At 32.6% G+C, this 142,940-nt stretch overlaps 15 protein-coding genes, 4 long non-coding RNA genes, 1 other non-coding gene and 1 pseudogene across 30 annotated transcripts; 9 read left to right on the forward strand and 12 right to left on the reverse strand.

Moving 5' to 3' along the window:
- Window positions 1-4,592: 4,592 nt before the first annotated feature.
- LOC146927384 (CBL-interacting protein kinase 2-like) lies at window positions 4,593-8,987 on the reverse strand. The gene is made up of 2 exons (XM_085700668.1): window positions 8,857-8,987; window positions 4,593-7,032 (listed from the first exon to the last, which is right to left on the reverse strand). Exon 2 carries the CDS (start codon window positions 6,661-6,663, stop codon window positions 5,266-5,268), a length of 1,398 nt encoding a protein of 465 aa, XP_085556794.1. The 5' UTR covers window positions 6,664-7,032; window positions 8,857-8,987; the 3' UTR covers window positions 4,593-5,265.
- Window positions 8,988-13,669: 4,682 nt separating this feature from the next.
- On the reverse strand, window positions 13,670-18,008 carry LOC146927385 (uncharacterized). Of its 2 annotated transcripts, XM_085700662.1 has the most exons (7): window positions 17,889-18,008; window positions 17,183-17,269; window positions 15,754-15,899; window positions 15,116-15,310; window positions 14,903-14,962; window positions 13,832-14,010; window positions 13,670-13,799 (listed from the first exon to the last, which is right to left on the reverse strand). In XM_085700662.1, the coding sequence occupies exons 2-6, from the start codon at window positions 17,262-17,264 to the stop codon at window positions 13,846-13,848; spliced, it is 648 nt and encodes a 215-aa protein (XP_085556788.1). In that variant the 5' UTR covers window positions 17,265-17,269; window positions 17,889-18,008; the 3' UTR covers window positions 13,670-13,799; window positions 13,832-13,845. The 2 variants fall into 2 exon arrangements, with proteins under 2 accessions (XP_085556788.1, XP_085556787.1); XM_085700661.1 differs by having other exon boundaries at window positions 13,670-14,010.
- Window positions 18,009-21,557: 3,549 nt separating this feature from the next.
- LOC146927386 (uncharacterized) lies at window positions 21,558-23,143 on the forward strand. 2 transcript variants are annotated; one of them, XR_015008195.1, is made up of 4 exons: window positions 21,558-21,818; window positions 22,529-22,653; window positions 22,782-22,955; window positions 23,105-23,143. XR_015008195.1 is itself a non-coding variant. In XM_085708148.1 (4 exons), exons 1-4 carry the CDS (start codon window positions 21,736-21,738, stop codon window positions 23,123-23,125), a joined length of 327 nt encoding a protein of 108 aa, XP_085564274.1. In that variant the 5' UTR covers window positions 21,559-21,735; the 3' UTR covers window positions 23,126-23,143. The 2 variants fall into 2 exon arrangements, 1 of the variants encoding a protein (XP_085564274.1); XM_085708148.1 differs by having other exon boundaries at window positions 21,559-21,818; window positions 22,858-22,955.
- A 302-nt stretch (window positions 23,144-23,445) lies between these two features.
- On the forward strand, window positions 23,446-28,021 carry LOC146927387 (malate synthase, glyoxysomal-like). Of its 9 annotated transcripts, none has more exons than XR_015005659.1 (8): window positions 23,446-23,513; window positions 23,687-23,738; window positions 23,983-24,313; window positions 24,793-24,846; window positions 24,934-24,997; window positions 25,143-25,263; window positions 25,543-25,639; window positions 26,043-28,021. XR_015005659.1 is itself a non-coding variant. In XM_085700667.1 (7 exons), exons 3-6 carry the CDS (start codon window positions 24,026-24,028, stop codon window positions 25,205-25,207), a joined length of 471 nt encoding a protein of 156 aa, XP_085556793.1. In that variant the 5' UTR covers window positions 23,446-23,513; window positions 23,687-23,738; window positions 23,983-24,025; the 3' UTR covers window positions 25,208-25,213; window positions 25,543-28,021. The 9 variants fall into 9 exon arrangements, 4 of the variants coding, with proteins under 4 accessions (XP_085556793.1, XP_085556791.1, XP_085556790.1 ...); XR_015005658.1 differs by having other exon boundaries at window positions 25,143-25,213; window positions 25,730-28,021; XR_015005656.1 differs by having other exon boundaries at window positions 25,143-25,639; window positions 25,730-28,021.
- Window positions 28,022-31,134: 3,113 nt separating this feature from the next.
- On the forward strand, window positions 31,135-31,978 carry LOC146927388 (uncharacterized). The gene is made up of 2 exons (XR_015008196.1): window positions 31,135-31,491; window positions 31,570-31,978. It is a non-coding gene; the product is annotated as an uncharacterized LOC146927388 (long non-coding RNA).
- A 2,775-nt stretch (window positions 31,979-34,753) lies between these two features.
- Window positions 34,754-40,665, forward strand: LOC146927389 (uncharacterized). Its single transcript, XR_015005660.1, has 4 exons — window positions 34,754-35,516; window positions 38,620-38,760; window positions 40,265-40,369; window positions 40,501-40,665. It is a non-coding gene; the product is annotated as an uncharacterized LOC146927389 (long non-coding RNA).
- A 1,432-nt stretch (window positions 40,666-42,097) lies between these two features.
- LOC146927390 (uncharacterized) lies at window positions 42,098-42,852 on the forward strand. Its single transcript, XM_085707067.1, has 2 exons — window positions 42,098-42,104; window positions 42,440-42,852. Exons 1-2 carry the CDS (start codon window positions 42,098-42,100, stop codon window positions 42,850-42,852), a joined length of 420 nt encoding a protein of 139 aa, XP_085563193.1.
- Window positions 42,853-46,200: 3,348 nt separating this feature from the next.
- LOC146927391 (WEB family protein At2g38370-like) lies at window positions 46,201-49,505 on the reverse strand. Its single transcript, XM_085700669.1, has 2 exons — window positions 49,218-49,505; window positions 46,201-47,961 (listed from the first exon to the last, which is right to left on the reverse strand). The coding sequence occupies exons 1-2, from the start codon at window positions 49,410-49,412 to the stop codon at window positions 46,483-46,485; spliced, it is 1,674 nt and encodes a 557-aa protein (XP_085556795.1). The 5' UTR covers window positions 49,413-49,505; the 3' UTR covers window positions 46,201-46,482.
- Window positions 49,506-64,853: 15,348 nt separating this feature from the next.
- Window positions 64,854-65,886, forward strand: LOC146927392 (uncharacterized; annotated as a pseudogene).
- Window positions 65,887-69,432: 3,546 nt separating this feature from the next.
- On the reverse strand, window positions 69,433-71,827 carry LOC146927393 (peroxidase P7-like). Its single transcript, XM_085700671.1, has 3 exons — window positions 71,539-71,827; window positions 70,788-70,982; window positions 69,433-70,210 (listed from the first exon to the last, which is right to left on the reverse strand). Exons 1-3 carry the CDS (start codon window positions 71,752-71,754, stop codon window positions 69,656-69,658), a joined length of 966 nt encoding a protein of 321 aa, XP_085556797.1. The 5' UTR covers window positions 71,755-71,827; the 3' UTR covers window positions 69,433-69,655.
- Window positions 71,828-84,180: 12,353 nt separating this feature from the next.
- On the forward strand, window positions 84,181-84,254 carry TRNAT-AGU (transfer RNA threonine (anticodon AGU)). Its single transcript has one exon. It is a non-coding gene; the product is annotated as a tRNA-Thr (tRNA).
- Window positions 84,255-84,730: 476 nt separating this feature from the next.
- On the reverse strand, window positions 84,731-87,024 carry LOC146927395 (peroxidase P7-like). The gene is made up of 3 exons (XM_085700672.1): window positions 86,730-87,024; window positions 86,181-86,375; window positions 84,731-85,505 (listed from the first exon to the last, which is right to left on the reverse strand). The coding sequence occupies exons 1-3, from the start codon at window positions 86,943-86,945 to the stop codon at window positions 84,951-84,953; spliced, it is 966 nt and encodes a 321-aa protein (XP_085556798.1). The 5' UTR covers window positions 86,946-87,024; the 3' UTR covers window positions 84,731-84,950.
- Window positions 87,025-91,836: 4,812 nt separating this feature from the next.
- Window positions 91,837-94,448, reverse strand: LOC146927396 (cationic peroxidase 1-like). The gene is made up of 4 exons (XM_085700673.1): window positions 94,103-94,448; window positions 93,503-93,694; window positions 93,213-93,378; window positions 91,837-92,527 (listed from the first exon to the last, which is right to left on the reverse strand). The coding sequence occupies exons 1-4, from the start codon at window positions 94,370-94,372 to the stop codon at window positions 92,136-92,138; spliced, it is 1,020 nt and encodes a 339-aa protein (XP_085556799.1). The 5' UTR covers window positions 94,373-94,448; the 3' UTR covers window positions 91,837-92,135.
- Window positions 94,449-105,576: 11,128 nt separating this feature from the next.
- LOC146927397 (cationic peroxidase 1-like) lies at window positions 105,577-110,952 on the reverse strand. The gene is made up of 4 exons (XM_085707068.1): window positions 110,939-110,952; window positions 110,753-110,883; window positions 109,817-109,896; window positions 105,577-106,137 (listed from the first exon to the last, which is right to left on the reverse strand). The coding sequence occupies exons 1-4, from the start codon at window positions 110,950-110,952 to the stop codon at window positions 105,826-105,828; spliced, it is 537 nt and encodes a 178-aa protein (XP_085563194.1). The 3' UTR covers window positions 105,577-105,825.
- On the reverse strand, window positions 107,653-109,814 carry LOC146927398 (uncharacterized). Its single transcript, XR_015005662.1, has 2 exons — window positions 109,306-109,814; window positions 107,653-109,184 (listed from the first exon to the last, which is right to left on the reverse strand). It is a non-coding gene; the product is annotated as an uncharacterized LOC146927398 (long non-coding RNA).
- A 64-nt stretch (window positions 110,953-111,016) lies between the features above and the next one.
- On the reverse strand, window positions 111,017-111,687 carry LOC146927399 (uncharacterized). The gene is made up of 2 exons (XR_015005661.1): window positions 111,299-111,687; window positions 111,017-111,130 (listed from the first exon to the last, which is right to left on the reverse strand). It is a non-coding gene; the product is annotated as an uncharacterized LOC146927399 (long non-coding RNA).
- Window positions 111,688-115,862: 4,175 nt separating this feature from the next.
- On the reverse strand, window positions 115,863-117,853 carry LOC146927400 (cationic peroxidase 1-like). Its single transcript, XM_085700674.1, has 4 exons — window positions 117,527-117,853; window positions 117,255-117,446; window positions 116,753-116,918; window positions 115,863-116,391 (listed from the first exon to the last, which is right to left on the reverse strand). Exons 1-4 carry the CDS (start codon window positions 117,794-117,796, stop codon window positions 116,006-116,008), a joined length of 1,014 nt encoding a protein of 337 aa, XP_085556800.1. The 5' UTR covers window positions 117,797-117,853; the 3' UTR covers window positions 115,863-116,005.
- Window positions 117,854-123,577: 5,724 nt separating this feature from the next.
- Window positions 123,578-124,630, forward strand: LOC146927401 (uncharacterized). The gene has a single exon (XM_085707069.1). The coding sequence runs from the start codon at window positions 123,578-123,580 to the stop codon at window positions 124,628-124,630; it is 1,053 nt and encodes a 350-aa protein (XP_085563195.1).
- An 859-nt stretch (window positions 124,631-125,489) lies between these two features.
- Window positions 125,490-128,090, reverse strand: LOC146927402 (uncharacterized). Its single transcript, XM_085708149.1, has 3 exons — window positions 127,555-128,090; window positions 126,477-127,208; window positions 125,490-126,341 (listed from the first exon to the last, which is right to left on the reverse strand). The coding sequence occupies exons 2-3, from the start codon at window positions 126,561-126,563 to the stop codon at window positions 125,601-125,603; spliced, it is 828 nt and encodes a 275-aa protein (XP_085564275.1). The 5' UTR covers window positions 126,564-127,208; window positions 127,555-128,090; the 3' UTR covers window positions 125,490-125,600.
- LOC146927403 (uncharacterized) lies at window positions 126,738-127,755 on the reverse strand. Its single transcript, XM_085707070.1, has 2 exons — window positions 127,555-127,755; window positions 126,738-127,208 (listed from the first exon to the last, which is right to left on the reverse strand). The coding sequence occupies exons 1-2, from the start codon at window positions 127,753-127,755 to the stop codon at window positions 126,738-126,740; spliced, it is 672 nt and encodes a 223-aa protein (XP_085563196.1).
- A 2,763-nt stretch (window positions 128,091-130,853) lies between the features above and the next one.
- LOC146927404 (non-specific lipid-transfer protein 1-like) lies at window positions 130,854-132,384 on the forward strand. The gene is made up of 2 exons (XM_085700675.1): window positions 130,854-131,206; window positions 132,159-132,384. Exons 1-2 carry the CDS (start codon window positions 130,869-130,871, stop codon window positions 132,166-132,168), a joined length of 348 nt encoding a protein of 115 aa, XP_085556801.1. The 5' UTR covers window positions 130,854-130,868; the 3' UTR covers window positions 132,169-132,384.
- Window positions 132,385-142,940: the final 10,556 nt, after the last annotated feature.

Genomic DNA, 142,940 nt, shown 5'->3' on the forward strand with positions numbered 1-142,940 from the left:
AGAAGAAAATTTGATGAAAGGCATCACATTAAGAAAAATAACGTGATTTTCTGCGTATCTGATTTGTTGCATATCTGATTTGTTGGGTTTTGGGATTAGTATTAGCAGATTAGAGGAGGAAAAATAGGGAAAAATTGATAGGCTTTTGGAGTGAACTTTGGTTCATTGTATGGGGTCTCAAAATAGGTCAGGGGTAATACAATAAAAGTTAGCTTAGGTTTTAGGTTAAAATTAGGGCTAAAATAATCACCCGGGTTAACTTTTATATATAAAAAGAAAATTTGATGAAAGACATATCATTAAGAAAAATAACATGATTTTCCGCGTATCAAATTTGTTGCATATCTGATTTGTTGGGTTTTGGGATTAGTATTAGCGGATTAGAGGAGGGAAAATAGGGAAAAATTGTTAGGCTTTTGGAGTGAACTTTGGTTCATTGTATGGGGTCTCAAAATAGGTCAGGGGTAATACAGTAAAAGTTAGCTTTGGTTTTAGGTTAAAATTAGGGCTAAAATAATCACCCGGGTTAACTATTATATATAAGAAGAAAATTTGATGAAAGGCATCACATTAAGAAAAATAACGTGATTTTCTGCGTATCTGATTTGTTGCATATCTAATTTGTTGGGTTTTGGGATTAGTATTAGCGGATTAGAGGAGGGAAAATAGGGAAAAATTGTTTGGCTTTTGGAGTTAACTTTGGTTCATTGTATGGGGTCTCAAAATAGGTCAGGGGTAATACAGTAAAAGTTAGCTTTGGTTTTAGGTTAAAATTAGGGCTAAAATAATCACCCGGGTTAACTTTTATATATAAGAAGATTGTATGGGGTCTCCAAATAGGTCAGGGGTAATACAGTAAAAGTTAGCTTAGGTTTTAGGTTAAAATTAGGGCTAAAATAATCACCCGAGTTAACTTTTATGTATAAGAAGATTGTAAGGGGTCTCAAAATAGGTCAGGGGTAATACTGTAAAAGTTAGCTTAGGTTTTAGGTTAAAATTAGGGCTAAAATAATCACCCGGGTTAAGTTTTATATATAAGAAGATTGTATTGGGTCTCAAAATAGGTCAGGGGTAATACAATAAAAGTTAGCTTAGGTTTTAGGTTAAAATTAGGGCTAAAATAATCACCCGGGTTAACTTTTATGTATAAGAAGAGGGCTAAAATAATCACCCGGGTTAACTTTTATATATAAGAAGATTGTATGGGGTCTCAAAATAGGTAAGGGGGTTTTAGGTTAAAATTAGGGCTAAAATAATCACCCGGGTTAACTTTTATATATAAGAAGATGTATGGGGTCTCAAAATAGGTCAGGGGTAATACAATAAAAGTTAGCTTAGGTTTTAGGTTAAAATTAGGGCCAAAATAATCACCCGGGTTAACTTTTATATATAAGAAGATTGTATGGGGTCTCAAAATAGGTCAGGGGTAATACAGTAAAAGTTAGCTTAGGTTTTAGGTTAAAATTAGGGCTAAAATAATCACCCGGGTTGACTTTTATATATAAGAAGATGTATGGGTCTCAAAATAGGTCAGGGGGTTTTAGGTTAAAATTAGGGTTAAAATAATCACCCAGGTTAACTTTTATATATAAGAAGATATTGGCAAGAACAATTACACACTTGTTAGCTTCTCGATACACATATGTGATCCTCAACTCCCAGTTTAACGGTATTACCTTTTTGATTTACTTCATAATCCATAACTCTCACATTGTTCCCATGTTGCAAATTTTGAATCACTGCCAAATAATTCATTTGTACTTCTACTCTTGTTATTCTTCTCATGCTCTCTATGCAAAGACCCTTGTATAAACCTCAGAATTTTGTCACATAAATAATATCACCAATTTCATGAATCCTTCTATCCATTCACCATTCTCATATCTAAATAATCCACCATATTCTACCGTTTTGGTTCCATGTTTCAAGTTTCATCAATGTTAACGACTATCCATGTGGCGGTAGGAATGTCAATGGGTACCCATGGGTACAAATATCATGATACTTGTTCCCGCCCCATACCCTCGTGGGTACCCACTAAGCGGGTATCCGTGGGTATTGAGGTATCCATGGGTATTCATGGGTACCCATGGATTTTTGAATTTATTTATTTTTTGGAATAAATAATAACTTTTTTTAATGACCAAAAAACTTCAACTTTTAAACATCCATACATAATCCATTCAAAATTTCATAAATCATACATAATCCATAGAAAATTCATGATTCTTACATAATCCATATGATATGTTTAATGATGTGAATGAAGTGAAAACGGTGAACTTAACAATATGAATTTAAAAAATTAAAAATAAAAATAAGTTATTAATGAGGAATCTTAGGTGGGCGGTAAAATTTTCTTCACTAAGGTAACAACTTTAAGTAATAAGATAAGATAAGATAAGTTATATAAGGATATTTTAGTAATTTACTTAGTTTATTATCGGGTATGGGTACAATCAAATCCGTGTTCGTATCCATATAATGATGGGTAGTCAAATACCCATTTATTATACCCATGGATACCCGTTTAGCTATCCGCCTCGTGCCCGTGACGGATTTTACCCACGGGTATCCATGGGCATGGGTATTTTTGCCACCTCGTCGGTGACTGTCGAGAAATATTAGCATATTCATTATCCATGTTTCACTATGCATCTTAGCCTTAGTATCATCTTCATAAGCATTAACATACTCAGTGGCGATTCCACCCCCTAGCTAGCCTGGGCTAGTGCCCAGGCTCAGCTCCAACTTTCCTTTGTAGCCAGCCCAGCCATTACTACAACTTTGAGCTTTTCCTGCGGATTTTTGGGCTAATTTCCTGCAGATTTTGCCAGCCCAGCCATTTCCTGCAGCAACAGCCAGCTAATTTCCTGCAGATTTTGCCCAGCCCAGCCATTTCCTGCAGATTTTGCCAGCCCAGCCCAGGCTCTGTAAAATTTTTGGCTTCGCCACTGAACATACTCAAACACTTTACATCATGGTTTAACCAGGGTGATAAACTCCAAGTTATGAACTCGTTGATTTCTCTAGTGCCATATAACAAGTAGCAAATTGTTGCCTATGTAGTCTCCCACTTAACACTCTTTCGATGCCCAATATGTTCCTCAAAGTTTAATTCAATCTCGTCTTTGTAAATAGCTAAGAAGAAAGCTCCCCTATACATGGACAAATCCAGGTATAAGCAAAATGGGGCAGCCGCAACCCTTAAATGTATCACTATGCACACCTATATAAATATACAGTGATCAACACCCCTCCATTGGCAATAAATGAATGGACCACTCACACCTTTTTTATGATATAAATAAATAAATATAGTAAGTCAATATATAATATAATAATTTTTGTTTTACTCCATCTAAAATAAAATATAAGCAAAAATGATATTTGAAAAGTTGATGTATATACTAAATTTTTAACCACGTATATTGACCTTTCAACTACCATTTTTTCTCATATTTCATTTCGGAAGGAGTATATATTTGAATTTCATATTCAAATTAAACAATAAAATTCTCCACCGCCAAAGTCTTTTTGTTTTATGTATTTGTATTGCACTATTTATAGGATGTATGTTTCTCAGTTATCATCAAACTAATTTTATACAATTATTTTTTTACAAATTTTTTTATACGATAATTATTAGAAATTACGTATCATCGATGTTGTTGATCATGTGTTATATTTCCGCCACCCTCACTGCCCCTATGCTTGATCTCTATCAAGTAATTCCAAATATTACATTGATGTCACTCTTGTATCATTTGAGATATCATTGATGTTCTAAAATATCTCAAAGCCACTCTAGGAAGATAACTCTTGTTTAAAAGAGGGGGAAGTCTAATTATGGAGGCTTACACTAATGTTGATTATACAGGTTCATCGAGTGATAAAAGATCTACTTTAAAATATTGTACTGTTTTGAGTGGGAACCTTGTTGTTTGGAGGAGTAATAAGCAAAGCGTGGTTGCTCGATCAAACGCTAGCTGAAGCAAAATTCAAAGCTATGTCATTAGGAATTTGTAAACTATTGTAGATAAAATGGTCCTATAAGATTTGAAGATACAATATGATGGCCCTATGAAGTTGTTTTCCGACAATAAACCGGCCATTAGTATTGCAGATAATCATGTTCAACATGACAAGACAAAACACATTGAGATTGACCGTCATTTTATCAAAGAGAAGATGAATACTGGATTGATAACTACAATCTACATTCCTTCTGGGCATAAACTAGTAGACGTGTTAACTAAGAGCTTACCAACTAAAAGACTTAGCCAACTTACTTGCAATTTGGGAATGATAGATATCCATTTACCACTTTCAGAAAGAGTGTTGTAAATAATAGTGTAAATAGTTACTTTTATTTTCATATGTGGCTTATTAAGTAAGCCCGTTAGATTTAGATTATTATCTATTTAAACTTAGCTATTGTATCATTTGAGATATCATTGAAATATATCAGTCTAATTTTCTAAAAAAAACTTGGAAAAAGACACATCAATTTAACTAATTTTTATTGACAAAAAAATTTAACTGAATTAAAACAAACTAAATGAAAGAAAACTTAGGAAAAGACACTTCAATTTAAGGACATAAACAATGTAAGCTATTAATATAACCTTGAAGCAAGGTCCAACAGTGCATTCCGAGTGGAACTAGGTGTGGATACCTTCAAGGGAAGTCTCAAGTTTGTGTTTTATGGATGGAAAACACATAATTGGAAGAAAAGACATAACTAAAGGTTTTTTGACAAAAATTAATCATCAACAAAGTCAATGGTTACTTCAGGTTTCTCTGACAACAATTATTCATCAACAAAGTCCGCGGATACTTCACATCAGTAACATTATTATTAGTATAAAAAAGGAATCTGATTTGACCAAAAAGATAAAAAAGGAATCTGAAGCACTTTAACAAAAAATGACATATTAATTAATAAAGTATGACTTTTGTCAAAAAAAAATAAAAATTAATAAAGTATGACTTAAAAGTTATTGCAATTTCATCATGCCATCATTTATGCTGCAAAATGCAAACACCGTTTCCAACAAAGTCAAATTACATAGAGTACAGAAGACCCAAAGGCCAAAGAGCCAAAAAAGCAATCAAGTACACAAGTTGAGCAAGTATACACACATGCTTAAACCACAATTATAATGTGACAATTGTAGATAAGACAGTGTACACTTGAGACCAAGAACATAATGCAAAAGCATAAATCATACAAAAACCAATTTAAGGATATAAATTCATTAACTAAGTAGTTGGTGGTAAAACAATTTCTGATATGCCAGAATCAGAAGCCTGTTCCTCTTTCTGCAATGCTCCATGTTGCAATTGCTGTGGTTGTTCTCCTTGCCAATTCCAAACAATGTCCTTAAGTGAAGGCCTAACATTCTCCTTCACAAGCTTTTGGTACTCCAATGTGTCACCGTTTGACTTTTTCAACTCGACTAAATGGAAAACGGGTGTGATCTCGAAAATCTCTGCATCGATACCCAGACGTCCTTTCCTTCCTTCCTTGGAACCTTCTATCTTGAACAAACCTCCATCTTTTTTCTTCACTTTTAGCCCGAGACGATTACAAATTTCTTCAAACTTGGAGATGATGATTGAAGCAGGCTTGTTAGACGTAAACCGCACTTCTGTCTTTCGTTCTTTATTATCCTCAAACAAACCCGACAAGTCAAAACCTGACGAAAAGGAGATGATATCGAAGGCATTTAAATTATTACAAGGTTTCGACAGATCAACATGATCTCCATTCTCACAAGCCCCAAATACTCCATCAGCGTCCAAAGGAGCTAGTTCTTTGTTGTCTGAGTCAGGAAAAATAGGTTTCTCTAACCCCTTCTTGAACCAAGAACTTTCCATAATTTTGGCAATTGATATCCTTGTCTTTGGATTTGGATCCAATATTTTTGACAACAATCTGCGTACATCCGATGCAAACCAGTTGGGATACTTGAAATCTGCCTTGCCGATTTTCCGATACATCTCTATCAAATTCGGATCTCTAAATGGAAGAAAACCAGCCAATAGAACATACAAGATAACGCCACAAGACCATATATCGGCTTTAGTTCCATCGTATCCCTTTCGGTTTATCACTTCCGGAGCGACATACGCAGGGGTGCCACATGTTGTATGGAGTAATCCATCTTGGTGTTTAGTCTCGGCAAGAGCACTTAACCCGAAATCTGAGACCTTCAAATTTTCGTTTTCATCCAACAGAAGATTTTCTGGTTTCAAATCACGATGACAAACACCTCTACTATGACAGTAATCAACAGCACTGATCAATTGCTGAAAGTATCGCCTAGCTTCGGCATGCTTCAGCTTTCCTTTTGATACCTTGTTGAATAGCTCACCACCTTTTACATACTCCATGACAACGTAAATTTTGGTTTTGCTTGCCATTACCTCATAAAGCTCAACAACATGAGGATGCCTGATTAGTCTCATCACTGAAATTTCACGCTTAATTTGATCGATCATCCCAACCTTCAAAACCTTCTCTTTGTCAATAACTTTGATGGCCACACTCATGTTGTTTTTGAGGTTCCTTGCATGATAGACCTTTGCAAAGGTTCCTTGTCCTAATAATTTCCCTAGTTCATATCGTTGCATAATCACACTTCCGCTTCGTTCCATTTCTCGTAACAACGTTGTGTATAATCGAGTGCTAGTATCAAGAAGCCGCTTCTCAAGAAATCTTACAATCGCGAAGAACTGTAGCAACCTCAATCACTTGAGCATGGTAAAGATATTGACATTGGACTAAACATCCAATCTCATCAAGGATGATTGAAGATAGCTCAGAAGGCAGTACAGCCTCGTTGGCACCGGCAAAAGAGTTTTTAACTAGAAAGCACATCTTTCAGCATTCCCTGAATTTTGGTGTGACACCAAAGAATACAGAATTTGTAAAACTTCCGTAGAATAATAACGGAAAAAACCAGCAACTCGTTTATCTTTTAAATTTCCGAGTATCAGAACTTATAATGACAAGCACCAGCACGCCTGAAAGAAAGACAAGCAAAATTTGATAAGTAACGCATAATCAAATCCTGTGAAATAAATTACATAAAATCTTATGGACACAATCAGCACTAATCAAATTGAAGTATATATTATATCTAATCATTATTTATTTAAAGATATTCATTACACATACACTGATAACAGTTCTCTCAAAAAGTATATTTGTTGAAAGAGATTTTTGAATAAATGATTTGTGACAGTTGAAAAGAAAACAAGCTTAAATAAGTAGATGAAATAAACATTAATCAATCTGATGATGGCTATCCAGAATAATACAAAACATTGATATGTAAGGACTTGTAAAAAGTGTAACAAGTGAGACTTGCAACATGTTTTTAAATGCATACATCAATAAAAGTTATTCTCACGGCACATCTTTTCCAGTTAAAACCTTGTATTTGGCATTGTTTAATGGCACTGGAGAAGGAAAAGAAAATTAAGGTCGAACAACACACAATATAACCATAAATAAATCGGCAACGTAATGTCTTTATGGTAGCCTATATGGATATTTTCTGGATTGTTTCACACCATATCATCAAGTCCTTGTCACCACAGACACAGATCCCCTACAGCTGCTCTATGGTTGTTTACTTTAATTCATGAGAATAAGCAAGGTTAGTAGTTGATTTGCCACACACAAAAATCAAAAGTCAATTTTCTTATATTTCTTCTCATGTTAGTAGTGTGCAAGACAGAAAAGTAGCAAGTTTCATATACCATAAATCAATATAGGTAGCTCAGTCACAACTATGATTGTTATTAGGCTTAATTCCACTTTTAATCTCCCAAGTATCAAGACTGTGCGATTTTGGCAAAACAACCGAAATTCAGAGACCCTTTTATTGCAGAAGTGGAAAAGATTAGAGATCAAAATAGCACAATTAAAAAAGTGAGCAACCAAAATTACACAATTGCTATATTCAAGTCTGAACATGAAATTAAGCCTTATTATTTCTTCTTCTCTCATGTAACAAAGGAAGAAACATGTGAGTTTCAAATCCAAAATGGAAAAATGACAATGAATCAAATTTGGGTTTGGCTTAACACAACCCTACAAAATCGACTTGTAAGGTGAGGGATTACTCCCACTGATAAACTATTTTTCAGGTCATATCCCATCAAATAAGAGATTCTTATCACATCTCAAGACGCCAAGGACTAACATGGCGAATGACTAGAGTGGCCAATTGCGGCTGATCTTGCGGATCTTGAATGGATTCTGATATCATCTTAAAATTTGGATGAGTATAACTCAATATTCTACAAAACCAACTTGTACGATGAATAATGTCTCTCGCTTATAATTTTCAGGTCATATCACATTCAATGCGAGAGTCTTAACCTATGAAGCACAGACGCGGACACAGACATCTCACACGACATGGACACCGATACGTCGACACCGTTAATAATTTGAGAAAATTACATAATTTAGTGTAATTATATGTGTCGGTGTCAGACACGTGACACGACACGTGTCCGACACCAGGACACACCTAATCAGAGGAGCGGAGTGTATGTGTCTCGTAGATCTTAACAACTATAAACAATGACCATAATATTTTTCAACAAAGCAATGACTCTACTTTTTTGAAACAAAACAATGACTATAATTTAATATAAATTGTAACAAATTGTCATAACACATATATCATCAAGCAGTATCATCAAGATTCAAACCTCAGATACAAACTTGAATCAATTCAAAAATAAAAAAGTTTTAAAACTTTCAAAACAAAGAGAAGAATAACGAAATCATAATGTAACATAGAAGAAAATTGACATGGGCTATAAATTTACCTTACAAAAGATTTGCCATGAGTTGTGATGATTTGTGTGTTGTTTTGAATATTTTTGTGTTCTCTGATTTTGGGGTGAAATGAAATGAAGATGAAGAAGAATGAGGTGGAGGCTATAATTCTCAAGTTGACAGAGAAGATGACAACGAAGTTACTGTTGGTTTAAAACCAAAGAATATTAGAGAATATTCTATATGATTCACGTAATATATTGTTCCCCAAATCATTACGTCATTATGATAATATATGATCAAAACTAATTTTTCCCTAATAAAAATAACCAAAAGTTCCCCTAAAAAAACCTAAAGTTTTACTTACTTTTTTTTTATGGTAGATAGAAGGATAAACATCATATGAAATCTCATACTCGAAAATCTTGAATTCAAACTTGGATAGCCATGAAAAATGTTTACTCTAATAATTTTAGTTTTGTTGGTTCATATGGATCTTAAAGTATTAAAAATTTAAAAACTTTAGGCTTAATTAATGATTTGGTCCCTTAAGTTATTTGTTGGTTACATTTTGGTCCCATAAGTTATTAACGTTACAATTTGGTCCCTTAAGTTATTTGTTGGTTACATTTTGGTCCCATAAGTTATTAACGTTACAATTTGGTCCCTTAACTTATTTTTTGGTTTCGTTTTGGTCCCTTAACTTATTTGTTGGTTTCGTTTTGGTCCCATAAGTTATTAGAGTTAAGGGAGTAGTTTGGGACCAAAACGAAACCAACAAATAAGTTAAGGGACCAAAACGAAACCAAAAAATAAGTTAAGGGACCAAATTGTAACGTAATAACTTATGGGACCAAAATGTAACCAACAAATAACTTAAGGGACCAAATTGTAACGTTAATAACTTATGGGACCAAAATGTAACCAACAAATAACTTAAGGGACCAAATCATTAATTAAGCCAAAACTTTATATATATATATATATATATATATATATATATATATATATATATATATATATATATATATATATATATATATATATATATATAAACAAAATGATAACGTTTATTGAAAACTCGTATCACGAAAGAAGAGTCACAAACCACGTCATAATTTCTCTCTTGTAACAAACATAAAAAACTACGTCACGATGTTCGTCCTAACAGTTTTGAGATTTTTACTGGATGAACTATGACCTGTGAAGCCCCGATACTTCAAAATGAATGACGTACCGTATCCCCTGCGTATCCTGCACCGATACTTGCCTGATACTTCCCGATACGTATCCGGAGAGTATCCAAATATTAAATTTTATTTTTTTAAAAAATTAATTATCCGATACTTTCCGATACGTCCTGATACACACGGATACTTGTGTTTTTTATGTTATTTTGATTTCTGTTTTTTTTTTTGGTAAAAAATAAGAATAAAAACATTATATTACTATAATATATATACATTTCCTTTATCTTTCTTTGGTGCCAGTACGACCCACACCACACCACACAAACAATTGCATCTTTCCCTTTCTAAGAAATTAGGGTTTCAACTTTTTCTTCCAAAGTGGTCGTCGTCCACTTTGGCCACCGTCAAAGTCTTGGTATCTGACGACTTTGGTATATATTGCGTATGTAATTGACTCATGACCACTCTCTTAATCATCAATATTATCTATATTTATGTTAATGTGCTACGAGCCTGGTTTCTTGTGTTTGTTAATATATTTGCATATTAAAAAAATGGTTATAATTATATTGTACATTTAATTATATAATTTTTTTAATTAACGTATCCCAGCCGTATCGTATCTTGATTTTTGAAATTTTTCCGTATCGGCGTATCGATGCAGTATCGTATCCGTATCGTATCTCATATCCGGGCTTCACAGACTATGACATATAAACGGATTTTAAACTTTTTGAATAATTAGGAATGATTAATTATTTTTATCTCATAAAAAATAGTATTCATTTTTAAGTGAGACCTTTATGGAAATTTGTTCATCTAGAATAAAAAAGTTATTAAATAAAATAATATAAAATAAAAAAAAAGTTATTATAAAAGTTACTGACAACTTTTCTTTTTGTTAGTATTTTACAATGTAATTGAAAAAGAAAAAAAAACGTCAAAAAAAATTGAAAATGTTAACAAATGTTGATGTGACACTTATTAGAAAATCAAATATATTGTTTTTTTATGGTAGCGCGGGGTTTGAACCTCGGACTTTACATATATTATACATTATCCTTACTAATTAAGCTATAAAAATCAAATACATTGTAAAACTATATTGAAATTTATGTAATCAACTTTTTAAACGTGTAAAAAGAAGTGTTCCAAACATAAAACCATAGTTTTAAAAACCGGCTCGGACCGGCCGGTTGAACCGGTCCGACTGTGAACCGGATGGATGTTCGGTTCGATCCACTTATTGGATCGGCCGTGCAATCGAATCGGTGAAACCCGGTGTGACTCGGCCAAAACCGGTGAACTGACGAGTTCAATGAACCGGACCGGTTTAATGTAAAACGTAAAAAACAGAAGAAAAAACGAGAAGAAAGGTCAGAAAATGAGTTCTTGCTATGGTTAGGCTGCACTGGATTAGCAGTTGCGGTTCATGGTGGATGGAGCAGTTAACCCATTTTTTCAAATTCATCATTTTGTTGTTTCAATCATATTAAAAGAAAGATGAAGATATGAGGAGTCTAGATCTAATATTTGTTTTCTCATTTGTATACTTTTATAGAAACTTTTCGTTTTATTCCCTCCAATTTTTTATTTTTATTTTTAGTCCTCCAAAAGTTTTTCATCGTCACTTTTTGTACCTCTTTTTAAATAAACTCATATGTAGAATTCATATTTTTTAATAAAATGAAGAAAAAAAAATTATCAATGCTTTAAGTTCTGAGAACAATGTTCAAGAGGTTGAAATTATTTTACCAAATTTATTTAACCAAATAATACTGAATGTTTTGGTTTATTGCAGAGTCAGAAATTTGTAGGCGGGGGTTCCAATAGAATGTTTTGGTTTGAGCTTTGTGATTTTCGTTTTACTATAGACCCATTGTTCATTACTGTGCTAATAGCCCATAAAATAAAATATCATTAAACCTTATCATGTGGGGTCAATTTTTTTGTGAAATCTTTAAAAACAGAAAGTCACTAATGGGTTGCAAGTGGACAATCTCAACCATTCAATATTTTTATTAATATATCAAGGGTTCAAATTCACATTTCCCTTGGTGGGAAAGGATTAACCTTTCCTATGGGAAATGCCACCTTTCATTGTCTCATTATGTAATGCTACAATCGGTTCCTTTACTCTTGTCTAATAATAATAATAATAATAATAATAATAATAATGATGATGATGATGATGATAATTAGATCTAATAATTCCCTCAAATAATAATAATAATAATAATAATAATAATAATAATAATAATAATAATAATAATAATAATAATAATTGAACATTTTATTTAATAATTGTTTGAAAATTCATTTTACAATATTAGTTCTTGTAAAAGTATAGATGCATTTTAATAGTGAATAATTAGACATTTTGTAACAAATACATCGTAAAATTTTATATGGATAAAACTGAGTCATCCGATTCATTTTAGTTTAACACAAAAACAGATTTGTTATATATACTGAGTCATATGATCAAGTCAACCGATTCAATCCGATTTAGTCATGCGGTTCAACCAATGATCCAGTGGTTGAACCAGTGACCCAGTGACCCAATACCCTTACCGAGTCGATCACCGGTCCGGTTTTTAAAACTATGCATAAAATAGCATTATTAGGCTCGTGTATGATGTCATCATAAAAACAATTACGCGTGGGTTTGGTCGGTCTGTTGGGACAATCAATGAATCTAGATAGAAATATAACAACGGTAGTACTTCATGAACAAACACCAATCAATCAAATCAAATGTTAATGATAGTATTATTAACGTTAATCAAAGACAAATCAAAGCATGAGTACGATCTTTCCACGAGACACCTATACTGACCCAATAATATTGTGACATGTTGTGGAACAGAAGGAAGTACAGCTTCTTCACCAGCCAAGTAGAGCCTTCCCCGCTTACGTTTCATTGACAAGTGTAAGTGCAATGATTTGGACACGTGTTAATTTTTTATTGGCTGTCTTTCTGGAGTTTGTCCACATGGAGGGGACCATGGTAGGTAGCTAACATATTTAGATTCTCATATTCATTCATTCACGCGTCTCGACTTTGTCTTTCTTGCATTTGAGAGCAATGAAGCATGAATACGGACATCGAACATGACACAGACACTGACACAAATAATAATTTTAAAAAATGACATAATTCAGTATAATCATAGATTTCGTGTTGATGTCAGACACTGACGCATGTCTGACCGAAACACAAACCATAAAATGTCTGAGCTTCATAGGTTCACGGTGATAACAAGAATTTGAAAAGAAAAAGTGTAACAAAATTTGTACATGAAATAAATTGCTTGAACCTACATGTACATAAAATAGGACACCAGACACGACATAGATACAGATAATAATTTGAGAAAATGACATAATTCAGTGTAATCATAAGTGTCGTGTTGGTCTTAGACACTGACGCTTATCTGACACTGGGACACGCCTCAACCGAGGAGTGTCTGTGCTTCACATGTTCATAATGATAACAAGAATTTGAAAAGAAAAAGTGTAACAAAATATGCACATGAAATAAATTGCTTGAACCTACATGTACATAAAATAGGTCACATTAATGATATTGCAAGAAGAATGAAAAAAATAAATGGAAATTAATAATTTCAAACTAGAAACCCTTTCCGAAACACTTTCCCTGCTCTCACAGTTGAAGAAATATGGAGTATCAAGTTGGCATTCCAGAATTATAATCTTTGACAATCAGAAAGTTAATTAATATTTTTCAGCAAAAGGGAACATTTAGGTTCAAGCACATGGATTTTTAATGTACATATATAGTAGAAATAAAAATTAAAGCCTTTTGCACTATGTAGTTTTCCATGATTAAGAGTCAGAAAACAATGGTGTTTCTTCCATGGTTGCAGCTTCCTGGCTAACAATAGTGGAAGAAGGGCAGGCATGTAGTGTAGTGCATATATCTGCTGTCTTCAGGTACTTCTCTGCATTGACTAGAATCAATGGTCCATACTCGAAAACCATCCTCTTGCACTGTAAATAAACAATTAGAAGATTATGCGAAATCAGATATAAACATGAATGAATGTATTATGAAAATTATGTACTCTTGCGCCTTCATGTCCGTAACTGCAAATATTTATTCGTTGTATTGGTCAATGTTTTAAAAGGCAGACAAGAGATCGAACATGTGAAACTTCTGAGTCATGGTTTAATTGGTTAAAATAGGCAACAAATAAACCGGTTCAACCAACCCTGGTTGAAAAGGTTCAGCCCCGATTCAATCCAGTTCAACAGAGCTGCAGTATAACCGGGGTTATACAAACCAGCGAATTTACTGGTTCGGTCAGATTTAAAACATTGGTATTGTTGTGCTTTTCTAGTAGAGAAGTAGTAGCTCACTTGGCACTGCGGGGACGTTCAAAAGAACTTATTTTCCAACTTATAGTATAAACGCTTGTGCATATATTAGGAAGAGTATAAAATTAACTTATGATATGTCCGAAAGTCGTTCCTATTTTACTTTCATAAGCTATTCATGATAGATTACGGAAACAAATTTTGGCACAGTTTATGAGTAATTTATCCTAGCGGGTGGGTGGGTGTAGCTCAACTAGTTAGAGCTAAGAGATTAAATGAGTTAACTAGTTAAAGTTCCAGGGTTCAAGTCCTAGCAAGAAGAAAACTAACATAACAATTAACATACTAACATTTGTCGTTATAAAAAAAATAAAAAATTACTGACAAGGTGTCTCGCCTTCCATGATAATCATTGTAATCAAGCTATTGTAGTTTAATGAATTGAATAAGAATATGGAACTTAATTTTATGTAACCAAAGGATTTCATGCAAAATGACATTTAAGAATAAAAGGGTAATTCAATAAAAAAAAGAGAAAACAAAAGGAAGTTCTCATTTTCTTTACCTCCTTCTTATACTTCTCCATATTATTGCATGCCTTTAGTAGTTTCTGAATTATCTCTAGCTGTCATTTTATAATAAAGTATTAGTAATGTATCTTACGATTCATAATAAGATTCGAATACCAATTCAGAAAGTAGTTATTTTGATTCACGGTACGAATCTCTAATGCTCCTCATATTAAGGAAGGATAATGTACGGCAGTAAAATCACTAACCTTAGTTTCAGGATCATTCAACTCAACCAATAACTCCGCAACGGTATCTTTGCAAAAGCCACAACTATTTCCATGAACCTGTGAAGAAATCTTTGCAGACTCGCAAAGGTGGAACTTTTCGCAGAGTTCTCCAGGCTTCATTAGAGCTATTTTTGAGAAGAAAATCGGAACATGATGATCCACCAATTCTAAGCACTGTACAATGTGCAATACAAAACAAACAGAGAAGAGTTAAAAATAAGGCCTGATAAGTTCTCATTCCTTGACAAATCTACACACTATAAATTCATTAAATTGATGTTGTCGATGTCGGATGGCATAAGGCAAAAAAGCAGCCATATAAACATGTCATTGCAACCTATGGCGCTGCCATTGTGGGCATTCCTTCACAAATTGCCTATGTCAGTTACCCAAAACCCACCTCGTCATTTCGCCATTTAACAACACTGGTTTAAATGAAGAGTAAAATCGGAAGAAAAAATGGCTACACCAAAACTTGGCATCCCTTTTATATATAGGTATAGATAAAAAGCGAGCTGAGAAGTGTAGATAAAATGTTAAACATAAAAGCAAAAAACTCAAGTCAAAATTTGCAACAACGCATGTAAACAAAATAGAATCAAGCGAAGGAGACAAACCTGCTCGCTGAAAGACGGAAGATGACGGCAAGTATTGTGAAGGTCATCAATGATCTTTGCCTGAGTCTTGTTATCCTTTAGATAATCAAGTATCTCAGTAGTATATTCCTCACAAATTGAACATGCATCTGGTTTTTTGTTTAATTCTGCATATGAAAGATATGTCAAAAGATGAATGATTTTACATTTGTATTTCAAAACTCTAACTATGTTTAGCACAATTTTTTTTTTTTTTTAAGTGTAAAAATGTACATATGATATTATAGGCGAAAGTACTTAAGAAACGGGCGTAGATTTGAAATTTCATTAATTCATACATCTACATTATAGGCTAAGGGAAGTTAACAAATTTTGCATTGGTCTTCGTTTCCCATCAAATGAACAGAACCATATCAAATATCAACCATAGAAGGAACAATTGAATACATGAACCTCTGGAAATCAATCTAAGCAACTCAATCAACTAGGCTTGATCGATAAATTCCTGATATATCATACAATCAGAAACAGAATCCAGGTTATATACAGGGCTGAAAAGCTACACTTTTTTTTTTGAAGGAAAACCGGCTATACTAAAAAAAGTCGACTACATAAGAACAGGTAACATATCGGTGAAAAGGGTCTGTTTCAATTCAAAAATATTTGGATTTTTTGGCCTTTCAGAATGCCTTTTCTCAATAGGTTTATCTTATTTTTCTCCATCACATTCTTTTGGCTACTTCACTTATTTGGTAGTACCTTACTAATGAAAATTGCATATCTCAATACTTAGAAACTTCTTTTCCGCATCAGATTTTAATCCGAGCGTAATTTGGACTAATTTAATCAAGGTTCTAAGGGTGGACATTAGCACAATGGTAAGGTTTTTGGTTTGTAACCTCGAGGTGCCAGGTTTAAATCTTGGAAACAGTCTCTTTGTTTGGCTTCCCAACCTCACATGAAGGGATCATCTCATGTGTAATTTACACATCAAAGAGTAAAGTACGATCTCTCACAATTCATAAAGAGAAACACATGTGAAATTTAGATAGAATGAGTTTGAATGGTGAGAGATCTCAACTTAATCTCTCATTTGCAAATTACACATGAGAGGGTCCACTAGCCCTAACTCAACTTCTTATGTTAAGTCGTTTCTCGCCCTATATATTATTGGCCTAAGCGCAATGGTAAGAAGATCAATCCTAGACACAATCTCTCTGATTGGCGCCCTGACCTCACCTAGCGGAATTCTCGTGCATTGAGCCGCCCTATATGCTAGTTTAGAATGCCAACAATTATTTTCTTGTTTATCATTGATGGCTAAAAGTAACCTATTAATCTTTGTACTTTACACCATCTTCTAAGATTACATAAATAAATAAACTTCAAACCATCTAGGCAAAAAAGAAAAGAAAAAAGAACATGAGTATTAGCCAACATTGTTAATTACCAGGGTTTGCAAACTCTCTTGCATCACAAGCCCAAGCAGCACCCAACAAAATCAGAAATAAAAGCCCTATTTTGCTTTCCATAATCTCTGTAACAAACAAGCATTCCAAAACATAGTGTTAACAACTTCCTATAGAGAAACGGCAAAAGCCAATAAAAGATTTAAGCGCTACAAATCTATGAAACACTAACACAGACAAAAACACTGGACTGGACACAACTTTAACATGTTGACACGCGTACAATTTTATAACATGACATAGTTGAAGGTAATCACATACGTCGTTGTCGGATACGCTTTCGATCATAAGTGTCTGTTAAAGAGATATATATATATATATATATATATATATATATATATATATATATATATATATTCCAAAATATCCATGCAATATTGATTTGTTTTTCAACAGGATAAAATAATAACTTAATCAATAAAATATTGTTTTTCTAACATATTTTAAGTGTCGATATTGATTTGCCCTACCTTCCTCCCTAAAATATTTGAAATCATAGATATAATATAGACCATGATGGAGAATACGTTGGTGCAAAACACTAATGAAGTTATGTGTCATGAACGTGTGGATAGAAACAAAGATTAATGAAATACCGATTCATATAACATAAGAAATTCATGAATGAGGTAAATTATATGATCAAGATAAAAAAAAGGATGAGGGAGGAATGTTGAGAGAGAATACCTTTCAGGGAGGAGGGTAGGGCAACGTGTTGAAAATCTGCGTTTGGTGCAACTATTGAGGGGTTGGAGAAGAAGAGAAAGGAAACCGTGGCAGTAAACGGAAAAAATTACTGTATTTTATTAGGTTTTACTTCTTAATAACTAAATTTACCGTAATTCACTCAATTTATTTTTCGAGGTTTGTTATATCCATAAAATGTGTATATTCAGTTAAAAACGATATGAAATGAACTTGAAAAATATCCTCAAGTTTCGTCCAACAATTTCTTAAAAAAAGGTCTTTTAAATTGTTGTCAATTAAGAAACAAAAATCTTATTATCAATTAAAAAATTAATCTCTTATATTATTTACTTAATTTTGTCGTGAAAATTAAGGTTCAAGTTTTGAGTAATAAGTGTCTTCAGGTGTCTTTTAGCAAATGAAGAGGTCTGTTAACAACTCATACCTCAAGACATATATAATTACCCACTTTGTGTTTTGAAATAAAGTTGAAGTCCTAAAACATCAAAAGAAAAGAAATGGAGGGAGTATTAAAATGAAGGGTCATGATTTGGAGTAAGTGTTTAGACTTACTCTTGGAGTCAATGAATCTCTTATTATATATATATATATATATATATATATATATATATAGCTGCTAATTTACATCCATCTAAAAACATTAATGTGTAAATCAGCAAACTACACCCACCTAAAATCATTAAAATGCAAGTTAGCAACCTACACCCACTTGATTATTTACACTCATTTTTGTAAGTTTTAAAAAGGGAGAGTAAGATTCTAACTTTGTTCCATAGTTTTAAAACTCAGATTGAACCGGCCGGTTGACCCGGGAACTGGCCCCCAGTCCGGTTTGGTCTAAACTTTAGATTGTTTGTGCAGTTAGCTCGGTGTGAACCGCTACTACTCGGTCAGAACCGGTGAAAACTGATGAACCGACGGTATATGAACCGGGCCGATTTCATAAGAAACTAATATTTTATTAAAAAAGTGGCATACGTGAGGATCAAACATGCGACATTACGCTTGACTCCCACAACCTAAACCACTACAATATGCGTTGCATTTGGTTAAAGGTTGCTTCTTGACATTAATATATGATAATCATATCGTTAAATAAAAACATAGTTTTAAAACTCAGACCAGACCGGTCGGTCGAACCAATCCGACCGTGAACTAGAGGTAAGCCGGTTCGGTCCATATATTAGATCGGTTATGTCATTGAGCCGCTATGAACCGGCACAATTCGGCCAGAACCAACATAAACCGATGACTCGGAGGTCTGCTCAAACCAGCCGGGTCAACACTTGACTTTTTTTTTTTGACAAGAAACAAGCACATGCTATATTTAAAAAAAATGAAAAAAATACTTCAATCAGTCGGGTCAACACTTGACCGTTTTTTTTTTTTTTGACAAGAAACAATCACATGCTATATTTAAAAAAAAATGAAAAAATACTTCAATTTTCCTATGTGAGGGAAAATGAAAAAGGCTTAATAGCACTTTTGGCCCCCTATGTTTGCAAAAATTGCGATTAAAGCCCCCTATCTTTGAAAACTACAAAACCGCCCCTTATGTTTCGTTTTCGTTGCAGTTTTGGCCCCCATGGTCATTTTTGACCTGGTCCACGCTGACATGGCACCCACATCACTTATGTGAGGGGCCAAAATCGCAACTTTGGCAAACATAGGGGGCCAAAAGTAATATTAAGCCTATTTTTTATTTTTTTTAATTCATTTTCTTTTTTTTCCATTTTTTTTTGTTTTGAAAAAATTAAAAAAAGAGGGAAAATTAATAAAAATTGAAAATAATGAAAAAAATACTGAAAAAATTTAAAAAATTGGAAAAATTAATAAGAATGAAAACAAAAATCTGAAAAAAAAAAAATTTCGCATGACATGTGTGTATATACATACCACATCATTAAATCATTTTAATAATAAAAAAAATATTAAAAACTGAAAATCTTTTAAAAATAACAAAAAATCAGATTATTTTTTTAGAAAATAAAAGATTGATTTTTTTTAAATTTTAAAAATAACCAAAAATAAGATTATTTTTTTCGAAATTTAAAAAATTAGAAAAAGTTCGGATTTTTTTTAGAAATTTAGAAGATATTTAAAAATAATGGAATTTAATTTTCAAAATAAAAAATTTAGATTTTCTCGCGAAATAAAAAACTGGAAAATATTTAAAATTTTAAAAATCTGGATATATATTTTTTTAAAATCCAATTACAATAGGAAAATTAAATTTTGAAAATCATATAATCTGAAGAAAAAAAAATCAATTTTAGTTCAAAAGAGATTGGAAGAGCAACTTGAGGTACTCACTATTTAAATTTTAATGTCTCTTAAATAAGACACTTTATAAAATTTTACTCGCATTAGTAATTCTTTTTACAAAAATATTCCTATGTAATTCAAGCTTCTCAGATTTTTTTCCTAAATTTTTAATTAAACTAAAATCAATTTTTTTCTTCAGATTATATGATTTTTAAAATTTAACTTTTCGATTGTAATTGGATTTAAAAAAAATATATATCCAAATTTTTAAAATTTTAAATATTTTCCAGTTTTTTTATTTCGCAAAAAAATCTAAACATTTTATTTATTTTGAAAATTAAATTCCAGTATTTTTAAATACCTTCTAAATTTCGAAAAAATCCGAACTTTTTTCTAATTTTTTAAATTTCGAAAAAAATCTAAATGTCTTTTCTGCTTTTTTCTTTTATTTTTCGAAAAAAATAATCTGATTTTTTGTTATTTTTAAAATTTAAAAAATCAATCTTTTATTTTTTTTAAAAAATAATCTGATTTTTTGTTATTTTTTAAAGATTTTCAGTTTTTAATGTTTTTTATTATTAAAATAATTTAATGATGTGGTATGTATATACACACATATTATGCGAATTTTTTTTTCCAGATTTTTGCTTTCGTTCTTATTAATTTTTCTAATTTTTTTAAAAAAATTTAGTTTTCTTCATTATTTTCAATTTTTATTAATTTTCCCTCTTTTTTTTAATTTTTTCAAAACAAAAAAAAAATAGAAAAAAAAGAAAATGAATTAAAAAAAATAAAAAATAAGCTTAATAGCACTTTTGGCCCCCTATGTTTGCAAAAGTTGCGATTTTGGCCCCTCACATAAGTGATGTGGGTGCCATGTCAGCGTGGACCAGGTCAAAAATGACCATGGGGGCCAAAACTGCAACGAAAACGAAACATAAGGGGCGGTTTTGTAGTTTTCAAAGATACGGGGCCTTAATCGCAATTTTTGCAAACATAGGGGGCCAAAAGTGCTATCAAGCCAATAAAAAAATACTTCAATTTTCCTATGTGAGGGAATTGAACTAACAACATTACCCGAATAAACTCAGACCAGACCGGTCGGTCGAACCAATCCGACCGTGAACTAGAGGTAAGCCGGTTCGGTCCATATATCAGATCGGGTATGTCATTGAGCCGCTATGAACCGGCACAATTCGGCCAGAACCAACATAAACCGATGACTCGGAGGTCTGCTCAAACCAGCCGGGTCAACACTTGACTTTTTTTTTTGACAAGAAACAAGCACATGCTATATCTACTAAACTAAATATGAAAATATATGTCCGTGCAGATTACCGTTTTGCCCTTATTGGGGGTATTTTGATAAATTAATTAATTTGACTCCCCTGCCTATATATGTGAAAAGAAAAAAAAACAAAAGAAAAGAAAAGGGAGAGGGAAACGGGAACGGGAGAAGAAAGGGGGAACGGGAGCGTCGTGAACGGAGAGGAGAAGAAGAAAAAAGAAAGAAAAACAGGACGATAGAAGGGAGGGAGAGGAGAAGAAGGAAAAAAAGCCGATGGAGAAAGAGAAGAAGAGGAAACAGTGGGTAACCAAGTGGAAGAAGGGAAATTGGAGAAGAAGGCAAAGTTCAATTTTAAGGTGAGTTTCCCTTTTCCTTTCCCTCATGCATGTAGAGATTTGATGAATTTAGAGTTAGGTTTTCATTTGGGGGAAAAGGAAATTTTAGGGTTTTATGAAATTGAGTAATAAGAATAGTGATTTCTTTAGTTTTTCATGAATCTAATGCCATGCATGTCTCAATTGAATGATTTTTGTGTGTTTTCTGTTTTATTTTTGTTTTTGCTTTTGTGGTTTGGTGATTCTGGGTTTTTTTTGTTGTTGATTCTGTTTTTGGTGTGATTATGTTTTTGTTTGTGATGTTTCTATACATGTAACTTGTGAAAAAATTGATTCTTTTGAGATGAAATCACACTTGGTATAAATTGCACATAAGGTGTTTGTGAAATTGACTAAAATTGGTGATGCATGAATTGTTTACTTGATGACTTAAAAATTGATGGCATATTTGTAGTCTCAGTGATATATGAATCTGTTCAGTGGATTATGTTTTTGTTCCAGTATGAAATTCTATTTTTACTTCAGGCCTTTAGGAGATTATATGAACAAGTTGATCTTGGTTGGTCTTTTGTTCGAGAATTTTGTAAGATTTCATATAATTTATTTTTACAGCATCTAAGTTACCAAATTATGTTACTTTATTATGTTCCTTTGATGTTTTGTACACCTATGATTCTAAGAATAAGAACAAATGTTAATGTGCTGAAAAATATGGTTGGCAAACATTACAGGTTTAGGCCGCGGATTCTTATCAATGTGAGCAAGATAGACATGTCAACTATTGTCCTTGGCTTCAAAATTTCCATGCCAATCATGATTGCTCCAACTGCTATGCAGAAAATGGCTCATCCGGAGGGTATCATTGCTTTTTCTTTAAATTCACTTGAATTACTGAAATGCAAAATGAAGTTGTTTTGTTTTGTACAATATTTTGTTAGAAGGAAAAAGTTCATGAAAAATCAAGCATGACATGAAATTTTGCAGAGTTTAAACCAGTTCAATGCTGAAAGTGAAGCAGAAGAAATCAAAACCATTGTTGATGTGAATGATTTGGTGTCAGGTTTTTTGTATGATAGGCTGCAAAGAGAGGTCATTAAATTGAGGAAGTCTTGTGAAACCAAAGAGAGCAGTTTGCAAGCTAAAGATGAAGAAATTAAGGTAATAGTAACTTTATTTGGAGATAGCTAAAGGAATTTTATTGATCAACTACGAAATCCTTAATGAGGATTACGACCATCTTGACAAGGTTGATATTTTCTCCTTGGGAGTTTCTATTTATCAACTAATCCGAAAATCACCTATGCCAGAATCAGGATGTCATTTTTTGAATCTTAAAGAAGGCAAGTTGCTACTCCTGCCTGGTCATTCATTGCAATTTCAAAACTTGCTCGAGGTACTATATTATCCGAACTGTTACTGACTTTTTTGTTGCTCACTAGCTTCCTTATTTTTTTGGCCATTTTCTTTGTTCTTCATTTTTAAAATCATTTCTTCATCTTATTTTTTATAGTTCTGTACTTTTTTTTATCATAGGGTTAACATATTTGCATGTTCTTGAGTTTGAGTGTTTTATCTTTGTATTTTCTGTTCTTTGTTGAGACTAATGAGTTGGGTTTCCTTTTGCACACGCCGATGGCAACTTCCATCCATAGGGATAATATGGGTTCAAGTGACGATGCCAAAGGAAATGCGGTCGAAGAGATTGATGACAGTTCGGTATGGATTAATGCAAGTTCCTTCAAATATGAAGTATATTAAGATCTTTGGTTCAGTTATAGTTTGATTCCTACAATCTGACAATTTTGTGTGCATTGAACTGTAATTTGTCGTGAAATATCCTTTGACATTCTCAATTATTAAGTAACCTGCTGCATCTTATATTTGCATAGGACAATGAATCCAATCTACCGGAACGGAAAAGGGCTGCTCTAAAGGGAAGAGGTAGAGGTGCTACATGGAAGTCAAAATGAAAACTGGATTTTTTATAAGTAGTTTCCGAACAACAAAACAAACCGATTAACATCTCATAAACTCAAACAACAGGAACAAAGCTAAATTGGTTGACTATAGTATAGTTCCGTTTCAAGCTTTTTGCCATGGAAAAAAAAAATCAGAAATTGGTCTAATAGTTATATTTGTTTAATGTTTCATTGTTAATACAAGAACCATGTGATTTGATTAACAGGGAAGCTAAGATATGGAACAGAGTATTCGAGAAGGCAGAGAAGATGGCAGGCATTGAAAGAGGAAGCATAAGAGCCACAGTTCTGATTGAAATCCTTCCTGCAGTGTTTCAAATGAATGAAATTCTGTATGAGCTCAGAGATCACTCTGTTGGTCTCAACTGTGGCCGTTGGGATTACATTTTCAGTTATGTTAAGACCTTCCGTGCTCATCCAGATCGGTTGCTACCGGTTCTTGTCCAAGTTGGCATGAGTCAACACTTCATGAATAACTACTCAGATCTTCTCATTAGGACATGTCATAGGCGCGGTGTACATGCAATGGGAGGAATGGTATGTAATTTAAGTTATTTAACGAGCTTGATTATGCAACGTATGTTTTTATGGAATTTAATTAGATGTATGTATAAAACTCTTTTTGTACTTCCGGTGCATATCAAAGAATTATAAGTTTACAATAATTTAGAAGGAAAAATATGATTGAGTAAGCAAATATGATTAAATAACTTTGTAAGCAAATATGATTGAGCCAGCATGTTCTGCAGCATGTCACTAGAACAGAACCATCAAATGAGTTTACAATAATTTTAAGATGAAGTTCTCAGTATGTCACTAGAATTGTAAACATGAGGTTACTCTTGTCTGTTAAATGTATGCTGTAAATGTAATAGTTGATAGAAAGTATATTGTTTTTTTGTTTTTAAATAAGTCTTACATTCCTTCCAAGTTTTAATACCCTCGACTGTGACTCTGTAGTAGTCCCGAGTTTAAATTCTGGTTGAGTAGTATTTGCCTTGAATTGAATTTGACAGGTTATAAAGGACATGTCCTTTCAAACAAATGTACCTGCTCTAGCAATGGAAGAGGTAAAAAGCTCTATTTTTTCTCAAATTTTTGTTTCTACTTCTTCCACTTATTAGTTACTTACAATGCATTATATTTTCCATGGGTAGATTGCTTCTGTGGCTGTTTCAGATGCTGCGATGCTGGCTCCTGAGGAGGTCTTTGATGGGAAGGGTGATGTTTTATCCTTATTGATACATCTTTTCTTCTCTTAATTCTTTTATTTTGGTTGACCTTTAATCGAATTTTGATATTCAATTTTTTTCTTTCAAAAAACGAGATATTAACTTAGACTTTGACTAACAAAATGTTGGAACAGGTTTGGTTTCATTCATTTCTACAAGTCAACAAACATGTCAAATATTCAGGTTCTCAGCATTGTAGTATAAGGTTTAATTAATCTCTTCCTTTGCTTTTGTTTGTCAGCAATATATAAGAAGGTTAAATTTATTTTTTGTTGTGAAACTTTATATTACCAGTTTTGTCATCAATTCTTTAGAGTTATATATGCATTTGATACTTCTGAACCTGAAAACAAACAGGTAGTAATGTCCATTGTAGATGTATTAATGAATTGAGGTTATAAAAGAACAATCTCAAGATTCTCAACCAATTTGGTGATTATATATAGGAAATATTACACCATTACTTGCCATTTAATTGTGAGTTATCAATTTTGTATGTAGTTTTGGTTATATCTTGGTGCTTGAAATTTGCAGTAGCTAAAAGATATGAACTGAAGAAAATGCAAATGAAATTCAGGTAAAATTTACTGTTGAAGAATGCAATCACCCAACTGACCCTGATGCTGATGAGGTTGGTTTTATATTTTTCCTCTTTGCTTCCCTTTAGCTTAGAAAGATGAAAGAGATCAATGTACCGTGTTAATTACCTTCCTGTTTGCAGATCACATTTTCCACACTATATTGTCAGTTTTCCATCCATTTACATGTCAGAAGTTTTGTTGTAATGGGTCTAGCAATCTTTAATTATAGCAGTCTTCCAAGGTTGTGAAGATGTACCATAGGCCTTTCGGTTAATGTTGCTACTATCCCTTATTATAAAAGCTAAAATTCATATTGTTCGCCGTGATAGCTTACGCATTGGTGATTTTCTCCATTGGCTCACTTTGGCGGTAGCTCACGGTGACAATTTATGCAGCGGCAATTACCTGCAGTTGCTCATAATAATGGTATACTTCTTGCATTTTTGTTTTTAGGTTGTTCATCTAGCCTTTGTCGCGCTTCAGTTTTTCTTTGGAGTAATCTGGTTTAGTTCCGCTCAGCTGTAGCACGATTTCATGCAGTTTTGCTTCTGTTGTGCGGTGTTTCTATCGTCTGCTGCATCAGTTTGTTTTTTTCGAGTCTATTGTGTTCTGCTGCCTTGGTTTAGTGTCATGGCTGATTTGGCTTAAGGCGGTGGTTTGCGGTTTTTCTTACTTTTTTCTTCTTCTAATTTTCGTTTCAAAACAATGGCATATATGCCATTTTTTTTTGGTTTAAATTCATCTGCTGTGTGATGTTGATTTTAATTTAGTTGTGTCAACAGTTAATAATCTGAATTTTGTTTTATTTTTTGGATCCTATCATCAGCCATGTTTTGATGATTTATGTTTCTAAGGTTTCAATTATAATGGATTTATGATGATGAATTTATGGAATTTCTTTTTCACTAAAGTGTCTTATATCTGATGCATTATGTTCTTTAATTTCATTCTATATTAGCCTTATTCTCTTCATATTATATATAAGAACTTCAGTTTTCAAAACTCAGATTATACAAGGTAAACTGAAACAGTAACAAAATGATTATGCTTATTAGATACAAATATGAAGAAATATGATAGGTATGGCATGTCCCGAGGAACATGTTAACAAAATGCTTTTTCTTAGCAATCTGAAGAAATAGAGAAAGAATATGGCTGTTGATATAATTTGGTTTGAAATTTGAAATTTTAATGATTTGTGAAGAAACATAATTGAAGTATTCATTCCACCATTGATGCCGCGATCTAACGCCACAATCTACCTTTAACTTGATGTGCTATTCTATCTGACAACAAGTTTCACATAATCTTCACAAAGAGATAAAGAATACGGCTTCTTATTTAGTTTATGGTTTGTGTTTTACTTTCACAGTTTGCACACTTAATAGTTTTTTATTCTGCTAGAAAACTGCAGGTCTATTTTCATTTTGCTGTGGCATGGTGTTATTTATCATGCTCTTAATGTTGATCAATGTTTATTCAAAAGAATGGCAGTGTAAACAATAGTATTGATATTGTTCTAATCAACATGTGCTTGCTCATTTAGTGGTTATGGTGGCATGTGCTTCACTTGAAGATTCCATGGCAGTATTGATTCCTAACAAGTAGCTTATGTACTTCATTGTTACTTAAGATTATTGTTTAAGATATTTTCACTAATTCAACTAGAACAGTTTGCATTAAAGACTCATGTCCCTTCATGTTTATGAATTATCCTTCGTTTTATTGAAATTTGTTGGACTTTCTAATCATTTGTCAGGTTTGTAAAAAAGGTATAAGGCTTTTTTATAAATTTTGTTTTCGAAAAGTGTCTGTAGAACTCTTTCTATAAAGCTATAAAGTTATTAATGTCTTTGTAGAACTCTTTCATTTTTCTACTCAATATTTATATTTTTTGTTTTATTCTATAAAGCTATAAGGTTGTTATTTTCTTTGTAGAACTCTTTCATTTTTCTAAAAGATAACTTTTAATGAAAAGGAAGCTAATTGTGTCAATGATTTGAGTCAATTGGTTGACACTAACGCACTGATATATAAATATATACGTTTTTTACTCCAGTTTCTTTGATATCCTAAGTTTGTTAAAAATAATAATTCACTATACTGTGTATAAGATGATTATTTAGGAGACTATTGAAGGAGGTGATTCAAACAATAAGGATTGATTCATGACAGACTCCTAGAAGTAAATTAGTGAGGAAAAGATCTGCCGAAAGTTTGCATCCGGTGACTGTTGTTGAACATGATGGAAGCGATGCATCCACTGCTAAGAGTCCTTAAATGCCATGTATCAAGATTGAAGATTCAAAGTGATTATGGAGCATGATTTGGCAATATCACTTATTATTTCCTGTCTTTAATGGAATCATTTCGGCTATCTAATGATTTGTTGTATTTTATCAGTTTCATATTATTTCATCTTATTTCCTTTATGGTCTGTCATATTTTATCAGAATTATGTAAGTGTTGATATATCAGTCATTGTTTTGGATCCAAATTTGTATTTGCAACTTTTTCTGGATTTAGTTACTCAAATGTCCTATTCAGTTCCAATTTATTAGTGAATTTATGTAGCATGCTTTGTTTCGATGTATATTTGGCAGTGTCCTTGACAAATGATAAACAAAATTCAACTCTAAATCTTTTACTGGTTTTAGATTAGAATGAATGAAGGATTTGCAATTATGCACCTATATGATTCAAATTTAAAGTTATTACATAAAAGAAATATATATGACTTATATTATGTTGATTTTTTTTTTTTTGGTGCAAATATTATGTTGGTATATTATGTTGATTTAAATATCTTGGTTCTTAACTTTTAATAATGACATCCACTTTTACTCTGTTTTATATAATAGTTGGGAAGAGAAAATATATTTGAGTTGTGATACTTCATGTTAATCCTATTAAGTTTGTCAAAAAAAAAAAATGTTAATCCTATCAAGTCAAATGTGATTAAGAGGGACTAAACTATCGACCTCCTTCTTAAACTCATTTAATGCCTCAACTCTTTAACAATTGGATTACACCGTTAGAGATAGAATCTTTATTTTTTTTTTTTTTGGTCAAGTAGCCCAGTGGCTAGAACTCACACAATTTAATTGTGGAGAAGTGGGTGTCCGGGGTTCGAACCCTGGCCCCTGCATATAATATGCGATATCCCTACCAACTGAGCTATGCTCACGGGGATAGATAGAATCTTTATTTAACATGTGTTGATTTGTAAATAGTAATTTACTCGACCTCCTTTTAATTCTGATTTTTTAAATTCCATTTCAACATATTTCGTTTTATTGTTTATCAAATTATTCTAGCTCATAAGACCTGTGCGGCACACGGGTCAACCTTTTATATAAGTTTGATCTCTTTCAATCCTATTATCCTGCTCATCAACCTCGCGAAGTGTTTGGTAAATTACTAATTGGAGAGTGTTTTTTTTTTTTTAAGGTTGGCCTATGAATTTCCATTTTTGCCCCTAACCAATTTTTTTTAATTATTTTCTGATTTTTATATTTTTAATAACTTTTAATTATTTTCCAATTTTTATATTTTTAACTATTTTTAAATTTTTTCTCCCAAATTCAGTTGCTTCTACATTGTCGTTGTGGGAGATTAATTTATCGTTTGACCCGACTTTTTTCAAACTTCTGTACATTTTTAAGGAGAAGTTAGGCCAAACACAATATCAATTAAGTACTTACTAAAAAAAGTACTTTTTTTGAACGCATAAAATTGAATGGAATGAGCTTTGACCAGAAGTTGTTGAATGTTACTTTAAAAAACTACTTCTCGACAATTTATTTCACAAGCAGCTCTTTTCAACTCACGCTGGGAACCTTTTCTTTATTTTTTAATATTATATTTCAATATTTTTTTTCTTCCATTTAACTTTATTTTTTTTTAACCGTTCCATTTAATTTTTTAAGGAGGTTCCATTTAATTTGATCTTTTTTCAATGAAATTTTATTATCTTTTTATCACTTATATATTTAATTTCAATATCGTTTAATCATCACAATCTCACAAATATTTTTATTCACGCTGTCATTTAAAGATCCCAAATATTTTTATCTCCTTTCTTAACTAAAAATTACCAAAACAGTTGTTCCATTGATGCACCCTTGAGTTAACTTATAAGTCCACATAATGAATTCCATCTCAATGTTATTTCGATATCACTTAATAGATATCTATTACACTTGAATCAAATGCCTTTAAATAGAGACATTCTTATACATATCTTCGTATAATTTTTTTTTTGCAGTTAAATAAACAAATAAAAAAAACTATTATTTTTTTAATGTATAAAATTAAATGGAATGAGCTTTGACGAAAAAATAGTTAAATTTTTCAAAAAAAGTGAGCAAACTAAAGAATATTTCATAAACATTAAAAATATTTATCACAACCTTCTTTTCCATTAATTTTTATTTTTTTATTAACATCAAAACATGCACACAAAAAAATGAAAGGAAGAAGACACATGTAGCAACACAAGTACACCCTCCGGTCACAAATATAAGCAAAAATCCATGTTTTAGATTCATTCAATAAATGATGTATGTGGTCTTTATTGTAGACAACCTACATCATTTATTGAATGAATCTAAAATATGGATTTTTGCTTATATTTGTGACCGGAGGGTGTATATGCTTAGAAAAAAAGAGCCACCAGTGTAAAGCTACAAATTGTAGCAATGACTGGTGCATAAATCTATACATGCAAGTTACACGTGCTTACATATACAAAGTTAAAAACACATGCAATTCTGACTGATTAGTGCAACAATTTAATGAAAATAATCCTTATTCCACACAATTATATAAAAAATAATATTACTATAATTATTGGTATACTTTTATCCAACAAATTCTGCAAAGCTATAATGCTAATTTCAGCTTCTATTGTTTAAAATTCACCATGAGTCTTTAATTGATATAATATATGCTTCTATATTACTTGATAATTTCTATTTGAAAGAAAACGTGAAAACAAAATATAGGTGTATGCATTGTCCACTAATGATTTATATGAAAACATATTAGTAGTATTGTATTTGATTAATAATTTTAGCTAATAATTTTTAACTGATTACATATATGCAATCAATTTATACATGCAAACTACATTGTCATTGTATGAAAACACCTGCAAAAACATAAATGCATGTTTACAAAAAAACAGCCATCTTGATCACAGGTGTGAAGCTAAGAATTGTGGCAATAACAAATGTATGAATCTATACATGCAAGTTACACGTACTCACACATCCAAGATTAAAAATGCATGCAACTCAACAATTGGTATACTTTTAAATATCGTACCTCACACTTCCTTTTTCATATAAATAAAAGATTTTAATCATATTTTCTAACCAAGTTTTCAAACATGGTTATGGAACAACTCAAGGAAAATTTTCAATCTACTCCGCTAGGATTTGTCCAAATTGTTCAACTCTCTTTTCAGATTTATTACATAATACTCATATAATCATTCAATTATTATTCACTAAAAAATTCATTATTATGACTCTTATCCTTGCAGCATTATGCAGAATTGGAACCTCATTTCATAGCTAAATTTTTTAATCTCTTAGGAGATAAATGGGGTGTGTGGAATGAAGATGGCGATCTCCATATATTACAATTCAACAAAAATTTACTCAATCCCCTAATAACCAAGGGTATGACAGAATTCAAAGAATTCTATAACATTCCAGATAACGTCGAGGTGATTCTATCTTCTTATTATGGAAATCACATTTTCAAGCTTCAGACTTACAACCTCATAGATATTTCAACTCCAATTCCATCTTTCCACAGTCGTAGTACAGATACATCTAAAACAATCCTCTTCGAATTTACCTTACCTCCAAATAGTCACAAAGAAGATGAATTGGTTTGTATTTCACATAACCTTTTTCTTATAATTTTGTCCTTTAACACTATCTTTAATTTAACTTAATTTTTTCCCCAGATATTACCAGCAAACCTCGCTAATTATATAAGGCAAAATTTAACTGATAACTTGATTGTATTATGCGGAGATGATGGACTGATATCACACTTCAACATTATGACAAAATTCACGAACAATCATGTTCATACTACAATTGGAATGGGCTGGAGATATTACTGCATGACCAACCGGATGAAAGCTAGAGACAAAATTCATTTTAAGTTCGATCTTACTAGCCCATTTGAAAAATGTCACATCTTTAAACTTAATTAGGGATTAATCTAGAATATTACTTTTGGGATTGAAGATGATGGGGCCAATTTGGAAATTTAACTTTGTAATCCATCAAACATAACTATTTTAGAATCTATGTTGTATAACTTCTGTTTTGGAATCTTTTTATGGTAGATCTATCTAAGATTTGATATGTTATGGTTCACTTTTAAGCGTTAACAAATGTGATTGCCAACAAAATTATCCGAAAAAAAGCAATACACCCCGTGCGAAGCACGGGTTTGTAACTAGTTTAAAAAAAAAATGAAAAAATACTTCAATCAGTCGGGTCAACACTTGACCGTTTTTTTTTTGACAAGAAACAATCACATGCTATATTTAAAAAAAATGAAAAAATACTTCAATTTTCCTATGTGAGGGAATACTTCAATTTTCCTATGTGAGGGAAAATAAAGGGAAAATAAAAAAATACTTCAATTTTCCTACTCACAATTGAACTAACAACATTACCCGAATATCTGATATGCCCTACCACCACGCCTTGCACACAATTGTGATACTGTTCCACTTCTCATTTTTTTATATTAAATTCAAGGGTTAAATATGTTTTTAGTTCCTACATTTTGCGCCCCTTAAGAATAATAATCCCTACATTTCATTAAATGTTTTTAAAATTTCAAATGTTTTTCTCCGTTACCATAATTAGTCCATGCTGTCAATTTTCATCCACTCACCAAACGGAATGCTGACTTGGCATTCTTTTTTTTTCCTTTTAAATGGATTGGGCCAAACAAAATGGTAAAATAACCTGACCCATGGATCCAACCCATTTTTTTATTTAGAAACAAAGTATATAGAAATTGTAAGCGGGTACATACGTATGTATGTACGTATGAATGAATATGATGATAACAATTTGTGAAACAAAAGAGAGTAACTTGTGTATAATAAACTATAAAGTGTGTAACACACATAATTCCAAATCCAAATAACAAAACAAACAGAGAGATAAAGAACAAAGAAAAAGGAGAAGATCCCAACAAGTGCAACGTGGGAAGTGATGATTTCCAATTCCACATTCCACCAATCAATGTAACTTAGCCAAACCCATCACTTTTCTATAAGTTTTCGTCTCTGCTTTCATCTTCCTTCTCAAGATTTTTGTAAAAATTTAGTTTGATTCCAAAATGGGTTATGCCAATTGGATTAGATTAACATTATGGATTGTCACTATAATTCACATTTTTTTTTTTTTATAAAACATTGAAATTTACATTTTCAACTTAAAATTTAACGTTTCAACTATATTTTTCAAAATTTTAGCTTAATGATATATTGCAAAATTATACTTAAAATTATATACAATCTCATTTTTAACAATAAAAAAATACACTTGCTTGTAAATATTGTTGTGATTAATAGATTCTGTAAAAAAAAAATAGTGTTTTTATTTTATTTTATGAAAATCAGTTTTGTGCTTAAAATTAATAGTTTTGTGCTTAAAATTAATTTTTGTATTTGATTTTTTTTTCTTGACAGTAATTTGTATTTGATTGATAATTGTATTTGTATAAAAAAATAGTGTTTTTATTTTATTTTATGAAAATCAGTTTTGTGCTTAAAATTAATAGTTTTGTGCTTAAAATTAATTTTTGTATTTGATTTTTTTTTCTTGACAGTAATTTGTATTTGATTGATAATTGTATTTGTATCATAGTCAATAGATTAAATTTGAAAAATGAACTTGTGAAATTATGTTTTTTTTTTTTTTACTTTAGTGTAATAAATTTTTTAGATAACATAATCATCCAATGTAATACAAGATTTTCATTATAAAGACCGAGTGACACAATCGAATCGAGTCAACCGATTTAATCTGATTCTTTCATTCGTTTCGACCAGTGACCCAATGGTTCGACCATTGACTCAGTGACCAGTACCTTACCGAGTCGATTACCGGTTCGAGTTTTAAAACTATGAATAAAAATGTGGGTTCCCATCACATTAAATAGCATAACGTTTAAAGAATACAAAATATCATTTAAACAAATTTGACATTTTTAATATTTATCTAAATATTGTATGGTTTCTTTAGATATAAAATATACATGTTATGGATCTATGATTTTGAATTTGAAGAATCAGTTTGCGAAATTATATAAGTTTGTTTAATGATTTTTGACATTTTATAGGTGCCATAGTCTCTCCCAAAAAAAAGTTTAATATGCATATCATATTTTTTATTTTTTTTTTATAGAAAATCTACACATTATATTAATATTAATAGATATGCAAAATAAAATATATTTTCTGTCAACAAAATACAGCTATACTCTTTAAGAAAAATATAGCTATACAAATATTAATATACATATTACATGTCAGATTTTTAGTTTTTAAGTGTTCGAGTCATCGATTCAATCCGATCTAATTTGGTTTAATACCTATAAAAATTTAATCTTAAGACCGAGTTATTCAGTTTAATCGAATTACCTATGTTGAGTCGATGATCGAGCACCGAGTTTTAAAACTATGCTTTGTTCCATTATTTAAAGATTGTATTTGATTGAATCCATAATTTTAAGAAAGATTGAATCCATTTATTGAGTCAAATTAATGGATTCACATTTGTTGAGTTAAAGATTTTTTTTTTTAAAGGCATATGTGTGTGTCTGAAAGTCAAAGATTGAGATTTTTAACATTGAAAAAAAGTTTAAATATGTCATTGGTCCCTGCGCTTTCACCGTATTTTGACATTGATCCCTGCTTTTTTTTTGTTTGACATTAGTCCCTACACTTTGTAAAAGTTTTGTTATTGGTCATTTCGTTAAGTCAAGTTAAAAAAAAACCAAAACTAACAGTGTGTCACGTGGACTAATCATTCCATGCCACGTGGCACACTAAAAGATAAAAAAAATATTCCGTTTATTAATCTATGGCTATAAATAAGGTTATGTCAAAGTTCTAACACACAAATCTTCATAAATTTATCAAGAGATAGAGGAAATACAAACATTGAGAAGAATTGAGAAGAGTTATGGCAGAGAACGTGATGAAGAAAGGTATCACCATGATGATCATGGTTATGCTTGTTGTGACTCAAGTATGTGAGGCAACTCAATCTTCTACAGATGTTAATAATGTCGACGAAGACTGTAATCAGTGTAGAACTCTCTGCGGCATAGCATGTGGAAAGCCAACTGAACCACTTCTCATATGCTATAACTATTGTTTGCACACGAATTGCCCAGATTGCCCTTGCTTGATATGCAATGAACCACGTGAACCCTTTGCTTGAGGAAAACGATTAAAGCTTTGGATGCATGTGAGGCTTTGCAAGAGAAAATAAACTCATCAATAAATTGTAATATTTTCTACTATGTATTATACCATATTAAAATAATACACTGCTTGCAAGGCTATTAAACTTTACAGCAAAGTCTAAACATCTAGACCTACTTTTAATATACTAATAATTAAAGGGTTTGTCTTATTTGGTTTCATTTTACTATAAATACTCAGATTTGTTGCAATGCACTTCATTCCATTTCCATTTCCTCTCTGTATTAATTGCTTTGCCCATTATCTCATTCACACCTAAATTCACAGCAACCATGTCCAAAGAGTAGAGTATCTTTCCATGCAGAATTATTTGAAGGGAAAAATTATTAGAAAGGCTATTCCAAGAGAAAAAAGGTTGATTATAGATAAACAACAAATATTAAGGAAAGGTAAGACAATGTTTCTTTATTTGCTATTCACTTATTTGAAGGTACTTATCAAATTTTAGATATACATCCTTTTGTGGTATTCATCATTAAATTTCTATCATCCTCTTCATTTTTACACTTGGAAGCCCTCATAAGCAAAGACAACAAAATCAGTAGTTCTTCCATATAATAAAAAAAGGTGCAAACTGATTTCCTTTAACTATTTGGATTAAAGTTTGTTGACTTTAACTATATTTTGCGAACATTGTTGATGCGGTTCTAACTAACATTTGAGGCAGAAATTGCGAATATAATGTTGGTTTGTTCAAACATAAGTTTGGAGGTCTTTAATTGCATTTCAAACACAATATTTATTTGAACACTGACATGAAATTTTACCTGTAATTCTGGATATAGGGTGCATTAAAATATCAGCCTTCATGTGAGTAATCTTGAAACTCCACACTGAAATGGTAGTGATGCTTCAAAGTTCAAACAAGGCTTTACCTTTACAATGTAATCCGAGCACTGTGAAATGGTGTTGATAGCCACTTGTTTAAATTTGTTTGATTTTCAAAATACACACCCTAAAATATATCTGCAAAAATAAATAAAAATATTTTCTTTTTTCTTTGGTTGATTATTCAAAATATTTTCTAATCAAAAGAATAAAAAAAAATTATCACTCTTTTTGAAAAGGAAAAAAATATTTGATTACTTTTTTTTTGACAAATTAGATACTATTTCTTATTGTTGAACTTTAATTTACTTCTAAATTTTTAATTTAAAACTTTGCTGTTCAAATATATGGCTGATCGTTTTTTTTATAAAAAAATTGCAAAAACAACTAAATTGATTTGTATATAATTAAAATTAATTAATGGTAGATTTAGAAGTTTACGATGAATATTAATTTAGCTTCATAGAAGTTCTATTATACTTTTTACACCGTACTTCATGATCCAGAAGAATGCATAAACTCTTATGAAGTCTATCTAAATTTTAAGGTTACTTTATATTTCTTCCATGTTATTAAAACCTCGGATGAAATGAAAGTTGAGTTTGTCTTAAACCGAAGAAATTCTAAAAATTGTTTTGCAAAGTAATACTTAATTTATTTGATTCATGGCAATGTCAAACTATCATGGCTAGAGCTCACACAATTTATGGTATGATGCTATAAAAGATGAGATGAATTCAATGACATCTAGTGGAGTCTGGGATCTTGTCGAGTTGCCTAATGGTTTAAAGATCATTGATTGTAAATGGGTCTATAAGACAAAGAAAGACTTATTAAGCAACATTGAGAGATATAAAGTTAGGCTCATTGCCAAATGATTCACTCAAAAGGAGGGAATAAATTACAAGGAGATATTCTCCCTTGTATCTAATAAGGATTCTCTTCGCATCATCTTAGCATTAGTTGCTTATTTTGACTTAGAACAACATGAAATGGATGTGAAAACTGCATTTCTAGATGGAGACATAGAAGAAGAGGTTTATATGAGACAACCATAAGGATTTTCTTCTAGTGGTGATGAACATTTGGTATGCAAGCTTAAGAAATCCATTTATGGACTCAAGCAAGCTTCCCGTAAATGGTATTTAAAATTTCATGATGTCATCTCTTCGTTTGGATTCGTAGAGAACATTATGGATCAATGTATATACCAGAAAGTCAGTGGGAGTAAAATTTGTTTCCTTATTTTAGTGTGTGGATGATATTTTACTTGCTATCAATGATAAAGGTTTGCTATATGAGGTGAAACAATTTCTCTCTAAGAGTTTTGATATGAAGGATTGGGTGACACTTCTTATGTCATTGTCATTATTCAAAGAGACAGAGTTCATAGAATTCTGAGCTCACAAAAGGTAATTATAAATAAGGTCTTAGAGAGGTTTCAAATGAAAGATTGTTCACCAAGGGTAGCACCTATGTTGAACGGTGATGGGTTCCATATGGAACAATGCCCGAAGAACGATTTTGAGAGGGAACAAATGCTTAATATTCCATATGCTTCGGTTGTTTGGAAGCCTAATGTATGCTTAGGTTGCACACAACCTGACATTGCATTTGTAATTGGGATATTAAGTAAATTTCATAGTAATTTAAGTATGAAATATTTGAAAGCTGCAAAGAGTACATGCTTATGTATATGCAAACTAAACATTTAGAGGTCAAAGGTTCTTCTGATTCAGACTTTACTGATTGTGTCTAATTCAAGAAAATCAACATGCGGTTACATTTTCATGTTAGCCGAAGGAGTTGTTTCTTGAAAAAACACAAAGCAAACCTTGACTGCCACTTCTACAATGGAAGCTAAGTTTGTATATGCTTTAAGGCTACATCACAAGGTGTATGGGTGAATAGTTTCATTTTTGGGTAGGAAATTGTGGATTCAATTTCTAGACAATTAAGGATGTATTATGACAATTCAGTTGCAGCTCTATGGCTAAGAATAATAAAGTAAAATTCGAATCAAGTATATCGACATTAAGTACTTAGCCATAAGATATCACGTTAAAGATCAAACAATTGCTATTGAGCATATTAGCACTGAATTGATGAATGTTGATCCGTTGACTAAAGGCATGCAACCGTCAATTTGAGGATCATGTAGAAAGGATGAGATTTGGTTCCTATGCCTGATTTTCGTTATAAGAACGATTTTAGTTTTATAAAACTATATGTATGGTATTATTTTCTCATATTTTAAACTATAAAGTGTACACATTTGATTTTGAGAAATACCGTTTAAGTTTGGATTCAGAATAAACATAAATTATAAGAGTTTATATGATTTGGCTAGAGACATAGTACACTGCGATACCTAGAAGATAATACTCGATTATATAGAGAACCTATCGCTATGATTCATGTGCTCTGTTTCTTATTATTGTTAGTGAAAGAATATGTCGACCAAGTGGGAGAATGTTGTATTCTTCCCATTATTATTTATTTATTTAAATAAGTGGTAGTTATCATTAGGGGCCCATTATATATGGTAATTACTCATTAAGCAGAAAGTGGTCTTTTATTCTTTCCCTCGATTATAGTAAATGCCCACTATCCCATTTGGAATGAGGAACAATTGTATCACGTACTATAACATCTTGATGGCAGAAGTTATATAAAGGCAGTGCAATTCATCATCTTTGGTTCCCTAAGCCTAACATCTCTATTCAGAAAGCTTACACCATCAAAGTGAGATTGTGGAAGGTTTAGAAGAGCCTCAACATCTTCAAACATGAGCAATGGCCGGAGGTATGCCTTGATCCTTTAATTTAAGTTTCCGCTGTTTAAGTATAATTTCTATTATGGTTTTAAAGAAATAACTAACGTATGTTTGTTACAAGTTTAAAAATTTTTATTCTCTGGTATAAAATGTTTTTGGGAACAGAAAATTTTTCCCAAAGAAAAGGGTGGAAATAAAGTTCTCATGAAGATGAGAATAATTTCATGTGTAACAACCTATTTTAATCCTATTTTTATGGTTCCTGTGAATATTAAAATGTTAACCAAACATCTTTTATCCAAATAGTTTGGAATAAAATTCACATCTTTATATTCCAAGGAATGTTATTGCTATAAATTTGAACCAAACATATTTTTTTTCTCCTCTCTCTTTCATAAGGCTTTTTTGTTTTATTTTAAAATTAGAAAGCCACATGCCACATTGTGGTTGGGCAATGTCATGTGACAGTCCCACCACAATGTCACAAAAGTAGTTTAAAAAAATAGAAAAGATATTAACTTTTAAACTTAAATTACATTTGTGTCCCTTAGTTTTAACTTTCAAAAAACAAAGAGTTGGGTATTTCTATCTAAATAAAAATGTGTTGGATGCTAAAATCTACCATTATAAAATGGAATGGTTTTTTTTTTTTTTTGTGATGGCCGGGGTTTGAACCCCGAACCTTGCATATATTATGGATTGTCCTTACTAACTGAGTTAAACTCATGAGGACAAATGAAGTGGTCTTTTGTAGCAAAACCTTATATTAAATATGTTTTGTATTTTTATTATTGGCAAAATTACACAATTAATCCCTTAACTTAATTTTAGGTAACACTTTCGTCCTTTATCTTTTTTTTTTGTAACGATTTAGTCCTTTATGTTATAAAATAACAACATAGTTATCATTTTTTATGAAAAAAATAATCAAAAACTCCAAGAAAAAAAATCATCAAACTCATAGACAAGCGTAAATCTTCATCATATAAGCTTAGAAAATCAAATTTCATTGAAAAAATCTCATAAAAAATGATAAAATATTGTCATTTTATAACATAAAGGACTAAATCGTTACAAAAAAAAGATAAAGGACGAAAGTGTTACTTAAAATTAAGTTAAGGGACTAATTGTGTAATTTTGCCTTTATTATTATAAAATTCTCTTCTTTTTTTTCAAATAAAAAAGGGGAGAGTAAGAATATACCTTTGTTCCATTATTTAAGGATTGTATTTGATTGAATCCATATTTTTAGGAAACATTGAATCCATTTATTGAGTCAAATCAAAGGATACACATTTTTTTGAGTCAGATTTTTTTCAAAATCATGTGTGTGTGAGAGTCAAAGATTGAGATTTTTAACATGGGAAAAAATAAAGAACGCTAATTATATGTTAATTAATTTTTTTTCAATTGTAATTAAATATTTTTAATAATAAATACCATTTATTAATTTATGGCTATAAATAAGGTTATGTCAAAATACTTTTTTAGTGTAAAAGTTCAAACACACAAATCTTCATAAATTTATCAGAGATAGAGGAAATACAAACATTGAGAAGACTTATGGCAGAGAACGTGATGAGGAAAGGTATCACCACGATGATGATGATGTTAATGGTTATGCTTGTTGTGACTCAAGTATGTGAGACAACTCAATCTTCTCTAGATGTTAATAACGACTTACCAAACTGTATTGAGTGTAAAACGACTTGCGACCTAGAATGTCGTAATCCTGACTCTGATTTTTGTTATGATTATTGTTTGTATAGGAAATGCCCAAATTGCATTGATCATTCCCTTGCTTGAGGAAAACGATTAAAGCTTTGGATGCATGTGAGGCTTTGCAAGAGAAAATAAACTCATTAATAAATAAATGGATTTTAACAAATAATGTCCATAGGCCCATTTTGTTTATAAATTTCTTTTCATATTATGTTGCTCCCACTCTTATATTCTTTTTTTTTTTTTTTTTGGTACACCCACTCTTATATTCTTATTCGTTAACAAAAGGAGAATTTATCCATTTGAGCGGCACCAATCAACATTATTATGTATTTCACTAACAAAAATGAATGATATTTATTGGTGTCATCTTGGATAACTAAATCCACATTTTATTAATGGGTAAATAAGAATTTCTCTTCTTATAACATGCTTTATTCATTTTCAATGTCTTCCTTTTTTTTTTTTTTTTACTAACAATGTGTTCCTCTTCTCTGTTCAATAAAAAAATGCATGTGGGAATGATATATATAAAAGAAATAATAAATAAGAAATGAATTTTTTATATAGCTAAAATTCATAGGTAACGACTTAATGTAATGATCTAATTGATTCACATGTGATGATACCTCTAGAAGCATCAATTTGCAACAATTTTTTTATGAAAGTAAACTGTGCATTAGTGATTTTAATTAAAATAAAATGAGTATTAGTGATACTGCTAGAAGGACCAATTTGTATTCTAATAAAAAAGATTTAAGTTTACAATCCAGCTAGTACTTTCAAGACAATCAATAGTATAGGCACTAATCCATGCCCCATTGTCACCTAAGTGCTACCCCTAATCCACAATCCCTTGTACAATACAAATTGTGTTATTACGGCATTGGATCCATCTGTTTTGAAGCAAATGCGACCAACTAATATGCATAAGCTTTGCACCTTAACTTTACATTAATGGTTGAAGAAGGAAGGCATTGCAAAGACATCAATTGTACATATTCCACCCAAAAAATTCTTCAAATCATGATTGCGTAAAAAAAATGCAATTTATTTACCATATGCAATAGCTAGAATATTGAAAAAATAATACATGTGTCAAATAGTTCAAATCACTACAATCCAATCTTATATATTCAACAAAGCCAAATAGAATATGGAAAAAAGAAAATACATGTGGCAAACTCCATGGAAAGACACAAATAATAGCATTTACGTAAATTGATAGGTAACTTTATATTTATTTTTTCTTTGATTTTATACATATTGCTATTTTAAAGATTTTTGGTCAGATTTAACGGATTTTCATGTAAAATTAGGACTACTATCTCCAGTCTCCACAATACCATAAAATTTAATTATTATCATTATTATATAAGGATAATTTATACAAAATCAAGCTCTCAATACAAAAACGAATAGTAAAGTTTCCACTAATATAGATTGGTATAGCCATGAACATGGGGTTAGAAAAACACCTATACATCTTTACTTAGTTTCATAACACAACAAAAGATTACAACACATGAAAATATAAGAATGTGATAGCTAGTTTCACCCTATGCTTAGAAAAAGGAAGGAGCGAAACCCTTTGTTCCAAGAAGTGAAATTCCACAAAAAAAAAAAAAAAAAACTTCTGCATACATGCAGGGTATGTTTTGATACTTTTGAAAGCTTGCATCAAATCATGGATATTTGTATACTTATGAAATGAAATGACAAAGGGTACTTCCTCTATTCTGTTTGTTACAGGAGTATGGTATGCTTGGTGTTGGAGAAACAATATTATTTTTTAGGATCAACATTGGCGTATTCAAGATGTGGTGCGAAAGATCTTTTAGTTACATGATGAATGCATTTTGTACTATCCCAATATTGGTTCGGACCCACACTCATCGCGCCTCTTAGCTCATTGGAGCCCCCCTCCGGAAGGTACACTCAAGATCAATATTGATGGTAGCTTTCTAGAAGGCTTTGGTTGTTTAGGTGCTGGTGGTGTTGTTCGCAACCACGATGGAGATTGGATAGCTGGTTTTTCTCACTATGAAGCTGAAGGTGATGCGTTGTTAACTGAGTTACGTGCTATCCAGATAGGTCTTGATTTATGTAGTAAAAAAGGTTATGTCAACATTATTTGTGAGAGTGATTGTTTGGAAGCAGTTGACCTGATTATTGCTGGTCGTGATCATAACTTACACACTTATGCTACTGACATCCTTCATATTAGAGATGCTTTACATGAAAATGGAAATACAACATTGATGCATGTTCTTAGGGAACAAAATATGTGTGCAGATTTTATGGCTAAGGAAGGATCACATACAAGGTGCCCTGCTCACTTGAACTTCCCTCCGCCTGGCATGGAATCTCTCATCCTGAGAGATAAGCTTGAAACTTAATTTCGACTCTTCCCTCTTTTTTTCTTTTTCTTTTGCCTCGTTACATTGTAACACTACCAAAAAAAATGGAGAATCAACTCATTATGAGACAATCAAATTGAAATTTGAACCATTATTTATTATTATAGACATCTAAGTTAGTTATGTTGTAAAATTATTTATGTTGTCACTGATTAATTTGTGAGTTAAGCAAATACATTTTAACTATAAACATGTTTGTATTTACATTTACAAATTAATTATATACGTGAGAATGTAAAATAAAATATGTAAATATACATTATATTTATATTTTGAGGAATATTATATTTATATTGACATATATTTCTTTAAGACAAATCGAAATTATTAGTTTTTTAGAGTGATTGATTGTAACATATTTATAGTAATTGTGAATTTCATTTAAATGCTGCTGTTAATTGTATGACTAAAATGGAAAATCAATAATAAAATCATTACTCCCTCCGTTTCAAAATGAGTGTCGTTTTAGGTGTTTACACACATATTAAGAAATGCAATGATTAAGAGAAAGAGAATGGTTATTTTACCAAATTATCCTTATTAACTATTGGTTAGTTTTAAAAGTAATACTTTGGAAGTAGTGTGCAGAGTATTAATTGGAGGGTACAATTGAAAAGAAAAAGTTATTATTGCATTGGAAACTGAAAGCGACACTCATTTTGAAACAAATTTTTTTGGCTAAAGCGACACTCATTTTGAAACGGAGGGAGTAAATGATAAATTGGTGTACTATGAAGAATCATGTAGAATACATCCTCCGGTCACTATTATAAGCAAAAACCCACATTCTAGGTTCATTCAATAAATGATGTATGTAGTCTATATTAAAGACTATAGGCAACTCTAGGTTCATTCAATAATTTTGCGTATTTACACAAAATTATTCTAAGGAATAGATAAGTAACTCTAGGCAACCCCGCTATGTTAGTAAACTGATAATAGTGTTGACGAAGGTTACTAGGCAACACCGAAGATATACCAAGCCAATAACAAACCTGATACCAAAGAGAGCTAAAAAAATTACACTCCAAAAATAGATGATTTGTTGTTTCCTGAAGTCCGCAACCAGAAACACAAACCGCGTTTTCTGGTTGGATTACACGCCTATGCACCAAATTGTCTTTAGTAGGCAAAACCGGTTCTGAAAGAGATGCCACGCAAACATAGACACCTTTGTGGGGATCTGTTTGTGCCACACATCGACAGCTGGACTAATCACCGGTACACCTGTGGTAGTAATGAAAGTGTATGCGCCCCTGACAGTGTAGCCCCTAGTAGTGTCCAGTAATCAGCTCCAAGTATCATCATGTTTCTACCTGCAAAACAATGTTGTGAAGTAACACTGAGCACTCCCTCACACTCTCCCCCTCCCATGCCAACAGACGACGGCGCCACACCCACGCCGCTCCACCTTCCCCCCAACCTAACCTCCACATCTCTTCCACCTTACACTCCTTATCCACAGCCAACTCAAAAAGACGGGGAAATCTGACTCGCAGAGGCATTTCCCCCACCCACGTGTCATACCAAAAAAGAGTATCTCTACCATCACCAATTACCCGACGAGTGTTATCATCCAAAGTGTAACGTTGACGCAACAATCTTTTCAGAGCAAGGGAAGCATAGTGTAGGGATGTGCTTTAGAGATGATAAGCAATGACAGATTTCAAGGAATACGATAACTCCGTGAGGCGGGAGAGAGTTGAGACCTCTCCATTCTCAGCGGAAAAGGCTTAAAGAATACACTATTCTGACTTGATAACATGAGTTTAGCTTCGATGTATATAGAACTTGATGCCATTCTAAATGTTTGTAAAGTCTCTCTTCAATATTTTCAAAACTTAAAGATAATTTTTTTAGGACACAAACAAATAATGGCATGAGTTAATTGTGTCTTTAAAAAAAATAAAAATTTGGTGCAAAACTCAATATAAATTTTCAATACAACACAAATACTACTTTTTTTTTTACCAAAACACAAATAGTACTTTTAAATTAATCACCTTTAAACACAAACACCTAAGGGTCTGTTTGGAAAGGCCAAAAAACTAGCTTATAGCTTATAGCGGATAGCTTATAAGCTCGTCTGACAAAATAAGCTCTGTTTGGTAACGATCTTTTCACATGAGCTTATAGCTTATTTCACGAGCTTATAAGCTATTTTTCAGATGCTATTCCAAGTAGCGTTTGATAACTTATAGCTTATTGTTTTTTCTTCCACTTTTGCCTTTGCTATTTTATCTAAAATCCCTTTTCACCCTTTATAATTTATTACAATCTGAAACATGTTACGTTTTCAATGCTGAAACAATTTTCAATCCCATTTTTTTGTCACATGATTTTTTTTTTTCATTTAGCAATATAAGTAGTTTTTTTTTTTCCTTACGACACTTTGCAATGATTGAATTTTATGTAATATATTCTTAAACAAAACACAGTACGAATATAATAAGTATCTAATTGGTTTTTATTTTTTAGGAAAAAATTTATCTAGTTGTCGTTGCTTATGTTATTAGATATATAACTTATTTTTTATTTTTTGTTGTTGTTCTTCCTCTTCACTTTTAATATTTTTGTATTTTAACATATGGATTCGATTTTTCTTTTTGTTTTTAAAATAAAAAGTAATTAAGTATTTTGACCAAAAAATAAAATATTAATTTATTAATCTATAAAAATATATATTTAATTGATTAATTTAAATTATAAAATGTCTTAAATATTAATATTAATTGATACACATTTTATTATGAACTAAGAATGTCAATTTATGTCATTTTAGATTTATCAGCTAGTTTAACCGCTAATTTTACCAAACACTTTAATTAGCTTATCAGCTATCAGTCATCATCCATCAACTATAAGCTATCAGCTATCCGCAATACTGTTTTTACCTATTTTTAGAGTGAGATGAAAAATCACACCGAAACACCCGTTACGACCGTGACCCAAAAGCCGATACAACTGTAAAACTCCGTTACAAATGGGACACACCATTACGGAAGCAAAAAACACAACACCGTACATAAGGAAAAATAGATAATGAGAGATTGTGATGAGCAATTAGTATCTCATATTCCTTTTATAGTCTATTTTCGTGTTGTAATGTTGTAATTACTATATTTATTTTAACCATCTTATAATATATAAAATAATAGTTCAATTTAAGTTATTATACATTATATGATAGAATAAAATAAATGATTTAATAATATTTGTGCATTGTTGTGATTAATTCACACCGTGACCACCGCAATCAGTAATGCAACATCCGTAACAGCCGAAATCGCGACAACCTTGACGCTACCGCGACCGTTATTTAAAACCTTGACAAGAATTAAGCTAATATAAATAGAATAAAACGACTTACATATGGAAATTATAACATCAGCTTACAAGAGTTATACAATTGTTATAAACAACACCCTCTACAAAATAGTACAGCAAGTGATGATAGACACACATTAATTTATTTATTATTTTAGAAACCCAAATAACAAACAAGAATCTAGCCTAGCAAATTCAATGACAATACCATTTAGATCCTCATTTTTGCAATCTTATCAGCACTAGTTGCAAGAGTAAAATGATCAAGTAATTACTGAATCATCACCTCAAGTTCAAAGTTGGCTTCTTCTTCTTTTGTTGTTTTGTCAAAAGAAGAGAGAATCTTCCAAAACCAAATTTCTTTCTCTTAGCAGAAAACTGCTTCTGATCATTCTCTTTCTCAACTTGCCTCTCAAATTCAAAAGATGGATCATAGTTTTGTTTACCAAGCATCTGACCTAACGACACTTTCCTTTTCATCGAGATTCTTTCGTTAAGCATCCCACCTTCAAACTTCTCTGGCATCATCAGTTTTCGGCTCAATATTTGACCTATCGATAGAGTCGGCTTTAGAACTGGTTTGGCTTCATCATCAACTTGATTCGTCCCATTTATGTCGAATAACCGAGAGCTTCTTCGATAGTGAGAAGGGTTTTTAAACTTTGTAGAGTTTGATGATCGCCTTTTGTTACCCTCGGATCGCCATTTTCTTAAAGCCTCTTCAACTACTAACTTCCCTCTATTTGCAGCCTCTACTCTTTCCAAAGCTTCTTCAAGAGCCTTCTTGCTTGTTTTAACTTCGAATGTAGCTTCTTCAACCCTTTTTAAAACATCCATTTTCGATACATTTGCTTCGTCAACTTGAAACATAGCATCGTGAACTCTCTTCTTAGATTGTTCATCTACCTCTCGAGCTTTGCATGTTAGAGCATTATACTCTTCAAAGGTAAGAGTAACTCCATCACCCTTTTCCACACAATCCCCGTCATAATAAGATAACGCTTTTATCTCGGCAAGTGCAGCTGCTTCGGCGGCCCTAGCAGCTTCCTTCATTTTTCGAGCAGCAACTAATCTAAATTCAGATGTTCTTATCATAGCTTTTGTCTGTTCAATCTCAGACATTGCTCTCATGACTTCTGATTTCGCAACTTCTCCCATTTTCTTGAAATGTTCTGCCTCAGAACTCAATCGTTGAAGCTCTTTCGTAATATCGGAAGGTTCATCTGAACCACATTCAATTTCAGCTTCTTTCACCACCTGCAGTTTAAGTCTTGTTTGGTTCAGCTCTTCCTCTAGTGAAGTTATTTTTGAAGAATTCTGAGTTAAACTCTCCCTGGTTTTCTCGAGCGATATTCTTTCCTTCTGAAGTTTCTTGTTGAGTGATTCCACGGAAACTCGAACATCAGCGATATCGTTTGTTGTTCGGTTTAGATTAAATTTCGCTTGCTTCAATTCCCTTAAAATTAAACCTGGATTCGCCGAATTGGAAGGAACACGACTTCCATGGTTTTCCTTTTCTTCATCTTCTTTTTTCTCGTTCTCCTTATCATCACACAAATTCTGCTTCTCCTTAATGTTCAAATTTGCCTCAGATTCTTCTTCTGCTTGTAGCTTTGATTTCAGATTTTCAACAAGCCTTTTGGTACTTTCCAACTCTTTTAAAACATCGAGAGTTTCCCTTTCTTTAACGATAAGCTCTTTCTCCAATTCCACTGCTTGTTCCTCCAATTTTCCAGCATCAAGCTCTTCTGTGTTTTGTTGCTAAATAAAAGATAGACAATTTGATTATTTCACACAAATGATATGCTAATATGAGCAAGTTCATTACAAAACAATTTATCCAAAAAGAAAATACCCCCAAAAACGTATGAAATCCAAAAAAAAACATAAGGTTTTGATTCCTATGAACATAGTTTTAAATTATGGTCTTCAACAATATAAACATCTTAGAGGTTTTCACAAAACCAAAACTGCGGTTTGACTGCAATTTCGAATCACGGTCATGAACATACGAATTGAAAAAATAGGGAGCCACAGTAATAATCATGGTAAAACTTCCTAGCAGCAAAAACAAAAACTGTAAAATCAATAATTTTGAAGATACACATTAAATTAATTTCCACATTCATCCCAAACTAACAACTTGCTTGGTGAGCTGAGGCACATCGAAGGATTTCTAACTAGGAGGTCCAAAGAGCATTCATAATTCATATCTTCTAACTAAGACACGAGCGGTTATTGAGTTCCACCTAATGACAAATGATTTGGAAGAACCCGATTTTGATTTCTAGGTTGAACAACTCTTGGCCAGACTTCCGGCCAAACTCCAAATTACCAGAATCTACTTCCCCTAGGAACTAGAGGGTAAGCACAAAAAAATCATATTTTCTTCCGAAACCACTAGTGTATGTTTGGTTCAGCTTTTACAAGAATTGGTTTTGAATTAATTGATTTTGTAAAATTGATTCTAGATAAAAGTGAGTTATGTTTGGATGCATTTATGTAAAAGTGGATTTAGCAATGAAATTAAGGATAAAATCAATTGTAGATGCCAAAACCTACAAATTGTAGCTTCAAGTAGAATAAATTCTACAAGTAAAATCAATTCTACCTTAAATCATCCAAACATCATAAAATCAATTCTACAACCTCTAGAATCACTTTTTGGCCCTCTAGAATTGAAATCAAACACATGCTTAACATTTGCCTATCCAAATATATTATTTTTCATATGAATGACTTATATTATAAATTTATATTAAAATTCAGACATCGCTTTAACATATCATCATGCACTAACTTAGTTATACAATCTTACAATTTTAGTGACTAAATTAAAATTTAACTCATTTACTTCTTTCACATTATACCTATATATCCAGATCCAAGTCTCCCTAATTAGAAAATACAAAAATAAAGTAATCTATAAATCCCAAACAACTACCAATAAAAAAAATATTAAAATAATAACAAAAATGCAAACTTTGGATTGAAGTGCATGACATAAAAATAAATACCTGAGGAATAATGAGGTTAATAGTGTTACTATTATTATGATTATGAACAGGTTTCCAATAACCAACACCACCGAACCGAGTAACAGCTTCTTTAACAGACTCAAACGGTGCAGAAGTATCAATCTCCGCTCTTAAACCGTTCACCTTCAAACCCGGTTCAACCGGGTTCACCACCATAGCTTCAGGAATTTCCATAGAGAAAAAGAAAGAAGACAAGAAAATAAAAATAAAAAGGTTGTTGTGTTGTGTTGTGAAGTGTTTAGGATTTGTAGAAGTGAAAGTGAAAGTGTAACGGTTAAATAAATGTGAACATAAATACAAAACAAAACAAACGGTCTTGTCTAGTCAACTTTGTGTTGATTGACGATGATGAAAGCGGAGTTGCTGCCTTGATTTTCGAAATTATGTGGGTCATGTTGGGCCCACTTTAGTGGGATAGTGTCAACGGTAACAAACAACAAAAGTGAAAATTCATATTTATGTGATGATGGTTTTGTGAATAAAGAAAAGTAAAAGGGTGGACCGTCTTCCAAAATAAATACTTTGCTATATGTTGCAAATTATATATGTGCGATCTACACATGATAAAAGGTGGATAGTGGTTCATATATTTAAAATAAATAAAAGATAAAATCAAAATCCAACCAATGGTTATTAAAAATAATCCAATTGAAACAATTTTTCCCTTTTGACTATCCTTGTACAACAGTAAATATGTCGGTTTTTATCAAAAATAAAATATCGAATCCATAACGCTTAGCTTGATTTTTGCTTCCAACGAAAAATTTTCTTAACAAGGTTTTATAAACGTGTTTTAGTGATGTGAATCAAATTAAACTAAAACAGAATAGATAAAGTTGTGTTAAGATTTAATTTCAATAACTATTTTTCTTATGTTTCCTCTTAATCGATTGTACACTTTTTATACCTCAGATATAACTCCATTTATCTCGAGTCGTATGTCTTCTCATAAGGTTAACAACTCGAGATTCATTGAACCAACTGACTTCAGATGCATCTGTGGCAAAATAGTTGATTGTTTCAATGACATAAGCTTGGATAGTTATACATGAATATAAACCTACCCACAACCTCTAGCACGATAGCACATATACATAGTTTAAACCATGTCCTGTAGATAGTCAGACTGACTAGGCTGAAAATAAATCAAAATATCAATTGAGGAGCATTACATCTTCGGCAAAGCATTAAGAACAAATACAAACTAAAGATTATATTGAATGCCTAAATCATATAAAACCCGCCAAATTAAGACTACTACATAGATTCCTAGCTATTTACAAACAACCCCAACACAAAAGAGAGTTTTTTTTTTGTTTTTGCATAAACCAGGTATCTTCTGTGCGCAACTGTGGAAACTAATCCCTTAAGCATTGTGAGTCCCAAATGGGCGGCAAACTCTCCTTAATAATATTAACTATGATGCATGCCTAAGGATGGATTCGAATCCAGGACCTTGGTTAAGCTAATAGAGAATTTAGTTATCCATGATATGCATAACTAAAATAAGATAGTTGATATATGTTGGAGAAGCATCAACAAGCTTGATTGCAAGCTTTCTAGTCCTCTAATGGTGACTCATTCTCTCTGCCCCCTGTCTCTCTATTTTGGTTCAATTTAACAATTGTTCTTTCTATAGAAATTACATACACCTCTATTTATAAAAGTTATAAAATTTTAAGTTCACTAGGCGAAGTAAGGTTGGTCTAGTGAAACAAGGTTTCTTCTTTGGAGGGAAAAACCAGTTGTCTTCAAATATTTTCTTAAACTTCCTTAGTTCGCTTAGTGCACCAATTCTCGCCTAGCGAACCATTTTTGGCTTTTCCTTCTGAAACTCTATGTTTTGGCTCACTTTCAAGTCGCTTAACCCGCCTAGCAAATAAGGCTTTTCACCAAATGTCTATAGGTTTCTGTGGCTTAGCTTCTAGCACGTATGTTTGCCTTCTTTTGCTCCGTATTGGTGTAGTCATGCTCAAAAGCTATAAAAAAAAGTATGGAAAATGGACATAATAGCTTTCTAACGAGTTATATAAACGATATTTATATAGAATTGGGGGATCTGATACTGAATTATTTGCAAAAAAAGTCGATAAGTGTTATAGAAAATAACATTAATTTGACACTTATCAACTCTTCCCAAATTAGAACTTTTTTGTGCTTAAAGAAAAGTTCTCAAAAATATATTTCTACTCTTACAGAATTTGATTGAATGTAAGAAATGATTCACAAGGCTTCTTTGTGAATCAATCAATTTTGAAAGAACAATGTATAATGCATGATTCAAAAGTGAATTTCACGGGCAAGTCTTATGTCTACCACTAGAGCTGTCAAAAAAGCCTCAAATTGAAATGCCTCATTTATTAGGCCCCCTTGAAAACCCCAGTTTCTTGACCCCCCCTCTTAAATAAATGGCTGTTACTTTTCCCACCCTATGAGGTTCTCGTGTGCCCAATTTTTTTTCTTCCAAAAATGTCCTTCGGATTTTAGAATCCGAAACGAGTTTGGATTCTAAAATCCGAAACCTTTCTATATATAAAACGAGGACAGTAACTTCCCCCATTTCTACAGTTTTATGTTTGAACATTTGATATCTGTTTTAAATTTAATGTTTGAAAATTGTGTTGTTTCTTATCGTTTCTATTAAAGTATTTATTTTATAGGACCACGTATACATGTTTATATCAAATTCTTACCATATGTGTGTCTCATCCAAAAACAAAGTTTTGTCTCTGTGCTGAGATAGTTCAGATTATATAATCCGAAAAGTTTAACGACATTTCAGATTATATAATCTGAAAAATGCCTTTTTTCACTCATAAATTTGTCATTTCAAGGGTGTTTGAGTAAAAAATGCACTTTTCGGATTATATAATCTAAAATGTCATAAAACATTTCGGATTATATAATTTGATTTGTCTCAGCACAGAGACAAAATTTTATTTTTTAGCTGAGACATGCATATGGTATGGATTTGATATAAACATGCATTCATGATCGTATAAAATAAATACTTTAATGGAAACGATAAGAAACAACACAATTATGTTTGAGAATTTGGTTTCTATTTTAAATTTAATATTTGAAAATTGTGTTGTTTCTTATGTTTTTATTAAAGTATTTATTTTATACGATTACGAATGCATGTTTATCAAATTCATACCATATGTATGTCTCAGCTAAAAAACAAAGCTTCTGTCATAAAACTGTAGAAATGAGGGAAGTTACTATCTTCATTTTATATATAGAAAGATTTTGAATTTTAGAATCAAAACTTGTTTCGGATTCTAAAATTCGAAGTGCATTTTCGGAAGCAAAAAAAAAAAAAAAACAGGGTGCACGAGAACCTCATAGGATAGGAAAAGTATTAGCTTAAATAAATTTATATTAAGCCCTAGCCCCATTTTTATTGTCTTATTGATGGGCCATATTGAGGGCCAACTTTTGGCCCAACTAGATATTTTTTAAGGAAAAAAATGGAGATTTTTATTTGCTAGAATAATACAATTAATAATTAATAAATTTTTAAAAATAAATAAAAAACAGTCAGTTATCTTGCCACCGGACCACCGTGACGCTGCTGGAGCTCCGTCGTGGTCAACGCCATTTAACTATTAATAAATGAATTTTGCTCTTCACCCAGCAAGATTTGCTCCCGCCAAGCATATTTTCCAAATTTACCCCTTACGTTAGTTAACTAACGTTGCGGTAGTTAACTAACACAAGTTGTACATACTACGTGACTTAAGTAACGTTGCGGCAGTTAACTGACGCTGCGTAACTTAAGTCATATAACTGAAACACAGCATCACGGAACCACCATTTTCAAGTTTTAGAAAACACGAACTTTTCACCCCCAAATTCGAATTTCATGATTCTTGCGCCATTCAAAGCCAATTTCGACCACAATATCAAGTAAGTGATGATTATTCTACTGCATTCCATTTTTTTGGTTGAAATTTTGGATTTTTTTGAAGAAATTTTACATTTTTAGGTTTTTTGAAATTTGTCTTGCATGTTTGTTTTTAGGATTGTTAGTGATGATTTAACTTAGGAATTGTACTTTAGATGTTGTTTAGAGTGAAATGTGGTAGTTTAGGGTTTAGAAATTGTTAGATTTCTTAGTTGTTTGAAAATTGCACTCTATGTGTTTGATAAAATGCCTCAATGATTTTTTATTTTATTTTTTGGATTGTTAATGATGAAATTAGTTAGAATATAGTTTGTTAATGTTGATTATGGTATGTTTTACTGCAATGTGGTAGTTTACGGACTAAAATTACACTGTCTAAATTTAAGTGTTTATGTTGAATTGTTAGAAATGACACGATGTCGGTTTGGAAAAAAATTTGATTTTTTGCTTGTTGAGTCTTGACAGATCTAGGCCTGGGAGGCCGGGAGAGGTCCCTACAGGTAGTTTGCGGAGGGAAAGGCAAGATGTAAACCCTCGTATTCCTAGAGGTGGGGGTAGGAGAGGTGGGCGCTCGAGGCTAGGGGTTGAGTCATCATCACAGGCGGGTGGGTCGCAGTTATTGGACCCGACACAGTTTCAGCATCATCAGCCTCATTATGAGGAGTATCGGGAGCCGCCACATCAGGATTATTTTTCGGAGGCTCAGCAGTATGAGTTCGATGCGTATCAGGCGCATCGGTTTCAGGGGTATGTGGATCAGGCTCCTCAGCCTGATATGGAGCAGCCTCAACCTGTTATGGAGGAGCCTCATCAGCATGAGGGTGGGGGTGAGGATGAGGATGAAGGGCGTATTCAGTTTGAGGCCGGACTAGATGGCTTTGGAGGGGGGCCTTATGTGCCAGACCTATTACCTCGCTTCGGATCTCATGTTGCATGCATGCTATGGGTTGATGAGAATGTAAGTATATTAAATATTTATTTTAATGTTTATTTGACTTATTTGAATGTAAACTTTATGTTAGAATATATTTTAATGTTTAGTTTACTTATTATTTTTGTAATCATGTTTTTTGTTTTTTGTTTGTTTTTGTATTTCAGTTTCGAAGGACGCATTGGGTCAAAGGGACATCCCACGGGAAGAAGCTGAGGCTTAAATACATGACATTGCCTGAGCTGGATAATGAAGATGACTGGTTCTGGAGCCGTTTGCATCATTCCGGTCTTACCCACCTCCTGAATAGTGGGTACGACAACATCTCTCACGGGTTTGTTACAACCTTGTCAGAGAGATGACATGAGGAGACCAGCAGCTTCCATTTTAATGTTGGGGAGATGACCATCACGCTGAATGATGTGGCGTGTCTTCTAGGCATCCCTATCACTGGGAGGCTCATTCAGGAGGGTGACATTAGTCGTGAGGATGGGATACAGATGCTGGTGGACCACCTACTATTTACAGAGGAGGCTGCTGCTAAGGAGATCGGAACACAAGGTAGTGTCAGTATCAGTTTCACTAAACTGAAGATGCGCTACGAGCAGCTCTTGGGTAGCTGCAATGAGCTGATGCATCCTGACGCAGCTAAGGAGCACGCGGAGCAGGAGGTAGTTAGGAGCGCTTCTGTTAAGGCGTTTAGTTTGCTCTTCTTGGCTACACCCTCTTTGCCGGCAAGAACAGCAAAACCATTGATCTGATGTGGATGCATGCGCTTGTGGATTTGGATGACTTGGCTGGCTGGGCATGGGGTGCGATGGGACTTGCTTATTTGTATGAGCAGCTTTCTCTTACCAACAGCTCGACTGTGAAGGCCGTTGGTGGTTTCATGACCTTGCTTGTGGTAATAATTGTTTTTCTTATTGTTTACTTATTGGATTGCAAATGTATAGTTGGATTGCAAATGTATAGTTGTATAGTTGTGTTTACTTATTCTATTGCTAGCTCTACAGGGGCTGTGACTAACCATTAGGATAGTGAGATGGGATCTCAGATCTAGGAGTTCCTTGGTTGAAGTCTATACGGGTAGGTCCTAGGTCATATAGTGTAAACGAGGAGTTTGCTGAGAGCTACTGAATAAGGATTACACTAGTGGATTTCCTTCCTGGCTTGGTAGCCCGTAGATGTAGGTGAGTTGTGCCGAACCGGGTTAACAAACTCATTGTGTTCTTTACTTTCCTGTCATTTATTTTCTTGTTTTTATTTCTGTTTATCACGTGATGTTGGAACATTAAACGGAAGATTGCAAACGTTAAAACAACTGACAGAACATATTAAAACAAGTGCGCTAGAATTTTAGTCCGTCACTTGCCAGAGCGGGTTCTTAGGCAGTACAAGTATGTCCAGACCATTCCCAGGTCTCCTAGGAGGATGAGGCTTCCTGCGCCAGAGGATGTGGCGGCGGGCTTCTTGGAGTTTGCTTTGCATGTCATTAGCCTGCGGGACAGGGGTCGTCAGGTTCTGGATGATCAGCCGTGGATGCATGGTAAGGGGTACATGGCATGGTTCTGTCAAAATTCCCATCCTATTTTGAACCCCCTGCCACCATTCCTACAGCTGCTGCCCCTCTGCGTCCTATCCCTCCCTACGAGGAGGTTCTTGTTGAGCAGTAGTGGGCCAGACAACCACCAGACCCATACTAGGTCATCAGCAACATCAGGGCCAGAATGGACATTGCAATGGCGCATCCTGCTGTGTTAGGTGATCCATAGCTTCATAGCATGATGCAGGGCATCCAGGGCGAGTATAGCGGGATGGAGGAGATGTCGGCTCCGCGGAGGAGGAGTAGGAGTCCACGGGAATAGGGTTTTGGCATTATATGACTTGTGTATATTTGTAGTTTTATTATGACATTTTGTCGGATATGATTGTACTCCTATTACATTTGTGCTTTTGGCGTTTTTTATGACATTTAGCGTCCTATTATTTCTTTATTCCTTTATTTTGATTACGTGTGAAAGCAATTGATTGAATGAATGCTTGTATAAATGATGAAAAAATGGATGCAATTGACTGAATGAATGTAAGAATGAATGCAGGAATGATTATTTTGATTATGCAGGAATGTATGAATGAATGCAGGAATGAACACAGAGGTTCTACCTGTTCTGGTTTTTCTGCACAGACTGGGCGTGAGTTAACTCACGCAGGTGTTAATACCTGCGTGAGTTAACCCACGTAGCATATATGTACATGTGTCAGTTAACTCACGCAGACTTAGTTTAACCACCCAGCACTTTCTCAGTTGAGTTAGTTAATTACCCCTACGTTACTTAACAAGCACTGATTTTTACACTTGCGTTAGTTAACTAACGCAGGGGTAAAAATGGAAAATATGCTGGGCGGGAGCAAATCTTGCTGTGTGAAGAGCAGAATTCTTAATAAATCTTAGTTATTAATGTTATTGGGCTAAAAAAATATTGTTGGGCCTTGAAATAAAATGACTTTTCGAACATTATATCTTGTACCCCTACATTTAATCATTTACCCCTACAAATCATTGAAAAGACCAATTTTATTCTTTTGTCATTTGTCTTCACCCTGCACAAAATTTGGCCCCAAACTTTTTTTGAAATTGAATACGTAAATCATCATCAGAAACTTATCCTATGCTGCCAGCAATGGCTACAATACCATTCATAATTGTTGGATTAATTTTAAGTAAAAAACATATCGGCAATCAACTGAGAAGTTATGCCTGGAATATGCAGCGGTGCAATTTGCTTTGCGACAACGACTGAACGATGAAAGAGTTGCAGCGGCGATGGTGGCAAGCTTGTTGTGCCAGCCTGCTTTTGCAGTAGATTAAACCCGATAAAACACAATTCTTGTTGTGCCGGAAACAAGGTGGTGGACCAATCCATTCTCCTTGGATCTCCGGTTATGTTAATTAAGTGAAGGCAATAACAGTGAAAGCAATAACAGTGAAGGCAATAATGATAAGAAATTTGATAAAATAGATTTTCACGTGAGGCTTGTATTTTAAATTTCTTTGCAAAATATTATTGTTAGGTTGTATAAAAACAAGGGGTACATGAAGAGGAATGATTGTGTTGTTGGTGAAGAAGAATCTGAAACCATCCCTCTTGTTTTCCAGAAGATTTTGTGTGGGGTGAAATCAAAACTCGAGAGTTTAAGCATAAATTAAACAAATTTGAATTGAGAAGGGACTAATACTGAGTGCAGAAATTTTTTTAAGGACTAAAAAAACTATTAAAATTAAGTGAGGACTAAACTTAAAAGGTCTCAATTTTACAGGGAATAAAAACATATTTAACCCTAAAAATAGTATATAAAAATATTGGGGTGTTACACTAGTTGTTACATGAAGTGTAATTTACTCTTTAAAAAATTGAAAGACATCATCACTCAAATCAATAGTGATTTTTGTTAGGGTTTGGTTCAGTTTTTTTGTCCTAAACCAATAAATAAAGGGAATTTTCGGGTTAGTTTGAAGAAGTTTGTCGATTTTATCTGATCGACTAACACAGTTACAACACTAATCTCTTAACTCTTATTGAGCATGATTCAATTTTAATTATGTTATTGACTTAGATCGTAGGAAATGAATTTTGTGTTTTGCATAAAGTTCACATTCATGGTCTCCTTCCATGTTAGTGGTAAACAGTGCTGTCAATTTATGGGGTTTTGAGAATTTACGCCCAAACTCATATTTAAAGGGGCTTAAAATACTAAAAGATAATGAGTCCCCTTTTTTAGGGTTAATTATGTTTCTAGTCCCTATAAAATAGCGACCTTGTAAGTTTAGTCCCTACTTAATTTTAATAGCATTTTTAGTCCCTATAAAAAAAATTTTACTTATAATTTTAGTCCCTGCTAAAACAAAGTTTGATTAATTATCCTTAAACTCTTAAATTTTTGAACGATTTTTTTGAGACAAGATTAGAACACTATGAAAGGTTCGTTTACTAAAATTTAGAATTTTCTGACATGAAATGAATTAAATATGAATTTTTTAAAACGACAAAAGTTAAAGATAAAAAGTAATAAAATCTGGATGTAGAAATCAAATTTTGCGATAATTTTTTGCGAACGAACTTTTAGTAATGTTCTAAACATGTCTGCAAAAAATTGTTCAAAAATTTAAGAGTTTAAGCATAAATTAAACAAATTTGAATTGAGTAGGGACTAATACTCAGTGCAGAAAAACAAAATTAGGGACTAAAAATGCTATTAAAATTAAGTAGGGACTAAACTTACAAGGTCGCTATTTTATAGGGACTAGAAACATAATTAACCCCCTTTTTTATAAGCCTCAAAATTGCAAGCTCCACATATATAATCCCCTTTTCAGCCCATGTTTTTCTTCTATGCACCTTTTATTTAAGAAAATGCCTTGAGATTTTCGAAATATATAATCCAAAAATCACAAGGGCATTTTTAGAAAAAATAAACAAGGCATGTAAGAAAGACATAGGGTCAAAAAAGTAGGGTTAGATACGTTTTTGGCCCCTATAAAATTGGGATCTTTTAAGTTTAGTTCTTACTTAATTTTAATAGTTTTTTAAGTCCGTAAAAAAAATTTCTACACTCAGTATTAGTCCCTTCTCAATTAAAATTTGTTTTATTTATGCTTAAACTCTTGAGTTTTTGAACAATTTTTTGGAGACGTGTTAAGAACATTACTAAAAGTTTCTCTGCAAAAAATTGTCGCAAAATTTGATTTCCACGTCCAGATTTTGTTAATTTTATCTTTAACTTTTGCCGTTTTAAAAAATTCATGTTTAATTCGTTTCACGTCAAAAAATTCTAAATTTTAGTTAATGAACCTTTTATAGTATTCTAAACTTGTCTCAAAAAAATCGTACAAAAATTGAAGAGTTTAAGGATAATTAAACAAACTTTGTTGTAACAGAGACTAAAATTAGAAGTAATTTTTTTTGGAGGGACTAAAAAACCTATTAAAATTAAGTAAGGACTAAACTTAGAAGTTCCTAATTTTATAGGGACCAAAAACATATTTAACCCTTTTATTAATCTAAACCAATCATCGAATCCGAAAAAATTCATGTTTTATCAAGTTAGATTGGTTTGACTTTAGTCTTAAAAATTGCGTACGTGAACTAAAATTGTGTTGGATTTGGTCTCAACCCACACCGTCAACCCAATCAATGACTGCCTATGAAACCCGAATACGTTGTATGGGTGTGGGTACGCATATACACAAAAGTTTTAAAATTTAAAATATGATACGACTATGATACATTAACGAAATTTTTATACCGTATGCATGTAAAACACTTGAAGAAAATAAGCATTGGAGTACTCTTCATTATTATATTATTATAAAATTCAAATTTTTTAAAAACTAATATTTTATTTTAATTCATATGTTGGGATATCAACATAAGCTTCATTAAAAGAACTCAACACAAATTTTGTCTAATGTTGATTAATTGAATCTCCTCTTTCTCGTTACCTTGATCCACAAGAAGGATAATTTTAAGTGGTTCATCGAGAAACAATTTTACTTATGCATATCTAAAATTGAATCATATACATCTCCATTGAATTTTTGCAACATTGTCTCACTTTTTTACCCTTCATATTTTCTATGATACGTATATATGTGAAATATCGCATAAGTATCACTTTCATCCAATAAGTATTCGATAATTTTTTTTTAAAATTAAAATAATTAATTCTGATACTTCATGGGTACGCATCCGCGAGTATCCGTGGACAGGCACAGACGCAGGTGCATGCCTTTGGGGTTAGCTGACCCCACTCTTTGTCAATTTTTTTAACCAATAATACCATATTTTTATATGTTTGACCCCAATTTAATTTTTAGGTTGTCCACACATGATTCAATTTATACACTTAAGACAAACAATGTAAACTATTATATAATATTTGTTTAAAATAGTAGTACTACTTTATACATTGAAAAAGTGAATAAGCACTGGCTACTAGAGGATTTGGGTTTTAACTTTTAACTAACCTTTGGATTTTATTTAAAACAAAAAAAAATGCTAAAAAACAAATTATATCATGGAATTTTCTTTGGCTCGATTTTTCGGAATTTTCTTCTTTGGAGTTTATGGGAATCGTCAATCAACTTGAAAATTATATCATGGATGTTCGTTCATTTGAACAATTTTCTAATTTAGATGGGATTAAAAATCGTTAAAGAATGTTGGTGGAAACTAGAAAACATATTGTTTATCCAATGGTGTACTTACTTTTGAAGTTTACTTTTATATGTGTCTACTGCAACAAATTATACATTGAGAGTGATGTATTTGATAGTGTTGAAAATGAACAAATCTTCAAACACTTTCAAATTATGAATCCACTAAGAGAGCAATTACAATCCTATACTTTTTGTAATCTTCAATGTTTTGTTTAATGATAATGACTTCATCATTTTAATGGTTATGGTTTTATATATTTTTGTATAAATATTTATAATAAACGAGTTTGACCTCACTTTCTGAAATTTCTGGATCCGTCCCTGTCCGTGGAGTATCGGTATCTGGACCGGCTTCATAGATGATGGCTCATAAAACCAATGACAAGATGGAAGACCTCCTGTGCGCCTTACCACACAGGAGTACGCCTCATTCATTCTAACCTATTACGTTAATCTGTAACGACATCCCGCCTCTCATATCGGGTTTTACAAAGTCAGTTACAAGGTACAATCACATTTTACCAATTTTCGCAAATATTTTCTTCCTCATTTCGCTCATTGACTTTGAGCATCATGGTGACAGTAAGCCATTGTTGAATCTAAACTAATTTCACCACAACTTATTCCTACGCATTTGTAGTGACAATTTCCAATACATAACGCTTAACATGTGTCTTGGACCACATACCAACATTTTCTTTTCTTAAATCCTTAGTCATTATACAAATTTTAGCTAGCTTAAAGCATCCACCCATCCACCCATATCAACATACTAATGAAACCTAGACATATATATCATCGTATAGTTGGCAACTCCTAAGTGCATGCTTGTTACCTTTTATAGCACTGACAAATGCACACTAAAATATGTACTGCATAATAAATATAAACCGCAGGTAAGTAGGTCACCTTCCCTTGCCAATTCATTTAATTTAGTCCCACATTCATTATCATACATGGGGTCTAATACAAAGTCATTCTGATATAAAAGAAAGAGTCATGTGGCTATGTCAATTTCTTCAGTCTCCATAAATAGGAATCTGCATGTGAGGGCAGCTCATAATAATAATTACAATAGTATCTCGTAATGGGACACGTGTATTCCACCTTATTAATTAAATAATTTTTAGTACATCATAAAAATGCCCCATGGATGGAGCTACAGCTTACAACCATTAATTTCCCTAAAAAAAAAAAAAAAAAAAGCTTACAACCATTAATTTAGCACCTTGTTTAATTTGGATGTACCACACCCGATCTAGCAACTTATGTATCAAGATATGATAGTACAAAAATAATTGATGTGAAATATAAGAGTTTTTGATGAAATAATAATATATGTATTTTTATCAAGTAGTTTATTGATTGGAATTTCACATTTTAAGATGAATAAATGATCAATCTCGATTTAAATCCCACCGTTATATATAAAATACAATGTTCTTATTAATTGAATTATGCTCACGAGAGTTTTATAAAATGATCTATGTTAAGAAATATAGTTTTTTAATTGATATTATTAAGCAACAAGAAGGGATAGAGGACGGATAATGCTCAAATACAAATGAGTCTTAGGTTTGGAAGAATTTGCTAAATCCAAATTACTTGCTAATAAGCAAACAAATGAGTCTGCTTTGCTAAAACACGGACCCCTATTTACATAATAAAATAAGAAAATAAATTGTAACTATTAATATTCAAGGATTCTGCATAAACGAAGAGTTAGGGCTCGGATTGCCCAAATTGGGTAATCCTCTCGCGAGAAATAATAATTTGGTTAATTATCTATTCATATCAATTGTTGGGGAGTTCGTAGAAGAGTCGTGACCAATAATGTTAAAAAAAGTTTAAGACGATAACAAAAGAACACATTTCATCTAAAATTTTAAGACATTGAGAATATAAATCAATCATCTTTTATATGAAGAAGAAGAAGCAGAAGATTCGGCTTGAACTCCTCCAACATTGACCCGTTATTTCTTTACGCTTGTTGGATTCCTCCAACAATTGGTGTGCGAGTTTGATTCAGCTTGATAGAGGAGTGGGAATGAAATGAACCTGATGTTTTCATCAAAACTAGGTTGTGAGAGACTCTGACTTGAAAAAAAAAATTTGTTGGATATTTTTTATTTTTTTGGTGACAGAAGATTGTTGGATTTAAGTTGAAATAGTAGTTGCACATTGACTATTAATTTAGTTCAATGAATTTGACACCAATGATCTTCACATAAATAAGTTATTAACTACATCTTTTTTCACAGAAGATACATTATTAAATACGAGAGAGTGAAGTTTTCTGTAAAAAATAATATGAGAGAAGTTGGTAAATTTGCTTAGAAAAATGAGTTAATGTTTAACTTTTTTTTTTTTTAGAAGAAAATGAGTTAATGTTATATTTCATTTAAGAGTGAGTAGTATCAACTAGTACTCACCAAAACTCCCTCAAAAACTAATTCCCGAAATTAAGCAATGTTTTTTGGTCAAAGAAAGAAAATGTAAAGGCCTCAAATAAAAATTCTTAACCCCATACCCCATCAACATATTTTCATATATTTTATACATTGTCGACACCGAGTGAATATTATAATGATGCAATGCGTTGACACTCTTTTTTTTTTTTTTTTTGAAAAAGAAAAAGTAGAGTTTGTGTTCAATATTTGGATGAGTATTTTTTGTATTTTTGTGTTTAACTACCATAATGCTCAAAAACATTATCAGTGGGATTCAAATCCGTTGCAATTATTTGTACAAAAAGCATTCCCTTGCAATTAGAAAGAAAAAAGCAAGTTAAGCCACTACACCATGGATAAATCTCACAATTTTTCTTTCATGTATATTTTATTTCTAAATGATTATATTTTTATTTTTATGCATTTTAAAGTTCATCTTAAAATTAGTTTTGACTGATGATAGTAACATTACTCCTTGCTTAGCAAAAAAAAAAAAAATTAGTTTTTTGCCTCAACATATATGTTGGATTGTGACCATATTTTTTACAAAGTTGGAGAGGGTAAAGTTGGAAGAAAAAAAATTAAAGTTGTATTGGAAATGTAAAGTGACATTCATTTTAAAACAATTTTTTTTGGCTAAAGTGACACTCATTTTGAAACCGATCGAGGGAGTATTATATTTCATTTGCATACATATACATATATATATATATATATATATATATATATATATATATATATATATTTTTTTTTGACAGAGTCTTTGATTGCAATTGTTGTTGATAGTTTAATAATTGATTCCTAAAAAAGAAAGTTGAGACTTTCTCATATATTTAGTTTTTTTTTTGTTTTTTTTCTGTCTTAGTGCCATAAGATGTTTTTGTTTGTTGTCCTATCGTGATTATTTTGATTTTCTATCTTGCATTAGATTGACATATTAACTTTGATCCCGTGCATATTAAGTAACGATTTTTAAGTCTTCAACGTTGCCGATTTGGAGGTATGAGTAATTGAAATATTTTAATTTTGTTATATAGACTTTTCTCATTTGGTACATTTGTTTGCAGATTCACTATATTTTATTTTAGTAAAAGTAAATTTTAATTTGTTCCATATCGATGTATTTCATAATTTGAATAAATAAATATAGTTATTATTATAGTATAAAAAATAAACGCTAAGATTTTCGATGTCTTAACAATAATATTACAAAGTAATAAAAAAATAATAATATTACAACTGTAATTTTGGCAATATTAGCCAAGTTGACAAAAGTTTTTCTTCCCAATATCAATTAGACACACAATAAGACCACAATCACAATTTTTTATTTTGGAAATAAAGGGGCCTAAGCCTGAGAAAAAAGAAAACTAAACATAGATAATTCTAGGGGTCGTTATTCCCATAACATCAGCTAACATTAGAGAATTTAGCATAGCTGAACATTGCTCATACACACGCATGCAACCCAGACACATGTTCACAACCCATGTTTACAATAGCGTATAAAACTTTGAGTATAAGATGTGTGGGTCTAAAATAAATGTTCTAGAAATCAAAAGCTAGCATCGATATCATTCATAATTACTCAAATGAAATATAGCCATGCCTTCAAATTAAACACATTATGTTCACCAAATGAAATAAAAATTTAGCACATTATTTTAACCACACAATCCTTGTACCCCAACATTTTGCAAGATTAGAGTAAAATAAGCGGAAAGAAATGGTCAAAAAACAGTTAGCACAAAAAATTTGAACCTTCATAGTTTTTAACTCAAATAATGAACTTCAGTTAATAATGAATTGTTTCGGAAAATCCAAGATTGAATTATAGATCAAACAAGGAGATTTTACTTATGAGTGAATTTCATATTACCCATTTTGACAAAAGTTTTTCTTGGTCATTCGTGTCAGATTATTTATGATTGGATACTGACACGCCAATCCCGTTAATAGTTTAAGAAAATTATATAATTTAATGTGATTATATGTGTCGGTGTCGTATCAATGACAGACATGATACATGTCCGTCACCGAGACACAGCTAATATGAGGAGTGTTCGTGCTTCATAAGTTAAAAGGCAAATGAACAAATAGTTTCAATTAAACCAATTGTTGTCAATATATAGCCAAATTGCATGTGTCATCCTACATCTAAAATATACTTATAAAAATCTATACAAGCTATGATAACTCCGTTTGTATTTGACACTCTAAAACCAAAAACCCTCCCCAACAATTTCTCTTCTCCTTTGCAGTGTTTTCAATAAAACAAAGATATGTTCAATTCAACATGTGAGAAGAGTGTTCTTCAAATCAAACAAGATGACAAGTTTTTCAGCAGACTACTTTCAAAGGAAATTCCAATTGTCACCCATCTTTCAGAGTTTCTGTTGCAGTTCCATTTGTTTGGGAATCTCAACCTGGAACTCCCAAACACACATTCTCTAAAGACATTATTCCTCCCCTTACACCTCCACCTTCTTATCATTTCAACAATGCCAACAAAAAGAACGAAAAAAAGCACTCAAAATCTTCCAAGTATCTTTTGGCATTGCTTCAAAAACTAAACTTCAGGAAGAACAATCAGTCCTCATCTTCGTCCTCATCGTCTTCTTTGTCATCGTCATACCCTTCGTTTTCATTGTCATCAATAGATTCTTCCAAAATTACCTCGGAGACGACCAGGGTTAGCAGAAGAAAAATCTTAAGCTTTGGATCTTCTTTTGATTTCAGGGGTGAAAATGAAGATGGAAATGATTCACCAACTTCTACTTTGTGCTTTGGAATTCATCGTTCGATCAGCTCGAACAGTGGCTTCCAAAGTAACTACAAGAGGCGTGTAAGGTAATAAAGAATAAGTCATTATGTAGAATCCACACTTCAGATTGAAGGTATTTTCAGTGTTCAACGTTTATCAATGTTCAACATCATACAATACCGACACGTGTGGTTACATTCAAATGTTTACTTTTCTACTTTTCCTCAAAGTATTACCAACATTGACATTTCAGTGTCGGTGTTTTGTTTAATATATGTGTATGTATGTATGTCAATGTTTAATATTTAGCTTGTCACTCATTTGTATTTCCATAATTCAGTTTTTCTCAGTTAAACTTTATAGGCTTAAGTTCTAATTTTTGTCCATAATTCAAGTTTTTTAGTAGTGTCAATTTTCTATGTGGTAGAATTGGTCTTGAGTTTGTTTGTCTAAAACTACAAGCTTGTTTCTCTTAAACATTTTATGAAATTTTAAGAGATCATACATAGTTCCTTGATCTATTTCTGTTTAGGATGTCATGTGCTAAAAGCGTTTTATGCATAATGCATCACCTTTTTGAATCATTATTTTATGTACAAAATATGGTTATGCACAATAAGGGAGATTCAAATATATTTTAATGGCAGTTTTTTTTTCTCTAGAAAATTTGTAGAGATTAGATCGAGAAAAAATAAATTTTGGTCTTTACGGTTTGTGTCTTAGGATCCGTTTGGATAAGACTTATTTTGAACTTATGCAAAACAGTTTATGTAAATAAATGAATTTCTTTTGTATTATCTATAAGCATTTCAATGTAGTTTATGAAAAACTTATAAATTAACATAAAAACTTGTTTATTTACATGAACTATTTTTCATAATCTTAAAAATAAATCAATCCAAACAAGCCATAAACTTTTTTTTGTTTGATTAAAAACAATTTTTAAGTTGTTTCATTTTAGATACTTTCGAAAATATACTTGATTTTTTATGAGATAAAAAATAATAATTACATTTTAACTAAATTTTTTAACAAATGAGAGTTACTTATAAAAGTAAGGTTAAAATATGATTTTAGTCCTTACAAATATGCCTCGTTTTGGTTTTAGTCCCTGTAAAAAAAATTGTAGTTTTTGGACCCTGTAAAATTTTTTGTTTTTTAAAATAGTCTCTGACCCCATTTTTGTGATGATTTGCATACGTGGCATATGATGACTGAACCCATTATGTAGTTTTTGGTCCCTGCAAAATATTTTGTTTTTTAAAAAGGTCCCTGCAAAATTTCTTTTTTTTTTTGAAAATAGTCCCTCCAAGGACTATTTTAAAAAAAAAAAATTTTGCAGGGACCAAAAACTATAATTTTTTTTTACAGGAACTAAAACCAAAATGAAACATATTTACAGGGACTAAAACCTAAAACCATATTATAGCCTAAAAGTAATGGTTATAGTTTTAATAAAGCAGTGACTTATTAGTTCTGGCTTAACTCATCCTCCATAGGTATAAATTAAATAGGCTAGGTACTAAAATACTAATACGTCATAGCAAACAATAACTAGGTTTTTTTGTCTGTTTAATTAAAGTTGTGCGTATACTATGTACCAATGTTTAACATGATGCCTAAGTTGTTTGCCAAAACATTTTACCTGTTTGAGCTAATTTGTCGGCAGAGGAGTTGATGGTTGATAGTTGCTAGTACTTCAACTTGTCCCAAGTAATTACATGTGCATATGGACCACCATGGTATAGTATATCACAAACACATAAATCAAGTAATCAATGTGCACAATATTTTATGGAAGATACAGAATAGCTGAATCAAATGGTCCTATAATATATTTATTGCATCGAAGAAGATTGTTGAGAAATAATCAACCTCAATTTTAGATTTTCTTGTAATTATTCTCACCAAATTAATTAAATACAACCACTTCTCTCGACTTTCAAGCTCGTTGGATCCCCTGAAGTGCAACACTGTAGGGGATCCAAGTGCCCTATTGTATGTCATTGTTACTCATATTAGATGATTTTTGAATATGAGTATGCATGCAATTTCAAAAGTCATTGAAGTTAAGATTCAGAACGGTTTTATAAGGCATAATGTTTGAATATGTAAATCAACTCTTAAATTCATCAGTTAATATGTGATATGGTTGTGTTATAAATGAAACTTATTTGCACAAATCACCATGGTCATCAAATAGTGTTAAGTAGAATGTTTGTACCAAAAGGGCACGTTGAGTAGAATATTTACACAAATCACCATGATCAACCTGAATTTTAGATTTTTATTTAAATTATTCACACCAAATTAAATAGTTAAAGGATAGTTCTTTTCTAAGTTTACTCTAACCACTAAACATCTCATACAACCACTTCTCTCGACTTTCAAGTTCATTGGATCCCCTCCAAGGGGATCCAAGTGCCCCATTCTATGTGATTGTTGTTCATATTACATGATTTTTTAATGTGTATGAATCATTGTTGTCAAAATCCCGACTTAAATCCTAAAATTCAGGATTTTGCGACTTTATTCAAATTCAATGACTCAAATCCATAACATAATCCAAAAAGAATGCAAAATCCTAGTAAAATCACATCAAAATCGTGAAATTCATACAAAATTACAGGATTTTAAAAGGTTTTGTCCAAATTTTTTAGTCATTTATGTGTAAGTATTTTGTTGAATTCAAACCGAGACATTTATGATTATATACAATTTATAACATATATTAAGCATTATTTTTGTTTTAGTAAAGTTGATATACAAATTAAAATAAAGTTAAAAATACTGGCAACGTTACTACAAAAATAGAGCAAGAAATCCATATCACTATTATCACAAAATTGAGATTCAAGTGATATATATATATATATATATATATATATATATATATATATATATATATATATATATATATATATATATGATCAAATCATGCTGAAGTAAGGAGACCAATACGTGGCTTTAGAAGAACTTCACATGGAAGTGATATTGAGTTTGACTCTTCGGAGGATGAAAGGATGAATAAGAGTGGTGGAAATAGGAATGGCCAAAATTCAAAAGGAGAGGGTTAGAAAGACCTATGGATAATAGCTCAAAGGATTTGAAAACCTTGATGAGGAAGAGCATTTTCCCTCGCATTATCACAGGGAATTTCGGATTTGGGTACTCTAACTTTGAGTTATGAGCGAAAGTGTGGAAAATATGGAGAGAAAAAGGAGAAATATAGATTGCATAGGCTCAACCAAAGAAGCTAGAGGAGAAGGAATTTTGATTGTTTGTAGTCACAGTTGTATGCATTCACGCAGTCACTACATTGATGATCGTTAAATATAGATTGATTGGATGGTCTAGATTTAGTGTTTAGGATTTTAATCTAATAGTGACTGATGTGTTGATTGTGTGAATGCCCGGGGTTGCTAGCTACAAAAAATCCAATTATCAAGAGAAGGCAAATGTATAGGATGATGTGATGGCAACAATTGCAAGTTTCATGAATGGTTGGAATTTTGAATTTAGAGACATTGTTGAGTTAAATCCACCCATGGTTTCAAATTGTGATCGCAACACTGGTGTTGCGACCTCTGCAATGGCATCACACCGCGGTTGCAGTGTGATCTTCAATCACATGTACATAATTTGACCCGTTAAGCCTCTCACAACTGTCAAACACCTCTCAACGAACACATGTGGAGGAAACTGAGACGTTTTTATTGTGAGTAAAAGTAAAATTATTTCATGCAGCAATGAGTGTCGCAGTGTCCATACTGACCGCAATTTACAACCATGGATCCACCACATTTAAGAGATTGAAGATCATTAAGATGAGTATGTCAGTTTCAACATTGTGTCTAGCAGTTGCAACCTTTCTCTTGGTACACTATGAAATGAGGAATATATTTAGTTATATAAAATAAAAGATAACATCAACAAATCATTTTATTAAATTAATACAAATCAATCCCTTAATCATAACAATATTAAACAGAAATGAATAGAATCTCAAACAAATACAAAAGATTACATTGTTTTCTCTATCATAAACTTTATCAAACTTGTACACAACTATATTCAAGTTCTCTTCTTATTAACGTATATATGCATAACTAATACATATAATGCTTTACAATATCTTGATGATCTTAATTGGCTCTCCTGCAATTTGAACGAATTTCACCTTGACTCCCAGTAAGTGGCTTAATATTTCCCATCTTAATCATAGATTTCGCAAAGTCGTTGTAGAAAGAACTTGTATCGCGCCTATATTTTCTAACCAACGATCCAGTATAATCACCATTTAATAATTCCTGATCCGAATGAAGAAGCCCTTTCTTTTTAATCAGTTCCTGGTAATATGACACATCAAATTTTGCCGGTGTAACACAGTCTAGAGCTGCAAGGTTGGAGTCTCCTCCTTCTCTGGGACAAATGTCTTGAAGCTGTTTTGCGAAGTTTGCATCGATGTTCTTGTCATTGTAGATTCGGTCTCTAAATAAAAGACAGCGCGAAAATCCAATAGTGTGTGCTCCAGATAGGGCAACGAGGTCTTTTTCGTTTAGGCCTTGGTTGTCGAAATTTTTGATGAGTTGAGAAAGACTGAATGATGGTCCGGGGATGTTGCCTGAATCTGCAGCGGCACGACTTGCTGTCTTTGAGTCTCTTCTTCCGAGTTGCACTTTCCATGATGGTCCTCCTAACTGCATCCATATATAATTGTAAGTAAATTTCAATTTAAATTTTGTAGGATATTGAAAAAGTTTTTGTAGGATTTGAATGAAGACCAGCAAACATGCATGGCGTGACACATGAGTCATACATATATGAGTCTCTAACCAATTGGTCAATATAAGAAAAATATATGATAGGAGATGTAAATCAATAAAAAAATCTGAATTATCTCGTCATATTATTCTTTATATGTCTAAAATATATTAGTTTACTCAATGAAAAGAAAGAAATTAGTTTACAAAAAAAATATTTGTAGCATGTAACTTGTGTAGCTTCACTTTGATATATTCAAATAGTAATTAATATAAGTAAAATCGACTCAGTAAAATAAATTTATTAGCAAATTATACAACTTTGGCCATTTTAATTTTGATATATTCAAAGTTGGTGGTATACTTGTTAACCTAAACCAACTCTTACCAATATCCTTTTGTAAACTTTATTTTATTCATTTAATGACTAATTCTGTTTTAAAACTAACGACTAGTTCAAAATAAAATAAAAAAATATTAAAATGTAGAATATACTTATAATATTATTACTAACCGCAACGACAGAGTCCCTTGCAGCTACAGCCAATATGTCTGCACAAGAAACAACTGGTTTTCCACATGCTTTATCGACAGCTTCCTTAATCTCATCAACCACTTCAAATCCTCTTGCTGAATTTCTGTTTGGATTTGCATTCTTTTCACTGTCCATGGAAGGTGTAGAGTCTAGAAGAATTGAACCATCACAACCCTGAATCACACCATAAAAAATAAATAAATAAGCTATCACTTAATAATTAATATTAACACATCATATATAAGCTATAAATTTTTTTATTTGAAGCACAAAAGTTTGTTGTTTAACAACACATTTATATTTTTATTTTTTTAGTTATCGTAACAATTTTTTATCAACCAATTTTCAAATTATCAATCACATTAGTAGTTAAATTAATCGTTAAATAAATTTATTAACTATTTATTGATTGGTTGATTTGGAAATGTAACTAAACTATAATATAATTGTTACTATCATGATAGATCACTACTAAAAGAAGTGAAAATTAGAAAGGAAAATGTATAGAGCAAAAACTTGAAATATTCTCTAAATTTTGTTGGAGTAAATAGAGTGAAAATCTATAAATAATTTTCGCTTGGGTAAAAAATAAATAAAATTGGGATATCTACAAATTTGCTTATAAGGGTTTTTTTTTCTCATTTTAGTTTTTCTAGTAGTAATACAAAACTGATAAATTTTTGGTTTGAAGCAAAAACTTGTATATATAGGGAGAGAGAGATAATCTTACGTTAACAAAGCAGTCATGAAAATGCAAGCGTAGTAAAGAGCCACCCATACGGTTCTCTTTTTGAACTGCATCTTCAACAACACTTCTAATAGTGCTCAAAGCATTAGGGCATGTGTAGTCATAGTAATTTGTTGTGAGTGCTGAAAATGTTGTTGTTGCAAGTGCTGCTAACAATATTGCCTGGAAGAACATTGACAAATACCTATGTGAGGACATCTTTGTTAAGCAATTAATGATTATTGATAAGTGATTAGTGAGGAAATTATTGGGTTATGAAGATTTATTTGTGCTGTTAATGTTTGGACATTGATATGTGTATTTATAGTGACACAAGAAACGTGAGCATGCATAAAAAATACTTGGTGCGTGGTGGACTAGGCCTAAAAATTGACCATGTCGTTGAAAGAAACTTTGATCAAGGCATTTTTTGGGACATAAATTAATATAGTAAACTTTCATCAAGGCATTGGTGAACTTCTTATACAATGAATTAACCAAAGTTCGTCTATGCAAGTAATTGGAAAAAGTATTTTGTCCATGATTGATTTAGTCCGTGGGATTTGTTGATTTAAATGTCAACCTTATTGATTAAGATAAAATTCATATTGAGTGAAATACATTCTTTTTTAGAGGTATTAAGTGTAATACATGGAAGAGTAATGCTATATCTCTAGAAAAATAACATCAAGAATTCTTCAAGAATAAAGAATAGCCAATCACAATGCACTATTTGCCACAATTCAAGGAGGTGTGGCTGAAAAATAGGAAGTGGACAAATAAATCATCCAATTAAAATTTGCCAACTGTGTCTTGAAAAATTCTTGAAGTTATTTTTCTTGAGAAGTAGCATTTTCCTACATGGAATGTGTCTCTTTCGATTAGTTCAACCTTCCCGTCATCACTTTAATTTAATTCGGTGAAATCAATTTCGAATCCTAGCATACTCATTCTTAGTTTATTTTTTTTTTGAGGGGTCATTCTTAGTTTATTAATTGTTAAAAATTAGTACCATATCATGTATTGTCAATAAAGAGTAGTATATTATAACCAACTAGACTTTTGTCGACTATAATAGAGACCAGTGAATAATCTTTAACCTGTAAGATCATGAGTCGATCAATAAACGCAAATATAATCTTTAACCCGTAAGATCATGGGTTGATCAATAAACGCAAATTAGATTATTAGAGATACAATATTACAATCAAATTTGTCTTACTATGTCCTTCAATGACACTTGAATCTTATCAAATTTTACATTTTAGTTTTGAAAAACTAATCAATTAAAGACTGTTATTTTATTTTATCACAATATTGTTGGAACAAAATGTGTTTAACAATGAACCTTAAAGAGTTTTGATGATAACAAGGTATTAAAAATTGTAAATTGGACTAGCTAATATTTGTTTAAGTGTACAGGACCATAGTTAAAATTTTACATCATACAAAGGTTCTGAATGAGCAAATAAAGAGCAAAAGAAATCAACGAAATTGAAGCTTAGATGCTCCTGAAGGCAAAGTGCTCCTGAAGACTAAAGCGCTCCTGAAGGAGAAGTGCTCCTGAAGACTAAAGCGCTCATGAAGTCAAAGTGCTCCTGAAGACTAGAGGTCCTGAAGCGCCACGTCATCAGAAGCTACATCATCAGAAGCTGCCTCATCAGAAGCTATTTCACCAGAAGCTGAAGATCAACTGGATTTACGAAATTCAAGGATTCAAGATTTGTTTCATGGATCGAAATTCATCTAAAGACAGCAAAAGACTAGTGGAATTTTGCAACGGTCATTTCAAAAGTGTTTGAAGGCATTTGCTTTCAAAATGAACGAAAGCGTTGACATTGTACTTTGTACGAACTGTACAACCACCTTCTCCACTACTCTGCAGTTGTCCATGCTACAAGACAAGAAAACAGCTCCAGAATACGGCCACACCTGCAAAGATGTTCCTTCACAATGGGAATGGATTTCAAATTGGTTCTTCATAGGACAACAACCAAATCAGGCAAAAGATCATTGGTGAAAGATCAAGCTTCAACAACGACTCTTTTGATGTGCTGGCAATTTCACAACGTCTCTTTCACACCTCTATATAAAGGAGTGAAGACTTAGAGTTTGGCATACGACTCTACTACAATTTACAAGCGCCAAAACTCTGCTGAAATTGTTCTGCTTTCAAAGTCACTTAGAATTTCTGTTTTCAAGTTCTTATCTTAGAAATTCTTAAGTCTTAGAGTCTGTATCTGATTATATTGTGAGCACCTCTGATTGTATATCAAGTGTTCATCCTCAAACATTATTCTTTGTAATCTTGTTTGTTTAGAAGTCTCTTGCAGTTGTGCTTGAGCATAGAAGTCTCTTGATTGTGTTCTTGAGCATAGGAAGACTCTTGCGAAGTGTGCTTGAGCAAAGGAAGTCTCTTGCTGTGTGCTTGAGCATTTGTAATCAGATATTACATTCTAGTGAAATCTCCTTGGAAGTGCAAGGGGGACTGGACTACTTCCGGATTGTGGAAGGAACGAGTATAATTGCTTTGTGTCTTTCTTCTTTCCTTTCTCTTTGTTTTATTACGCTGCATACACTCCTGACCACTCCCTTCAGAAGCAGTTCTTCAAGCTTCTGAAATTAAGTGCTCTGAGTTTTAGAGAAAACGAAGAAACGTATAACACAATTCAACCCCCCTTCTTGTGTTTTTCTCACCTTCAGCCAGAACCATGATCCTTGAAAACAATTTAGCAAAACATTTTTGGGCAGAAGCAGTGAATACAGCATGTTATGTTCAGAATAGGATCTATATCAGACCTACTTTGGAGAAAACAGCATATGAACTCTTTAAAGGAAGAAAACCTAATATCTCTTACTTTCATCAATTTGGATGTACATGTTACATTCAGAATAACAAGCTCTACCTAAAGAAATTTGATGCCAAGGCCCAAAGAGGAATCTTCTTAGGTTACTCTGAAAAGTCAAAGGCATACAGAGTGTATAATTCAGAGACAATCTGTGTTGAAGAATCTATGCACGTTAAATTTGATGACAAAGAGCTTGGAGATAAAGCTCCAAAGCAAGGTGAAAGTTTTGCAGAGATACAGGTTCCTGAAGGTACTCCAGAACCTGATCAGACAGCTGAGTCTGAAGACAGTCCAGAAGCTGAACCCACATCAGAAGCTCAAGATGAAGTTGCTTCTGATGAAGCACAAGATGGCTCACATCAAGCAGATGCTCCCAGAAACACTTTCAAGCACAAATCTTCACATCCTGAGGAGCTAATCATTGGAAACAAAGATAGTCCAAGAAGAACAAGATCATACTTCAGACAAGAAGATTCAATGATTGGACTGATCTCAATGATTGAACCTACAACAGTTGATGAAGCACTTTCAGATGATGGATGGATCTTAGCTATGCAAGAAGAGTTGAATCAATTCCAAAGAAATGATGTGTGGGATCTGGTACCCAAACCTCAGCACAAGAACATTATTGGAACAAAATGGGTATTCAGAAACAAGTTGAATGAGAGAGGAGAAGTAACAAGAAACAAAGCAAGACTTGTTGCACAAGGGTATAGTCAACAAGAAGGCATTGATTATACTGAAACATTTGCTCCAGTTGCAAGATTGGAAGCAATCAGGTTACTTCTTTCCTATGCAGTTAATCATGGCATAATATTATATCAAATGGATGTCAAGAGTGCATTTCTTAATGGTGTCATAGAAGAAGAAGTGTATGTCAAGCAACCTCCTGGTTTTGAGGATATTAAATATCCTGATCATCTTTTCAAACTGAAGAAATCACTATATGGCTTGAAACAAGCTCCCAGAGCTTGGTATGATAGACTAAGTAATTTCTTAATCAAAAATGATTTTAAAAAAGGACATGTTGACACAACACTCTTCAGAAGGACCCTTGGGAAAGATATTCTTGTTGTGCAAATATATGTTGATGATATAATATTTGGTTCTACTAATGCATCTCTTTGCAAGGAATTTTCCAAGTTAATGTAGGATGAATTTGAAATGAGCATGATGGGAGAGCTGAAGTTCTTCCTGGGCATTCAAATTAATCAATGTAAAGATGGAGTCTATGTTCATCAATCAAAATACACAAAGGAGCTTCTGAAGAAGTTCAAGCTTGAAGATTGTAAAGTGATGAACACTCCAATGCATCCTACGTGCACCTTAAGCAAAGAAGATGAAGGAGCTAAAGTAGATCAGAAGCTGTACAGAGGTATGATTGGTTCTTTGTTATACCTCACGGCATCTAGGCCAGATATTTTATTCAGTGTATGCTTGTGTGCAAGATTCCAGTTAGATCCTAGAGAATCTCATATGACTGCTGTCAAGAGAATCTTTAGGTATTTGAAGGAAACAACTAATCTTGGACTCCTTTATAGGAAATCCTTAGATTATAAGCTAATCAGATTCTGTGATGCTGATTATGCTGGTGATAGGATTGAAAGAAAGTCAATCAGTGACAATTGTCAATTTCAGGGTGATAATCTTATATCCTGGGCTAGCAAAAGACAAACAACTATTGCTATGTCTACAGCAGAAGCATAATACATTTCAGCTGCAAGTTGTTGTACACAACTACTTTGGAAGAAACATCAGTTGGAAGACTATCAGATAATTGCTAACAGTATTCCCATTTATTGTGACAATACTGCTGCTATTTGTTTGTCTAAAAATCCAATTTTGCATTCAAGAGCTAAGCATATTGAAATCAAACACCATTTTATGAGAGACTATGTTCAAAAAAGAATTTTAGATATACAATTCATTGATACTGAGAATCAATGGGCTGATATATTTACTAAGCCTTTAACTGTTGAAAGATATGATTTTATAAAGAAAAATTTGAACATGCACTTTGTGTCTGATTAAAAGCTTGCTTGCTCCTGAATAGGATTTTAGGTTCTGAAGTCAGTTCAGAAGCTGTGGTTCATCAGAAGATTTTTATTGAGAGTCTGAGGAAAATACGCTTTTGATGATGACGTCAGCATCTGAAGTTCAGAAGCTGGATTTTATGCTCCTGAATAGTTGAGTTAGTGGAAACGCTGGAAGTTACTTTTTGTAGTAACACTATCCCACTAACTTGACAGTTACTCTGAGAACTTCTGACATGGCTTATATGTATTAGTGTGTAACTTAAAAGGGCAATGATGATTTAATAGCTTTGAAAGTACTTTCACGTGCCCCCAATGTCATTAATGTTATGTTTGTTTGTCTCTTTTGAATTGCAATCATTTTACTTTTAACACTTTGTCAATTCACACAAAACTCACTTCACAACAAACACTTCATCTTTCAAACCTCTTGCGAAGTAAGCGCATTTCTCAAAAACCCTAGAACCCTAAATCTTCTTCATCATCATCAATGGCATCCTCAAGCTCGAAACAAAGTGTTCCAGAATCAAATTCAAGCATGCAACTACAGGGTACATCAGGATCTGGTTCAGTAATCAAGCAAAGAACTATGTCCATTCCTCTCAAATCACTGATCGTTCAGAAGGAATCACCAGTTGATTTTGCTTCGCTCAAGAAGTTCGAGGTGGACATGGAAGCTTGGGTAAAAGCTCAGAAGTTATCTGAGTACTTCAAAATGCTGAATGGGCCAACGTACGCGAATCTTGTAAAAGACTTATGGGTAAGAGCTGAAGTCTACGATGGAAAGGATACAAAGGCAGAAGAAAGACAAGCAGTGTTTGGTAAGGCTAATCAGAAGGGAAAGACAGGGAAGGGAAATGATCTTAAACCTGTAAGTGGTTTAGAGATCAGGTCAGCTGTGATGTGTATTCCAGTAACCATCACATAAGAGGTTATCGCCAAAGCTTGCAGGGTTGTTCCTGAAGGCAGATTTCAGAAGGATGTCAAAAAGGAAGATATCCTTCTGAAAAGCTACACCAACTTACTACTGGAAGGAAACTCAGCTGCTAAGACTTCAGAAATGGAGATTCATCACAGGATGCTGGTGAAGTTCTGCACAGACTGCTACCTTCAGAGAAGAGGAGGGTCTGACCAACCCAACCATGAACAAAAGCTGGCAATCTACTTCATGGCTACCTTTGAGAAGATCAATCTCCCTAAATATATCATGCTTCATTTATGCTGGGCAATAATTGAAGGCATCAACAAAGGTAGAAAGCAAGTACCATGTGGGAGACTTTTGTCTGATATCTTCCACCAAGGTAAATTGCTGGAGATTCTGAGAAGAACAAAGGATGCCTCTGATAAGTGCTTTGAGGTCTCTACTGCTGATAAGACTATCAGTAGCAGGAGCTTATACTTTATGAATTTTATCAAGAAAATCCCTCAAAATGAGAAGGTTGTGGAGATGTCAACAGCTGAATCTGAATTGATTAGAGATTTTCCTTCAATCATTAAGGAAAATGATCTTGGAGTCTTAGCTGGACTTATAGCTGCTTATGACAAAGAATCAGGTGCTAGCTCTCAGGATGAAGTTGCTCCTGTTAAAGCCAAAGGAAAAAGGGCCAGAACTTAAGCTGAATTTGATGCTACTGATGTTAAGCCCAAGAAGAAGATAGTTGCTGCTGCTTCTATTCCCAAGAAAAGAAGAAGTAAGGGAGAGCAAATTATCACCAAGGAACATCTGGAACATGTTCTTGACAAGATAGAAGAAGAAAAGAATGAGCCTAAGAAGAAGAAGAAAAAGGCTGCTGCACCTATTTTCACTCCAATGGTTGTAGTGACTACTGATATGGAGAAAGATGCTAAAGAACAAGCTGATCAGATGTTAGCTGATCAGAAGAAAAAGGAAGCTCAATACAAACTGGATAGGGATGCAAAGCTCAAGGAAGCTGGACAAGATAAGAATGAGGATTTCTTCTTGGAGAAGATGGCAGAAGTTAAAAGCATTGGTGACAAAACTGCAGAAATGGCCAAGAAGAAAGCTGATGCTTCAGAATCTGCAGTTTCAGAGTCAACCTCAGAAGCTGCTGATAACCCAGTCAAAATTCCTCAGGTATCTCATGTCTTCACCATATCTTGTTATTCATCCTCTATCCCTACTGAAGACACCTCAGTTTTAGACCTCTTAGAGAGTCACTGTAAAGGTGAACTATCTGGTGTAACCTTACAAAGCCTCTGAAATGGCTTCTGAAGCATTTACTTCTGAAAAAGTTATTTCAGAAAGCCCCCAACACCATGCACCTGACCCACAAAAGACCTCTTCACCACAACAACAACCACCCAACCAAGCAACTGAACCACAAATGGCCCCTTCATCAAGCTCAACTCAAACCCTTCCTATTGTTTCTGAACCTACTGTTCCTGAACATATCACACCTGGTCCTGAACCAGTTGCTCCTGAACAACCTGTTACTGAGCCAACCAAATCATCTACCATTCCTTTACTTGTTCAAATTGTCAAGGTAACCCACTATGATGGTGTGTCTGATATGGATTTTGACTCTGAGGATGATCAAGATGATCATGCCTCTGATATGATTATAGACACTGATCCTGTCCAACCACCAACCAGCAACCCTTTACCTACAAATGGCCAATCAACATCAAACTTAGCCATTGTCCCCACAGCCTCACCAAAACCCTCTAGACAACCTTCACCACCCACAATATTCCTAGACCCTCATGTATTGAAAGATGTGTGTGAGGACATTGCTTCTGAATTGATCAAGCTGATAGAAGGAAGAAATGACTTGGGTCATAAGGTAAGTTATCAGAAGCAGTGGAGGAGACAGAAGGAACGAGTGGTTAATGTCATCTCAGCTCTGCATGATTCCTGCATTGAAGCTCAAGAGCAAGCTAAGCAGAAGCTGGAAGACTGGCTGAATGGTGTGGAAGAAAGTCTTGATGACATAGAGGTCCTTGGAACCTGGGTGAATAATCCACTGAGCATTAGAGGAAGAGATCCCACATATTTTCTTTCCAACTTTATTCATCCCAAGGTTCTGGATCTGACATTCCTTTCCAAGGTAAACCTGAGCAATGCTGCACCTGATCTGGCTCTAGTTCAGAAGAACAAGATGTTAGAGGAAAGAAACAAGGAACTGGAAAGAGAGCTAACAGAGCAGAAATTAAAGCTGCTAAAGTTCGAAGCTGAAATGGAAAAAGCAAGAATCAGAGAAGAAAAGTACAAGTCAGAGACGGACCGGAAACTTGCAGAAACACAAGAGATGCTGAAGAAGATCTTAGAGAACCAAAACAAGTCAAACCCTTAGTTGCACACCTATAGCTTGATTTTGTTCTTTATGCTTCTGATATACATTGTGTTATCTTTTGCTTCTGACTCAGTTTTTGCTTCTGTTATAGTTTTTGCGTCTGATTATCTTTTGCTTCTGACTCTGTGTATATTGTTATTTAGCTTTTGCTCTGATAATCATTTTGGTTTTTTTTATGCTCTGATTAATTTATTTTTACCTTGAGAAAATGGTTTATATGCTTACATGTAGCTCTGAACCTTTATTTTATGTTTTTCTCATCTCTTCTTTTTGTTTAATTCTTTTTGTTAATGACAAAAGGGGGAGTATATGTGATAGTATTTAAAGGCTCTGAGGCTCATTAATAATTTTTGAAAATTTTGAAAAACTTCTATCATTTTTACCTGAAAGGTTTAAGCTATGAACGAAAGAATGAGTATCAAATTTCAAATAATTAATTGAACCATTTTCCTTATCTAAAATCTACTTTTTTCCATTTTTTTTTTAAAAAAAGCTCTGATTCTATTGTGCGCTAAAATGAATTTAATTAACCTGGATAGAACTTAGGGGGAGCTTACAAACCTCACCTTAAAGACTATCAGACTCAGGGGGAGTTAGAGCTTACAAACCTCAGACTATGAGCTTACAAACCTCAGAACCCCAAAGTCAACTTGTTAATTAGATTAACAACAATTGATCAATTTTAAATACTATTGTTTGTCATCATCAAAAAGGGGGAGATTGTTGGAACAAAATGTGTTTAACAATGAACCTTAAAGAGTTTGATGATAACAAGGTATTAAAAATTGTAAATTGGACTATCTAATATTTGTTCAAGTGTACATGACCATAGTTAAAATTTTACATCATACAAAGGTTCTGAATGAGCAAATAAAGAGCAAAAAAAATCAACGAAATTGAAGCTTAGATGCTCCTGAAGGCAAAGTGCTCCTGAAGACTAAAGCGCTCCTGAAGGAGAAGTGCTCCTGAAGACTAGTGCTCCTGAAGACTAGAGGTCCTGAAGCGCCACGTCATCAGAAGCTACATCATCAGAAGCTGCCTCATCAGAAGCTATTTCACCAGAAGCTGAAGATCAAGTGGATTTACGACATTCAAGGATTCAAGAGTTGTTTCATGGATCAAAATTCATCTAAAGACAGCAGAAGACTAGTGGAATTTTGCAACGGTCATTTCAAAAGTGTTTGAAGGCATTTGCTTGCAAAATGAACGATAGCGTTGACATTGTACTTTGTACAAACTGTACAACCACCTTCTCCACTACTCTGCAGTTGTCCACGCTACAAGACAAGAAAACAGCTCCAGAATACGGCTACGCCTGCAAAGATGTCCCTTCACAATGGGAATGGATTTCAAATTGGTTCTTCATAGGACAACAATCAAATCAGGCAAAAGATCATTGGTGAAAGATCAAGCTTCCACAACGACTCTTCTGATGTGCTGGCAATTTCACAACGTCTCTTTCACACCTCTATATAAAGGAGTGAAGACTTAGAGTTTAGCATACGACTCTACTACAATTCACAAGCGCCAAAACTCTGCTGAAATTGTTCTGCTTTCAAAGTCACTTAGAATTTCTGTTTTCAAGTTCTTATCTTAGAAATTCTTAAGTCTTAGAGTCTGTATCTGATTGTATTGTGAGCACCTCTGATTGTATATCAAGTGTTCATCCTCAAACATTATTCTTTGTAATCTTGTTTGTTTAGAAGTCTCTTGCAGTTGTGCTTGAGCATAGAAGTCTCTTGATTGTGTTCTTGAGCATAGGCAGACTCTTGCGAAGTGTGGTTGAGCAAAGGAAGTCTCTTGATGTGTGCTTGAGCGTTTGTAATCAGATATTACATTCTAGTGAAATCTCCTTGGAAGTGCAAGGGGGACTGGACTACTTTCGGATTGTGGAAGGAACCAGTATAATTGCTTTGTGTCTTTCTTCTTTCCTTTCTCTCTGTTTTATTCCGTTGCATACACTTCTGACCACTCCCTTCAGAAGCAGTTCTTCAAGCTTCTGAAATTAAGTGCTCTGAGTTTTACAGAAAACGAAGAAACGTATAATACAATTCAACCCCCCTTCTTGTGTTTTTCTCACCTTCAAATATATTATTGGGGCATCATCTTCTCATATTTTTAAAATTATAAAGAAAAAAGATAAAAAAGAATACAATAGTAGTATTATATTGTCGCACGGGTCAATTTTATTTATTACTTTTATAGTAAAACATCAAAATTTGACTTGTAATAATTGTTTTAAATTTCTACTTAACATGAAAAATTACATTTACAGCTCTAAAAAGAATAATTACACTTTGATATTCACTAAAAGTAATAATATATTTTTCCAACCAAATACATATCATATCTTTGATATTCACTTTCTTATTCATTGATTCAAATTGAGAGATTACATCAATCAACACCGCTAAAAATGTAAAGGATGAATCTGCGAACAAACTCACAACATCCAAGTTAATAGCATATAACAGCACCATGCCTACAAAAATATATGATAAAATTAAAATGACCGGAATATCCTCCGGATTTGCAACGTTAACCTTTGGCTTTTTTCTCCGATTTTCCATAGTAATTGGAACCTCCTAACGAACGATGACTCCCATGTAACTGAAAAAACCTTGGATTTTTTCTCTAATTTTCCTCAATAATTGAAACCTTCCTTCTTTTTCTCATGGAATGGCTTTTTGGAAGATTCAACAGCAGGCTCTTCCTTCCTGGATTTGTTTAGGATGTCAGTATACAGTTCCTCCTCGTACCTGATGTAGGTATTGGCGATCACTAAGAACACATTTAGAGTCCTTGGGCGATCAAGCTGGACAACTTTTTTTTCATGTCTGTTCCAGGGCACAAAACGTTTGCAATGAGGTACTTTTTCATGGATTCGTCAACACCTCGAACATGGAAAGCTTCTTTATCGAACCTCTAGATGTATTCTCGGAGAGGCTCATTCTTCCCTTGCATGATAGCTTCGAGGGATGCCATTGTTTTGGGTTGGGTCCTCGAAGCTATGGAGTGAGCAGTGAACTCATGGCACAGATCGACCAAAGAGTTGATAGAGTTTCTCCTGAGATTCTTGTACTAGGTCATGGCTCCTCACCGGAGGGTGGTGACGAAGAGCTTTCATTTTATCGTGCCTCGCACCTCTATGTAGGTGAGGACGACTTCAATATTTTCAATGTGCTCGTCCGAATTGGTCGTCCTATCGCAAGAGTCCATTTGTGGTGGCTTCTCCAATCCACAAGGGATACGAGCTTCTCTGATGCGCCAAGTGAAAGGATCGTATATTGTACGGTCGTCATCAGAGTATGATTAGGACCACGAGCGTCTGTTGTGCCTGGGTGGAGACCTTTGCGAGGATATCGTTGGGGAGATCTTCGGCTAGGTGATCGTCGACTGCGCGTGTGAGATCTCACGCAGGCAGAATATTTGGGCGATCTTGATCTGGACGGGCGTGGACTTCATCCCTTTTCGTTACGTGGTGGGGAGAGAGGCCGTCTAGGATGCGAAAACTGCTTCCTCGAAAGATCTTTCTCTATGTCTGAAAGGCGATGATTCTGCTCCTCGATTATTAACGTTTCGTTGAACCGTCTGGAGCAGATTATTGAGCATAGCCTCAGTTGAGGTGGCATTGTCCGCCACTTCGTCAGCTTGCAGAGGGCCAAGAAGGGGCCGGTCCTATAGAGGTACTGCTAGTTGGGCAATCTGCTGGGAGTTTTTTCCCATGTCAGCAAGAGATGGTGTGGAGGTCTGTGTGTCGCGGTAGACACGGTTGACTTTGCTCCTAACATGGGAACTGACATCGATGGTTGTCATGGTGTTTAGAGTTTTGAAAGCTTTGGTTTTTTGTTGGTAAGAAATGAGGATATCTTGTATTTTCCTATAGACGGTGCCACTGATCGTACCTGATCAGAAGGTGACTACCAGTGTAGTTTTGTATGCTGGTTGTGTGGTGGTTGGAAGCCTCAATTGTTTACTGGAACGGCAGGAGGTGTGTACCTACAGACAAGATGACGCTCAAGTCAGTATGATATCAGAATGTGGGTTAAGGAAGAGAGTAGATTCTAACCTTGGGGTCTGTTGAGAGTCCCCTTTATATAGAGGTGGGTGTTTGCAGAGCTGTTGTATGGCACACGTAAGGCTCAGCGATTACGGATTCGTGGGAATCGTAACCGCCGACGAGAGATTCGCAGGAGCCATGATGATGACCGTTGATGTTCAGTTTGAACAAGTTTCTGTTGTTCCGAGCACCCCCCTCGTGGGGAGGGGGTTATTGCAAGTAATTTACCAAACTTCGGATTTGGATTTATTTCGTATTAGGCCTACGTAAATGGGCCTAAACTGTTTGCTCCATCCAAAACATATATGATATATATTATGTATTAGACAAAACTGCCCTTACAATAAAATCATATTTAATTTCTTAAAAAAAATAATAATTAATAAGTGGCTCTCGTAGCTCAGTTGGTTAGAGCACCCGTTTAGTAAGCGGGAGGTCTTGAGTTCAACTCTCAACGAGAGCATTTTATGTCTATTTATATAGGAAAAAAAAAAAATTTAAGTTCATATATTTATAATTATAATTTATAATAATAATTTTATTTCTATTTTTAAACATTCTAATTTTTTTTATGATTTTAATATCTTTATTTTTATTTTTATCTATATTCTATTATATTTCAATTTTTAAATTTAATATTATTTTGATAGGGGGGATATGAATTTTATGAATTATAACTATATAGACATAATAAGAGAAGTTTGAGGGTAAACTTATCATATCCTATTGTACCGTCAAACACTAAATTAAGACGGGATATGATATAATTATCTTATCACGTCTCTTATTCTGGTAACGGAGCTAAGGTATATGAGTTTGTCTCTCTTAATATTGTGTCTAAAAGTTGAAAACTTACTCTTGGTAAACCAAAATTCTTGGTCATGGTCCACACAAGTGTTTCTCTATGTTTAGTTATATAAAAGTAAAGAAGGCAGCAAATCACTATTAAATTATACGAATATATTCATTAATCATAAAAATATAAAACAAAAATGAATAGATTCCCAAACAAGACAAACATTTACATTGTTTCTCACTGATACACTATATAATCACTGATACACTATATAATCACACTTGTGCACAAAGATATTCAAAGTGCTATTGTTATTAACGTATTATACCTAATACTTGTAATGCTTTACAGTATCTTGATAAATTAATTGGCTCTCCTGCAATTGCAACGAACTTCACCTTGTCTCCCAGTAAGTGGCTTAATATTTCCCATCTTCATCATAGATTTTGCAAAATCATTATAGAAAGTTCTTGTATCATGCCTATATTTTCTAACCAATGCTCCAGTATAACCACCATTCAACAATTCTTGATCAGAATGAAGAAGCCCTTTCTTTTTAATCAATTGCGCGTAATAAGCCACATCAAATTTTGCCGGTGTAACACTGTCGAGAGCTGCAAGGTTCGAGTCTCCGCCTTCTCTGGGACAAACATTTTGAAGTTGTTTTGCGAAGTTTGCATTGATGTTGTTGTCATTGTAGATTCGGTCTCTAAATAAAAGACAGCGCGAGAATCCAATAGTGTGTGCTCCAGATAGGGCAACGAGGTCTTTTTCGTTTAGTCCCTGGTTTTCAAAATTTTTGATGAGTTGAGAAAGACTGAATGATGGTCCGGGGATATTGCCCGAATCTGCATCGGCACGACTTGCTGTCTTTGAGTCTCTTCTTCCCAGTTTCACATTCCATGACGGTCCTCCTAACTGCATCCATATATAATTGTAAATTTCAATTTAGTTTTGTGTTACGCAAATAACATTTTAATTTGTTCTCTGTTGAATATTGAAGATGTTTTTGTAGGATTTGAAAAATCTCTAAAACAATATATACACATATGGAAGGAATGAAGCCCATTAAACATGCATGGAGTGACATGAGTCATACAAGAAAAAAATATTATTCTTTATACGAAAATATTATTTCTTTATACGAAAATATTCTTTATTCTTGATATTATTCTTTATCAAGAAAAAAAATTAGTTTACCAAAAATAATGTTTGCAGCATGTAACTTGTGTGGCTTCACTTTGATATATTCAAATAGTAAAGACTAATATAAGCAAGATCGACTCAGTCCAGTAAAATAAAATTATTAGCAAGTTACACAACTTTGGGCATTTTAATTTTGATATATTCAAGGTTGGTGGTATACTTTTTAAATTAAACCGAGTAAAGATAAGTTATAAAACTTCATATATAAAATATTAACTATTACCAACTTATTTTATTAACTTTATTTTATTCACTTGGATTTGATTAAAAAAATTAACCAACCATGCTGACTAGTTCTGTTTTAAAATTACCGATTAGTTCAAAATAAATAAAAAAAAAATTAAAATGTAGAATATACTTATAAATTATAATATTATTATTACTAACCGCAACGACGGAGTCTCTTGCAGCTACAGCCAATATGTCTGCACAAGAAACAACTGGTTTTCCACATGCTTTATCAACAGCTTCCTTAATCTCATCAATCACTTCAAATCCTCTAGCTGAATTTAAATTTGGATTTGCATTTTTTTCACTGTCCATCGAAGGTGTAGAGTCTAGAAGAATTGAACCATCACAACCCTGAATCACACCATAAATTAATCATTAAAATAAATTAGTCTAATTAGTTTAATTTCACGACTAATTTTCATATTATCAGTCTAATCAGTTTATAAATTAATCATTAAAATAAATTTATCACTATTATGATAGATCATTACTAAAACAAAAATTAGAGAGCAAAATTTAGAGAACATTATAAATTTTGTGATAAAAGAAATAGAGAGTTATTTTATTATTTATGTAAATAATTTTTGTCACGACTAATTTAAATATTTCTTGTAGTATGATTTAGTGACAAATAGAAAATTTTAATATAAATTTTTTTGAGGTCATAATATTATGTATACACATGGAGAGAAATGATAATCTTACATTAACAAAGCAATCATGAAAGTGCAAGCGTAGTAAAGAAGCACCCATACGGTTCTCTCTTTGAACTGCAGCTTCAACAACACTTCTAATAGTGCTCAAAGCATTAGGGCATGTGTAGTCATAGTAATTTGTTGTGAGTGCTGAATATGTTGTTGTTGCAAGAGCTGCTAACACTATTGCATGGAAGAACATTGAGAAATACCTATGTGAGGACATTTTTACCAAGAATTTAATGATTTATTGATAAGTGACTAGTGAGGAAAATATTGGGTTATGAGGATTTATTTGTGTTGTTAATGTATGAACATTGATATGTGTATTTATAGTGACATAAGAAACGTAAGCATGCATAAAAAAATACCTAGTGAGTGGTGGACTAGGCCTAAAATTGACCATGTCGTGGAAAGAAACTTTCATCAAGGTTATTAAAAAACTTTCATCTAGGCATTAGTTAACTCCAAATATAATTAATCAGATAAAGTTTATTTCTGTAAGCAACTGGAAAAAGGAATTCTATGATTGATTTAGTCCGTGGGATTTGTTAATTTAAATGTCAACCTTAATGATTAAGAAAAATTCATATTAAGTGAAATACATGGAAGGTGTCTCTTCCGATTAGTTTAACTTGTCCAATATCACTTTAATTTAATTGATTGATTCATATGAAAATTGGCGAAATCAATTTTAGTTTACTCATTCTTAGTTTTTTGTTTTGTTTTGAGGGGTCATTCTTAGTTTTTTTTAGCTTATTTGTTTTGAGGGGTCATTCTTAGTTTATTAACTATTATTTTAGGTTTTATGTTTAGAGGGATCATTCTTAGTGTATTAACTATTATCATGTATTCTGAATAAAGAGGTATATTGCAACCAAAGTGGTTGAGTTTAGAAAAAGGATTAGACTTCTATTGCGCGGCGAATTAAAGTTCGATCAAATCTATCTGACATGTCTCTAATATGACTACTTGTGGAAGTCACATATGAAAGTTGTCGTTTTTGTTGTTGTTGTTGTTTGTATTTTGAGTATTAACTATTATCATGTATTCTGAATAAAGAGGTATATTGCAACCAAAGTGGTTGAGTCTAGAAAAAGGATTAGACTTCTATTGCGTGGCGAATTAAAGTTCGATCAAATCTATCTGACATGTCTCTAATATGACTACTTGTGGAAGTCACATATGAAAGTTGTTGTTTTTGTTGTTGTTGTTGTTGTTGTTGTTTGTATTTTGAAACAACCAATGTTAATATTATGTTGGAAGTGGGATTTGAGCCCTCAACCTCTTTATCGCTAAGCTCTTTAACGTTTTTAGCCGATCCATAGGCCATACCACCACTAATCCATCCTTTTTTTTTTATTGAAGGTAAACACAATTTCATTAACTATAAAACAGAGGACATTACAACTGAGTCTTACAGTAAATAAACAATTCTTTAAAGATATACTAACACTAAAAACATTAATTTAACAATAGAAAACATTAAGTATTATCCAAATGCAATGTCAACATCATTGATTATTACAAAATTTTGAAAAATATATAGGGATCGATAGAAACATTGAAAATGGGTCGAAATATAAAAATTTAGCTTCTGAAAAAGGTTTTGTTCTATTATAATTGCTACTTTGAATGATACAACCACATCATTTAAGTGTCAATATTTGAGAGCTGACTTTCACTACTCTTCTTTAAGAATTTGTGTCCCAATAATTATATACCAAACTTTGTTTGAGTCCTCATGTTACATAAAATAGAACTTAAACTATTATTATTAAGTCCTTAATATTTCACCCCCTTTTGATATTATCCTTCATCTAATTCTAAGCAATAACCTCTTCAATTATTTTGCCAAAATATGGTTTCAACTTATGAAATATGATACTATTTTTTTTTCCAAGCACTTATTTTCTTCATCCTTTGCACAAATTTTTAACCATCACTAACAACCTTCGAAATTGTGTAAAATGTACTTCTCATATTCAATAGAATTCATTTTAATAAAAGAAAATATACAACATAATTTTATTACATAGAAAAAAATGACACATATAGGAAAATGTAATAAAATCGAAAGGAAATAGTGAAATATAACAACAGTGATAGCAGCAACATCTAAAATATAAGGAAACTATACACATTTTATTTACAAATGGTCAGTAAAAATCAGGTAAGTTATAAGAAGAAAAACAACACATCTAACAATTGAAGACGTAACATCGTGATAATTATATAAAAAATAATTAGATTGTTAATATTGTCAAATGTTTGGAGATATTAAATGAAAATTATGAGTACTAATGTAAGTTTTTATTAAATATTTTTCTCATATATATAAAAAATTATGTTAAATAGTTGAATCACACCACTTGAGGATTTTATTTGCTTATATATGCGAAAACAAATTTTTATGCACATCCTTCAAAAAAAATAACTTATGTACATATATGAGAAATGTGATATGATAAAGTTTTGAACACTTATTATGACTATTTTCGTAATCAAAATTAATGTAGTGTTTCTATTAAATAAATTTTTTTATTTTATGTGCAAAACATCGTTCAATCTTTACAACACATGCTCGTTGCATAATTAATGTATTTATATTTGCATCAATAAATTTTTATATACATAGATGAGAAAGTTGATATGATAAAATTTTGGAAACTCATAACGATTTTCAAAATATCAACATTAATGTAGTATGTCTATTAAATAAATTTTTATTTGAACTGCACTCGTTGAGTACTTATATGCTTATATACGCAGAAGAAAGTTTTTATGTACTGATATATGATAGTCAATATGATAAAATTTTGAAAACTCGTGACTATTTTCAAAATATCAACATTAATACAGTGTATCTATTAAACAAATTTTTATTTTATATGCAAAACACCATTCGATTTTTGCACCGCTTCTGTTGCAGATTTTAAATGCTTATATCTGCAGAAACAAATTTTATATAAATATATTGAGAAAGTCGACATTTATGTTTAAAACTTAAACATAAATATAGTCTTTCTATTAAATAAATTTTTATTTTATATGTAAAACAACTTTCAATATATGCACAGCACAGTCCCCTTGAGCTTAGCTCAGTTGGTAAGGACAATGCATAATATATGCAAGGTCTGGTCTTCAATTCCCAGGCACCACCCAAAAAATATTTGCAACGCACACATTAATGTTATATATGCCGTTATGAGAAAATAGATATGCTTAAAATATCTGTTAATATAGTGTTTCTATTGATATTTTTTATGCAAATTAGTGAAATTAAGAAATTAAAGTAGATGAGAATAAACTATTTTCCTATATTTATGCCATAATACATTGTTTTTTTTCCCTATATTTAAGGGAATTGGATAATAAGGAGATTTTTTTGGTAGAATGACAAAAGAAAAAGAAGAAAAGAAAACAAAAAAAAAATCCTAAAACAGGGCTCAGCCTGGGGCATCAAGTCAACACCGACTTCAACTTCGATGGGGGAGCATGCCAAAAAGTCACACCTAGTCTTGAAGAGTACCTAAGCTTGGCCAGAAAATCTGCGCATTGGTTGCCCTCTGGAAGCACATGTTGGAAAGAAATGTTAGAAATATGCTCCTTTAATTAACCCAAAAAACTTCACCAACAAAGAAGCTTATACATGCATATGAGAGTGATCTGGATTTTGAAGAATATAGATGACTTCTAAAGAATTTGTTTCTCAAATAACTCGTTGACCAGAGTTGTTGATTGCCAACATCAAACCAGGGTAAACCCTAGATAATAAGGAGATAAAAGAGTAAACAAATTGATTATAATTTTTTTTAAAATTACCATTAATAAGCACATAAAATTAAGGTGATCATAAGTTTAAGAAAAGACAATTATGGGAATTTGCTGAAGTACGACTTTTATATATTGTTAATTACCATTAAGCACATAAAATTAAGGTGATCATAAGTTTAAGAAAAGACAATTATGGGAATTTGCTGAAGTACGACTTTTATATATTGTTAATAGATACGACTTTTATATATTGTTAATTACCATTAAGCACATAAAATTAAGGTGATCATAAGTTTAAGAAAAGACAATTATGGGAATTCGCGGAAGTACGATTTTTATATATTGTTAATAGATAAAAAAAAATTGAGGTCGGAAAATATGCATGTAGATATGAAAATTTACGAAGTGAAATATAAATGACTTGTTTTTTTCAGAGTGATGATATCGGCGGCATCAATCCTCATTACCATAATAATTGATTTAGATATTATGGAGCTCAATCAAATTGATACTTTCTGACATAAAGGAAAAATATTCCTATTTTAGAGTTGGTGTAGCCGTTGAATACATAGGTGTTGGGACATCTTCTATGAGGGAGACGGTTCCTGAAACACAGCAGGTGTAGCAACCTAGTAAATGCTCAGTTTTACAAAAGGATGTTAATTTGATTCGGCACATTCTGATTCCGAAGACGGAGTTTTAATGAATAAATTTACACGCTACCTAACTAAGAAGTAGAAAAAAGAACTCTATCGAGTTGCCTACAAAACCAAGTCTAAGGGTGCAATTACTCATCCGACTCAATGAAGGTCTTTTATTGGAATATTAGAGGCTTCGGTACGGATGGCACAATTGTGTACATACTATAACTCACATTTTATCGTGCTCGTGCTGATAAGCTGGCAAGTCATGGATTGGTCATGTTATTACAAATGTTTTCTGGTGGGATTCTTTACCTATTTTTCTTAGGCATGATTTTTACAGGGACACACATGGTCTTTCGAATTTTAGATTCCATTACTTGCAACTTTTGTTATTTTTTAGGGTGTTGGCCGTCCCCTTCTTATACAATTTTCTTTTTTTTTTTTTAATTTAATTTTTCATTGTAGGTAGTAAAGGATAAGAGCAGCTATGGGGTGCAAACCTAGTTAGCATGTCTACTGCTTGATGCCTTCCATGCTCTTTTGAATCATCGTAAAAAGAAAAGCTCTTTCAATCAAAATATAGATGATAAAAATGGATAAAATTAGGGTATAACATTGACTAATAGTCTATGTTCATTAAACGAAAACACATCTAGAAGCATCACAAATTATATTAAACTGAAATGGCAAGGTATATTACCAATTGAATTCAATATATATATAATAAAAAATTGACATAGTTTCAAATACCAAAAGAAAAACATAAATTTACAATACAAATATAAAGGGACATTCATCAAATAATAAAAATATCCAAAAAAAAAAATGTAAACATATAGGATGACGAACACTTAACACTTAAAAATGAAAACTTGATAAAAAAAAACCACTTGATACTTAACAGAGACTTCAAAACAAAAAATCTTCATCGACAACCAAATAAATCCTCGACATAATCGTGATTTCGCGGTAATATAAGAGAACCAAATTCAAACTCAATTCACTCTGCTGCAATATTTTCTTATCTGACCCTGGTCTCCAGTTAGAGGGCTAAGATTTCCCATCTTAAACATCGCGTTAGCAAAATCGAAGCTGAAGAGTAACGGGTTATTGGCGTAAGCCAGAACTTTGTAATCGGTAGAACCATTATTATAGAGTTGTTGATCAGAATGCAAAAGACCTTTTTTGTTCAATAAGTTTCTGTAATAAGCATTGTCAAAGAGCTGTGGTGTTGTGGTGTCTAAAGAAGCTAAGTTGTTATCACCACCACTCTTTGGACATGGTAAAAACGCTTGTAATGAATTTGCGTAATTAGGATCTATGTTGCTTTCGTTGTAAATCCTGTTTCGGAAGAGGCCGCATTGTGCTTTTCCTATTGTGTGAGCACCTATATAACAACAAATTCTACTTGTTAAAAAAATATATATAAGAAGTAGATGTTTGAACAATAAATTTGAGTGTAAAAATAATTTATGGAGGCGAAAACAACGAATCCTAACATTAAGCTTGAATTAGTCTTAGATGCAAAATTGATTCTAATCTAAAATTCCACAAATATATCAAAATCAAATTTAAATCTTCAGAATCAACTTAATATTGCATGGCTATTGAACTTATCAAGAGTATTGTGCTGATCATTTTGAGTATATTCTTAGAAAGTAGACCACTTGAATTTCAAGATACCTAATACCTATACATCTTGCATGGTATTGATTTTTCATTTGCATATAGTTTATTTTTTTTTTATAGCATCAAACAAGTTTTATTAGAACGCAATGGAGAGTACAAGTGGTGCTAAATTCACCAATAAGATAAAGTATATGATTGTTATTTTTTGCATTATTAATAAGAAAATAGTGATGTTGACTTGTGTCGTAAGACACATGTTAAGAAATCCACAGATGGTCTTTATGTCTTGAAAAAAATTTAATTTTTTTTAATGCACAATTATAAATACAAAGGTTAAGTTTTTTACTACATTAGCATTAAATAGTGCCATAAGGGTATATGTTAATATTTCCATTGCAAAAATATATGATTGCTAAATTTGCTTGCATGCAATGGATGTTTACCTGATAAAGCAACCATTTCATCAGCTGAAAACCCCTTTTTCTTGAAAGCAGCAATAAGGCCATCAAGGTCAAGAAATGGAGAAGGTAAATCAGAATTAGCAGCATTGAAATCTGCAGTTGTTGAGTCTCGTCTTCCCACAGGAACTAGCCAAGTAGGTCCACCAAGCTAAGAATATATTATCATCCATAAATACTTTTAGTCATATATAGTTATCTTTATTAGTAATAATTTCTCATTTCTCATATATTTGAGAAAGAAAAGAGAAAACTATTTCAAGAAGAATACTTACAGCAACAACAGAATCTCTGGCTGCAAGTGCTAATATATCTGCACAGGAAACAACATTGGGACAGCGTAACTCTAATAGAGCTTTTACACTGTCAATGATTTCGTAACCCCTCAGAGAATTGGCATTGGGTCTGGCATTTTGTTCTCCCTTGAAAGTTGCTGTGTCCTTTAACAGTATTGATGCATCACACCCCTTCAAAAATCAAAGCAATTATAATTATAACAGTTATGATAAAAATCGGTTGAAAATAATTAATTATATTATAAATTATGAAATTATAGGTCATTTAAACAGTTGTAATTATAGTTCTTTATATATTATTTATATCCTTAATTAAAAATAAGTTAAATTTATTTATAATAGGAACAATTATACTATAATACAAAAAATATATAAGTTAAACCTTTATCTGACTATGATACATTCCAAAAAAATTATAACTAGATACGATAAAAAAATGAATCAAAGCAATCATGAAATTCAAATTTTATATATAGTTTTCCTATATGGAATTTGAATTTTATACGTTACAAAGACTTTTTTTTTTTTTTTCTTAAGAAATTAAAATGGAATATATTACAAATACGATACAAAACTTACTTGAACAAAGCAGTCATGAAAATGAAGACGGAGCAAGGATGCACCCAAACGAGGATCTTTCAATACAGCAGTTGTTATTGCTGCCCTAACGATTTGAACAGCAAGAGGACACCTTGTAAGATAAAAAGAGGTACTCAACTCACTAGAAGGATTAGGTATCAAATTAGACACATAAGTAGTTGCTGAAGGAATTACATTTGAAGCTGAGACTATGCCAATAAGACATATCGACACACAAAATGTCACCATAGAACGAGGAAAAACACCCATGTTAGTATTAATTTTGAGGAACTCTCAATGTTATAGTTTTGGATAATTAAGAGATGTTTTTGATTTGTGCTTGGTTGATGAAATGTGTCAACTATTTATACATGAAGGAATTAATTTTTTTGCTTTTTTTTTGTTTAAGGTTTGGACACACGTCTTATTTGATTACAACATGAACATTGTGGAGGACCATTCCTGTATGATTTTTCATAATAAATTTTGATTATATACAATGTTGTTAGCTGGATTATGCTAAGCTAGTTGACTAAATGATATTTTGCAGATATTATGGCGCATGCCACTGTACTAAAATAAAATATGTAATTTGTTAGGGGAAGATAAGTATTATTTATACCCTGTACATTAGGTAATATGCAGTCTTCAATATTAGTGATATTGAAAAGTTATTTAGATATATCAAAAATGGAATCTTTTGTGTTGAAATTTTCAAAAAGAATTACTAGTACATCCTCTACCTATGATCTTTGGTTTTACTTTTCTTTTTAGCTTTTATTTTTGTATCAAAATTTTGGTCTTTTTGAAAACCAAAATACAAATAATGTTCTTTTTTTGGTGTTTTTTTTTATGACAATGGATGTTGTTTTTTGTTTTGTCTATATATGCTTACAACAACCAAAAACATCCATTAAATGAATTATATTTTTATTAAATGAATTAAGGGTAAAATGGTCTAAACTTATTTAAATTTCTTATTTCTTATTATATAGTCTGAAATTTTAAAGGATCAAATAAATATTCTCATAAAAAAAATACCAAAGATGAAGGATGAATTCGAGTGGTCACTTGTTTTGGTTTGGTATAATATTTTCAGATGGTTAGGATGAGATTTAGTGTTACCTCGAGAAATGTGGTTAGTGTGTTTGATGGTTTTCAGACACGGGGTGGTGGTAGGGATTGGTTGTGTGATTCATATGGTTGGCCTGATGGTATTGACTTAGGACTTGGGAGTGTGTCATCCTTAAGGCCTCAATTTCAATTCTCGTTGGTAACAATTTAGGTGGGCTAATATTTAATTTCTTCACAAAATTGAAAAAATTGATTTGTGAAATCCGCAAGCGCACGGTTCTATCGAAGTATTAAAATATCATTCCATAGAGAGTTATTGTAATTATTGATTTTCTTTTCAATTGTGATTAGCTGAAAAGTTTAGGTTTAGAAGTTTAGCAAATTTGGTGTTTATAAAATAATAAAAAGCGTCTCGGGATTATTGGTTCATCATAATGACAAATCACTTACACTCCAAACCTATATTTTCCTCTTAAATTAAATCCGTTTCTAAAGACAAGTTTCTCTAATGTATTTCATGGTTCCTTTCAGAATCCATGAGTGTGTTTCAATAACAATTACGCCTATTCTCATGGTTGATTGTTATTGAAACCTTTTAAGAGCGAAACTTATTGCCTCAATACTTCACAAAACTATTCCCTTGGGGTGTTCCCATCAAGTTTTGTATCGTCTTGTCTAATTTCATTTGTTCCAATATCAAACTTCATCTTTCGATCCTTCGTTTGATATTTGAGATGATGAAATAACAACTATTAAACTTCACCTTTCGGTCCTTCGTTTAATACTTGTTACTGAGTTTGAAAACGATGAAATTAGATTAGAAAATAGATTTAAATAAGATTAGGGTTCTAGGCTTGGTTTGATAGGGATTAGGTCATTAGACTCATCCAACAATCCCAAGACAAAGAAATCTACTCACACATGTTCATCGTAGACAAAGAGATTAAAGAGAAAGTATCTAGGCTTGGTTTGATAGGGATTAGGTCATTAGACTCATCCGACAATCCCAAGACAAAGAAATCTACTCACACATGTTCATCGTAGGCAAAGAGATTAAAGAGATAGAGTAGAAAGACATGAAAGTAAAAGGCTTAAAATAAAAATGCAAAATTGTAAAGAACAAGAAAATAAAGAACTTTGATTCAATAGAAATAATTGTCACAAAGAATTCCCAAGATTCAAAGATGATTTACAAGTCTGATGGCTCCTCAATTTATAGCAAGAGGAACAACATAAATTTGTACTAAATCGGAACATAAATTTGCACTAAATCAGCACATAAATATGCACCAAATCAGAACTTAAAATTGCACTAAATCAGCTCATAAATCTGCACTAAATCAGCACATAAATCTGCACCAAATCAGAACATAAATTTGCATTAAATCAGCAGATAAATCTGCACTAAATCAGCACATAAATATGCACCAAATTAGCACATAAATATGGCAGAATTTCCCTCTTTTTAGCTTTCTTCTCAAACAAGCTTTAATCATGCATCTTAATCCATTATTTTGCTCAAAGACTTGATCATCCATCATTTGTGATCCTGAAAATAAAACGAACAAATTTGCAGTAAAATAGTTCTAAAAAGAAACTTAAACAAACATAATTCTATTAAAATAAACACTTAAAAACCATCTAAATTACGACTTATCAAACTCCCCCATACTTGAATCTTTGCTTGTCCTCAAGCAAAAAAAGGCATAAACATTAGCAGCAATAACAACATAACAACATAAATTAAACCGTTTGTTACCTCCAAGTCTTTGTATTCAACGTACACTAATCACAATCTCAAGTGTTTCTCATGAACCTATTCAACCCAACAACAAGTTTCAAGTGAGTGTGTGTGTGGTCCAGCTTTTTCTTGCGCCTGTGTAAGAGATATTATGAGGAAACATATTCTAACTTTAACACTAAAACAACCGAGAAAAGTTCTTTCTTCATTTCATATAAGAGAGGAGGGAATCATTTTGATCATTTGACAATTATAAGAAAGAAGGAATTACAGAAGCTATATGTGTTTTTAGGTTAACCAAATCTTCCCTGGGAGGCCAGTGAGGGCAGCTCCTACCTACCCAAGTCAATGATGTCCCCTTATATATATTTTTGCTTCCGACTCTCTTGATAATCAACCAGTTTTAGGCACTTGATCATTTAATGTCTTGATGACCAACCATTACCGGTTTTTTTACGGTCACCTTGATTCGATCCTTTTTATTCCCCCACACTAACTTATACTACTTTTTTTCTTAAATTTTTTTAGGGTTAATTTACCATTGAAGTTAGAACGTGCTCCTCAAAACACCTACCTACACACTTACTCAAAGAGTGCAACTTTGTGGTTTTCTCAAAGAGAATTTCACATTAAAATTGATGTGAGTATAGCAAGAACAATCAAAACACAAGATTTTATTTTCATGTACATAATCATCCTTAAACAACATTTTTGAAGGAAACTTATTATTTTTTTATTTTTTTATATATCACATAAACTAACAAAAACAAGCTGCTTACACATGCCTTTCGCATTAAACAAAAACAAAAATTAAAATGCAAGGGAGTTCAAAACAGTACGACAATTACAAGACACTAAAAAGAAAAACTAGGGTAAATTATTCAACCCCCCCCCCCCCCCCCCCATACTTAAGACAAGCATTGTCCTCAATGAAATAAAAAGTAAACAAAATAGAAGAGGGGTAGGAAAGCTCACATCTTTCTTAGGCATTTTCTTGCAAACAAACATAACCAAACTTCCTCACTCTAAAACCATGTTTCTTTTTATCATCCTCGACATTTTTTTTTTCTAAACCTGCAAAAACAAAGCAAATAAACACAAGTAAACCCGTGGGTTGCCTCCCACGCAGTGCTCTTTTAATGTCATTAGCTTGATGATCAAAAGGTTTCTCTACCCTATACCCAACCTTTCACAAAGGGGCAATGACATCAAACTGACACTCGCTCCCAGTCACACATGGCTTTTTCTATAGTCTCGGATCCTATGACACATGGTATGGAAAAACTCCCCGGATTCTTAAGTTTAGGTGGCAATTTGTTTTGGATAATTGCACTGCATTTTTCCGTAAGGTTCACTGTCTCATCCTCCTCAATTTTTCTTTTTCTAGAAAGAATTTCTTTTTAAACTTTTGCATAGGAGGGAATTTGTGACAGTGCTTCCGCAGACGGAATGTTAATGTAGAGTTTCTTTAACATCTCAATGAATTTCCTAAACTGCTCATCTAACATAAATTTAGCAAGCCTTTGTGTGAATGGAATTTTTGGCTTATATGGTGGTGGAACATATGGCTTTTCACTCTCTACTACGGCTTTCTCACTTTGTGGCTTTTCACTCTCTATCTCACCCTTAGTTGCCTATCATTCCTAAGTGTAATAGCATTTATTTGGCCTTTTGGATTGGTTTCAGGCTGATCTGGAAAGATTCCAGAAGTTTGTGAGGAAATGGCCACTTGTTGGGCTACTTAAGAAATTTGAGTCTCAAGCATTTTGTTGTGAGTACAAATAGAATCCACTTTTGATGAAAGCTTAGCGAGAGAGTCATTCAAAAATCCAGCTTGGTTTTTAAATTCTTGGTTTTGCTTGGTTTGACCCATTACAAAATTTTCTAGCAAAAGTTTTAAGTTGAATTTTTGAGGGCCTCTTTGGTTGTTTGCATAACCGGTGGTGATGTTTGTTGTCCAAAAGGGTTTTGAGGGGTTTTATAATAAATTTTTTAATTGTTCCTCATTCCTTGATTATATTGAGCATAGTTTACTTGCTCAGGACTTCCAACAACACTACCTAGTTGGCATTCAACATCAGTATGACCAAATATTTCACAAACTCCACAAGGTGGTAAAACAGGGGCAGGTGTGACAACACTAACAGTTAACTTATCAAATTTTTGAAAAAGTGCGTCCACCTTAGCATTCAAGTGATCAAGGGCAGAAACTTCATACATATACATGCCTCTTTTTTTAGAGGGTGAAGGAACAACAGCGGTGATGGCTCTTTCACTTGTCCATTGATAGTGGTTTTGAGTCATGTCCTCGATCAAAGCAGTTAAAGGTAGAAAAATAAAGAAAAAGAAAAAGAAAAATTTCAGTCTAACTGGTACTAAAAAGTTAATCAATATGTGAAATCCGAAGCGCACGGTTTTATCGAATTAGTAAAATATCGTTCCACAGGGAGTTATTGTAATTATTGATTTTATTTTCAATTGTGATTAGCTGAAAAGTTTAGGTTTAGAAGTTTAGCAAATTTGGTGTTTATAAAATAATAAAAAGCGCCTCGGGATTATTGGTTCATCATAATGACAAATCACTTACAATCCAAACCTATATTTTCCTCTTAAATTAAATATGTTTCTAAAGACAAGTTTCTCTAATGTATTTCATGGTTCCTTTCAGAATTCATGAGTGTGTTTCAATAACAATCACCCTTATTCTCATTGTTGATTGTTATTGAAACCCTTCAAGAGCGAAACTTATTGCCTCAATACTTCACAAAATTATTCCCTTGGGGTGTTCCCATCAAGTTTTGTGTCATCCTGTCTAATTTCATTTGTTCCAATCTCAAACTTCCTCTTTCGATCCTTCGTTTGATATTTGAGATGATGAAATAACAACTATTAAACTTCACCTTTCGGCCCTTCGTTTAATACTTGTTACTTAGTTTGAAAACGATGAAATTAGATTAGAAAATAGATTTAAATAAGATTAGGGTTCTAGGCTTGGTTTGATAGGGATTAGGTCATTAGACTCATCCAACAATTCCAATACAAATAAATCTACTCACACATGGTCATCGTAGACAAAGAGATTAAAGAGATGGAGTAGAAAGACATGAAAGTAAAAAGCTGAAAGTAAAAGTGCAGAATTGTAAAGTACAAGAAAATAAAGAACAAGAAAATAAAGATCTTTGATTCAATAGAAGTAACTGTCCCAAATAATTCCCAAGATTCAAAGATGATTTAGAAGTGTGATGGCTCCTCAATGGATCCTTCGTTTGATATTTGAGATGATGAAATAACAACTATTAAACTTCACCTTTCGGCCCTTCGTTTAATACTTGTTACTTAGTTTGAAAACGATGAAATTAGATTAGAAAATAGATTTAAATAAGATTAGGGTTCTAGGCTTGGTTTGATAGGGATTAGGTCATTAGACTCATCCAACAATTCCAATACAAATAAATCTACTCACACATGGTCATCGTAGACAAAGAGATTAAAGAGATGGAGTAGAAAGACATGAAAGTAAAAAGCTGAAAGTAAAAGTGCAGAATTGTAAAGTACAAGAAAATAAAGAACAAGAAAATAAAGATCTTTGATTCAATAGAAGTAACTGGCCCAAATAATTCCCAAGATTCAAAGATGATTTAGAAGTGTGATGGCTCCTCAATTTATAGCAAGAGGAACAACATAAATTTGCACTAAATCGGAACATAAATTTGCACTAAATCGGCACATAAATACGCACCAAATCAGAACATAAAATTGCACTAAATCTACCCATAAATCTACACTAAATCAGCACATAAATCTGCACCAAATCAGAACATAAATCAACACTAAATCAGCACATAAATATGCACCAAATCAGCACATAAATATGGCAGAATTTCCCTCTTTTTAGCTTTCTTCTCAAAACAAGCTTTAATTATGCATCTTAATCCAATCTTTTGCTCAAAGACTTGATCATCCATCATTTGTGATCCTAAAAATAAAACGAACAAATTTGCAGTAAAATAGTTCTAAAAAGAAACTTAAACAAACAGAATTCTATTAAAATAAACACTTAAAACCCATCTAAATTGCGACTTATCAGGAATTCGATGTGAAAACCTATATAGCTGATTCTGCATAATACATGTTGTGTTCTCTCAATCTTCAGCAAACTAACAAAAATTAATTAATTTCTAACAAAATAAAGACAGTGCATATGATGATACCTAAACATAATTTTCTGGCAAAATCAAACTCTTGAGAATATCTTCAGGCGATATCAGCGATGTAACTTCCAACTCAGTTATCGGGAACAAGCGTTCCTGATAATGTCTGGAGAACATGGTCTTAACGCATTCATCGTCCGTCAGCATTATCTTTTACCCCTACAAATATCTGTGTCATACCTCAATTTTTGACCTAAGATCCCACTTTTACACGTCTTGTGGCCCGGTAAAGTAACTAATACCACTCTCGATCTCCTCTAGGGCAAAATAAAAGTAAATTAGTCCTTCTATCCCGAATTGCTAGTCTTACTCTTTTACCTTATTATCTTATTTCACTAGTCTCAGGGGCATCTCTTTACATCCGGCCATTCCGTTACCTTTTTAATGAACTCCTAATGTCGAGATAAGGCAATAAATGTTGCTTGCTTTTTTGGGGATCTTCTGCCAGGATACAAGACGGCTGGCAATGACTTCATCGATTCCTTCCTCAGTCGCTGCAGTCACGGATTCATCTGACCCTTTCATTCATCATCTCGCACCTTCCCTACCGGACCTGTTCCCGTACTATCGGGCCTTCAACCTCGATTTCTGATCTATTTCTTTCTTCTTAGCTTAACTATGGATTTCATTGGCAGTTCGGTCCGATCTGTCGGATTCATATGTATTTTGGGCTATTTGCCTTGGTTTAGGGGCCTGATTCAGAGCAAATCACTAATGTCGAAACTCTCAAGGCAAAGCCTCGTGGTTGGGACTTCCTTCAATTTACCGAGTTGAATAAGGATAAATTGATTTTTCAGCCAGCTGACGTAGGGGGATAGAGCTTTCCAGTTACCTATATAAAGCAGATAGGTCCAAAAATAAAATGTCCAAGGTCCAAAATTTTCCAAATCAACTGTCAACTTTCACATTCCTCTTTCAAAATTCACCATTAAACATCATTCAAATCACCATCAAAATTCATTAAACCAGTTTTCCATTTTCATCAACCTCTTCACCTATAAATATAGCTCGCATTCCTCACTTATACTCACACCAAAAGTTCTCTTGAGTTGTCAAAGAACTTTTCTCTCTTCTCCCTCATTTAGCTTGTGTTGACGAGCTATTTTTTTCTTCTCCCTCTTTTTCTGTCCCTTCAGAAAAGTCCCTTCGGAATTTTGTCCCTTCGGTAATTTTGTCCCTTCGGTTGTCCCTTTCTTTTATTTTCTTGCATTTTATTTCTTTTTAGCATTTTTGCATTTTATTTTATTTCTATTTAGCATTTTAATTTTTGTCATTTATTTATTCGCAATTAGAATGTATTTAGGGACAATGTAACTATAAATGAAAAAATCATGCATGTGTCCTTTTATTTATTCTGCTTTTATATTTAAAAAAAATGCAAAAAAAATTAGGTTTGATTAAAGGATGTCGTGGTGATCCAACGTCACTACGAAATTCTCGCGCTTTTATTTCATTGTCACGTTAGTTTTATTTTTTAGTTTCTAATTAATATTTAAAAACAACGAAAACATTCAAATAACCAAAATTCACAAAAAAAATCTTTTAATAATAAACCTTGATTTACAATCAAGTGATTCCCTTTTTATTTTACTTTCTTAATCAAATTTCAATCAATTTAATCATACACTGAGTAATTTTTCTTTTAATATAAAAAACACAAACAAATTCTTATTTTGCCACTTGGCTTTTTTTTTTTATTTTAAAACTTTTTTCAAAAATTAATAAAAAAACACAAAATAAATCAAACATCAATTTTTACCCCGAACTACGAGGTTTTGATCCCTCACGGGTACGTAGGCAAAGGACCTTGTCCTTCCAAATCAATAAAAAATGTGAATAAAAAACCTTCTTTTACTTTTAATTAATCACTACTTTAACTCCATTTCTTTAAGCAAGTAAGTTATAGCACAAAGAATAAATAAAATCAAGAGGTTCTCATAGAATACTATGGATATTTAGGGTGCTAACACCTTCCATAAACATAACTAACCCCCGAACCCTAAATCTTTTAAAAAGTGGTAATTTAGAACTTTTTTTCACTTTCTTTTGAAAATTAAAAGTTCAGCCGTGAAATAAAATAGTGAGTCAAAGCTAACTAAATAGCTATGATCTCCAAAAAATGACGCGACAATCGGGGACGTGCATATTGAAGGTCCTCCACCCTCCTTGTGTCTCCGAGGTTGAGTTCTTGATTGATTTCGTTCAGTTGATCCTTGAGATCCTTTAGCGTGATATCGACCCAAACCTTGAACGAATGACGGGTTCCACCGTTGAAACGTACCTGAGCTTTGAACAAATGAGGGTCCATTGTTTCAGATCTACACCATTAGAAATTAAACTATCAATGAAAAACTCATTCGAACATTTCATCAAACACTTGGAGTGCAAATTATACATAAACCCTAAAAATCATAACTATAACATAAACATGCAAAAAATTTAACAAAATTAATCAATTTATATCTACTCTTAAAATGAATCATATACTCTTACTTGTAAATCTACTCAAAAACTAAAATTAAAAAAAAAAATAGAAAACACAAAAATTTAAATTAACCTAAAACTCATAACTATAACAAAATCATGCAAACATTTTAACAAAATTAATCAACTTACATCTACTCTAAAAATGAATCATAATATGTAAATCTTCTCAAAAACTAAAATTATAAATAAAAAAGACAACAAAATTTACATCAACCTAAAACTAAAATTATAAAAAAAGAAAAACAATTATAACAACTAAAATGTATGTTAATAGCACTATGATTACTTACTTGTGATTTTGTTGAATAAATTTAGTTTGGATTTTTAGAGAGACTGAGAGAAATTTGAGAAATTTTGAGAGATTTTGAGAGTAATAATGGATGAGAGAGCTTTTGCCTGAATTTGTATCAGGATCGCATCGGTAGTTAACTGCCGATGGATCCCGCGGCAGTTAACTACTGCTGGTTCTTTACGCATCGACAGTTAATTGCCGCCAGAGAATTTCGGTTTTTTGTGGTGTTTTTCAGCCTTATGTGATGTGTCAACAACAAATTTCCTACGAGTGGTTGGTGAAACATCTTCTATTTTTTGTTTAATAGTGTTTTTGTAGAGGAGATTGGTCCATTTTTGTCCTTAGCTCTTTACTTTCAGAGTTTATATTATCGTTACAAAACAGATAAACCCCCCTTCTTGTGTTCTCGTCGTAAGTTGGCATCATAGCAAGGTACCTACGGAAACACTTAACCATGTTAGAGAAAATATCCTAAGAAAAACATGTCTTCCCATATGTGCATCTCCACCTCGAAAATTGATTCCAATAGTGATTCCTTTTTCACTAGAACTCCTATGTTTAATGGAGATGTTGTTTACCGGTGTTTTTGGTAAACAATAGGACTGGTTTTGATTATTACTGGCAGGATCAAACCAGAGATCTTAGGACATGTTGTGCAATATTTTTTCAGAAAATACATGAATGTTCAACATATTCATAGTTTCCTTTATGAACAAGATGAATAAAACTATTTTTTGTATGAAGATAACGTCTTTCTACATAAAGTAGTTTAAGTAAATGCAAGTAAAAGACTTGAAAGTTTAAATGCAGAAACTTAAAGAAAATTTAAATTGCATTGTATTGAATGTAAAGGTGGTTCGACAGATCAAGTTACATACATTCTGTGACTCTTTTCTCTAAACGTTGGTACTTCGAGTGCTAGAATTCTATAAATGATTTATGACCCGTTTTTCCTATGAACTTCAGTTGCATTCACAGCTAGATCACCAACACCATTCTGCACTATTTCCAACAAATATTGTGCTCCAAACAAGTTCTTCATCACTGCACTCCAACTTTCCCAATTGCGTGCTTCAAGAATTGGAAGATGAGTGTTGAAACTACTGCTACTATTCATGGTTCTTCCTTCAGCGTTTCGACCTTAAAATTGCGTGATTGAAGATCTCTATTACCCCTTAGAACGAAACCAGAGGGTCTTGATGACAACTTGATAGTGCAGCAAAACTACTTGATCAACAAGTTAGGGTTTTAGGGTTTTGAGTTTTGTTGGATTAGAGAGAATAGAAGAATAAAAGAATAATGAGAATAGAAGTATTTGATCGTGTATTATTTGATCTATGAAACTATACATGAGGAGTAGCTTATATACAAGTGTATGCTAGGTTACTTGAAGTACAAGTCATGTAACAACCCTAACAAGTATAAGCTATATTCTAGGAAACTTTGTAACAAATAAAAACAAACTAAATCTCTAATGTGATTAATCAAATAAGCTTGATTGGATCACTTAACAACTTGAATTAACAAACAAACTAACATAACGTTGACTAATAGTGTATGTTCATTAAACGAAAACACATCTAGAAGCATCACAAATTATATTTAACTGAAATGGCAAGGTATATTACCAATTGAATTCAATATCTATAATAAAAAAATGACATAGTTTCAAATACCACATTCTTCTTGTTCTATCTATATTGTTACCCAAAAAAAAAAAAAATACCGAAAGAAAAACATAAATTTACAATACAAATTTAAAGGGACATTCATCAAATAATAGTTACATCCAAAAAAAAGTAAACATAGGATGGCGAACACTCAACACTTGATAAAAACCACTTGATACTTAACTTCGAACCAAAAATCATCATCGACAACAAAAAAAACCTCGACAAAATCATGACCAAATTCAAACTCAGTTCACTCTGCTGCAATATTTTCTTATCTGACCCTGGTATCCAGTTAGAGGGCTAAGATTTCCCATCTTAAACATCGCGTTAGCAAAATCGAAGCTGAAGAGTAACGGGTTATTGGCGTAAGCCAGAACTTTGTAATCGGTAGAACCATTATTATAGAGTTGTTGATCAGAATGCAAAAGACCTTTCTTGTTCAATAAGTTTCTGTAATAAGCATTGTCAAAGAAATTTGGAGTTGTGGTGTCTAAAGAAGCTAAGTTGTTATCACCACCACTCTTTGGACATGGTAAAAACCCTTGTAATGATTTTGCGTAACTAGACCATCGACCCGTGCTCCGCACGGGTCCTACCAGCTTAATATAGGGAGTTGGTTATATCTGAATCAATATTATAAGGGAGTTGGTTATAACTAAATCAATGTAAGTAATTTTTTATAAAATTCCAATTACAATAAATATTAGTCGTATAATGGTGACTTTTAGTAATATAGTTTGTTGCTACTATTGGAATGCAATACATTAAAATAGCGTACAAAAATCGTTGATTTTCAGCACAACTTATCTTACATTATGAAATACTTCTCGGTATACTACATTTGAAGTCACATTGGTATCTTGACCACTTTCATCTGTTATAAGCATCTTCAATCCATCTCTTGAGGTAGCCCTTGATATTGCAACATATAACGCCGTGTGAAAACATAGGACTTGACAACTATATATCCCAACTTTCTTCAAAGATTGTCTTTGACTTTTGTTAATAGTCATTGCGCAGGAAACACCTATCAGAAATTGTCTTCGTTAAAATTTCAAAGGCATCCTGACATCAGAAGGTGTAAGAGATAATCTTGGTATAAAAACTTTCTCGTCTATATTGCTTCCAGATATGACATTTCCTTCAAGGACAAATTTATCCATTGCATTATACTGATTTTTTTATCTATATTCCTTAACGACATCATTGGAACACCTTGTTAAGTAATTATATTAGGGGTTAGTGTAAACAAAGATTACATTCTCGTCTTCATCATTAGTTATCAATATCTTCAACCCATACCATGAGACTACTCTTGTAATTACAACATATAATTAACCATGTAAGAATAAAGATGTTGAAAAATATATCCAACATGTTTAAGTGATTTATTTGACTTTTACTTATGGTTATTACGAATGATACAACCAACGAAAATTGTCTTTGGTAAAATTTAAGGAAATTCTTATATCATATGGTGTCAAAAATAACCTAGGTATACAAACTTTGTGGGATAACCTTGGGGTTTATTATAACATAAATTTCAAGATATATATGATATATCATTATTATGATTTTTGTACATAGATTTAAGATTTTTTTCTTTCAAAATGATCGATCAATTAAGAATTTTGTTACCAAAGTAAACATTATGATTAATTTTTTTTTTGTTTGTCAAAATTCAATCCTTCTGTATTTAGAATATCTCTAAACAATTATATTTAGCACACATCATGTTCAGATTTTCTCTTCTTAATAGAACATCACTTTTAATTACTCTAACAAATTGGAACAATCGAGAAGACGAATTGAAGTCAAAGAAGCAAATGAAAGTGTGTAGACTAAAGAGATATATGTTACATAACATTAATATAAACATTAGAAAGAGACAAAAGGAAACACAGTAGTTATGCAGGAGCACTAAAAGAAACAGAGAGAAATAAGAACCAAGAGAGCATAAGAAACCATTCAAAGAAAACAAACCAAAACTAACTACGCTGGAGAGCCAAACTATTTTGAAAAAACAGCTGAAGACCAATACAAACATCGAGTTAAAGAAGACTATAAAAATCTGTAAAATTAGCCAATTAAAACAACCATATGTATACACTGTCATAGGGCAACAACTCCTACGAATTCTCTAGTACCCACTTGCTTGGTAATAGTATGATGTGGGATGTTTTGTGCCTGCCATGCTTTTAATTTCATTTGACTCTCAAAATCTAGCTGCAAATCATCAAAAGTTTTCAGTTAGATCAATCAATTCACATATGTCAATCCACAATCAAAAGTAAGCAGCAAATAATCTTTTATTTTCTTCACAAATGGCTTAGAATGCCACTCTAGTATGTTTAAATATGCATACATAAGGAGCAGTTATTGCCTTCCCAATAGATGAATGTCAATTTGCAGCTGTTCCGTAATAGATGAATGCGAAGTAAGGAAAACCTGCAACGATTCCAATCATGAAGGAGTGAAATAAAATAAAGCTCATTTTAGACAATATCCCTCCACAATCCAACAGCACATTCAGATAACATAAGATGAATAAAACTGTGTAAATCAAATGAACGGTTGAAGCCATAAATTGACATTCAGATAGTTTTTTTTTCTTCTTTCCTTCTAAACAATTGCCAATAGAAGCGCCCACTGCAGCAAAAACCAAGAACCAAAACATTTGAAATGAGGAGCGGCCAAATCTAAACATTCATAGCATACCTCAAAAAACCAAAGCCGAAGTGCCATGCTACTAACTTGTAGACCCAAAAAATTAAAACCAAAATGTAAAACAGAACAGTAGCAGAAAATTAAAACCAACGTATAGCCGCAATGAGAACCTATACTTCAAGAATACTCCTCTAACAAAAAATGCATCAGTCTAAACCACATCGAGACCACTACACCAAACCCTTTTTTTTTTCAATCGGCCAAATATTATTAATAACCGAGACTCTCGCAAGGGGCAAAGAGGCGATGAAAAAGAAAACAAAGATGCCACATGTAGGCGTAACATCCACCCAAAAACACACAAAACAGCCCTAACCAAAAACCGAAAAAAAAATGGCGCGCAACAGCCGTGCTAACAAAGATGAAGCAAAATGGCGTAAGCTATGAGTTTGAAATCCAATAAAACCACCAAAATTCAGACTCATAGCTATGCCTCCACCTTCGAAAAACACAACACTGAAAAGAGCTCCCATAGAACACCTAACAGCGGCTGGACCAGGCAATAAAAAACACCAAACAGATCTTGTAACAGTAAAAACAGCAGCAACAGCTGCTGAAACTGTCATGACAGCAGCTGAAACTGTCATGACCGCAGCATAAGCGCTGCCCAAAAAACCACCTAACAGCCGGGACCAACCCGACGCAACATGAATATACGACATTAGGTTAGCTAATCTAAAACACATGAACAACATGAATATACAAACAGAATTAATCATAACCCTAAATCTATATCTATACTTAATAAAGTAAACAGGATCATATGAAAAGAAACGGAAAAACTTATGTAGTTTAAGAAAATAGTATTTGTTAAGATCAACCGTTGGACTCACGTATTTTCATATTGACATCCAGAAATATGAAATAGATTTCATAGCTGAAAAAAGAGAGGTCGTAGAAATTAGTATCATACAAATCCAATGAAAATCAACTAACATATAGATTAATTTTAAATTTCATTTTCAACCATAATTCCAAAGAGAGCATCTAAGAATTACCTTAACGGTGGAAATCCAATCGTCACCGAAATGTTTCCCAAGGCTTAGAAGAATCCATAGCCTCTACAATTATCTCATTCAGGGATGAGAGGAACAAATCAAAGGAGAAAGGAGTGATTTGGCGGTGAGGAACAAATCAACTTTAACTTTCAGGGATGATGAAGGAAGAAGAGAGGTAGGAACAAAATTTAGAGAAAGAGAGAGATGGAACATTAAAGAAAAGATGGATTGAAGTTGAAGACATGACAGAGATAAATTTTGTATTTTTAGAAAACGAAAATAAAAAATTGATCGTGGGAGACAAAGCAGTAAATGCACCTTGGAAGAAAAAAAAAATTTGAAAAAGCAATAAATGATGTGTCTTTGACTTGTAGGACACGTTTTTAAGGCTAGTTTAGAAGGCACAATGGCTTGCTTAACACACCTAAATTATATGTTTGGGAGGGAAAACACCAAGGCAATTAGGGTTAAGCAATTGCTTGACCTAATTAGCTTTTAGAGTAAGTATGATATGATTAGGATCTATGTTGCTTTCGTTGTAAATCCTGTTTCGGAAGAGGCCGCATTGTGCTTTTCCTATTGTGTGAGCACCTATATAACAACAAATTCTACTTGTTAAAAATATATATAAGAAGTAGATGTTTGAACAATAAATTTGAGTGTAAAAATAATTTATGGAGGCGAAAACAACGAATCCTAACATTAAGCTTGAATTAGTCTTAGATGCAAAATTGATTCTAATCTAAAATTCCACAACTATATCAAAATCAAATTTAAATCTTCAGAATCAACTTAATATTGCATGGCTATTGAACTTATTAAGAGTATTATGCTGATCATTTTGAGTATATTCTTAGAAAGTAGACCACTTGAATTTCAAGATACCTAATACCTATACCTCTTGCATGGTATTAATTTTTCATTTGCATATAGTTTTTTTTTTTTTTATAGCATCAAACAAGTTTTATTAGAACGCAATGAAGAGCACAAGTGGTGCTAAATTAACCAATAAGATAAATTATATGATTGTTATTTTTTGCATTATTAATAAGAAAATGGCGATGTTGACCATAAGACACATGTTAAGAAATCCAGAGATGGTCCTTATGGGATAACACTTGTGTACCATAATGGTATATACCATTGTCCAATTAGATTGTGCCACGTGGCACACCCTTTAAAAAATATATCAAATAAAACATTTATAAAGTAACATTGGTAGGTGGCGCACTCTAATTGGCCAATGGTCTACACCATTGGTACCTTAATGGTACACAAGTGGAGTCCGTCCTGATGTCTTGAAAAAACATTTAAATTTTTTTTTTATTGCACAATTATAAATACAAAGGTTAAGTTTTTACTACATTAGCAATAACATGTGCCATAAGGGATTTCCATTGCAAAAATATATGATTGTTAAATTTGCTTGCATGCAATGGATATTTACCTGATAAAGCAACCATTTCATCAGCTGAAAACCCCTTTTTCTTGAAAGCAGCAATAAGGCCATCAAGATCAAGAAATGGCGAAGGTAAATCAGAATTAGCAGCATTGAAATCTGCAGTTGTTGAGTCTCTTCTTTCTCATATATTTGAGAAAGAAAAGAGAAAATTATTTCAAGAAGAATACTTACAGCAAGAACAGCATCTCTTGCTGCAAGTGCTAATATATCTGCACAGGAAACAACATTGGGACAGCGTAACTCTAATAGAGCTTTTACACTGTCAATGATTTCGTAACCCCTCAGAGAATTGGCATTGGGTCTGGCATTTTGTTCTCCCTTGAAAGTTGGTGTGTCCTTTAACAATACTGATGCATCACACCCCTTCGAAAATCAAAGCAATTAGAATTATTTTGTTAAGGGGCCAAAATCGCAACTTCTTGAGACAGAGGGCCAAAACTGCTATTAAGCCAAAAAATTATAACTAGATACGATAAAAAAATGAATCAAAGCAGTCATGAAATTCGAATTTTATATGATTCGAAGACTTACTTGAACAAAGCAGTCATGAAAATGAAGACGAAGCAAGGATGCACCCAAACGAGGATCTTTCAATACAGCAGTTGTTATTGCTGCCCTAACGATTTGAACAGCAAGAGGACACCTTGTAAGATAAAAAGAGGTACTCAACTCACTAGAAGGATTAGGTATCAAATTAGACACATAAGTAGTTGCTGAAGGAATTACATTTGAAGCTGAGACTATGCCAATAAGACATATCGACACACAAAATGTCACCATAGAACGAGGAAAAACACCCATGTTAGTATTAATTTTGAGGAACTCTCAATGTTATAGTTTTGGATAATTAAGAGATGTTTTTGATTTGTGCTTGGTTGATGAAATGTGTCAACTATTTATACATGAAGGAATTAATTTTTTTGCTTATTTTTTGTTTAAGGTTTGGACACACGTCTTATTTGATTACAACATGAACATTGTGGAGGACCATTCCTGTATGAATTTTCATAATAAATTTTGATTATATACAATGTTGTTAGCTGGATTATGCTAAGCTAGTTGACTAAATGATATTCTGCAGATATTGTGGCGAATGCCACTGTCCTAAAATAAAATATGTATTTTGTTGGGGGAAAATAAATATATTATTTATAGCCTGCCTATACAGTCTTCAATATTAGTGAATTAGAAAAGTTATTTTGATACATCAAAAATGGAATCTTTTGTGTTAAAACTTTCAAAAAGAATTACTAGTACACCCTCTACCTATAATCTTTGGTTTTTCTTTTCTTTTCAGCTTTTATTTGTATATCCAAAATTTTGCTTTTTTAAAAAACTAAAATACAAATAATGTTTTTATTTTTGGCACTTTTTTTTATTACTATGAATGTCGTTTTTTGTTTTGTCCATATGCTTACAACAACCAAAAACATAAGTTAAATGGATTATATTTTTATTAAATGAATTAAGGGTAAAATGGTCTAAACTTATTTAAATTTATTATTTCTTAATATATATAGTCTGAAATTTTAAAGGATCAAATATTCTCATAAAAAAATACATAATACTAAGGGTGGATTCAAGTTGTCACTTGTTTATCACATGTGATTTTGCTTTTCAGGTTCGGTTTAGTATTTTTCATGTGGTTAGGATGGGATTTAGTGTTACCTCCAGAAATGTGGTTAGTGTGTTTGATGGTTTTCAGACACGAGGTGTGGTGGTAGGGTTAGGTAATTGTTCTTTTTCGGTTAGGCATTTGGTTTTGTGGTTCATATAAGAGTCCCTGAATGAAGTTTTTCTTTAGAAAGACCGGCTTAATTGAGCACCTCATTGATAGGATAAAATTCTCCTTGTCGAAAGAATTTTTTGGCAAGAACCATGGGCATCGATGTGCCTTCTACGAGTGGTTGGTGAAACATCCAATGATTCTATTTTAGGCTTAATAGTGTTTATGTAGAGGAGATTAGACCATTTTTGTCCTTGGCTTTCGCATTGGGTTGGCTGCTTTGTGGCTTTCCCTCTCTAATGTTGGTCTTGGGAATTTTGTCTCTTGTGTGGCTTTTTAGAAGTTTTGTTTTTAGTTGTATGCTATCTTGGCTTTTGTGTTCTAGTTGGATTATGGTGCACCAAAGTGGTTTGAAGAACAATTACCTATAATTTTGGTCTTGATAATAATTGAGTATAAGAGAACAATGTTATCCATAATGTTTGCTTCATTCGTAGAAACCTAATTCTTATCCTTTACTCAACGAGTGAAGACATGCTCAAAAGAATGCTACCAAAGCATCTCATACAATAATTGTATGGTTGTGTTAGTCACAAGAGGATAAATGAGCCTATGCTTCGGATACGCCCAAGATAAAAGTGAAGTTTATACGCAAGAGTAGTGTTTGGTCGTACTTTCCTAATAGTAATAGATGATCATTTGCACTCTGTATGTGGTCAATGAAGATAAAAGTCAAAATGTCCATCAACTTTTGACGTAGTATCATTAAAGAACAAGAAGTCATTGTTGGTAGTTTTCTTCAAAAAAAAAGTCATTGTTGGTAGCTCCTCCTCCGGTGATAAGCTTAGCCTTTGATACCAACAAAATCTCTAATCATGTGGAGGCTTGCCCTCTAAAGAACAATTTTGTTATCTTATGATGAAACTTTCCCTCCAGAAATTCAATTGTAGAGACAACTGGGAAATAATACACAATGTCCAATGGCGCATAATGTGTGTGAGAATTGTGGAAGTGTGTAATGGATAAATTGACAAGTGCACAAAATCGTAACATGTAATAAAGTAATAAGTTATCATTTCCACATGTATTGTCATTCAATGAAGCAATTAACGTAATTTATTGACTAAAAACAATAAAAGACAATATGGTTTTGCAAGTTTGAATTGTTTGCACAATAAGAGTAGTTGTTTGATTGTAGAAAATTAAAAGGGATGGATTCAGATGAGCAACAGTGATTAAGATTCTTCTCTTCTATCTTCTATGTCGCTTTAACACCTAAGGAACCCTAATAAATTCAAGGTTCATATTCATATGTAATTATTCTGGTAAATGGTGTATTTATATGATTGTGAGTTGTGACCATCAAAGTATGAAATGGGAGTGAAAGTAAGGAATAGCCACAGGTCTAAAGATACTTGGGGTGCGTTTTCTTTAACCAAAAAAAATAAAAATTGTGTTAGAAAAATTCAGAGATTTTAAAAAAAATAAAATCAGAAGCTATTCCTCCAAACCCATGTGTTAGTCACATGTCCTCGTGAGCTTAACTTAGTTGGTATGGACAATGCATAATATATGCAAGGTCCGGGGTTCAAACCCGGCCACCACCAAAAAAAAAAGTACATGTGTTATCTCCTTGTTTTCGAAAAAAAAAAATTTAAAAAAAACTAATCTAAATAGCTTTTCATTTTAGAGACAAATTAGATTATTTTGATAAAAAGATTTTTCTAAAAATTCAAAACAAACACTGAAAAATGACAAAACTGGTTTTTATTTTAAGAAAAAATTTAAAACAAATGTTGGAACAAGAATGGTTCATACAATTCCTCAAGGGTTTTGATGATAACAAAATATTGAAGAACAATTGGAATATTAACATATATATGTTCAAGTGTGCTGAATCAAAGAATGAATCTATCATTGAAAAATGAGCATATGAAGAGCATCAAAAGGATCAAGTGAAGCGTAGAAGACTGTGGTAGAAGATTTAAAGGAAGGTCAACCAGGAGTCAACGTCCTTAGAAAAAGGATGCCTCACAAGCTGGAGAGTTACCTTAACAAATTCTGTGAAGGTCATCAGACTCAGAAGCAGACGACCAAACTTGGATGACCCTCAGATTTGAGAAAATTTCTGAGGGACCCAGAATCCACTTAGGTTTTGTACTGCCCATATCATAGTATCTGATAGAGCAGTTCTTTTGTTTTCTTCTGTCTATGTGTGAAAACAGAGAAAGGACCTCAAGAACAAAAGGAATGCAACAAATAATTCTACTTTCAGCAAAGGAAATTCAAAGGACTATTCAACGGAATTATTCATATCAGGCAAAGGACCAACATTCTTGATTGAATTTTCTCAACGACTCTATTTGTGATGGCAGTCTTCTCTAACATCTCTCAAATGATTGCCTATATAAGGAGCTGAAGACCTGAAGAAGAATAACAAGACTGTGTTAATTTACTGTGCCATTACTTTGTCAAATCAAATAGCGCAAAACACTTAGGATTATTGTATTCAAGTTTATATCTTAGAAATCCTAAAGAGTCTGTTCATTTGTTCAGTTTCCACTACCATTGTTAAATCCAGTGTAAGAATAAATTGATTTTTTTACTTGTGTAAACATTTACAAAGTCTCTTGCCTGCGTGCTTGAGCATACAATTCTCTTGGTGAAACCCTTAGCATCTAGGAAGTCTCAGTCAGTGCAAGGAAGTCTTGAGCATTTGTGCTTGAGCAAAGAAGTCTCTTGAAAGTGTCCTAGAGCAATTTGTAATCCTATGAAATTATAGTGAAATCCCTTAGAAGTGCAAGGCAACTAGACTATTCCTGTGTTGTGAGAAAAACTAGTATAAAATTGCTTTGTGTTTACTTTCTCTCTCTGTCTCTTTATCTTTATGTTCTGTACTTATCCGTTGCATTCAGACTCTAAGTCAGAATCTGCATAGCTCAGATTCTAACCAAATTTTTAACACTTAGAAAAAGAAACCACAAAAATCTAACACAATTCAGTTTGTTTAACAAATACACCCTTAATGAGTTGGAAATGCCACGTTACATCAGAATCAGTTTGTTTTTTAAGTCAATTTATTAATTTCCATTTTGGCCAATTACAAATATAAATAAAAAATATCCACATGATTTTTGGTCAAAATTTGACTGGGGCTAGTAAATGAGTAAAAAAGTAAATGTAAAGAGTAAAAACTGCACAATGGATAATAGAGTGTTCAAATTACAAAATTAAGAAGTAAGGGAAAAGAAAATACATTTAAGCAAAAAAATGGAAGGTATGTCACCAATTGAATTGAATATATATAATAAAAAATAGTCATAATTTGAAATACTAAAAGAAAATAGGAAATTACATTACAAAGGGACATTCATCAAGCAATAATTATACACGAAAAATGTAAACATCTTGAATACTTCTGCCATGTAATACTTTTTAACAACTTGATACTAATGAACAATATTTGACACATTTATGATTTAATTAGTACTTGCACATAACCAAATTCACACTTAATTCACTCTACTGCAATATTTTCTGATCTGACCCTGGTTTCCAGTGAGAGGGCTAAGATTTCCCATCTTAATCATCGCCTTAGCGAAATCGAATCTAAAGCGATACGGATTTCTGGCGTAAGCCAACACTTTGTAGTCAGTGGAACCGCCGTTATAGAGTTCTTGATCAGAATGCAAAAGACCTCTTTTGAATACTAAATTTCTGTAATAAGCATTGTCAAAGAATGCTGGAGTTGTGCTGTCTAAATTGGCTAAGTTGTTATCACCACCATTCCTTGGACATGTGTTTTGCAATGATCTTCTGTAATAAGGATTTATGTTGCTTTCGTTGTAAATCCGGTTTTTGAATACTGCACATTTTGCTTTTCCTATTGTGTGTGCACCTAAAGAAAAACAAATTTAACTTATTATAAACATACAAGTGCATGTCACGCGAGATGAACAATAAATTTGAGATCACGTTCGGAGACAAAAACTATAAATTTCGACTTTAGGTTTTTTTTTTGAAGAAAGAAAGAAGGAAAATTTCGACTTTAGGTTATAATCAACTATAGCCGTAAATTTAATTATAATTGTTCTCGCCAAAACATATGAAAATCAAATATAAGTCGTCAGAATCAAGTTAGGCATACTTGGTACGTATTCTCGTACGTGTTATTGAATTTTTTTTCTTCGTGTTTATTAGCTAATTGTATATAGGTTGGAGTATCTCTTGTACGTATTGTTGTTCTTTTTCGTGTTTACCTGATAAAGCAACCATTTCATCAGCAGAGAAACCCTTTTTGTTGAAAGCAGCAATAAGGCCACTAAGGTTAAGGAATGGAGAAGGTAAATCTGAATTAGCAGCATTAAAATTTGCAGTTGTTGAATCTCTTCTGCCCAAACGAACTCCCCAAATAGGTCCACCAAGCTGGTAATATATTTATCATTCATCAACACTATTAGGCCCAAATTATACATGCATGTAAATGTACATAAATAAATATAAATAATAAATTAATTATCAGAAAAATTTAAATTACAGACAGAGAACATAAAAAGAAATTAAATTAGTTTTCAATTTTATGCATGTAATGCTTAAAAACATTTTATCAACGTTGAACTAGAAACAATTATTAATCAGACTTTATCTAGTTTCTGATTGAACTTCATATTTTGTCACTCGACTGTTGAGACCAAAAAAAAAATATATTTATCGCAAATTTAACTTCTTTGAATTAACTATTTTTTAGAGAAGAATACTTACGGTAGCAACAGAATCTCTGGCTGCAACTGCTAAGATATCTGCACAAGAAACAACATTGGGACACACTGCTTCTATTTTAGCTTTTAAACTGTCTATGAATTCGAAACCCCTAAGAGAATTGGCATTAGGTCTGGCATTTTGTTCTCCCTGGAAAGTTGGTGTGTCCTTCAACAATACTGATGCATCACACCCCTTCAAAAATATAGCAACAATATATAAGAAGAATATTTATAGAATCAATTTTAAAGATAAATGGAGCTACAAAGACTTACTTGAACAAAGCAGTCATGGAAATGAAGACGGAGCAAGGATGCACCCAAGCGACGATCTTTCGACACAGCAGCAATTATTTCTCTCCTAATGATATAAAGAGCACGAGGACATCTTGTACCATAAAATGTAGAACTCAACTCACTATAAGGGGTAGGTATTAAAGAAGACACAAGAGTAGTTGCTGAAGGAATTACATTTGAAGCTGAGACTAGGCCAATAAGACATATCATTACACAAAATGTCACCCTTGAATGAGTAACAATAGACATGTTAATTTTAATTAGTAGCAACTCTTAAGGTATAAGAAGAGATGTTTTTGATTTGTATTTGGTTGATGAAATGTGTCACCTATTTATAGATGAAAGAATTATGTATTTATTTTTTATTTTTTTGGGAAGGGGTGTTAGGGTACGTCCATTCCTATATGATTATTTTTTTGGACAACCATTCCTATATGATTATTTGATAATTATTGATAATTAAATTTTGATTATATGCAATATTGTTAGCTGGATTGTGCTAAACTAGTTGACTTAATGATATGTTGCAGATTTTATGGCGTATGCCACTCTCCTAAAATAAAAATTATCCGTACCCTATACCTTAGGTAATATACAGTCTTGAATTTTTTTTTTTTTTTTAAGGGTACAGTCTTTAAAATTTATCAAATGGAAAAGTTAATTTAGATATATCTAAAATGGATTCTCGTGTGTTAAAATTTTCAAAATAATATTACTACACTTTATGTCCCTCATCTTTGGTTTTTTTAAGTATTTTACTTTTGCCTCAAAATTTTGGTTGTTTTTGGAAATCAAGATAATTAATTTTGTTTTTCTGTTGGCTATATATATTTACAAAAACTAAAATCATGCACTAAATGAATTTTAGTGTTTTTTGTCACTATTATAATATGGTCACATTTTTTTTTTTTTTGACAAATTAAAATAACTATGGTTACATTTTCTCAATATACAGATAATGCTTGTAAAAATTTCAGTTCAAATGGTCATCAATCTATCAACGTCTGATCATATTACACTTTTCTCTGGACTTTCGATCAAATTGTTCAATCAAGATTAACATCATCGTGAAACTCTGCATGCTTAATGGACATGAAACTATTAAACAAATAAAAGGAATATTATATGTTTATTTTGAAATGGAAAGGAATATTAGATGTTATAACGTGTTGATCACAATGCATCATAGGATATAGGATTAAGTAGAGGTGTTTTGTTGTGTATTTATTTTAACAAGGTAGCAAACACGATTGTTATATTGTCCTAATTAAGAAATCACGACAAATAATATATAATACAATGTCTTAGTATAATATTCGACTTGATTCTCTTTTCCATTTTTTCAACAAGAAAGAAGTAGAAGTGTTATATTTTACTACTTTATAATTTTTCCTTATCAATAAATAGGAATGATCTGGCGTATATATTGTGACTTGCCTTTTATTATATATATATATCTTATCAATAATAAATTGTTTTGCTTTGTGAAAAAACTAGTTGAGTGTATATAGTGTAATTCGTATAAAAGTTAATTATGTATAAGATTTAGTAAAGACTACTTTCCAACACGCATGATTCTAACAATTGAAAGAGAATGAAAGAATATCTTTTTGAAAAAGTTATATAATTACAATGTAAAGGTTTGAAAATTTCTTTTCTTGGTTGAATTTTTCTCCAATTTCGGTTTGGAAGACTTCTACGTCAATGAATTTAGTTTCACTTAGTTTAGCTCTATTAGAATATTCTTTTTCACTAATTTAATGAATTTAGTTTCATTAAATTAGTTTAGCTCTATTAGAATATTTTAAAATCCTTGACAAAAAAAAGAAGTTAAAATCAAGTGAGTATAGGGGAATGAAACATATTGGAACTGAGCAAAACAGAACCGAATGAAATAGAGGTTTCCTTTCATTGAATATTCCATAGTTTCATTTTAATTCCATTATTTGAAACGTAAACGAAATAGAATAACTTGATACGTAACTTTTTTATTCAATTTTTATTCTTTCCTTTAAATATTATAATGTAGACTTTTTTTATATAAAAAATTTATTAATGAGAATTACAAGGGTACTTCAACCCCATGATTGTAAACAATTAATGGAATTACTGCACCAAGAGGCAAAAACATAAAAGCTCTTAGGAGAGAAAAGGTTGCAAAGTGGAGAATTGGGAGTTTCATTGGTTTGAGTCAATTAAGGAGTTAGAGATCTTAAGTTTAAACTCGAAGGAGAAACAACTAATCTAAGATCTAATTTAATTACAAACATTTGTTATTAAAAGCAATAAAAAGAGGAGAAATGGCTTCAAACCCATAACCAATATGTGTATTTTATACCCCATATAACCTTGAAGCATAAAGGGAGACTTGTCCTAGTGTTTGCCTTCCTCTTGAATCGCTTCAGTCTGAATGAACCATTACGAATGAGAGGAGATTTGTATTTATAGGCATGGTTTCCACTTGAGTTTGGGCTTAAAAACTGGTATTTTCTACTTAAAAGTAGCAAAAATTAGTTCTAGCCTGCTCCAATCATGCCCTACGCTCATGGCTCGACGTATGGGCATAAAATGCCATGCCCTGGGTGCATGGCGTTGATGGTGATTCTCGGGAATTCGGGAATTTTATTTTTCTGACAGGTTGTCTAACCTCCCTCTTCTATGTCGTTGATTTAATTTGTTTCAACCAAACAGTGGTGCTATGAGTATATTGGATTGCCTTTTGATATCAAATGGATGGGTGAGCTCTAGGATGCCTTTGACCACTGTCCCATCAGAAATTATAGGGGTGGCAGTGGTGAGTCCGGTGGTGTTGATGGTGATTCCCAAGAGTTCGGGAATTTTATTTCTCTGACGGGGATGTCTGACCTCCCTCTTCTAGGTCGTAGATTTAATTCATTTCAACCAAACAGTAGTGCTATGATTAGATTGAATCACTTTCTGATGTCAGTTGGGTGGGTGAGCTCTAGGATGACTTTGACCACTGTGCATTGTGTTGCGGTGCTCTTTGGCGCTCATTCCCTTTTTCTTCCCAAGTTAAGAACAACCATTCCGCCGATGCAAAGTTTTTGTCTTTTGCAACAAAGAATATGTCTTAAAAGTATCATATACTTGGAAGGGAAAAAAAAAAAAGCTGCTGCCAGCACCCCCTTCGCGCGGAAACCGCCACCGGACCACCGTAGAGCCGCCGCCGGACCACCACCGACAGGGACGAAGGGAGGTATATAGCAAAAGGGGCTGTCGCCACCCCAAGAATCATGTACTACTAGTTATCCTCCATATCAACATGCAGTACTTCCATGTAACAAAACAAAAATATATTCTTTCAAAAAAAAAAAAAAACAAAAATATATAGTACTCTCCCCACTAATAATATGAGTAATCAATGCTACCAATCTTGATAACTAAACTGGAATAGCGTAATAGTAAGGGTTAATAGTGTTTTTCACCCCTGTAATATAGGTCATTTCCGGTTTTCGCCCCTGTAAAAATTCCGGTTTGATTTATGCCCTTGTAAAAAAATTTTTTCCGGAAAACACCCCTCCCCCCTCCAACTCAGCAGATTCGCTGACGTGGCGCTGACTTGGCTTTTTTTTTTCATTTTTTATTTTTTTTAATGCCACGTGTAAAAACAATTTCCAGGTCAGATTTTTTTAAAAAAAATATTTAAAAATAAATTTTAAAAAATAAAAAAAATCCAAAAAATAATAAAATATTCAGTTTTTTTTTCCAGAAAATTTAAAAAATCGAAATTTTTTTTATAAAAAATAAAAAAAATCCAAAAAATCATAAAAATAAAAAAGTTTTTTTCAAAAAATTTAAAAAATCGAAAAATTATTTATAAAAAATAAAAAAATCCAAAAATATATAAAAATAAAAAAGTTTTTTTAAAAAAATTTAAAAAATCGGAAATAATTTTAAAAAAATCCAAAAAACATTCAGTTTTTTTAAAAAATTTAAAAAATCGAAATATAAAAAAACAGAAAAATAGTCATATTTTTTTTCCAAAAAATTTTAAAACCGGAAAAAAAAATTAGATTTTTTTGAAAAATTTAAAAATTAGAAAAAACCTATTAAGATTGTATTTGGAAATTTAAAAAATCAGAAAATATAATCAGATTTTTTTAAAATTAAAAATATTTTTAAAAATTCTGGAATTTAATTCTCAAAATACAAAAAAAGTAAATTTTCAAAATTAAAAAAAAGGTCAGATTTTTTATAAAACATTCTGGAAAAAAAATTAATTTTTAAAAATCTGAATACAAATTTAGAGGTTTTTATAAAAGTCATGGAAATTCCATTTTTCCTATAATTAAGCTCTTCCTTAGAGGAGGTAGAAATCATAAATCATAAATCTCATAAAATCTTTTCACGACGATGGCAAAACCCTTTGATATTATTTGAGAATAAAAAGTCTTACTATAGCCCCAAAATGGATTTTTGTTAGAATCATTAGGCAAAAAAAATAATTTTTGGAATGAAATGATTTTTTTCGCAATATTTTATTAAAATTGTGGTATAAGATTTTCGAATAAAAAATCTGAATTTTTCTATATTTGTATTCAGATTTTTAAAAATTATTTTTTTTCCAGAATGTTTTATAAAAAATCTGACCTTTTTTTTATTTTGAAAATTTACTTTTTTTGTATTTTGAAAATTAAATTCCAGAATTTTTAAAAATCTTTTTAATTTTAAAAAAATCTGATAATATTTTCTGATTTTTTAAATTTCCAAAAACAATCTTAATAGGTTTTTTCTAATTTTTAAATTTTTCAAAAAAATCTATTTTTTTTCCGGTTTTAAAATTTTTTGGAAAAAAAATATGACTATTTTTCTGTTTTTTTATATTTCAATTTTTTAAATTTTTTAAAAAAACTGAATGTTTTTATGATTTTTTGGATTTTTTATTTTTTAAAAATTATTTTCGATTTTTTAAATTTTTTTTAAAAAACTTTTTTATTTTTATGATTTTTTGGATTTTTTTTATTTTTTTTCGATTTTTTTAATTTTCTGGAAAAAAAACTGAATATTTTATTATTTTTTGGATTTTTTTTATTTTTAAAAATTTATTTTTAAATATTTTTTTAAAAAAAATCTGACTTGGAATTTTTTTTTTACGCGTGGCATTAAAAAAAAAATAAAAAATGAAAAAAAAAGCCAAGTCAGCGTCACGTCAGCGAATCTGCTGAGTTGGAGGGGAGAGGGGTGTTTTCCGGAAAAAAAAAATTTTTTACAAGGGCATAAATCAAACCGGAATTTTTACAGGGGCGAAAACCGGAAATGGACTATATTACATGGGTGAAAAACACTATTAACCCTAATAGTAATATTATGACTTTTCACCAAATTTTTACACAGACAAACTAAATAAATACGCTCTTCTTTTTTTGGTTTTACTCAAACTGCTATTCTTTAAAAGGTGTAACTTATTTTTTTTATAATTTAAAGGGTGTCACTTGTTCATTGTATTTAAAATTTGAAGCAGAAAACTAATAAAGAATAGCATCATTAAGCATTAAGTTCAATAAAAAAAATAGTAAAAAAATATTCTAATTTCAACATTCAAAACAACACAAGCTCAATGTCGACCATTATTATAGTTTCATAATAAAATGAGTACAATGTTAGTGAGAATAAGGTTTCATAAAACTAGAAATATGATTTTTCTGCTGAAATTTCTGACTATTTATATCGAAAATGATATTGTGAAGACATTTCATAAAAAATTAGAAAAGAGTTCTGGCAAATAAATAATCGAATAAATTCCTTTCCTTCGGTGGCCGTCTGGTACTTCTGAAGTCTGTCCTGTCCTCTCTTCCAGTTTACTTTCTTTCCTTTTTCAAAGCCCCTACAGGTATAATTTCTTCTATTGAATCTATTTTTAAAACATTTTTTTGGGGGGGTAGTGAGGATAATAGGAAAATAGCCTGGATTAGTTGGGAGTCTATTTGCACTCCTAAGGAGGATGGAGGTTTGGGGGTTAGGAGGGTGGGAGATTTTAATATTTCTTTGTTGGGAAAGTGGTGTTGGAGGATGTTGGTTGATAAGGGTGGGTTGTGGTATCGTGTCTTGAAATCGCGGTATGGGGAGGAGGGGGGGCGGTTGAAGGATGGAGGGAATGTGAGTTCTTCATGGTGGAGGTCGATTTGTAGGATCCGAGAGGGGGTCGGTATCGGTGTTGGTAGTTGGTTTGAGGACAATATACGGCGGTTGGTGGGTGATGGAAGGGAAACTTTATTCTGGTATGACAAATGGGTGGGGGAATTACCATTACGATTGAAATTTCCCCGCCTTTTTGATTTGGCTGTGAATAAAGAGCGAACAGTAGAGGAGATGAGGAGGTTAGGGTGGGAAGTGGGAGGTGGAGCGTGGGAGTGGAGACGTCGGTTACTAGCTTGGGAGGAGGAGAGTGTGGGGGAGTGTTATGTTATGCTTCATAACGTTGTTTTGCAGGATACATCAACTGATACTTGGCGGTGGTTACTCGATCCAATCCATGGTTACACTGTTCGAGGAACATATCACTTTTTTACTACTTCAGGGGCAGGTGTTGACAGATCGCGGGTTGATGATGTTTGGCACAGGTCTATTCCCTCAAAGGTGTCCTTGTTTGTATGGCGTCTCCTTCGTGACAGATTGCCTACTAAAAATAATTTGGCAACGAGGAGAGTTATTCAACCAACAGATACAGTTTGCACAGCTGGTTGCGGCGATTTGGAAACAACTTCTCACTTGTTCTTAGGCTGTGACATTTACAGTTCTCTTTGGTTACTTGTGTTGCATTGGTTAGGTATTTCATCAGTTCTTCATGGAGAGCTACGTCAGCATTTTGTGCAGTTTACTCATATGGCTGGTTTGCCTAGATTCTCTTATCTTTATTTACGGTTAATTTGGTTTGCATCTGTTTGGGTGATTTGGAAGGAAAGGAACAACCGTGTTTTCAACAATGTGGCTGTGCATCCTTCCGTGCTCCTGGAAAAAGTTAAACTTAATTCTTTTTTGTGGTTAAAGTCAAAACAGGGTGCTTTCTCTTATAGTTATCATGACTGGTGGAAAAATCCGTTACACTGTATGGGTGTCCACTAGTGTTGATTGTTTGTTAGTGCACCTGCGTTTTGAGGCACTGTGACTTTGTAAATACTTTTGTTTGCTTCATCCTTTGCACAACTTGTGCGGGGTGATTCGTTGTTAATATTACATCATTTTAGCTTGTTCAAAAAAAAAATAAATAATCGACTATTTCTATGTGTATTTTCTTTTGTGGGATATATAGTATTTTATTTATATTAAACTAAATTTTCTGCAATTATCAGTAATCAAAGTTAGTTATTGTATTTATTGCTTATTGTTATTTTTCGCCCCCCTCGATATTTTTTCCTGGCTACGTCCTTGACCACCGACCACCCAGATCGCCGCCTTACTCCGCTGCCAGACCACCACCGACCACCCGTGTCGCCGCCGCAAGTCGCCGGACTCCGCCGTCGGATCACCGCTGGTGACTGGAGCGCCACTTACTCCAGCTGTTGATCACGGCAGTCAATTATAAATCTGGAAAAAAAACTATATATTTAAGAAAATTGCTTTTCTGACAATGAAAACTTCCTATTGACACAAGTAAATGACGTTAATACCCCCATCGGCAGTTAACAACCGCTCCATTATACGCCGACAGTTAACAATCGCTGGTACCCAGCGGTTGTTAACAACCGCTGAAGCTGAAGGTATCGGTTGTTAACTGCCGCTACGTGCTTATCATTTTCCAGAAGCTCATTTCCATCATCCAGTGTCTTTCCTAACCAATTTTAACTTTCATTTTCATTTTCATCTAAGATTTTTATCAAATAACCAATTGAAAAATCTTCTAAAATTTTCATCTAATAATACCTAAACATATTCATCCAATATTTAACAGGAACATGGTAAAATTAAAGTGCAAGAAATAATATAAAACGAACGTACGTATATGTCATAGAAATAGGAAAATGTATGGAACATGTCATAATAATACATCATGATCATCATAGTCAAAAAATACATAAAAGAATCCTAATACTAATCAGCCCTGCCTACCCTGCCTCTGCTGCCCCCTGCGTCGCCTGGAAATCTGATAAGTAAGTGCAGGCTCAGTAGCACTAGCTATCCGCATGACCTCCTGGACAATCTCCTCTTTGGTCATCTCGGCTTGCCTGGCCACAATATCTCGGGCTATGTGCGCCACATCCCGGACGATCGTCAGTGTGTCAGGCATCTCTCTGGCATGCTCCTCCTCAATGAGCTGCTCCACGTTCGCCGGCCTGGGAGGGGATCCCTCATCAGATGGGAGAATGCAAGGGTGAGAGACTCTGGCATACCAAGCCATGTAGCCAGGAACATGCTGCCATGGTGTCTCACACCCATCTCCCCAAGCAGGTACTAGCCATGCCGCAGCGTCCATCAACACAGTGGTCAGCATCTGTGTAGGCACCAGAGGGACATCTGATGGATGTCTAGGAACGTCCTGCACAAAGGAGAACTTCCTCTTCACCCGCTCAGGAAAATGACGGTACACCCTCTCCTTCCCGCACATGAGCCATCCCGAGTAAGTGCACAAGATATTAAATGGGTGCACGTCTCTGTGATCACCATAGATAGAAAACCTGACGTCATCCACCTCCAAGCGATCCAGGCGCGAGCGGTAATGGTGCACACTTTTATGCCCTCTGCTAGGGAGCCATCTCCCAGCACATGGTGTCCGCGGGTCCCACTCCGGGTTACGCTTCCTTGGGTAAGGACCTGGAAAATGCTCCAAAATCCATCCCTGCAACAAAATAAATAATACACAAAAATAATTATTCGAGTTAAATATTCAATAAATCTAAAACATTATAAAATAGTCTAACATAATAATAAAATTTATAAAATAAATTCATAAAGAAATTAAGATAAATATTACCATAAAAAGAGTCGTAGAGCCAGCCATCGTTCTGTTATTCAAGATAACAGAATCATCCAGATAATCGTAGAGGTAGGCTAAGGTCATCCCTCCCCATGACCACTTCCCAATCGCCCCCAAGTCCGCCAAGCAATCAAGATATATCAAGTCGATGTGTCTGTTCGTTTTGTTAGTGAACAGCGCACAACCGACGAGATATAGAAGGAAACTCCTCACACAGCACGCCCTCCTCCTGGCTCTCTCCTACATCTCCTCCCTCGACTATGGATCCTCAAGTCGTCTAGCCTCAGTCAGGTGTTGTTCATAAACCCGCTTCAGTGCGGGATAACAGATATGACTAGCAGATTCATCCCTAACCTGAGCTCTGGCATCAGCATCTGACATGCTCAACAACCTGGTCATCAGATCAATCGAACGGTCCCTATCCATCGCCTCGTCGTGCTCCAACATGCGGCCGTAAATAGGAATGTGCAGGAGATTATGCACATTGTCCAGAGTGATCGTCATCTCCCCCACAGGTAGACGAAAACTACTGGTCTCCGTGTGCCACCTCTCGCATAGAGCACGTAACATGGCATGGGTCACAGTCGAATACCCAACATGTATCAAACCATGGAGGCCAGACCCCTCCACAGGCTCCCAAAACCACCTCAAACCAGCCTCTGGCTTATCAAGCTCTTTCAACCTTTTCCCTGCGTTTATGCTCTTATAACCCACTTCATCCTGCCACATCTGAAATTCAAATTAAATAAGACATTGTCACTAATTTAAATAACTAAAACACTTACACTACATTATTTTAAATAAATAAAACACTTACGCTACATTATTTTAAATAAATAAAACACTTATGCTACATTATTTTAAATAACTAAAACACTTACGCTACATTATATTTAATAATTCAAACACTTACGCTACATTATTTTAAATATATAAAACACTTACGCTACATTATTTTAAATAACTAAAACACTTACGCTACATTATATTTAATAATTCAAACACTTACGCTACATAATATTTTAAATAATCACTTTAAAACATTTAAAGAATTTTAAACAATTTAAACACTTACATTATTATGGTTCACCCAAAGAGGGTTTGCCACGTGTCTCGCGTAGCCGGACAATAGTGACGTGGTCTCAGGTCCTCCAGGAAAGGGAGGCTCTCCAGCAGGATACGGTGGTATCAACTGAGCACGACGACGTCGTGGCTGAGTCGCCGCCTCAGGCTCACCCTCAGGAACAGGATTTTCTGCCTCAAGATAATCCTTCATAACATCCTGTGGCACCCCCTCATCCTCTGCCTCGTCCTACGGCGGCGGCTGAAAAAACATGCTCTCCTCCTACATCCGATCATATCCAACAAAACCCTCATCCGCATAATCATGCGCTGGTGTCGGATCAACCACCTGGGAGGAGTAATCCACATGTGCCTGTGACTGTGAGCCCTCTCCATGCATCTTCGGGTCCCTGCGCCTCCGAGTCTTAGGGACATACGGGTCTTCAGCCCTCTTTTCTCTCCGAGCACTAGCGGTACTCGCCTCTTTACCTCTCTGCATCCTATCCTCTCTAATAACCCGCTGCTGCTCATCCGTATCCCTAGCCATATCTGTACAAAACAAATTTTAAAAAACATAAATAAGTTGCCAAAAAATCCAACACCTTAAGTGCATTTTAACATAACATATTCAAAATCCAACATAACATATATACATAACATATTCAAAATCCAACATAACATATATACATTATTAAATTTAACATATTTGGAAAAAAAAAATACAAAAAAAGCAAGATTATTTCACTTAGGCATTTCATCAAACACCTTAAGTGCAATTTAAAATACTAGCACAATTAGTATTAATTCAACATCAAATTCAACTACATTGAACATAAACCTACTCTAAACAACAATGTCAGCATAACCAAGCCTAAACAACATCTAATTCTATCATAATTTGTAATTTTTATACCTAACCTAAACCCTAAACATTTTGCTAAAATTATGAAAACTAACAACATAAACAGCCTACATTACATGTAAATAGGAAGAAAGGTACTTACTTGTGAATTAATTGACGAAATTTGGTTGATTTTTGAGCAAATTGAAATTTGGGTGATTTCTGGTTTGAATTGAGAAGTTAGCATGCAACACTGTAACCAGAAAATGGAGGTTTCTGCGTTCTTAAGATGCAGAACTCAGCGGTAGTTAACAACCGCTGGGACTCAGCGGCAGTTAACTACCGGCGTGTTTCCCAGCGGTAGTTAACTACCGCCAGGGGCATTAAGGTCATTTACTTGTGTCAATTGGAAGTATTCTTTGTCAAAAAAGCAATTTTTTATATTTAATGGGGCTTGTGGGCCTTTGTGGCCAATTATATATTGAATTTTGCTCTCCACCCAGCACATTTTGCTCGCACCTGCAGCCATGCCAAAATTACCCTTGCGCAAGTTAACTAGCGCAAATGTAAACCTATGTGTTAGTTAACTAATGTTGCGTTACTTAAGTAACGCAAGTGTAAAACACTGCGTGACTTAAGTCACGTTGCGTGAGTTAACTTGCGCAGCTGCGTGAGTTAACTCACGCAGGTAGCAATCAAGATTTGCCTTTTTCACTTTTTGTTACGCTGCACTCAATTTATTTTTTTAATTCAAACCCAATTGTTATTATTTTATTGCTGCTTAATTAAATTCTAAATAAGTTGTTGTTGTTCCATATTAAATTGTTGATAACAGTGTTGTTTGCCTTTCAATTGCTTGTAATTGATGTGATGCGTTGTTGTCCCATTTGATTGCCTTTCTCTGCATGCTTGAATGTTTAATGGGTGGGACCAAATTATGTCCTTCAATAATTACTATAGACAAAACAATTTACATCACCAACAGAAAAAGAGCAAAAGAAATGGGCCAGGAACGCATGGGCAAGAGGCAAGAAAGTGTAAAGAATTTTAAAACTAGCGTGAGTTAACTCACGCTGCGCAAGTTAACTTGCGCAAGGGTAATTTTGGCATGGCTGCAGGGTGCGAGTAAAATGTGCTGGGTGGAGAGCAAAATTCTTATATATTTATTGGGCTTAGTATATTTGGGGCCTATGTGAAATGGGGCCTATTTTATCTTTTGCTTTTTAACCCCCCTTAACATGTGGGCTCAAAAATTGAAGCCCCGTCAAATTGACAGCTCTACAAATGAGGTCGCTCATGCCCTAATAAAGGTAGCCATATTTTTAGCTAGCTTTAATATTTTCATTGATGTACCAACATGTATAAATCATTTACACGTTAATGAAATGTTATAAACATCTTGGTTTTGTCTAACTTGTGCAATATTGTACATATTAAAACAACTAAAAGTAACAAAAAAAAATTAAGAATTATTTTTTAAAAACTTATATATTTAATATTAATTATGCATACATTCAAGTATGAAATTTACTATTTTAAACTTCTTAATATGTTCATATTTACACATGATAGAAAAATTCAAACGTCCTTCCTTGAAAAAAATTTTTATTACCAATTGTCTTGATAGATGTAAAAAGTTAGAATGCGACACTTAGAAAAAAATGAAATTGTAACAAGTGTTCTAAAGACACTTGATTAGAAGTTTAAAATATAAATTTTAGAGAAATATTAACAAGTGCCCTTAGAGCATTGTTTAAGCATTCAAAAGTAGTAATTTTACATTGAAAATTGTATAATTATGACTTTTACATGTGTTTCACTTATATTTTTAAGACAAAAGTTTTGTTTTGTGGGTTCCTTAAACAATATCCTTAGAGCACTTATTAATAAATCCCTAAACTTTATTTTAAAATATATGTATTCAACACATTGAAACATCAAAAAATTACTTTTTTCACATAAAAATTATCAATTATTTTCATTTTCGAATCCTTAACGATCATCCTTATTGTTAGTAAGACCCAAAAATAGGGGGAAATAACATAACATTGGACTAGAAAATTCATTCGGTGCCGCTCCTTCCTTTAAAAAGAGCATGTTCGAAGTGTCACTTCAATATAGTCTAGGGATATCCCCCATTACACTATACTTAAATACCTAATAAAAAGCTCATATCCCAAGTCCCTCAATATAGTCAAGCATTCAATAAGACACAACCACCACCAAACTCAACACGAGAAAGACTTGTGTGGACCAGGACCACACAATTGGGTTTGGTCACATACATAGTTTTTTCTTTATTTCTTTATTTTTTCCATTTTCTCTCTCTTCTCTCCTCTCTCTTCTCTCCCATTTCTTTGGTTGTGACCACACAATGGGGTTTGGTCCCTGGTGCACACAAGTATTTTCCACTCAACACTCTTCAAAATCACTATATAAACACCTCGAACTCACACCTAAAAGCATAACCATTTCCCAAACAAATTATGGGTAACATGAAGTTTGCATGTGTTGTTTTGATGTGCATGGCTGTGTTGTATGCACAACATGGTGAAGCAGTTACATGTCCACAAGTCTCAAGTAACCTTGTACCATGTGTAGCTTATCTTCAGAGTGGTGGTGCTGTTTCGACGCAGTGTTGTAACGGTGTTAGAAACATCGTCAGCGCTGCTAGGACCATCGCTGACCGCCGTGTCACTTGCAACTGCTTGAAGTCAGCTGCTGCTGCTTACAGGAGAATCAACCAAGGCTATGCTGCTGCACTCCCGGGAAAATGTAGGGTTTACCTTCCCTTCAAGATCAGTACTTCCTTCAACTGTGCTAGGTACGTGTTAATTACATTAATTATTATCTAATCATAATTAATGAATTTTTTAACACAAGCTAAGTTTGGATTTCTTTTATTGTTATTATTGTTGTTGTTTTATCAAAAACTTATATCAAGACAAAAAATTCTTCTAACTTCCAAGCCCAAACAATATCCAAAAACACAAATATTTACTTTCATTTGTGATTACATGTGAGAGCTAAGGTAATAATGATCTAGTCCTATACTATGATTGATTGAATTTTGATTTTTTTTTTTAGAGGGTGTGTTGACTTCTTTATTTGTATTGTATGAATATATCGCTTTATTCTCTTATATTCGTTTTTTTTAATAACCAAATTTATTACTCCATCCGTTTCAAAATGAGTGTCGCTTTAGCAAAAAAAAATTGTTTCAAAATGAGTGTCGTTTTCAGTTTCCAATGCAATAATAACTTTTTCTTTTCAATTGTACCCTCCAATTAATATTTTGCACACTACTTCCAAAGTATTACTTTTAAAACTAACCAATGGTTAATAAGGATAATTTGGTAAAATAACCATTCTCTTTCTCTTAATCATTGCATTTCTTAATATGTGTGTAAACACCTAAAACAACACTTATCTATAACTCTTGGAAATGTATTAGCAGTACTTGTCTTGCAAAAAATCAAACATTAACTTAAGTATTTAAACAAAGAAGAGGGTTTAAGTACCATTCATATAACAAACACGGTCCCCTTGGTTTCTTAGCAAGAAACCATCTCCAAAATATTACTTTGATACATTCTACTATGATACTATCTCTTCCACCCCACAATCTTTTAGGATAAAATAACCCCTATTTCACGCTTCCCAAATCTTCCACAATGTTGCATGTCAGATAAATTTGTTGGTGGGATACTTTGTTCTCTTATATGTATGCGACCAAAGATAACGGTAATTTTTATTTTTATTTTCATTTTTTGCAGTATCAGGTGAAAAAGTTATGAATGCTGAATCTACGGCAAGAAACAATATATGGCATCAGCTACTACAATAAGCGTTATTTAACTTAATGTGATGGCTAGTTTTCTCTTTTATTTTAGTGTCTCTAAGTTTTTAAACAATTCTACTATGTACTTTTGTTTTATGAAGACTCATGTGTACTTTTATATATGTGGTGTTTAACTTAAATAAAATCAGTTGTTTGTGTTATTTATCAGGAAAAAAAGATCGGTGACTGTTTTTTAGGCTGATTTTTTTTTTTAACAACAAAATTTATTAGAAAATAATTTTTTTTAACACCAAAATTTATTAGATAACGAGAGAGAAGAACAAAGTGTATTTAACCTACGGTTCAAGAAAAGTAGGCTTAAATATGTTATTCGTCCCTGCAAATAGGGGTCGCTTAAAATTTCGTCCCTGCAATCGCTAATCCTTTTTTTTTGCCCCTGCAAAGTTTAATCAGTTAAAAATTCATCCCTTGACCCAGTTAATGACTGCCACGTCATCAAAATTACCATAATGGCATGGGAATTGACGAAAATACCCCTGGGCTAATTTTTTTTTCCTTCAAAAAAAATTTTGAAAATTCTTTTTTAAATTAAAAAAATCTGAAAAAATAATTAAAAGTAAAAAAAAATCGTAAAAAAACTGTTAAAATTAAAACTGAAAAATTTTAGGGAAAAAATCGTAAAAAAATTTCGGGAAAAAACTGAATTTTTTTTTTGAAGGAAAAAAAAACAAAAAAAAATAAGCCAGGGGTATTTTCGTTAATTCCCATGTCATTTTGTTAATTTGATGACGTGGCAGTCATTAACTTGGTCAAGGGACGAATTTTTAACTGATTAAACTTTGCAGGGGCAAAAAAAAAGGATTAGCGATTGCAAGGATGAAATTTTAAGCGACCCCTATTTGCAGGGACGAATAACATATTTAAGCCAGAAAAGTATAAGGTGTCTCATCGTCTAAAAACAAACAACCCATTTCAAGAAATTAAGAAAAGAGGGTTTGACTACAATTCATACAACCAACACAGACTCCCTGTTTTTCTAATATTCAAGAGGTAATTTTGATGGCCTCTACAAGCTCTTCTACCTCCTATTTTTAAAATAAAAAATAACCTCATTTTCATGCTTTCCAAATTATTGCATGTCAAATAAGTTAAGTCATTCTTATACTTTTTGACCAACGAAGAGGATGAAAAGTAATCGAGAAGGGAGACCAAATTACCAATTAGTGTTTACATTTATTTGGTTACTCAGTAGTATTATTATTGTTTACCACGTAATTCTCTTTTGTATGCTTTTACACAAGCATTATTCATGGTATATAAATACATTTGTTAGTACCGTTTAGACCCGATCTTCTCAATCTTAAATTGGAACCACTTCCCCTAACTCTAAATTTTAATGAAAAAAATATCATTGCATATACGAATAAATTGGTGTGGCACTTGCCACATCGTGCCTTGTTCAGGTCTGCCCCGCAAGAAACTTGTCTTCTTTAAAAAAAATTAACATTGATAAGGCTTTTGAAAACTATAAATATGAGTAGTTTTAAAACCTTCTTCTTCTCCTTCAATCTGAAATCACAACTCCTTATTCTTCTTCTTACCTAAATTATCTTATCATAATTGCATTCAATCAATTTTGATGATGATGGGTGGTGGTGCAAATTCCTCATACATCATGATCTCCCAATCATTTGAGAGTATCTAATAAGATCTTTAGAGAAAAACCAAATAATCTATTCGCATTTGAAGCAAATGATATTGTTTTTATGTGTTGGAAGATTATGATGCTTTGACGAATTAGCAGATATTGCTTCTTTTTTTAACCCCAAAATGAATTATATAAATAAAATTGGGAGGAGTACAAGGGGTATCTAACCAAAACAATGTAAACCAAAAGAACCTGAGAATTGAGGTAAATTTATAGGCGGGGATTTGAGAACCATTCTTAATATAAATACCGACCCCATTTTCAAGAGGATTATACCTTTCTGGCAGTATACCACCAAATGAGCATTAGCTTTTTTCGTGGGACAATACATAATATATGCAAGGTCTGAGGTTCAAACACCGGCCACCATAAAAAAAAAAGATTGATTGATAATCTTTGTTCGTGGGACATTAGCTTTTTTCTTTGATTAGATCAATGTCATTATTAAACAATCGCACACACCTTCTTCTAACAATCATATATACCTTCTTATTACTTGTTCGATTACACATTTGGTAACCTTAAACACAAGTTCACATACTCAAACGCTGTTTCACCAGTATTTTTTATGTTTGGATAACCGCAAAAGTGATTCAGATGATCGTGTGTATATAGCTGCAAACTCACGTCCACGCAAATCGACAAATTGAAGCTTCTACGACAACTCAACGTGATTTTGGAATGAAATTTTCAGTGACATTATGTTTCCCTAATTAAGCATTTTTTTTTTTTTTTTTATTTTCCACCGATTGTAAACCAGTTTGCTGAATTTCCACTACACGGCCATCGTAATGATCTTTTTTAGATCAATTTTTCTTTCACCAATATTTTATTTTTGTGACTAAACTGTCTATATTAATGCAAAAAAGATTTTCATGCAATATTCATTTTATTTTCAATATGTTACTAATCTATAAAGAATTATATAAAATAGAAACCAAGATTAAATTTAGAGTTAAATATGTTTTTGGTCCCTATAAATATACCAACTTTTCATTTTAGTCCCTCTAAAATTTTCCTTCAACTTTTAGTCCCTATAAAATTTTCAATCATTAATTTTGGTCCCTATTTTCAAGTAAACTCATATGTAGAATTCATATTTTTGAATAGAATTTTGTAGAAAAATTCATAATATTATAAGAAGCTCTCCCAAAAAAATTTAGAATTTTTTAACAAAACATGAATTTAATATGAATTTTTATATTTTTTATGGTTAAAAATTCATATTAAATTTATGTTTTCTTAAAAAATTCTAATTTTTTTTGGGAAAGATTTTTATAATATTCTACACATTTCTGCACAATTTCATTAAAAAATACAAAAATTAACTTTAAAATAGGGACCAAAAGTAGTGATTGAAAATTTTATAGGGACTAAAAGTTGAAGGAAAATTTTAGAGGGACTAAAACGAAAAGTTGGTATATTTATAGGGACCAAAAACATACTTAACCCTTAAATTTAAATAGGTATTAACACCTATTTCGGTAATAGCGCATTTAAAATTAATTTTGATTCAAACAATCCAGAATTTATAAAAACCATTTTTTACATTAATGTATTCAAACATAAATTAATTCAGAATCAACTTTTTATTAATTAAATCAATTTTTTTCGAAATTAGATATTGTGGACTGGAAGTTGAAACATTTTATTAGGGACAAAGAGTTTATCTTCCTTCTATTGCTGTGAAAAATACTTGAATATGCACATTTTAGAAAATTTATAAAACAATAAATCATAAATTGCTCACTTAAGTATACATCATAGACTCCCTGTGAGCATAGTTTTGTTGACAAGGGCTTAGGGCTATAGAAAGTAGAAGGATTGAGAATCTTTCCATTGTTTGGAACCACCTTAAAAAGGGGAGAAAGGATGCTGATAGCTGGGTCCCACAGCAAAAAATGTTTCCACTCTATTGTGGACGGAAAGCATATGGAAGGCACTATTTGGAGCAAAATTACATAAAAGCCCTCACTCTCTTGTTCAATCCAATAAAAAAAATTAAGCTAATTATTTTCTTCATTTCTTTTCTCGGATGTTGGTGGGCTTTGTTCTCTGTTATACAAATGTATTCTCAACATGTATATGTATGAAAAAATATACTATAAATCCCTTTCAAAGTAATATTATTTTCTTGATAATTTTCAATATAATATCAAAACATACTAAATAAAAATTATAATATAAATATTGAAAGTAAATTATGACGGTGTGTTCTATCAAAATCAAAAAAGTCGTATGGTCTTATATTATCAATAAAAACATAATATTAAATTACTTACGGTAATATATATATATATATATATATATATATATATATATATATATATATATATATATATATATATATATATATATATGGGTTATGTTACAAGACACCTTCATAAAAAGTAGTGTGGTGTCTTTTATCAAGTCACACCTCAAGGTGTGATTTTCACTTTTTTAGTTATAACTTTGATAAAAGACACCTTCATAAAAAGTAGTTGGTGTCTTTTAACAAATGCTCATAGAGTAACTTGATAAAAGACACCTTCACAAAAGGTGTCTTCTATCATAACCCTATATATATATATATATATATATATATATATATATATATATATATATATATATATATATATATATATATATATATATATGGGTTATGATAGAAGACACCTTTTGTGAAGGTGTCTTTTATCAAGTTACTCTATGGGCATTTGTTAAAAGACACCAACTACTTTTTATGAAGGTGTCTTTTATCAAAGTTATAACTAAAAAAGTGAAAATCACACCTTGAGGTGTGACTTGATAAAAGACACCACACTACTTTTTATGAAGGTGTCTTGTAACATAACCCTATATATATATATATATATATATATATATATATATATATATATATATATATATATATATATATATTACCTTCTCCAGGCACTACATTGTTACTCATATTTTCAGGGAAGAAAATCAAGTGGCTGACATTCTTGCTAATCAAGCTTTATCTCTAAACTCTTACACTGTTTGGCAGGAAGTTCCTTTATTTATTAGTGAACAATTTGTCAAAAACAAATTAGATCGGCCTAATTTTAGGTTTTGCTAGCTTTGGTGTTTGGTTTTATCCCCCTCCTTTTTGTACTGTTACTTTTCTATTTAATATATTTTGGGGTTGGTTAGTGCTTTACTACAACCCTTTCTACTAAAATATATATATATATATATATATATATATATATATATATATATATATATATATATATATATATATATTACCTTCTTATAGGGATATTTTAGTCATTTTATTAACATATAAATCTTTCTTTCCTTGCACTTTCACTCATACCAAACAACTAAACAATCATCCCACTTTCTACTCTCTTTCTACTCACTTTCTTTCCTATCATTCCTTACGCTTTCTTTCCTTAAACTTTCTTTTACTATCCAAACAAAGCCTTAAAGTTTGTAGAGGTTGATGTTTAGACCCCATGCATTTTCCATTTACTCACCTTAAGGGTGACACTTAATTTTTAGTACTTACTCCTTTGTTATATCTCCAATAATGTTATCCAAGGGGGTGGTCACTCGTGTCAGTCCAATCATGAGAAAACAATGGTGAGGTTTAATGTTTTTCATCTTGTTTTGTATGCCTTCCTCACATGCTTCACTCGTGATGTCCGCATTTTTTTGAAGAAGCTTCTTGCGGAATTCCATCTTCGACCAAATCCTTAGTGATAATTCTTGAAACACCAAAGCCAGAAGTTTCTTTCCCATCCTCTTGGAGAAGTGTCTCGTCAAAAGTAACATGTATGGATTCCTCAGCAATGAGAGTCCGCTTATTGAAAACCCTATAAGCTTTGCTAGAAGATGAGTATCCCAAAAAGTTTCCCCTGTCTCCTTTGCATAAAATTTTCCTAGTTTATCATAGCATTGTTTAAAATAAAGCATTTGCATATGAAAACTCTAAACTCTAACATATGATAAGTTTGGCTTTCTACCCTTGGATAGTTCATAAGGTGCTTTAATAGGTCCAATAATTATCATATTTAAGATATGTCATGAGGTGTGAATCCCATCCACGTAAAAATATTTAGGGAGGTTCATTTCACTTATCCTTGTCCTAGCTAACTCTTACAAAACTCGGTTTTTCTTTTCAACAACGTTGTTTTGTTGAGGAGTTTTAGGACAAGGAAAATTAGGTGAAATTCCAAATTCATCATCAAATTTTACAAATTAGTGGTGAACAAATTCACCACGATGATCACTTCTCAATGATGTATTTTCAAAAGTTTTGGTTTTGGATTACCTTAGCAAATCTAGCAAAAGCATCAAAGGTTTCATTCTTACTAGATAAGAACGATGTCTATGTGAATCTAGAGTAGTCATCAACAATGTCAAATCTATAATAGTTGTGTCCTAGACTTTTTGATTGCTATAAAAGAACTAGGTAGAGAAGTTTTAGAGTTCTTGTGGTAGACACCTTATTTTTAAGTTTAAACAAGATTCTAGTTTGTTTCCCCTTTTTACAAGCATCGCATGATTTGTCCTTTACAAATGTTATTTTAGGTAAATCGACTAGTAAATCGTTAGACATAACTCTATCTAGAAAGTCATAGTGAACGTGGTCAAGATGTTTATACCATAACTAAGAGTCTTCACTCTTGGCAACATGAGACTTGGCATCACTTTATGACACATGATCTAGATCAAGTATATATACATTTTCTAATCTTGGACCCTTAACCACAATTTCCTTATCCGCATTGTGCTCAATGATACAACCTTGAGTGTTGAAAGTTACAGAGTATCCATTGTTACAAAATTGGCTTATATTTAAGAGATTGTTTTCGAGCCCTTAAACAAGAATTACATCTTTAATAGTTATTGTAGAGGGATTTCATACAACAACTTTACTTAAAATTTTACCTTGATTATTATCGCCATAAGAGACAAATCCATACTCCTTTCTCACGAAGTCGATTAACATGGATGCATCCTCCATCATGTTTCTTGAACAACCACTATCTAGATAACATCTTAATTTTGTGGTTGTAAGGCACTCCTACAAAATTGATTTGGTAAGTTTTAGGTCTCCACAAAGGTTGGTCCTTGGGATTAGTGGCACACATAAAGTGTTTAGTCACCTACATCATTACCCTTTTAGGAACTTCAACCTTTTCTAATGTGACAGTGAGTTGTGGTGTGACCATTTCTTCCACAATAATGACAACTAACTTTGTGTCAATGATATTTGTGCTCTTTTGTTTCTCAAGAGGTTGTTTCTTAAAAGGTCTTTTGAAAGAGTGCCTTTCTTTTTTTGAATTTGTAGCAAATACCATGGAAACTTGAGAAGCTTGTTCTATTTTACCCTTTAAAGATTTTATATCTTCTTGTAACCTATGACAAGCTTTACATCTACATATCCATATACTTAGGATGCTTAGGTGAATCAAATTTAGGTGGTTCTATCAAAGGATTTACAATATGTTTATTGACAAGAGATGCATGGTCATTTCTCAAAGTTTCAAAATTGTTCTTAAGATTGAGTCGATTCAGATCAAGGTTGAATCAATTCAGATGAACTTCATGAAGATTGAATCAATTCAATGATCCTTTTGTGCAACAATGGATCGATTCAAAAGGAGTATAGAACTACCTGTTTTTTGTGAATTACTTTAGACAGTTATTTAGGACTTCTCTTGAGTCGATTCAAATTTCCAAAAATGAATCAAGAACTTTCAATTTTTGGTGAATCGATTTAGATAGTCAATTATATATTCTTGAATTGATTCAAGTACACAAAAGCCATTTTAAAAGACCTGAAAAGGAACATAACACCCATAAACAAACACAATAAGTATTTTATGCATGTAAAGAGTTTTAGTGCAAGGTGATAAGATGTTTTAAACTTAGAGGGATAAATTACACATGCTCTAAAACTATCCTAGAGTGAGATACATCACTCAAAACCCTAGAATAATAGAGCAAGAAATATGAAACTACAAAACCATAATGGGTTGTTAAATTCCTAAATTTTGATATCGAGTTAGCTTCGTGGAAGAGGATACTAAATCTTTAAGTTAAGGTTAAAAACCACAAGTAATCCAAATCAAATAAATACATCTACTATATCAAAATAAGGGTATAATAAAGACTCAATGTGATGCATAAATAGTTCTAACAACCAACTAAATCAACAAAGTACAAAAAAATATGAATGAGAACAAGAAAGATGAAAAATGCTCAAATATGCTTTAATGCAAAGCATTTTTTTTATATGATCAGACATGTTTTCGTCGATCCGAATGGTGAAAAGAAATAACGTGTTGCAAACCTTATATCCAAGAATGAGCGTGATATAATGGTTAATGAATCCATAATCGATGTTTTACTGCGAGAGGTTCTAGTAAAACAACATTTACTTTCACTCTTCTTTTCTCTTTTTGGTGATTACTCTTCGCCCTAATAAACACTTGAAAAAAAAGGTAATAGAGGTGTATGACTTGGTGGAAGAGATTAAGGTTCTGTCCTGACGTTGTAATTTGGAAAGGATAAATACCACATCATGTATGTATTATGAATGAACGTGGAACCCAAGTGACTGTCTATTTGGGAAATGTTAACGAGTGCCCCCGGGGCACTCTTTAAGGACCATAATTAGTAAGTATATTATGAAAATGCATATGGCTAGGTATTTTTATACACAATAGCATTTAATTTTTTATGATGGGGGTAGGATCAACTTTTTGTTTCCTTGTTTTTTTTTTGTTGTTGTCTTGCTGGTTAGTGCAGTGTGGGGGTTTTGGCCCTCTTGCGGATTACTTTTTTGTTGGGGCGTTTCACATTTATACGGCGGCGGTTTATGGCTGTCCTAGTCCTTCTTTTGAAAGGTACGCTTAATAAAATTTGTTGTTTAAAAACAACATTTGCAACCCTAATGTGATTTTTCTCCCTTTATATAAGTGAGACATAAATTGCATGGCAACAAAACCCGTAAGGTACCCGCCCAAATCAAGCTAAATTTGACGGGTTTTCCCCGTATTGATTGGGTTTGGGTATGAGTTTGAGTTTTCTCCGATTTCAAAACACGGGTACAAAAAGGGTAACAGGAATATAGGTATTCACTCCAAACACATACCCAAACCCGTCCCAAATGTAGAAAATTAATGTATTACCCTTTTATATAAATAGAAACTCAAACCTTAAACCATTTCACTTTTGCAGTTATCTCTGTTCGTCACTCGACAATCACTCACTTCTTTGAGTTCTCTTTATCCTTTCACATCTCTCACCCTTAATATTTCTCTTCTCAATTAGCAAAGCCATTGATGTCCATCATCTCTTTTTCAGATAATGCATTAACACAATGCGCTCGGGCTGGAAAAAATTCTTCTTTAAAAAAATTATTCACTGCGGGAATGAGGAGGGGGGTGGAGATACCCGAACACGTCAGGGATGGAGATGAGATTCCATTTCTCATCCCTATTCGGTATGCGTAGGGTAACCGGAGGTTAGACTCAATTTTTATTTTATTTGATTTTATGTTTGTATATGTGATTTTAAGCATGTGTGAAGATTTCATAAGTTTATTTTCCAAAGATATATGATATAATAACCGGAGGTATCATCTTATGAAGAAAAGTACAAAAGAATAAAACTAAAGAATACATTGGACTTTAGGAATCATTTTTTGTTATGGTGACAACATTTTGGTCACATAGTTTCCATGAAGGCAGTGGTAATAGTTTGTCATTTCAGATCCATCGGCTCTTCTTCAGTACTAATGTCTCCATGATGTGCTCATTCTAAATTTCTGTCGCACTCAAATTTTTTTATCCATCCTCAAAAGTCAGGAATCATGCAGTTACCAATTTGACCCTAACTGTGTTCATTTTGTATTAACTTTGTTTTTTACAAAAACATATTATTAGTATTAATATATATTTTTTGGTATATTCATATTATTTATTTATAGTACTACAGTATTAATTAATTACTTTTCTAATAAAAAACCAATTATCTCGTCTTTTTGACCTATTTGAGTATGTATGGTAAAATAACTATGTTATTGTCTGTTTTAAAAAAAAACTATGTTATGTCGAAAGAAAGAAAAGTAGTTGACTCGCACACAAGATTGTGGGTTCAACTCCCGGTACCTGATCGTGGTGAGTCTCCATTATCCAATTCACATAAACTTGTAATAAAAAAATAAAAAAAAAACTATGATTTTTTTTTAAACAAGAAAAAACTATGTTGTTGTTTATTTTTTTTTTTTTTTAAGAAGCTAAACTAACCTACCAAAATTGGCACCAGAGAGAATTTTTTTTGAAGAAGAAGCTAAACTAACCCACCAAAATTGGCACCAGAGAGAATCGAACCTGAGACCTTAAGGAGGAGCACGCTATTGTCAATTTTTAGTTTCAAATAATTTTTTATTAAAGTAACTTCACATTTGTTTGCAATTATTATAAAAAAAATGTCTATCTAAAAACCTGCAATTTTACGCACAACACCAAGAAATAATATATTTCATAAAAAAGTGTCAATAGAAGAGTATTTTCTCTAACAACTCATGCAAATTTTTACTGAAAAAGGATCGAAGAGGAAAAGTTTTAGGATGGATGAGGAAAAGTTTTCCAAATTATTAGTTATGACCAAATCTATATATGCGTAACTATTGTAAGAGAAGGAAAAAAAAAAATTCATTCAATTTGACTTAAAATAGATGTAGGCATGCACCGTGCCAATCGATCTGCATCCACATATTTATTGCGAATTTCAAACCGCAAATTGATTTATTAAAATGAAATAAAGTAGTTTTTTTTTTTTTGAAATAAAGTAGTATTGTTAAGTATGTATGATTTAAAGCTTTGCTAAAAAAAAACTAAAAGCTTCCAACTCAGAACATACAAGGCCTTTTTTTTTTTTCTAGCTAGAAACCACCTCTAATAAATCACTTTGATAGCTTCTACAATCCCTTCCACCTTCATGTTTTTAGAAGAAAAAATATCAATTTTAATAAATTTTAATGTATTGATTACACAAACTTTTCGACCTAATTACTGTATT

The sequence above is a fragment of the Medicago sativa genome, chromosome 4 (assembly GCF_051527215.1).
Source record: "Medicago sativa cultivar Bolivia chromosome 4, Bolivia_mono, whole genome shotgun sequence".
Taxonomy (NCBI): domain Eukaryota; kingdom Viridiplantae; phylum Streptophyta; class Magnoliopsida; order Fabales; family Fabaceae; genus Medicago; species Medicago sativa.

Excerpts from the sequence above, each read along its gene's own strand:
- LOC146927384 (XM_085700668.1), bottom strand. The coding sequence starts at position 6,663 with ATGGAACGAAGCGGAAGTGTGATTATGCAACGATATGAACTAGGGAAA.
- LOC146927385 (XM_085700662.1), bottom strand. The coding sequence starts at position 17,264 with ATGGAAAGCAAAATAGGGCTTTTATTTCTGATTTTGTTGGGTGCTGCT. Across the intron at positions 15,311-15,753 it reads TTCCGTCTTTCAGCGAGCAG|TGCTTAGAATTGGTGGATCA; the intron begins GTTTGTCTCCTT and ends CACATTGTACAG. Across the intron at positions 14,011-14,902 it reads TGGAGAAGTATAAGAAGGAG|TGCAAGAGGATGGTTTTCGA; the intron begins GTAAAGAAAATG and ends GTTTATTTACAG.
- LOC146927386 (XM_085708148.1), top strand. The coding sequence starts at position 21,736 with ATGGAGAAAGAGAAGAAGAGGAAACAGTGGGTAACCAAGTGGAAGAAG. Across the intron at positions 21,819-22,528 it reads AGGCAAAGTTCAATTTTAAG|GTTTAGGCCGCGGATTCTTA; the intron begins GTGAGTTTCCCT and ends CAAACATTACAG. Across the intron at positions 22,956-23,104 it reads CTAAAGATGAAGAAATTAAG|AATCAGGATGTCATTTTTTG; the intron begins GTAATAGTAACT and ends CACCTATGCCAG.
- LOC146927387 (XM_085700665.1), top strand. The coding sequence starts at position 24,026 with ATGGCAGGCATTGAAAGAGGAAGCATAAGAGCCACAGTTCTGATTGAA. Across the intron at positions 24,314-24,792 it reads TACATGCAATGGGAGGAATG|GTTATAAAGGACATGTCCTT; the intron begins GTATGTAATTTA and ends TGAATTTGACAG. Across the intron at positions 24,998-25,142 it reads GGAGGTCTTTGATGGGAAGG|GTTTGGTTTCATTCATTTCT; the intron begins GTGATGTTTTAT and ends ATGTTGGAACAG.
- LOC146927391 (XM_085700669.1), bottom strand. The coding sequence starts at position 49,412 with ATGGAAATTCCTGAAGCTATGGTGGTGAACCCGGTTGAACCGGGTTTG. Across the intron at positions 47,962-49,217 it reads TTAACCTCATTATTCCTCAG|CAACAAAACACAGAAGAGCT; the intron begins GTATTTATTTTT and ends TCTTTTATTTAG.
- LOC146927393 (XM_085700671.1), bottom strand. The coding sequence starts at position 71,754 with ATGTCCTCACATAGGTATTTGTCAATGTTCTTCCAGGCAATATTGTTA. Across the intron at positions 70,983-71,538 it reads TTCATGACTGCTTTGTTAAC|GGTTGTGATGGTTCAATTCT; the intron begins GTAAGATTATCT and ends GGTGTGATTCAG. Across the intron at positions 70,211-70,787 it reads CAAGGGACTCTGTCGTTGCG|TTAGGAGGACCATCATGGAA; the intron begins GTTAGTAATAAT and ends ATATGGATGCAG.
- LOC146927395 (XM_085700672.1), bottom strand. The coding sequence starts at position 86,945 with ATGTCCTCACATAGGTATTTCTCAATGTTCTTCCATGCAATAGTGTTA. Across the intron at positions 86,376-86,729 it reads TTCATGATTGCTTTGTTAAT|GGTTGTGATGGTTCAATTCT; the intron begins GTAAGATTATCA and ends GGTGTGATTCAG. Across the intron at positions 85,506-86,180 it reads CAAGAGACTCCGTCGTTGCG|TTAGGAGGACCGTCATGGAA; the intron begins GTTAGTAATAAT and ends ATATGGATGCAG.
- LOC146927396 (XM_085700673.1), bottom strand. The coding sequence starts at position 94,372 with ATGGGTGTTTTTCCTCGTTCTATGGTGACATTTTGTGTGTCGATATGT. Across the intron at positions 93,379-93,502 it reads CCAGAGATTCTGTTGTTGCT|CTTGGTGGACCTACTTGGCT; the intron begins GTAAGTATTCTT and ends ATATATTCTTAG. Across the intron at positions 92,528-93,212 it reads TGAAATGGTTGCTTTATCAG|GTGCTCACACAATAGGAAAA; the intron begins GTAAACATCCAT and ends GTTGTTATATAG.
- LOC146927397 (XM_085707068.1), bottom strand. Across the intron at positions 109,897-110,752 it reads TGAAATGGTTGCTTTATCAG|GTGCTCACACAATAGGAAAA; the intron begins GTAAATATCCAT and ends GTTGTTATATAG. Across the intron at positions 106,138-109,816 it reads GCAACATAGATCCTAATCAT|GCAAAATCATTACAAGGGTT; the intron begins ATCATACTTACT and ends TGGTCTAGTTAC.
- LOC146927400 (XM_085700674.1), bottom strand. The coding sequence starts at position 117,796 with ATGTCTATTGTTACTCATTCAAGGGTGACATTTTGTGTAATGATATGT. Across the intron at positions 117,447-117,526 it reads TCCATGACTGCTTTGTTCAA|GGGTGTGATGCATCAGTATT; the intron begins GTAAGTCTTTGT and ends ATATTTTTGAAG. Across the intron at positions 116,919-117,254 it reads CCAGAGATTCTGTTGCTACC|CTTGGTGGACCTATTTGGGG; the intron begins GTAAGTATTCTT and ends ATATATTACCAG.
- LOC146927401 (XM_085707069.1), top strand. The coding sequence starts at position 123,578 with ATGTTGGTTGATAAGGGTGGGTTGTGGTATCGTGTCTTGAAATCGCGG.
- LOC146927402 (XM_085708149.1), bottom strand. The coding sequence starts at position 126,563 with ATGACCTTAGCCTACCTCTACGATTATCTGGATGATTCTGTTATCTTG. Across the intron at positions 126,342-126,476 it reads GCTCTACGACTCTTTTTATG|GGATGGATTTTGGAGCATTT; the intron begins GTAATATTTATC and ends ATTTTGTTGCAG.
- LOC146927403 (XM_085707070.1), bottom strand. The coding sequence starts at position 127,755 with ATGAAGGATTATCTTGAGGCAGAAAATCCTGTTCCTGAGGGTGAGCCT. Across the intron at positions 127,209-127,554 it reads TTTGGGTGAACCATAATAAT|ATGTGGCAGGATGAAGTGGG; the intron begins GTAAGTGTTTAA and ends TTTGAATTTCAG.
- LOC146927404 (XM_085700675.1), top strand. The coding sequence starts at position 130,869 with ATGGGTAACATGAAGTTTGCATGTGTTGTTTTGATGTGCATGGCTGTG.